Source organism: Callithrix jacchus, chromosome 4 (genome assembly GCF_049354715.1).
Source record: "Callithrix jacchus isolate 240 chromosome 4, calJac240_pri, whole genome shotgun sequence".
Taxonomy (NCBI): Eukaryota; Metazoa; Chordata; class Mammalia; order Primates; family Cebidae; genus Callithrix; species Callithrix jacchus.
This window is the reverse complement of record NC_133505.1, coordinates 162,596,242-162,740,420: the sequence shown is the minus strand read 5'-3', so window position 1 is coordinate 162,740,420 and position 144,179 is coordinate 162,596,242. Positions and strand designations below refer to the sequence as shown.

Here is a 144,179-nt window from a genome sequence, read left to right as displayed (position 1 = left end):
AAGACCTCAAATGCTTTCACTGTTCTGCAACAGCAGTTCTTTCTAATTTCACTTAGCAGAGTATTACATGTTCTCAGTTTTTAAACTTTCCCTTCTACAGAAATAAGTGGGTCAGCTTCTCAGAGGCTCCAAGGCAGTCAAGTTGATCTGCAGAATGCGTTCGATTAGGTTAACCTGAAACCGCAAGAAGCAGACAAAAAGATTTGGAGCAAGTATCATTTCAGTTCTGGATCATATTGACATCTGTTACAACATATTATTAAACATAAAACCCCACATGGTACTCAAAATTATACAGGGAAAGAAAAATGCCACAAAATGCAAACCTTTTGGATTTTGTCACAAGTGAATCATATTTAAAATAAGCCAGTGGATGTCATATTTGTATAAAGAAAATAAATGTATCAGAACGTGACAATCTGACAAATAGCTGCATTTAGTGGTTTTCTTCAAATGTCATTTTAATTTATTATTGTCAGGTATTGAGGCCTGTTTTCAGCATGTACCGTGTCCTACACTTTGGCTGCCTCCTGGCGGAAATGATGCAATACCAATAAGTACATGGGTGCAGGATATTTGCGGCAGGAAAACATGATATTACTCCCAAATCATATTTAATGCATGGAGGACTGATTTTCTTCTCACAGCCTTTGCTTTTCTTTCTCTTTCTTTTAGTTGCCTTTTTGCAATTTCACTACTCAGCAAAGTCGTGGAAATACGACATCAAAGCAGAATTCACTGGAGTTCGGCAATGTGTTATCATATTTTGCCTTACCCTTCTCTTCTCTTTAGACTTGATTTACATGGAATTTTGTTGGTAACTAAAATTTAATAGAATTAGAGCTAAGATAAAGACCAGACTCATGAGACAGCTAACAGGGGTGCCCATCTACAAGGGGTGCTTTACTTGGGAAAATAATAAGGTGAGAAAAATTATATGGCTGAAATCTCCCAAGGACTAGTGGTTGGAAGGGAAGCATTATTGATCCATTAGCGATTGAGTCTGACTTCCACATTGGTAGGCTCTATGCTAGTAGCTGATTACTTAATTACATTTAAAGAAGCAAAGGTCTGGTTAGATTAGTTGTAAAGACTTTTAAAATGTAAATCTACATATTGTTTCACAGTGTAAAGTATGATAAGTCTGACCAGTGATCCAAGAAACCAGTGATGAGGTAAACAAGGATTTTTAAAAAATTCTTTTAACTTTCTGCATACTGCTCTTAGCCTTTCTTCTAAATAACTGTTTAAAAAATATTTTTAAAATGTCACTTTCAGAGTGCTAAGTCAATTGCTTGCCTATGACTCTTATGTGGCTCATACTGGTCTTGGTTATATATATATATATATATTTGGTCCATTGCTATGTAAAGTGTTAAAACAAATGCCAGTGGAAAATATGGATGAAATGTCAACTAGTGAAGCCCACAGCATTTTTCTGACCATGAGATTTAAAGAACATTGTGTGTATCAGACAGTTGAGTACAAGGCAAAAGTTGAATGGATTCTCCACATTCTCTGTAGAGCAGAACTTTTAGTGTCTAAAATAGGAGTTGGAGATTAGTCGTGGGTATAAAGTGCTCAGTTTGCTAGCACTTTCCATAAGCATAGATAATTGAAGGAGCATCCATGATTCTGTAATGCAGAAAAATAAACTTTCTCGTCTCAAATTAGGAAAACTCAGTTTGAGCTGGCAAAAAGTCTGAGTGAGAATACTTAGAAAAAAAGTCAGCTTTATTCAATACACAGTGGGACAGGAGGCATTTTGCTATGCAACTTGAACTGAATACAAATATTTTGTGATTATCATATTTATTATTAACATAAAAAGGCTACCTCCCAGATGGTATTTGAAAAAATTGCTACTTTTGCTAATTGATGTATGTTCTTATAAATACATATATGCATATGTGTCTATATATATGTGTGTGTATGTGTATCTGTGTGTGTTCAGATGTTCCTTGACTTACAGTGGGATTATGTCCCAATAAATCTGTCATAAGTTGAAAACACATTTAATACACCTAACCTACTGAACATCATCCCTCAGCCTGCCCTACCTTAGGTGTCCTCAGAATGCTTCCATTGCCCTACAGTTGGCCAGAGTCATCTGGCAGCAGCACACTGTAGAGTAGTGCTCGTTCACCCTTGGGACTGCATGGATGACCAGGAGCTGTGGTTTGCTGCTGCCGTCTACCATCTGGAGAGATTATTGTATTGTATATTGCTAGCCTGGGGAAAATATCAAAATTCAAAACCTGAGGTATAGTTTCTACCAAATGCCTATTGCTTTTGCATCATCATAAAGTCAAAAAATTGTAAGTCCAACCATCATAAGTTGGGGACTATCTATGTATATGTACAGTCATGCACTGCTTAATGATGGGGATACCTTCTGAGAATTGCATCATTAGGCAATTTCATTGTTGTACAATCATAGAGTGGACTTATACAGACCTAAACCGTATCACCTACTGCACACCTAGGCTATAGGGTAACATGCTATACATGGAGCCTTTTGCTCCTAGGTTACAGACCTGTACAGCGTGTTACTGTACTGAATCCTACAGGCAATGAAAGTATTTCTGTATGTAAATATAGTGAAAGTACAGTAAAAATATGGTATTATAATCTTATGGGTGCCATCATATATGCAGTCTGTCGTTGACCAAAATGTCATTATGTGGCACACCACCATATGTATATATAAAACACCTATTATGGTTAAACAACTCTGTTTTTTTTCTACCAACTTTATTGTAATGTAACTTACAGATCATAAAATTTACCCTTTTAAAGTACAGTTCAATGATTTTTAGTAAATTTTCAGAGTTGTGTACTGTCACCACCATCCAATTTTATAACATTTTTTATTGCCCCAAAAAGATACCTCATGCCTATTTACAGTTACTGTCCATTCTAGCTCCAAGCCTCAGGCAAACCCTAATCTACTCTCTGTCACAATAGAATCATCTTTTCTGGATACTATGCTACAGACTCCTGCTTGTCATACTCTCAAGTAAAATCCCTACGTCAGGGGCAATGCCTTCTGGGACTTTAGTGAATACCTTGGTTAGGGCAAGTTTTCTATTATGACGGATTACTGTGTGGGAGCTTAGGGCTCAAAAGGATCTTCCTAAATCTTCTCTTTAAGAAAGCAGTATGGTTTAAACTGAGCTGTGGACTGAGGCACACCTGAGTTTAATTTCTAGCTCTACTGCTTTCTAGAAGAGTGACCACAATATAGTGATGTATCCTCTCTAAGCATCATTTTCCAGATACGTAAAAATATGATTGTTGGAATATGACATGAAGTAATGTCAGTAAAGTGACCGACGCTCAGTATGTATTCAATAGAAACGTTACTTATGGCTATACCTGAGATTTCTCATCAAGAAAAATAGACCCTAATTTTTGACCATGTGTTTGACTTTAGATTTTTCTGCAATCCACTGAAGTATCATTGTCATGTGTTTCCTTTACATTTAACCCAAGCCTCTTTGGCTTTTATCTAAAGAATAGCTGCATGCCATCATCTGTATAAGGTCATATTATTTCCTGAAACTACTCCGACTTCACCAACAACGCGCATTTACTGAGAGCCTGTGATTGCTATGTGAGTGATACATAGAAGATGTAGTCGAAGAGCTAACAACTGACTTGGAAATAAACAAGTCACTGGAAATCAGAAATGAATTAAATACATATTTAGAGACATAAACAGTAATGCTTCTATTTAACCAGCAATTTTGCTCCTGAATACCCACTGGAAGGAAGGAATCTTTGATGCAAAAAAAAAAAAAAAAGATTTTTGGATAGAGACTTGGCAAAACATCAATTATGGCCGAAAATAACAGGAAACGGCTATTGAGCTCTTCTTTAAAAGGTGAATGAATTTCAATAGGCAGAAAACGGCTCGAAAAGAGGCATTGCAAGAGAAATGAACTTCAACTTCATTCATTCATTTATGTTTCCATTCATCAGATAGGTAGATGTCTGCTAACATCAGCTTTCACTAGATTATTCTGAGGTAACAAACAATTCCAAACCTTAGTGCCACATGAGGAAGAAAAATGTATTTCTTACTCATAGTACGTCTCTCTCTGTTTTTTTTTTTTTTTTTTTTTGTATTTGAGTTCTGTTGTTTGACTTTGCTACAGTTCTGTGCCTTGTGCTTCATTCCTGGACCCAAGCTGACCTATCAGTCTCATGGCAGTGGGGAAAGAGTTATGGCAGAACCAGGAACAAGAACCGTCTGATGTGTCCCACAGCTTCTGTCCTGCATCACTTCTGCTCAAATCTCGTTGAACAAGGAAAGTTGTAGGGTCAGATACGATGTGCAGGGATGAGACTGGTAGAGACAACCAGCTAAAACTGTGAGCAAAAAGATAAGCTGTCACACTCCTACATTTTAAGCAGTGAGCTTGAGACAGATTCACTACCTCAGGGAACCTACCCTTTAGTATGAAAGTGTGAAAGTCTGTCAGGACCTGCTATGGACAGAAAAACAATGACTAACCTGCTAAGATGAGAGAATGTAAAGTAAGATTATGCTGGAAAGAACATATGTGGTCAGATCAGAAAGGCCTTAAATACCCTTTCTAAAGGTTACACTTAGTTTTAGAATCAATGGGTAGTAACTAAGTTGTCTGAAGTACAGTTGTAGTGGTTAGTTTTATGTGTCAACTTGATAGTCTATGCAGTACATAATTACTTAATTAAACACGGATTTAGGTGTTGGTGTGAAGTAGGATATTTCCCTAACCCTTTCACGGGACTCACGACAGGGGTGCCTTGTTTACCCAGCCTGCAGTTTTCAACTCCTCATGGGAGGGAGCATGAGAGTGAACAAGGCAGGAACTGGAGTGCATGAATGCTGGAATCAGCCAGCCACTTCAGCCCCAGCAGGAGTGAACTCCACTCACTTGGACTCACTGTGCTCCACCCCTCATGGGATGGAGCACACAGGTGAGTGTGTGCAGGATCCAGGGTGAGCGCTTTGGGCACCAGCAGGAGCAAATTCCATGCTGGCCCCACAGCAGCATCTGGGAGGCACCTGAGAGCCCTGAAGCCCCAGAAGGAGTGTTACAGTGCTCTTATAGCTCTGCAATGATGGCTTAAGTGTAAACGGCTCAGTTGACCCTCTTCCTTTTCACATGAGGTGGCTGGCTTCTGCCAGCAAAGGCAAAGGGCAAGGGTGACAGCCTTTTGTATCTGCACTTGTGGCTCCCCAGCTGTTGTCTGGCATCCAGGAAAAATGAGGTCAAACAAATTGAAGAATGGTAAATGTGGGGGATTTTATTACCAACGCAAGGGGCTGTCAGAGGGAAGGGGAGCTGAAATAAGGACAGGTTGGGAAGGCAATCTTCCCCTGAAGTCTGGCCATCTTTGGATGGATTATTCATGGAAGTTATGCCATGAAGCTGTCCCTCTGAAGTCAAGCTGCTTATCTCTGAGGTCCAGCTGTAGTCTGTGATGTCCAGCTGCTTTTCCCCTCTGCTAACTGAGTCTGGGTTGGTTTTTTTGTTTGTTTGTTTGTTTTTGTTTTTGTTTTTCTGAGACAGAGTTTTGCTCTTGTTACCCAGGCTGGAGTGCAATGGTGCAATCTCAGCTCACCGCAACCTTCGCCTCCTGGGTTCAGGCAATTCTCCTGCCTCAGCCTCCTGAGTAGCTGGGATCACACGCACGTGCCACCATACCCAGCTAATTTTTTGCATTTTTAGTAGAGATGGGGTTTCACCATGTTGACCAGGATCGTCTTGATCTCTTGACGTTGTGATCCACCCACCTCAGCCGAGTCTGGGGTGTTTATGGGCACAGGATTGGGGGCAGCAAGGCCCATGGTTGATTTTGGAAAAGGTAACATTTGAACAGTAAAACGAGGATGTAAGTTCTCACTTTGGACTTCGGTCTCAGGAATTTCAGCTTGAGGATGGGGCTTTGCTAGGGACGCACCCTTTTCTGCCTAGAATTTCTCTGCGTCCTGTCCTATCACTAGTGTAAATTAATCTCCAAAGCACGTTGCTCTGCCATATCACAAACCTCCATCTCCTCACCTTGCTTATGAGGTCCTACCTGAGTTCCTCGTTGTGACCTGTGGGTCACACTGCACCTACTCATCTCCCCAGAATGTTTTTCTCCCTCTTCTGCAGCAGAACCACACTGTTTTTAATTTTAAAGCACAACGTGATTTTAACTTTCTATGTCCAAAATGGAAACCCAGATCCTTCTTCCCAAACCTTCCCCATCTCAGTTACTCTGACCAAAAAGTGTCAAGTTATCCTGGACTATGATTTTTTTTCTTCATTCCATAACTAGTCCACCTGCAAATATGATTGAATTTGCTTTCTAAATAAACCCAGAATCTAACCTGTTACCGCCCCCTTGACTATCTTGGTCTAAGCCACATGTCTGAGAGAAAAAATACATAGTGAGGCTGAAAACAAAGGAACAAATAAAAAATACTGCCCACCTACCCCAAATTCAAAGCAGACAGCTGCACATTTAAATTAGGGGAGTCTAAAGGGTTGAAAGGTATTTGTTGTGGTATAACCAAGGCTCTCAGCCTCCAAACTATTTCTAAATTATCAAAGATTTTAATCATTACATCCCAAATTTAATATGAATATCCTTTGAGAGTCACCTCTGAATAGATTAGCAATTCTCTAGCCTCTGGCTTTCCTAGGTAGAGAGACGTTCATGCATCATCTTCAGCATCGTCACAGTAATGCCAGCCTCCACTTTCCTTGAATGATTGCTGTGTTGCCAGGCACTATGCTTAGTACTTATTCCCATAAGACTCTGAAGATCAACATATTATTGTTATAATGGTCAATTTTACTATTATCATTGTTATTATGATTCCCCTTTTATCAAGGAAGACACTGAATCTCAAGGATGCTAAGTCTCCAGCCTAATTCCCCCTTGCACCTGCTTGATGGAGCCAGGATTCATACTTAAGTCTGCCTGGCACTGGACCAATCTTTCCCCAGTTGTATGCTGCTCCCAGAGAGTTTAACTGGGTAATTTTAAGATCATTGCTAATTTTAAAGTTAAATGAGTCAAGAGAGTTATTGGTGCTTCTTGGTTAAATGCTTCATGTACAGTTGGTGGAAATAGAGACAATTTTTCATAATGTGCACCACTAGGCAAAACCTTGGTCTTCAGCTTCAGTAGACCATTGCTCTCCTTGTTACAGGGAAAATGTACCTGATGGTTTTCTGAAAGGTCGCTGGTCATTCATCCAGACTTAATATTAAGTCTGGAACTCAGTAAAAAGGTTAACTCAATTGAACCTAGTGCTGGCTAGCTGATAGGATATATACAGATGTTTAAAACCTCCACTGTATTAATCTGCTCAGGTTATTGTAACAGAATACCACAGGCTGAGTGGCTTAAACAACAGAAATTTATTTTCTCTGTGTTCTAGAGACTGGAAGTCCAAGGTTAATGGATGGGCAGGGTTGGTTTCCAGTAAGGATCCTCTTCCTGGCATGTAGATAGCTGCCTTCTCACTGCGTCCTCATGTGGCTTTTCTTCTCTGAACATGGAGAAAGAGCTCTGACTTCTTGTCCTCTTCTTATAAGGACACCAGACCCATTGGATTAGGGCCCCATGCATGTGATCTCATTTAATCTTAGTTACCTTCTTGAATGTTCTATCTCCAAATACAATCACTCTGGGAGTGCAGTTCAGTCCATAGAAGTTTATAGTTTTTCATCTGACCATTGTGTTATTATTTATTCCGGCTTTTAATTTCTGAATAGTAAATAATGTGTATTTGAAATTTCATTCTGTATAGTGCTAAACTTGGGCTTCCAAACTTAAACCATGCGTGAATTTGTTGTCATTAAGACAAATAACTTAGATGCCCAGTGCTTGCTGAGTTTTGCATACTTACCGGATAATGTACAAAGTTATCATTTTCAGGCCCCAAGTACAAACACCTCACACAATGTATAAACGTGAGGGATTGAATTTGAACTGATATGATACACCTTTTAAGTGAATTAATGTTTTATCTTACTCTCCTGTATTACCAACAACAAAAACCACACTACTTTTAAATGTCAGTTAGGTTTTAGTGAAAATCATTCTTTAAATGTTGTGTACTCAGTTTAAATCTAACTGGGTAACTAAACATTAAAGTAAAGGGGAAAAATCTACATCGGTCTAGTCTGAATTATATGTTCTTCTCAACAAGCATAATTGCTATTGACTGCCTGAAGCACCATTGTCTAAATCATGAATAATCATAAAACATTACAATTGGCACAAGAAGAATGGAAAGAAACCCATCAAAAAAAAAAAAAGCACAAAATACGAACAACCTCCCCCTCCCTTCTCCTCTGCCTAAAAGAATGAAGCCACGCAAAACACAATGACTTTATTACCTGAGAAAACGTACTACATGGTAACCACGAGAAGCCTCATTTATTATAGATAGTATTTCACTTTGGGTTTGACATTTTATTCTGGAATGAAGCTTGCTTGTTACTTTGTGTATCACTAAAAACAAGAATGAAAGAGAGAGAACCTTAGTTTCTCTCCCTTTTCATTAACTGAGTTCTTAATTCCAAACTAGAAATACGAATTTTTCTTTGGCAGAATATTTTTCCAGAAGCTCCAGAAGTTGGCAAAATGTCACACGTTGGCTATTTTATGAACTTAAGGTTTACAGTCATGAACCTCTTCCTTAGGGGGTACCTAGAACCACTTTGTAGAGCATATTCACTAAATTATCCTGTACTTGTTTTATGGCATCCAAAGAACTGTGGCTCAAGTAAAGTCTCCCACACTTGGTAATATTAGAACAACATAAAACACATGCCATTCTCATATCGTGGTGATTTGTTGAAAAATCCATAGATTAAACTGAAAGTTGCCTTTAAAACACATTAGTTTTGTGATATCAACACTATTAGTTTTGTGCTATAATGATGTTAGTTTGTGACAGTTGTGTAATAAACATCATTAAATAAATATGCATATTAACAAGCATGCTGCTATTATTCTGTTTCTATAGCAGTTCGTACACCTTAGGAAAGGGTTTCTTAATCTCAGCACTATTGACACTGTGGGTGGATAATTCTCTGTTGCGCAGGGCTATCTTGGGTACTGATGGATATTTAGCAGCATCTGTGGCCTCTATCCACTAGATTCCAGTAGCACTCCCCAGGTCATGACAGTAAAAAAATGTCCCTGTACATTGCCTAATGTCCCATGGGGAGAAAAATCTACCCCCAACCCCTGGCCAACCTCTTCTGTTTTAGAACTATGGCCTATGAGGGTAAGTTTATTGCAGGATGGTAAAAGTGAAGAACAAAGGTAAATTCCCATTTTTAAAAATGATGACATTTTGCCCCACTGAGTGTCCCAGCAGCTGTTTAAAATAACTGGAAGGGTTGTCATTTCCATGGTTGCTTTGATGTTTGCCTTCCATGACTCTATGAAGCCCCCAGGAGACAACCTGAACAGTTTCTATGATCAGTGAAAATTAGGACTCTGGTTAATTAAACTAATAGCAATCAAATACGTGATTTAAGAAACAGAGTTCTTGGGATGTGCTGGTGGAATGGCATTTTAAAAGTTAGCTACTATATTATAGAGATTTCTCAAAGAACTAAAAATAGAACTATGATTTGATCCAGCAACCTCACTACTGGGTATCTACCCAAAGGAAAATAAATCGTTATTATCAAAAAGATACCTGCGCCCATATGTTTTTCACAGCACTATTCACAATAACAAGATATAGAATCAACCCAAGTATCTCACGATGGATGACTGAATAAAGAAAGGTGGTCGCCACAGTGAGGTACAGACCACTACTCAGCCATCGCAAAGAATGCAATCGTGTCCTTTGTAGCAGCATAGACGAATCTGGAGGCCATGACTTTAAAAGCCCCGACTATACTGCTCCACAATCTATGCAAGTAACAAAATTACACCTGTACCCCATAAATGTATAGAAATTAAAACAAAATAAAATAAATATTAGCTGCTTATTCCAGGGTTAGCACTAACCTAAAGAGACCTTTAGTTCCCGGTAGAATGTGTATTTTCTGTCTCTGAGTTTTGTGATTGTTTTCTAATCTCACAAAGCTTACTCAATTAGCATTTTGATACTTGGGATTTGCTAAAGTACTTGTCGGACACACGGGGCTACTTGTTCTTGATAAACAGTGGGTATTTCTTAATTATTTATAGATTCTCTCTGTGTAGCGTATGGGGACATAGGGGGAAGAGGAATTAAATATTGAATAAGTGTCTGCTAAATGAGTAAATACTATATTTGTTCATTTATTTAGCATTTATTAAGTAGTCCTGTATATCAGAAATTGTTCTAGACCCTGAAATACATAGAGAAATTAGTGTTGATGCTTCCTCTTTGAGAATTCATGACAGAGTGGAGATGAGAGGTCTAAAAACAAGTAGTTGGAATACAGCAGGTTGAAAAAAACGTGCTAAAGAACAAGGAGAAGGGGAAAGCAAAGAGCCGTCGTCAGTCCTACGCTTTATGGTTTTCAGAGTGAAACAAACAATGGCTACTTTCAAGTAATACTGTATTCTACAAATCATACATTCAATTATTTGTTAGCAGAAGAAAATTTTGTATAAAATGATGCCTTGAAAAATCCATTTTAGTTAGAATAATTAAGGAGAAGTAGAAGCTGATTATTCTCCTCTTTCAAGTATTAAAAAAAATTAGGAAGCCAGAATCACTAAATGGAAAAGGTATATGGATTGGGCATTAGAAGGTGTGAGTTCAAGCTTCAGGTTGCAGCTATTGAGGCAAATCGTTTGGGTTCCATATTCTTCTTTTCTTTCTTTCCTTTTGTTTGTTTGTTCTATTGCTGCAGTATGAATTGCCAAAACCTTCAAGGTATAAAACAATGCTGATTTATGATCTTTATAGCCCTGGAGGTCAGAAGTCTGACACAGGTCTCTTGGGGCTAAAATGAAGATGTGGACAGTGGATACACTGCCTCCGGAGGCCTTTCTGGCTTCTAGAGGCTGCTCACATTCTTTGGCTTGTGTGCCCCTTTCTTCATCTTCAAAGCCAACAGCTCAGCACCTCTCTAACCTGTGATCACAATTGGAAACAGTTCTTTGTGTTTAGGGTTTAATGTGATCAGGTGGCGCCTATCTGAATGATGTAGGATAACTTATCCCTCCCAAGGTCATGCTCTAAATCACTTCTGCCAAGTCCTAGTACATGTAAGGCAACCTATTCACAGGTTTGGAGGGCTCGGAAGTAGACAGCTTTAGGGGAGCGCTAGTCTGCCTGCAATGGAGGTGAAGTGAAATTGTCTTAGATAATCTTAAAGATTGCTTCCCACCTGAGCACTTGCAACAGAGAATCTGCCGACTCTGTCCCTTCCATTCCCTGGTAAAGCAGGCAATCTTCTTCCCAACAGCCGAGTCTGTGAAGATCTGCTTCATAGAGCTCTGTTATGTGTAGTTCACCGTCTTTGATGAGAATTCAGAAGGAGAACATGGGTTCAAACAAAAGCACGAGTGATTTGGCTCACTCGTTATAAAGAGTTTTTTCCAACATTTGGGATTGGTGGAGCATCACTGAAGACCTATAGAAACAGGAATTTCTCATTCGTTTGAGCTATGTAAGATTAAAGATAAAGACATGATTGTTAACTCTGGAAAACAAACAAACTCACTGAATATAACCAGAATACCATATTATCAGGAGCAATTATTTAATAGTAGATGTGCAAAAACATTTCCCAAGCTGAGAAAGATGCCATGGAGAAATTTTTGTTTGTTTATTTTTGTTGTGTTTTTGTTTTGGCAGTTCTCAGCTTTTCTGCATTTAAAATGTTGATATCAACATCTTTTTGAATTGTAGAATGTTGAAAAAGTGCATCATCCACACAATATTCTTTGAATTAGGGGTTAGTTCTTTATTATTATGATGGAATAAAGGAGAAGAGAAGTTGAGTGATATATTGTTCTTTCTTTTTTGAAACACCTTGGAAATATAAAATTTTCCTTCCTAGAAAAAAAATAACCAAACAAATAGAAATAGTCCTCTACAGTTAGCAATTCTGTAACCAGTAAATTCTGGACACTTACTGTGTTTTTCTTATCCTACCCTCCAGTTGGACAACTTTGTAGGAATGAATATACCTTAAAAAATATGATTTGGACATTTTTGCTACTGTGTTTTCTCTTCAAGGCAAACTATTCGACAGAAGGGAGAGTGAAGAAAATACTATTCAATCAATAATTCCAAAGTCTTAGAATTTTAGAATTTACAAGCATCATAGAGGTCACTTAGTGCAACTCTCTACTAAGCATGGGTCTGAGCAGTAACATCCTTTACAAATGGCTGTCTGAGTATGATGGACCTTCCCCTGTTCCACACCATGCCAGTTTCTAGGGTTTTACATTCTGCTTACCCTCACTCAGATGTGTTCCAATTCCTCACTGTTCTAAATGGCACCCAGGTGAAGCCCAAAGTTCCTGCTGAGATCTGAGCTGAGGAGAGTGAAAGATCGTCATCTCTTTTTCCTAGACGCTATACATGCTTGGTTTTTCATTTGTGTTGGCCATCTCTTAACAAGGTCAACATATGGTGAGACTTCAGCTTATCAACCCCTAACTACTTGACCAAATGATGTTTTAGTGTCCCTTCTCCACCATGCTTGTGCAGTTTACAATGATCGGTTTGGATTTCATCTGTAAAAAATGTGAAGATTGTGACAACATCATTTAATTCATTTCTCATTCCTCCCAATGACATGATATCCATCAATCTGGAAAATCATGCCTTCCTCTGCCATCATCCCAGGGACCCTGGTGCCCAGTGCTGGGCTGACTGCTAATTGCTTATGGCTGAAGATGTGGGCAGTAATCCACCTAAGTACTCATCCTGGATCACTCTGTCCTTGGAATAACTTGAGAGATCTGACCACATGCTTTGTTGAAATTCAGAAAAATGCACCGCTTTTTCCAATATTGTTTATGGATTTGTTTTGTATTTATTTTGTTACCTACAATCAGAATAAAAGAGAGATTAAAATGCAGTCATGAGGATAAAGTGTCCTACTCCATAAAAATGACAGATCCGGGTTTCCTAGCAGGAAAGCCAAGCTGCCTGTTATATCATCCGGGTTATGATTCCCACAGGGTTTCAGCTTAGAAGAAAACCTCCTCTGCCTGTGCAGTGACGCTTTCAATTCCTTTAATTTGTAGCTATTGCTTAATTAGAATAAGCTTTCGATTAATATATGTGGAAAGTTAACGTATTGACATGATTTCATACTAAAGAAGAAATATCTAATACTAGATTTGTTCCCAAGCAGATTTGATCCAGGATGGTAAGGTAAGGATAAGAGAGGATTGTTCTCAATTTGGTTCTGTAAATAGTTTGTGACAATTCATTTATCTGCACAACTGAATTGAGTGGTCTGGGACTAAAATTAGAACCAACGTGGCATGTGTTTCACAGTTTCTGAGGCAGCTTCTTCTTACTTCTTCCAGAAGACTTTTGAGGATACAGAAAAAATGAAAATTCTCCAAGAAAATGGAGCACCAAAACTCATGTTGCACAAAATGCCAGAATTTTGAAGAAAATTCCATCAACCAGACCTGTAGAGAGGAATAGAGAAATATAATCAGCAGCACTCAGAGATTTTGCTGCTTGAAGAAGCAAACCCATTCCCCTGAGGAGACAGGCTGGGGCTTCTTTCCTTCCCCACTGCCTGCTTCTTGAACCAGCGTTCTGAATCTTAAGTATTTAGCTGAGAATTGGCTGCCCTTCTGTGCACAGGTGCTACATTTTGAGGTTACCTGAATACTATCTGCAGCCCCTTCAATTAGCAAGTCCCCTTTAAACCATGTATTAGACTTCACGTCTAAAGATAAGAGAGAAATTTAAAAGATGGGCAATGGTATCTAGATCCAGGGAAGCTTGGTAGCAGTCAAATGTTCTCTCATTCATGACATCATACAATTCTCACAATTACTTATGAATTTTAGAGTTCAAAGGCATGATAGAGGTCACTTAGTGCAACTCTAAGTTGCACAGTAAGGATGGGAGTCAAGGAATAAATATTGAATAAAGCAGACAAGATGGAAAGAAACCTGAAATGTGGCTTAATTTTCCCATGTTTTTGGCTCAATGACTACCATCCAGTGCCTTTCAACAAATTATGGTCCATACCATCTTAAATGTATTCTGACCTAACTTTTGTGTATGTCTGCCTAACCATGATTTTGCCAGGGTGTGCATAATTTAGTTATAATCACATGAAATATGATTCTTCAAGAAGGACATCCCCTCTCATATAATATATGCCCGTGATCCCCATCCTTAGTGTGGAAATATGGGACATAGAGCTAGACACTGAAAATTGGGTTAAGCAGTGATCTTATCAGTGCATTCTTTAGGTTTCAACTGGAGACACAGAGGACCTATTTACCCCTGACTGGATCATCAGTAGGAGGAACGAGGATAATCTAGACACCCTGATGTTGACAAACACAAGGACTATACATGCATCCTCATTTGAGATAAAGAAAAGAGAAAGATACAGTGTGAAATAAATGGTATATCATTCTGAAAAAAAAATCTGTGGAAATGACTTCAGCAGACTTGTTAAGATGTAGTAAATTGCTCTATGTCTTCAATATGATAGAAAAATGTATTAGCTCCATGAATCAGGAACTACAAGAATAAAAAAGAGAATGTGTTGAGAGGAAAATGACTGGGATGAATTAAGGTGGAGTAGCAATCATGAAACTTGAATCAGTGTTGGGAGCAGGAAAGAACAGAACTGATATTGTGGAAAATTAAAACACTAATCTGAACCATAATATTGAGTTTTCCTGGAATGCAGAAGAAAAGGATAAATATTTTAAAAAGTAGCGAGAAAAGATGAAGATATGGAATTTAGAGGAAAAAAGCTAACCCAAATATAACTAATGTTCTCAAAGAAGGGATAAGACAAAACTTAACCAAGTAATAATAAACTTTAAGCAATGATAACGTTCTTGGATTGAAGACCTATGTATTAGGGTTCTCTAGAGGGAAAGAACTGGTAGGATAGACATATATATATAAAGGGGAGTTTATTAAGGAGTATCCACTCACGCAGTCACAAGGTGAGGTCTCATGGTGGGCCGTCTACAAAGAAGCCTGTCCGAGTTCCAAAGCTGAAATACTTGGTGTCCAATGTTCGAGGGCAGGAAGCATCTAGCACGGGAGAAAAATGTAGCCAGAAAACTAAACCAGTCTAGTCTTTCCATGTTCTTCTGCCGGCTTTTATTCTAGCTGCACTGGCAGCTGATTAGATGGTGCCTGCCCAGATTGAGGGCGGGTCTGCCTTTCCCAGGCCACTGACTCAAATGTTAATCTCCTTTGGCAACACCCCTACAGACAAACCCGGGAACAATACTTTGCAGCCTTCAATCTAAGTTGACATTCAATATTAATCATCACAACCTATATCTTCAGATCCAAGGAACCTAGCTAAAAGTAAAAAAATAAATAAATAAATTTGCATAAAGACATATGAAGATGATATTTAAATGTAAAGACAAAATGTCCTGAAACCATGTCACGTAGGAGAAAACAAACATTACTTCCAAACACATCAGGCAGGCCTGAGACCTCCCTTCCCCAATTCCAAATGTGAGGTAACAACGACGGAATTGTTACAGAGATCTGGAAGAGGAGAAATTAATACTCAAGAGTTTTATATTAAAGCAAGTAGTCTTTCATATGTGACCACAACCAAAAACACTTTTTAGATATGCAATTATAGAGCATGCAGTTATGGGTAGAGAGAATAACACATAATTGTAAGGCATTGTGAGAATTGTATGAAGTTATGAATGAGAGAACATTTGACTGCTACCAAGTTCTGCATAAACGTAGGTTCCTATTCCCCGACTGGCATTTTAGATGTTGTGTACTCAAATCAAATAGGAAGGAGGTGTGCAACAGGTCTGGGATACAACAGGCTTTTCTTAATCCTTGCTCAGTCTGGGAGAGGGGTGCCTGGTTACAAGCAGAGATCTCACGCTGAACAGGAGGACTTGTCTTCTAGTGCTGAAACCCTGGTCAAGTGCCTTAGACTTTCTCAGCTTTCATATTTGTCTGCTGTAAAATAAGCTAATGGGGATAAAATTTTCTTCTAGCTTTACTAATCCATGTCGTTTAAATGTCTAAAGATCTGTAAGTGGGGTATTCTATTAGTAGAGGTCACACTTTAGTATTCTTTTATTTTCTATGCTAAGTTTTACTTTAGAGATGTAAAGTTTACTTTGGGCAGATATGCTGGATAGATGAATAGCGGATTTCAAATAAGTAGCATTTGGATTTTGTTGGGCTGGTCAAAAAGCCAGGGAACGGGCACCTTTAAAAATGTCGAAGGCAAAAGTCTGTTCAACAAATAGGTTCTGGGTGTGTATACAATGCTTTAGCAGTTATATTGAAGGCCGGATAAAGGTTTGAAATGTTCCAACCCACAATACCATAATATTCAGAGCGGGTGGGAGGGGATGTGGCGGTAATGAGGTTAAAGGGGAGCACAGTAAAGTTTGTTAATGGAATTTCTACGTGGACTGTGTTGAAACTTAAAGCACATTAATAATAAAAGCCCTGCTTTAAAAACTGACCTTGTAGTTGAAAGATATGCGATTGTATCATTACCAATTAATGTGTTAGGTAACATAGCTTGTACTTGGAAAGCAACAAGGAGTATCTAAATGATATTCACACATCTTAATTAGTGTCATTAATAGTCCTTTTGCCATCTTTCACGAAAGCAATGGCATTACACTGCAAGCATCTTGTTATAAGTCAAACCAGGAAGCTAGATTTGAAGCCAAGTTTTTTAAAGTGGTTTTAAGCTATGGTGCCTACATGACTAGAATGTTTCTCTAGGGTGTCTTCTCAGCTGCAGGACTTTTGAAAGCAATCAGCAATAGAGCCAGACCTGAGGGTAATGGTGACTAATGGACAGCATTACAAGCGCTCTGTGAGATCAGAATGCAAAAACATAAGAAGACATATGCAAAACAAATTTCTTCTCATTGCCTCCCCCGATGATTGATCAATGATTTTAATGCTATTGGTATGAATGTATAAATATAAATGTTTCACCTATGAATTCACTATCTGCTACTGAATAACTGAAATATTTTTGAATGATATTCTGAAAGTTACTGTAAAAGAAGCCCCTCTAAAAAGCCTTATTATTGAAAAATGTTGGCGCACTAGCGTACAGTGTGGCACAAACTGGTATAATTTAGGACTCATCACGTGATGGGCGCATCTTAATTTTTTTTTTACTTTCTCTGGAAACTCTAATCTATATAACCTATACTTCAAATAAATTTTATTGTTGGGTTTTCTTCTGACTCTTAAGGTACAATATCCTTTAAGTGGGCTTGGAGGGGAAACTGGCAAAATACAAAATAGAATAAAATTAAAAGGAGAAAAGATTGATGTGCTTCCACCCAGCTTTTTTTCTAAATAAAATGTGTAATTATGAATACATATATGCATGTGTAATATTTAACTTATATATGTAGTTTTCTTTGTGTCCCTATCTTATGTCATTAAAATTTTTCAGAAGTTTGGGCTTCTATAAAAAGATGTGATAGACTAGATGGCTCATAAACAACAGAAATTTATTTCTCACACTTCTAGAGTCTGGGAAGTCCAAGATGAAGGAACCAGTAGATTCAGGGTCTGGTGAGGGCCTGGTTCATACATAGATGTTAGTCTTCTTGCTGTGTCCTTACATGGCAGAAGGGGTCGTGGGACTTTGCTGGGCTTCATGTATGAGGGTGCCTATCCCGTTCATTACCTAATGACCTCCCAAAGGCCCCACCTCCTCATACAATCATATTGGTGACTGAGTTTTAACATACAAACTTTGGGGAGACACACACAGGCCATGGCACTCTATAATTTGTCAGACATTTGAGTTATTCTCAATTTTTCACTATTAAAAACGAATCCTGGCCAGGCAAGGTGGCTCTTGCCTGTAATCCCAACACTTTAGGAGGCCAAGGTGGGTGGATCACTTGAGGTCAGACGTTTGAGACCAGCCTGGCCAACATGGCAAAACGTCATCTCAAAAATACAAAAATTACCTGGGTGTGGTGGTGAGTGACTGCAATCCTACCTACTAGGAAGGCTGAGGCATAAGAATCACTTGAGACTTCATCTCAAAAAACAAAAACAAAAACAAAAACTGTTCTGAATATGTTTGTTCATGAATTTTGTTTACATTTCTAATTACTTTATTAAAATATATTCCTAGAAGCATCATTACTAACCCAAAGGGTGCATCCATCCTTAAGACTCTTCACACAGATTGTCAAACATTCAAAAAAGGTAAACCAACATACCTCTACCATTTGGATATAAAGGTAAATGATGATCAAAAATGATTTCACTTTTGTTTTTAATGTTACTCTTCATTAACAGTGAAAATAAATGTTTTCATATTGATTTTTATTATTTGTGTTTTTTCTTCTAATAATTTTGTTGTATTTTTTTCTTGTAACAATTACCCATTGATATCTTTTTAGATACTAGTATATTACTAGTAGTTTCTCTTGTAGTCAAGAATATCTTATAATACCAATTGTGATATCACTTTTTTTTTTTTTTGAGATGGTGTCTCACTCTGTAGCCCAGGCTGGAGTGCAGTAGCGCGATCTTGGCTCACTGCAACCCCTCCACCTCCCGGGTTCAGGTTCAAGCAATTCTCCTACCTCAGCCTCCCAAGCAGCTGGGATTACAGGCATGAGCCACCATGCCCAGCTAATTTTTGTATTTTTTAGTAGAGACAGGGTTTCACCATGTTGGCCAGTCTGGTCTTGAACTCCTGACTTCATGATCTGCCTGCCTCGGCCTCCCAAAGTGCTGAGATTACAGGCTTGGGCCACCGTGCCCTGCCTATATGACTATTTCTAAAAAGACAATATGTATGACATTACGTTCATTTCTGGATTCCCTGCCCCACCAAATCTAATTGGTTTTTTGGTTAGTCTGCATTCTTTTCTTCAGGCAGTACAGCTATATTCATTTTTAGGAAGCTCTTTGCGTCTATTCCAGTTTCAACAAGCTAGACATTTAAAATTTTTATATAAATTGTTTTGTGCATATTAAAACAAAGCAAGTGTTATAAGGCTATTGATCCTTTTGGCAGCCGAGTCGTGGTTTCATTGCTGAAGCAAAATACAGTATTATAAATCTTTATTAATATTTTCATTTCTATAGCTTGATCAGTCAATCTGGTTCACAATTGAGAAGAAAAGAATTGTCATCAATTACATTCACACATCTATTTTACTTTTTGCATGTAGAAGCAGAGTTAAGTTCTTGGGTAGTTACCAGAGCAATAATATGTGCTGTTCTACCTCGTGAAATTGTTCAGAAGATATGTAAAGAAGATGCCCTTGGAAACCCCTTCCTGGAACAAAATAGAGACCCAATGGGGAAAGACATTTCTGAGGGCAGCTTAACTTTGTGTCTATAGTTGCAAAATAATAGAGATAATTAAAACAAGAAAACCTTTTGAATTTAACTAAAAACATGCTTATTTTACCTTATTTTTATTTAGCTTTAACTGGTCTATTATTTTCATATTTATTTGCCACCCTTAAAAAATGCATTTGTTATCACAGCTTTTTCTTCTGAGACACAAGCCTCTCTCCTATTTGAGTTCTGGTTCTAAGGTTACACAGCTTAGCGGTAGGAATCGTTTCTTTCTCCTCTTTTCCTTCTGTGTACAATTGTTTTTTTAAATATGGCCTACCCTGTATTACATAGGCATGTTTGTTTGTTTGTTTATTTTTGAGATGGAATTTCACTCTTGTTGCTCAGGCTGGAGTGCAATGGTGTGATCTCAGTTCACTGCAACTTCTGCCTCCTGGGTTGGAGCGATTCTCCTGCCTCAGTCTCCTGAATAGCTGGGATTACAGGCATGCACCACTACGCCTGAATAATTTTGTATTTTTAATAGAGATGAGGCCTCTCCATGTTGGTCAGGGGTCTCAAACTCCCATCTTCAGGTGATCGGCCTGCCTCAGCCTCCCAAAGTGCTGAGATTACAGGAGGGAGCCACCACGCCTGGCCTAAGCTAGTTTTTTTCATCATGTGGTAGAGATGAGTCAATTCAGCATGCTATTCTATTCAATCATTGATCAAAATAAATCTACACATTCCCATGTTTTTCCAGTTCAAAAAACTGATCTTCAAAAAAATTCTAATTTGGCTATGTCTCTCAACTCTGCTAAACAGAGCAAAAAATTATCAAGAGAAATGCCATATAGATGACCATGAATAGAAAGCAGTCTGTCTGTATCCCAAAGAAAAATATGTTCGGAGACTTAAATATATATAACATGTAGAAACACGGATGGAATGGTCAAATGTTTTCTTAAATTGTTTATCCAGTTACTCACATTTGCGTATTTAAAATTTGCACATTAGGTTATGTGTGTGTGCATGGCTGCTTTCTAGTTCTTTACGTGACAACATTTATCCCAGCTCTTCACCTGCATGTTTCACACCATTGATCAATGTCTTCATCTTCATTAAATGATTTTGAGTCACCTAACAGGGTTCTCCTATTCACAGTGAGGTCTCGAGACCAGCAGCACTGACATGAAAACTCCTAGCCCCCAGTGGAGATCTTCATTTTTAACATGATCCCTAGGAGATAAGTATGCACATTCAAGTTTGAGAAGCATTGCTTCAGGGCACATCAACTTCACTTCAAAGTGCAGTTTTTAAAATAAAGCATATTCTTAATCTAGGTACGATGCTGACACTAGAAGTTACATCTCAGGTTACAAAAACCTTCATTTGAACATTAGGAAACGTTTTCACTCGTGCTACAAGAACAGGTTCATGATCCACACAATAATAACACTGAGTATATTATTTTAACAGGGGTGTTTAATTAACTTATTAAAACAATATCTAGCCCTAGAAACTAGACAATTATACCTCCAAGTATAATGGCTAAATCTCCATTAAGCTTATCTTCTTTTAATATTTTAAACCTTTTTAATCAGGAGATCTCTCTCAGCATCCAAAACTAGCATTATTTGAGGAGGTTTTATGGTAACTTGTTTTCTTTAAAGGGTATTTAGCTGTTAAAAAATCAAGTCAGTGGTATAAAAGCTTGTCAAAATTTGACTACATGGAAGGGATGCATTTTGGGGTGGATAGAAGCCTTGCCTTATGTCTGGGAATATATGGTTCTTGTTGAATATATTTAGATATAAATACTGGCAGAGTACTTCCTCTCTTGCTCTGTTTTGGGATGTTCAAGTGTGGTTGGTCCTTCTGCGTATGAAAAAATATGTATAGTTATTTATTTCTCTGTAGCACAGTTGGAGATACATACACCACATATGCATATACACACCTATACACTACAACATAGATGTTAGTCACCTGCCACACACCTGCATGCATGCACACACACAGACACATCATGACAGAGGAATCATGCTTTTAAGAAGTACACATGCCTCAAGAACCTAGCTTAACATTAATTTCAACTTGACAGTAAAGGTTTCAGGTGAATTCTGATTTTCCTGAATTTTGATGGCTTTCCCCCTTGTAATTCACAGGAACTGATCAAGCGTCACAGTGTGACTCCAGGAATGCCTCTTTGTTTCTGTTGTTTTTCTCAATCTTGCTGGCTAAATAATGTAGCAAGCCTAATAAATTCAAATAAAATTTCTGATTGGCTTGGCAGCAGTTTAACAATCTAGAATAATTTACTGATCTCAGAGACTTCATGTGAGTCCATAATGTTTAGACTAGAAATAATAAAATGCACTCAATTGATTAAGCTGTTTGTAGCCGTCTAAGAATTAGCATATTGTATAATTGCAAATATTTTATAATTACCAAGTGGGGCTGATAAAAGGGTTCGGTGCTATTGACTGCTGGACTGATAACCTTGATGAGAGGAGAATCTCAATGAGAGGTGAATTCTCTGTGGGCTGAATACAGAGCGAGCTGGAGGATTGCAGAATCTAGCTTCTTCATGCTGTTCCTTATGTGGATGCCTGCAGGATTCCCCAAAGATCAGTTCTGCAGAGGGCAATGCATGGAAACCTCATTGCTGTGTGGCTGTGTTAAAAAAAAAATGCTCTAATGAGACTCTCTGCCACCCTAGAGTATAGTACCTTTTCCCTAGAGTTCTGATGTGATTTGGCTGTGTCCCCACCCAAATCTCAACTCAAATTGTATCTCCTAGAATTCTCATGTGTTGTGGGAGGGACCCAGCAGGAGGTAATTGAATCATGGGGTCAGTCTTTCCTGTGCTATTCTTGTGATGGGGAGTAAGTCTCACGAGATCTGATGGATTCATCAGGGGTTTCCGCTTTTCTTCTTCATTTTTCTCTTGCCGCCACCATGTAAAAAGTGCCTTTTGCCTCCCACCATGAATCTGAGGCCTCCCCAGCCATATAGAATTGGACTTACAAGTACAATTCAACCTCTTTTTCTTCCCAGTCTGGGGTATGTCTTTATCAGCAGCATGAAAACCAACTTAAATAAGTTCCTACTCAGGGATGAACTCTTCAGAACTCAAACTCAAAGCAAAGTGTGGCAGCCTGACTGGGCACCTCTCCAGCCATAGCTCTCTGTTGAGATTTGTTTTGCTTTGGTTTGTTTGTCTTTAAAATAATTCCTCATAATTTCCTCATTTGTTTTGGAAGACTTCAATTTATTATTGTTTCTGGTACTTTTACTTTTGTAAAAGTGACACATTCATGATCCTTAAAGCCTCTAATGTCACATAATTTCAAAACATGGAAAGTACACTTACTCATCCCTCACCCCATTGCACTTTCCAGAGGCAAGTATTTAAAAATTTTTTTTTATCTATTTCAAACTTTATAATCATAAATAATATGGATTTTACCTCAATTTCTTGTTTTATAAGCTTTAGGTAGCAAATAAATATCCCCTCCTTCCATTCAAACCATCTTAAATTTTGTTGATTATCAAAAATCAGTTTCAATTCTTCTTTTGCTTGCTTTTAAATTTAAAAAATATATAATTATTCTTCTGTTTCCTCATATGTAAACAACAGGGGCCTCTTGATTCTCTCCTATGTAAGACTAAGGAAAGTAATGCCCATAGTGTCCAATTTTATGCATTCACAATGTAGTCTGAACCCACAGTTAAGTCTTCTGTGCCTGGCTATGGATTAATTCTATAAACTGGAAACTGACATAACTTACAAAGTTATAATATAACTATCTAAGTATTATTTATTATAGACTCATGTTTGGCCACTTAGAGAAAACTAAAACCCCACCTCATTGGGCTTAGTACTTTGAATAAAAATGTTAGAAGTGTCAAGGTTAAATGAATTATCTTTCCTAAATTTATTGTTATTAAAACTTATAGCTTAGATTTCAACATATTTTGATCATTATCTTTCATCTACAGCTATTTGTTTTCCTAGTGTTTATAATCATTTCCTGTTATTTTCAGAACGATATGCCTGTTTTTAATTTCTAGGCCTTTATACTGCTGCTATTCTGTGATTTCATTACACTCCTGTTTCACCGTTTCGTTTTTTCAAACTTTACTGAGATATAATTTATGTGCCATAAAACTTACCCATTTAAAATATACAAATGAGTAGTTTTAGTATGTTTACAAATATATTGCATCACCACAATCAAATTTAAGACATTTGCATCACCCCCAAAGCAGCTCTGAACCTAATAGCAGTCACTTCCTATACCCTAGCCTTCTACCCTTAGGCAAGCTCAAACCTATTTTCTGTCTTTCTAGGTTTGCCAATTCTAAGCATTTCATCAAAAGAAATCATATGGTATGTAATACATTCTTTTGTGACTACCTTCTTTTATTTAGCACGTTTTCAAGGTTCATCCAAGTTGTAGTATGCATCAGTATTTCATTTCTTTTTATTATTATATAATGTTACATTGTGTGGCTATTCACTTACATGTATTCATTCATCAGTGAGTTGACTTTGCTTATTTTCTTACTGGCTATTATGAATAATGCTGTTTTGAACATTCACATACAGGTTTTTTGAACACATCTTTTTGTTTATTTGGGGTATATACTTTGTAGTGATGTTGCTGGGTCAAATAATCAATTTATGCTTAAGATTTTGATAAATTACTAAACTCTTTTCCAAAGTGGCTGCATCATTTTACATTTGGACCTATATGTATAGTTCATAGTTTGCATATATGGACATGTAATATGTAGTTCCAATTTCTCCATACCCCTACCAACATTTTGTATCGTCTTTTTTATTTTAGTGCCTGTCTTTCTAATTTTAACCATCCTAGTAGATTCAAAGTAGTATCTCTTTGTATGTCTTATTTTGATATGTATTTCCCTAATGAATAATGATGTTGATGATCTTTTCCTGTGTTTCTAGATCATTTGATCATTTGTCCATTTTCTTTGAAGAAACGTATATTCTGGTCTTTTCACCATTTTTAAGTTAGTTGTCTTTTTATTAGTGAGTTGTAAGAGTTCTTCATACATTCTGGAAACTAATCTTTTGTCATTAGTTATGTGATTTAAAGATATTTTCCTCCATTCCTTGGGTCTTTTTCCTTCCTTGATTGTGTCCTTTGAAGCACTAAAACTTTAACTTTGATGAAGTATAACTTACCTATAGTTTCTTTTGTCGCTTGAGCTTTTGGTATTATGTCTAAGAAGCTATTGCTTAACTCAAGGTCAAGAAGATTGTTTCATTTGCTTTCTTATGAGAGTTTATACTTTGAGCTTTTTATTGAGATTTAAACATTTTTTCAATTAATTTTTATGGATGGTGTAGGGTAGAAATTCAACTTCACTCTTTTGCATGCAAATATCTTCTTGTCCCTGGCTTCATTTGTTGAAAAGATTATTTTCCCCTACTGAATTATCTTGGCATACTTGTTGAAAATCAGTTAGCCATAAATGTATATGTTTATTTCAGAACTCCCAATGTTGCCTCATCAATTGATATGCCTATCCTTATGTCAGCGGCACAGTGTCTTGCTTACTGTAGCTCTCTAGTAAATGTAAGGTAGGAAACTATGAGTACTCCAAACTTGTTCTTCTTTTCAAGATTGCTTTGGATATTCTGGCTCCTCTGTGTTTCTACACGAATTTAGAATTAGCTTGTCAATTTCTGCCCCCCAAAAAAACCCCAGCTGGTAATTAGATAGAAATTGTGTTAAATCTGTAGATAAATCTGATATTAAGTCTTTCAATCCATAAATATGGGTATCTTTTCTTCTGTTAGATATTCTTCATTTTCTTCCAGCAATGTTTTATATTTTTCAAAACTGTAAGTATTGTACTCTCTGTTAAATTCATTCTTAAGTATTTTATTATTTTTGATGCTATTGTCAATGACATGGTTTCCTTAGTTTCATTTTTGGATTGTTCATTGCCAGGGCAGAAATGGTGACAATATATATCCTTGTTTTGTTCCTGATCTGATGAGAAAATTATTCGGTCTCTCACCATTCAGTATGAGATTAGCCGTGGGTTTTTCATAGATGGCCTTTATCAGATTAAGTCAATTTCCTTTGATTCCTAGCTTTGTCTCATTTTGGTATCAGGGTCATATAGGTAACATAGAGTGAGTTTAGAAATGCTTCCTCCATTTCTATACTTTGGAATAGCTTATGAATAATTGGTCTTAATTCTTTAAATGTTTAGTAGAAATTACCAATGAAGCCATCTGGGCGTCAAGCTTTGTGGGAAGTTTTAAAATTACTAAGTCAATCTGTTTTTTGGTTATATGGTATTTATCATTCTGGAGGTAAGACACAAGACTACGCAACTCCATCTGAAACCAATTTTTCTCCACCACAAACTTTCCAAGACCTGTGTCCTTTAGATAGCTCCCTGGCAGTGTTTGGCTCATTGATCTGGAGCCTGATTTCATGCTCGTTTCCACAGCCAATACAGGGATTATTACTAGGCAGCCATACTTTAGAACCACACATGCCTATGTCAGCTACTTCTTGTAACTTCTCATTCATTTTTCTTGTCATTTTGAGGATTATTGTAAGGAGAGTGTGACTTGATGGTAGAAGAATCAGCTGAAGGCACATAATGAATTTTCCATTTTGATGAAAGAGTTTTGGTGAATATGGGTAAAATACCTAAGCTTAAATAATTCTTAAGACCACAACTAGTTATTAATATGTATTCAAAATACTGAAAATAATCTATTCTGGAATCTAGTCTAAAATATTCCACCAAAATGTTACTCTTTTGGTGGATATTTCTAGCAGAAAAACAGATAAATCAAGAGGTAAGTGTTAAGGACATCGGCAGAAGGGGAGGCCTCATGAGTTTTCAGCGTCTGAATATTTAGACAGATGTTGTATACTAGATTTTTACCTTCAGAGGTATTCAAGCCATGCCAAACTTTGTGTAGCAAAATATGGAAGCTGGAATTGGGGGTTATGTGACCTGCATTTACTTCTGAATACATGTGTGCTAGGCAGAACAGGCAGCACACATGTGTTCATCCGTTCTGAGCTCATTACCAAAGCAGAAGCATGAGTTAAAATATGTCTTTTGCTAATTTCTGGAGTGGAAGAGGGAACAATGAAGCTGTAAGACACTCCAGGGTGGGCATTATGACCTAATAAAGACATGCCCTGGTAGTTTTGACAGAGTGCCATTAACTGCCAAGGCACATCATTGCTCGTCTGTAATACACACCCTGGAGTGTCTTGTCTGGAAGACGTAAATGTTAATTCCTAAAGAAACTCATTCAGCAAAAGAAGACACCAATGTTCTAAGAAGAGGAATATGTGAAAATTCCACAGTGAGTTTAGTTTTTTTTTTTTGTGGGAGACTGGGATAAACGGTTTAAGCATTTATCCAGAAAAAAAGCAGTACAGTTTAACCTGAAGGAACTGGGCAGGGAGTCAGAGGTGTGGCTTTGCATTTCAGCTCTGCCAGTTTCCAGTGTTCTCTTATGCTTGTTGCTCCAACACTCATATTTCCAGCTTTCCCTCTTTTTGAGTAAGGCTGGTGATGCAACTACCTTATTTTATAGCATATGTGACAAATAAGATTAAAATGATTTCAAAGTTTTTATCATAGATGATGAGCTGTTACTTAATAAATATAAATTTGATCATAATAAATAGGAAACAACATAACAAGAATTTGAAAGCACAAGACCAAGTGCCTGAATGTATTATTTAAAAGACAAATTCGATGTGTGTAAAGATCGAGTCCGTTGTTCAGGTTGGCCTCTGCAGCTGGCACTCACTACCTGCGGTTTGGTTAGTTCCAGTCTTTCTATTGTCATAAAACCTTCCTTCTTGGCAATATGTGATAAATGTTCAGGACCACACAGCCATTTCACTAGTAGAAGTATGGTACAAAATTGCTGTTTCCCTTCTATCTAACCTGTCACCTGAGACCCAGGGTAGATATTTGGATAAAAATAAAATCTCTATTTCAACTCTGTGACTCAGTTTCTGTTTTGTCTGTTTATCTGAAATTTTGTTTTACTGTGAAGGCATTATCTCATTTTGATAATGCTGGCACTATGGGAACCGGTTACAGAACAATGTGCCTATACTTTGTAAGCTGTCCCCATTTTCTTTCCTGTGTAGGCTGTGCACATAGCATGGAAAATATTGCAATGCTTGTTTTGATCTATATAGCCGCAGTAATATCGCTGATAGTAGCTAGATCAGCAGAACATCTATGTTGGATAGATAATAATATCTAATGCCTATCTGCACATGATATCAGCACAATAAGTAAAATATTTTATATATCTGAATCTTTGATCAATATTTGCACAGAAACAAAACTCAGTGGGTTGTCCATTGTTTGCAATTGAGGCTTCTGTGAAATGCATAAAACAGATGTTATGTTAACGGATGAGAATCTTTCTTGGTAGAAAACATGGTTTTGTCAACTGGGGATAACTGTTTTTCATTTTTTTTTTCAGTTTTTTGTTTTTGTGTGGGTGAGTTGACTTCCCCACCCATGAGCAAAGCATGCACCCCTACTTCCATGCAGCTATTTTGCAAATTCTTAACTATAGAACCAGTATGAGGCAGTGTGAATGGACCAATGGAAATTCATCACGACCACTACAAATAAAGCCAAACAAAAAATTCAAAAGAAAAAAAAACAAGTAAAAATAACCAAAAACCTTAGCTCATCGGCATCACTTTCATGAGGTTTTTTTCCTTTCATCTACCTATGCATACTAGGTTCAGAGAGCAAGGGGTAAAGGGAGGGCTAGCTGATACATAAAGCCTAAATGTAATAGGAGAGAGGAATTGCCAAATGGGGAAACAGCTAAGCACCATAAGGTTAGGTGGGGGAATGCCTCACAGAGAAGTGAGACACGAGATATTTGGGAAGAAGCATGTGATTTACAGAAAGAGAAAAGAAGTCATTTTTATTTGTTTATTCATTTGTCGTTTTGGTGTGTTTTTTCCCCTCTGTTGGACAATCAATATAAACTAAGATGTAGAAGGATTTAGTAACTATATTTGACTAAAGCAGAGGAGTTTTGAAGAACAAAGAAGGGCCAGAGAAGAATGGTGGGACAAAATTAAAGCTTTTGTTTTCTCTTAAATGTTCTGTATGAGAACATAGACGAGACAATGTGACTGAAGAGAATGTGAAATAGCACGGCGCTTACTCTCTAGGACTTGGTCATGTATCGGAGATCAGCTAAGCATAATACAAAGAGCTTTAATAGAATACAAGTTAGGTAAGTGCTATGGAGCTTGGGAAGAATGGGAATTAACCGGGGGTTTTGAGGCTCCTTGGAGGGCAGAATAGGAGTGATGCCATGGACTGGGGCCGCTACAAGGAAGGCTTCCAAAAAGAGGCAGCTATGTCTCAGCATGAAGTTGCTATCCTGGCAGATCAGCAAAAACTAGACATGACAATGGACTGGTACAATGAAAGAAGCAGCAGGGAGGTTCTGGTGGAGAGGCTAGAAATGTCAGGCAGAAATATCCAAGACACAGTGCCAGAGAACCTTCCCAGTTAGATCCCTGTAGCATGAACTCAGGAAAGGGCACCCTTTAAAGCCATCAGTGGGCAATTGCACTAGAGAAGCTTTATAGGGAGGGGCATGGACCAGAATCTGAAGAGCCTCTTATACCAAAGTGGGGCGATGGTTAACTTCATGTGTCTGCTTAGCTGGGCTAAGGGATGCCCAGATAGCTAGCAAGGTATTATTTCTGGATGTCTCTGTGAGTTGTCTCCAGAAGAGATGAGCATTTGACTCAGTAGACAGAGTAAAGAAGCCCCCCACCACTTCACCAGTATGGGAAGGTATCAGAACAAAAAGGCCTTGGAAGGGTGAATGTTCTCTCTTCTTGAGCTGGAGTATTCATCTTCTACCCTCAGACATCAGAGCTCTTGGTTCTCAGGTCTTTGGACTCCAGGACTTATACCAAACCCCTTCCTCCTAGGACCTCCTACCCTCCCTCATTTCTCAGACTTTCCTCCTCAGACTGAGAGCGACACTATCTGTCTCTCTGACTCTTAGATCTTCAAACCCAGACTGAATTACACCACTGACTTTCCTGTTTTCCACCTTGAAGACAGCATTCTGTGGGACTTCTCAGCTTCCATAATTGTATGAGTCAATTCCTGTAGCAAGTCTTTTCTTACATATCTATGTGTATCCTATTCGTTCTGTTTTTTTTTTCTAGAGAACCCTGACTAATACAGATGAGTTATAATACTAAAAGTATTTCAAAGTTGGAAACAGAAAACAGAAATTCAATTACTAAGACTATGATAGACCTTGAACAGGTTGGATTTTTAAATCTAACCTTTACTTTGATTTTGCTGTGATGTTCACAATTGGGGAGGGTCAGGGATCAGTGACGTGATGGATAGATGGAATGAGGCTTAAGGATGGGCTGGAAGTGTCTGTGAAACACTCTTTCTTGATAATTGAAATGCACCTAAAATTTAGTAATTCATTTTTCTAGGCCATGTAAAAATATCCCTATCAAAATGTCCCTCCAACAAAATAATCATATTAAAATATCAGGTACCCAGCATGGGACCATAGCAGAAGCTCTGTTATTATAGCTGAAATAAAGGTTTATGGCTAAAATAGCAGCAATGGTGACTTAATCCTGAATTTCAAAGTGTTAGCTGGATTAATTTAAATCCCTCCTGCCTAGGAAAAATGTTCCTACATACAGAAGCAAAGCTAAGGCTCCAGGTGGGATCCAACCCAAAAGCTTCAGATCTAAGCCATCAGTAACTATAGTTTCAGGTAAATAACCCAGCACTTGGACAGAACCTGAAAGAAGGATTGAGGATGGGTCTTGATTCAAGAATAGTTAGAATTAACCTCCCCCAAAAACTCGATAACAAAAAATAGAAAAATAAATAAAAATTTGAATGTACACATTAGCATCTCTACAAAGCACAACTTTTAGGTTTTAAGACAATATAAGAAAGCACAAATAATATAGCAACAGTTTCTATTATAACTTTTGTGTCTTCTAAAGCAAAATTTACTAGAATAAAAATATTTACCTTATGGTTAATACTTAATACTCATAAGTCTGTGAAGAGCTCATCTGGCTTGGTAAAAAATATTAAAACCTCAAAAGATAAATACATATTTATTTGCAGCAAAAATACATATTGAATACTCTATGCACCACAAACAGTGCTGAGCTGTGCTACTAAGTGGAAAGAAGACTAACATGGCCTATGACCTTTTGAAATTTACAAATTCAGCCAGCAAATAATGTAAACAGACAATTCAATACATAAGAAAATGCAATACTTAAACTTTCAACATTACATTTCCTAACACATGTTCTAAAAATATGAAAAATTAATATGTTACCAAGGTATAGTTCTGTTTTGAGTCAGCAAGTTTGTAGGAAAAATAGTACACTCATATACATTACTGGTGGCAGTATAAATTGGTATAACCTTTTTGGAAAATAATTTGTCAATGTACATCAAAAAGCCATAAAAATTTTATATCTTTGGCCCAGTAATATCCACTCCTGGAAAGTTATCCAAAGGTAATAAACCCCAAACAGAATGTTATACATGCAGCTATTAATTGCAGCATTATTTATAGCAGCTAAAATTTGCAGTACTCCTTGTAATAGCTAAAAATTAGAAACAACCAGAATGGCCATCAATAGAAAAATGTTTGCCTGAATTATGGCACAGCTGCTGTATGGAAAATTATGCAACTATTCAAAATGAAAATTATGTAGCCAAATGAAAAGGGCTTATAGTGAGAATGCAAAAGTACACATAAAATTGGCTGCATTTATGAAAATACATACACATATGTAAAAGTCCTACATAAAAATTGAAATAATTGTGCTGGGAAATAGGATTATGTAGTTTCACTTCTTCTGCTATTCTTTCAGTAAATGAAAATAGATATTCAATAGAAAATGTGAAAGAGCAGGACAAAATCAGATAAAAGCAGCGTGGGCTCACTCACATGATATGGGAGCAATTCTAGTTTGGCTCAATCCTAGGATACAAACAGAAAAACAGAATAAAATAATTTCTAATGCTAAGTGGGCTTGAATTATTGAGAACCTTCCAACTCCGAGGAATTTTGAAGCCATTATAGAGACAATTAACCAAAAGTATATGATTCTGTGACAGTGAATAACAGGATGAGAATGGTGAGACAGAAAGGTTAATTTGAGAAGTGCTAAAGGAAGAGTTGAAGAAGAAATAAAATGGAGACGCAGAGACTAGGCAAAAGGGCATTGCTGTAATTTAGATGATTGTGATCAGGAAGTGGCTATGGGAGGTGAATGACTGAGATAAATCTGAGACGAAATATAAAGGAATTGACAAGCGAGGTCATAACTGGACATGGGCTTTGATTAATGGCAAAAACCGCCATCACTTTTGCATCAACCTAATAAAACAGGGTATAAAGAGAATGGTAGTGGCATTAACAGATACAGAAATCGGGAACAAATACAGATTCACCAGTTTCTAGGACATAGTGTTAGAATACACAATTCAATTAGGTTTTAGCCACTAAACTGTGGCATTTAAAACTGACCAAGCAGAGATGCACTGGGTGAGAGGGAGTCAGTGCAAACAGCAGTGCCTCTTACTTGCCTCCTTGTAGGCATTCTTGAGTCACATCAGAAACTTTCAAATCATGCTGTATCTCTCTTTCACAATTGCACAATGGAGATACCTGTGTCTTTGATAACCTGGGCTCAAAGATTCTTTCTATTGCTTCTTTTAATATGACATCTCAGCTTCCATGATTTCCTGCAACTGTCCTTCCCTTTCTTCCTTAGAATAAACACTGCTAATCTTTCAATGTTTTGACCCATCTGTTAGTTTCATGTAAGCTAAATGATGAGCTTGTGAGATCTAACCTCAGCACTCCAGAAGCGGGTCTCCCATAATCTTTGAGGAAGGGGCATGTCATGTGGCCAGACGTGTGCCAGAAACAACTAGCCAAGACCTCTCTCACTTTACGGAGCAGAAAATCAAAGCCAAGAGATCACTGGCCAAACTCGGGTTTCCTGACTCCTAGTTCAGTGCTCTTTCCATTATACCAGCAAGCACCATTAAAATCTCCGCCCCGCTGGGAACTGAAATAAACAACGTGCACTTGGGAAGTATTTGCTTTTCATTTTCCTTTAAAAATAACAAACAACACCACAGTTACTCATAAAATGTTAATTACGCTCCCATCCCAATAACACCCTGATTTTCAGTTTAAACTATTAGCTTGAAGCATTAGACATTTCAACAATAAAAAGTGATTCTCTTTTCAATACACCTTCAATTTTTTATTTCTTATAAATATTCAATTGAATATTTCCATTTGTGGTGCATGTTTGCTAATTTACTGAAGTTGATTCTGTTCCCCAGAAATGTCACTTGGGTGGCCCTGCTGGGCTAAATGGAAAGTCTCAGCACTGATTTTTGAACCCTTAGTTCTGTGTAGGATTCAACAGCTGTTTGCTTTCTCTAGGGCACTTGAAAATAACTCCAGTTTCAAGGGTATTTAGAAAGATTCCACTTTGAAAATAGAAGCTTTCCTTAAGGTAGGATTCATATTTTTTAAATGTGAAGAATTCATCTCTGATGAGATGATTACCTATAATTCATATTTTAATGGTCACACAGCATGGAACATTTTTCATCAAATAAAGCTATAGCATGTTGATAGATTGAAAATCTAACATAGACACTGTACTTTCCTGGTTGATTAAACGAGGACTTGACCTACAGAGTATTTGCAAGAAATTTTGTTGAAGACTTGCTTGTACTTACTCACTACATCTCTGCGAACTATCAGATAGGAATCAGGGAGTTCCTTGTCGCTGAGGAAGAAAACAGTGTTATTTGTGTATGTAAATGACCAAACAATCAATCAATAGCTATTGTGAGTACAGGGAAGACACTTCACACCCTGCGACAGAGAGGTGAAGAGCCTGCTAAAAATTTAGAAACTAGGATCTCAGGAGGCCTGCAATGAATAAGAACAGATTTCATCCGCTCTAGCAGATAAACCTACTGGAAAAACCACTTAGAGTTCTCTTCAACGTCACTCAGTAGACAAATTAAGTTCAATTTGTGAATCATTAGATTACCTCCTAATCCATTGAAGAGATGAAGATTTTGGGGTGTAAATCTACATTGACTTGGAGCCTAGGAAATATTGGTCAAAGATGAATTCACACCTATTGGTCTTCCTGAGACAGACAGGCTGGCCGATTTCCTGTTTTGAGGTGCTTTTGAGAAAAAGAACAAAAGCCCCTTACTCATGCTGCACCTTACCCAACATCCAGCTGATCAATAACAAAAGATCCAAGAAACTAGTAACTACAGGTTCCTGCTTTAGGGGGCTAGGGTCTTCCATGAGGTCCTGCATGTGCAGTTAGACTTAAACTTGAACTCATAATTAATGCTAAAAATCATTCATGTCCAGCAGTGGAGATTTAAAATGCCCATGTGATTTGTGATGTATGAGGAAGCATGTAAAACCAGTGCACAAGCTCTAGAGCAACCCCTCCGATTCACGCCCTGACAAAACTCTTGTCTATAGAAAGGCCCTAGAAAACTAACCCACATCCTGCCCTTGGGGAGCAGCCCACCTTTTCCTTTTGCAGTACTGACTTCCTTGCACCCAAGCAAAAATACATTTTTCTCCTTTTTAGCTCCTGTGTCTGGTAAGCCCTCTCGATTCCTATCCTTGGAGATTACAAGGACCCAGGGCATCAATAACATCTCTTTTGCTGCAGATTCAGCATTTCTGACATTTCAGGGGCCCTTAGTCTTCTTGGTATCATCAAGTGTCCAGGGGTAGCAGGCTGGCACAGCCCCAGCCATCGCAAAGTCACAGTGAGAGGTGAAGTGAGCAGAGTCCAAGAGTAAACGGGATGGTGCGCCAGCTAACCAGCCACCTGTGGGACAGACAGCATTGTCTCGTTTCTATTCATCTTCCATCAGGGCTTCAGCATTCTAGGGAAGATACAAACAAGACCCGAGTTAGCTGAGAAACACAACTGGATGTTGAACTAGTAAGGTGGCTCAGGTTTCAAAATCACGCATGTGCTGGAGCTGCCAGTGAGTTTCAGCTTGGCCTTTTAGGGGAGAGGATGATGCCACAAATCTGTACTTAAAAAAACTCTGTAGGAGGTTCTGATAGGGCAACCTCAACCTTCTCCCCCACCTTCCATACACTCATTTATCCATTTTTTAAAAAGAATTTTTTTCAAGTGAAATTTGCTCTTTAAAGTCTTTATGTTGATGGGAGAGTACATAATGGGTTTTTCCTTGTTGCTTGGAACATGAATATATTAAAACAGAAAAATCTCTGTTACTACTCACTAAGGAAAGTACATATTTCCTCATACATCAGCCCATCACTGCTAATTAGTGATTTATCATAAAAGACATAAGACCATGGTTCTTAACCGCCACTACATCCTAGAATTACCTGGGAGTCAGAAACTCTTGGGGTGAACCTCAGGCATAGGACATTTTTCAGAAAGACCTAGATAGTTCTGATGTGTAGTCATCATTGAGATCCTCAACAAATAGGTTCAGTTTTCTGATTTTCTGTATTTTCATTTTGTCTTGAGTGATTTGTCTTTATTGTGGTATAGAATTTAGAAATCCATTTTTCACTCCAATTTATTAAATTCAGGAACGTAGAATGTGGAGGGTAGGTGGCCAGGAGGGTGTGTGCTTATTCTGCTTAGATGATTCATTGCTGTTATTTACTCCCTACATAACCTACGGTCACCAGCGGACATTTCTGCCTTCACAGCATACCCTATATCCTGTTTCTTCTCATAGTCACTGCTAACTCCTTTTCAAGAATGCATCTGTGACATAAGAAATAAAATTCAGCTGTACATGCACAGATGACCGGCGTCTGGGTGAGGGAGAAGTTCCACTTCTGTTTCCAGCTTTCTCAAACTGTGTGTTTACTACACACTCCAGTTCTTTTGCTCTCAACATTGTGTTTTTATTAAGAAAAGCTGCTTCCTGTGAGAAAAAGACATGCTAGATGAAATCAGAGAAATTCACCTTAAAGAGCAGAATCAATGACTTAGCTCTAACTTAATTCAAATACTGTCTGAGGAGAAGTGTGCCCTATTTCCACTGCCTGACATATCCCAATTGCAGAAACGGATGCACAAGGGTTTTGAGAGAATACAGTAAGTTTAATCATTGTTAATAATTATGGTTCATTTATCATTCTGTAAACTATGATTCAGTATTTTCCCGAAAGCTGCTCTTGCTGGTTGATAATTTTGTCAGCCACAGCTCTCTATGCTAAGAGCACATCACTTAGCAATAGTGAGGAGGCAACATGAACCAAATTCAAATATACAATGAAGCTAAAACAAGAGCTTTTGGCAGAGGAACCACATGCTCTCTGCAGGTCAGGGAAGCTTTCTTCATGGAGGAGACTGCACGGAACTGGATTGTTGCAACAAAGTTGAGCCCGTAGGACAATGGTGATGGAGATGGTCACTATCTTCATGTCATCATGACACCATCACCACCACTTTAGTGGTGCCTTTGAGAGGCTGTAGGAGTGCTTACCCTCTCTGCACTGCACCAAACATTTTACCCACCCAATCTAATTATTTCTCCAAAGCAAATGTGTCCATGGAGATACTGTTAGCCATACTTAACCAATGGGGACACTGAGGCTCAGAGAGGAAAGTGAGCTCAGGTTTACACCCTGGTAAGCTGTGGAAGCAAGATTTAAGCCCAGGTGTGCCTGAGGTGGGAGCCCACGCTCTTAATCACTGCCCCGTGTGCTCCAGCGCGTTTATCTTGCACACGCTGGGATTTTATTGCAGATTTCTTTGGGGGATAAACGTGATAAATTACAATACTTGAGATCTGCTGAAACATTTGTTACACTGTTTTAACTGAAGCTCTCAGGAAGCGTTTTCCATCTTGTTTTGGAACAGACGCCCGGATTCCGAGTTTAAAACGGTTGTCTTGTTTCTGAACGACACTCCATCATGTGCTAGGCATTCAAGGTTTCCTGTAGCCAGATCTGAAAGATAAAGTTCTAATGAATTCTCTTAAGAGAGCGTTGAAAATTTGTCCTTTCGAGCTCTGCATGTGTCACAGAATTCAGCATACTTAATTGGAATTAGAAAGCTGGATAGAGTACAAAGTAGATGGCATTTACAATGGCTGGGTTATATATCTGCCATTTTATTGAGGGGGAATTCAAAAGCTATCATGGCAGATCATCTTTCTTTGTGGTCTTTCTCATTCTTACAGCTACATTTCTTATAGACAGACTTTTAGAAAGCACTGTACATTTTGTTTCATTCTGCCCTGAGCCCTCGTTGCAAGTACCACATGGTGTCTCTCCCTGTGATAATCCATGTCTTCCTCTCAGTTTCTCTTTCTCTCTCTCCAGATTTCTGAACACTAAGTGCTTCACATTGTGGTTTTTGCTTATTTGTGTTGTTTCATTCTACCCTTGCAATCTTCCTGTACCTTGACATTTGTTTCCTATTATTCATTGGACCTTTGGTTTCTGTTACGTTTTACAATCTTTTGTTTTTTGCCTCATACAAAACTACACCAGGCCAGGCGCAGTGGCTCACACCTGTAATCCCAGCACGTTGAGAGGCTAAGGTGGGATCACAAGGTCAGGGGATAGAGACCATCCAGGCTAACACGGTGAAACCCCTTCTCTACTAAATACGAAAAAAAATTAGCCGGGCCTGGTGGCAGGCGCCTGTAGTCCCAGCTACTTGGGAGGCTGAGACAGGAAAATCCCTTGAACCCGGGAGGCGGAGGTGTCAATGAGCTGAGATTTCGCCACTGCACTCCAGCCTGACTCAGTCTCAAAAAACAAAAAAGAAACCAAAAAAAAAACAAAAAACACAAAACACTACACATTCCCCCTGATCGCTGGTGGCTCCCTTTTCAGGGAGAATTTTATGTTCTAAAGAGTCCACAGTTATTTGAAGATGCCTGGGCTCAGAGCCCCAGGAGGGCAGGGACCCTGATATGCTCAGGATTGAGTGCTGAGTGTCTGACCTCAACTCCTATCTGGAACAGAGTTTACATATGAAACAGTGTCGTTTTCATGGTAACTCATCATAACAAAGGGCTTTAGGAAATTCGAAAAGAGGGATTCTAAAATTGTTTTTGAAAAATTGGAATATTATTGGAAGAAATGTTTAGTCTTCAGCCAAACTATTTTAAAAAGGATGTCATTTGCTTCAGATGTAAAAGTTTGGGCTAAGCAGTTTTGGAGCAGCAAATTGAAGCAACCTGTTTAGAAACATTCATCTGACTTAAGTCATTTGGGTATGAGAAAGGCTTTCTTTTAAATGTTATTTTTAAGTCTAAAATGCGTTGAATATATAGCAAAGTACAGAAAATAATATATCTGGTGTTCACGTATCTAGCGTACTGGATTTAACAGATATTAGCATATTTCCTTCAAACTGGCATTTCTTTTTAAAAGACATAAATGTTTTGTGTAGCTATAGTTCCATCTAATTCTTTTATTTGCAGAGGATGCTAGTATTTTGAAGCTGAAAGAGATAACCTTTTTTATATTTTATACTTTACTTTTTGTACATCATATATAGGGGATATTGTACTATTTCATCTGAAAATTTTATAAAAATAGCAACATATTCTTTTTTACAACTTAATTTTTCACTCAGTATTCTGAACATTTAGCCATGTTGATGTATGCAGATATAGTTCATTTTAATTGCGTATGTATTTCATTTTGTGAATAAACCAGTTTATTTATCCACTTAATTTTCAGTTTTTCAGTGCTACAAATAATGTAATAAAAATCTTATATATTTTATGGATTTACTTATTCATTTATTTATTGATGTTCACATGCAAGTTTTCTAAGATAGCTTTGCCGGTCCTAAAATATGTGTATGTTTAACTTTACAAAATTCCTCCTGTTTTATTCATATTCTTCCTTTCTCTACTTTTTTATGTTTTCATTTAATATACCCTAGGAATTATGTTAACATTGTTGTTTGGTTAGCTTGAATTAACAAATTTATATGTAGTCAGTATATCTTCCATCTTTCTGAACAGTAAAAACACTTAAGAAAACTTTCATTCCAAATACTTTTAGCTGTCTTAAAATGTCATTACTTGATATTTTAGTTCTATTCCTCTTTTCAACTTTCAAAAGTAATCATCATTGTTATTGTTTTAGTCACTGGATTTTAAAAAATATTTATTCACATGCATACCAATTTTCTTAGCTCGATAATTTTCGTGGAATACTACTCTTTTATTCTGCATTTCTTTACCTCTGTTGAAGAAATTAGGCAGTAGAATCTCTCATTTTTTGACTGAAAAAACTTTTAGCCCAACACTTAAAAATAGTCTTACTAAATATAAAATCTAGTTTCTCTCAAAGCTTTGAATATGTGATTCTGTTATTCTTCTGTTATTTTAAAATTTATGTTGTTTTCTGTTGACAAGTTTACTGTTACTCTGTTTTGTATGCCATTGATGGTAAATTATTTTATATCAGGTTATTTCAAATATTTTGTCTTTTATATTTTCAAGATTTATTTATTTTTTATTCTGATCAGGACCAATTAAGATTTTTCAGTTGGATGATTCATATTTTCATCAATTCTGGAAACCTTTCAGCCTTATGTTTTTGAATTTTCTTCTAACACATTTTTATTACTGCCTCCTTATAAACATTTGTTAGCTAGATTTTAGACTTTCTCTTCTATCTTTCAGGTCCCTTAACCCATCTTCAATATTTTCTGTATTTTTTCCTTATGTCCTGGGTTCTGGGTGATTACTTCAGATTCATCTTTCAGTTCAAAAATTACTCCTTCAGTTGTATCTAATGTCTTGTTTAATTTATCTACTGAATTGCCAATTCTTTACATTTTTCTGGTGAGAGTTTATGTTGATGTGACTTTCTTGCTAGGCAATGTTGTAATACATAGTGAAAAACTTTAACAGTTTTCTACTCTTTAAATTATATAAATAACCTTTTTAGAAATTATTCTAGCTGGGCATGGTGGCTCACATCTGTAATCCCAGCACTTAGGGAGGCCAAGGCAGGCAGATCCCAAGGTCAGAAGTTCGAGACCAACCTGGCCTATATGGTGAAATCCCATCTCCACTAAAAATGCAAAACTTAGCCAAGCGTTGTGACAGGAGCCTATAGTTCCAGCAACTCAGGAGGCTGAGGCAGGAGAATCACTTGAACCTGGGAGGTGGAGGTCACAGTGAGCTGAGATGGCGCCACTGCACTCCAGCCTGGCAACAGAACGTAACTCTGTCACAAAGAAAAAAAAAAAGAAATTATTCTAAAAAACGTATTGTACAATTTACTTATATGTTATTACAATACCAGTATTTATTTCAGTGTTTTTCACCACACAAAATGGAAATGACTATAAGTAAGGGAATGGTTAAGAAGTTATTATCCATAAGATAAATGCCATTCCAACAATAATACTACAAAGTATGTGGGAAGTATTGATTATATTTTAAATAAGAAAAAGCATGTTATTAAGAAATATACATAACATAAACAAATATTTTTTGTGAAATAAAGACAATATATTACCAAAGAAAAAAATACCACTAGAATTCAAATCAACATGCTAACTCTGTTCATTTCTGGTAGGTAGGATTAGGAATGATTTTTACATTGTCTTTCTTTTTACATAATTAGTCCATTTTTCTACAATACTTAAGATTTTTTGTTATAGAAAAACAAATCTATTTTTATAATATTCATCTTTTGACAAGGCACAAAATAAGTTTTAAGCAAACATAAAATCAAAGATTACAAATTTAAGAAGGTAATGTAGTAATTAAAACACTATGTAGTAATTTTAGTGAGGCATTCAATTTGAAATAATGAAAATAAGACTTATTGTAATGCAGACTTAGTAACTGATTGCATATGCGTAGAGGACAAGCCAAGAGATTCCAAAGTTTTGTGACTGAGAGAACAATGATACTAGAAACTGAGAACTGTAGAATTGTATTTCTGGACATGTAAAACTAAGAACCAGACCCAGAGGATCCCTCACCCATTAAGGGGCTGTCCTGCTATGAAAATCTGCCTCCTTTCTGATATCACTCTTTGGTGGTTAAAAAGGAAAAAAAAAAAAAACGTTTATTCATTAATTCAGCAAAAGTGTATGGAGTAACAACAATGTAATACATACTATTTGGAATTCTAGGAATTATAGTCATGAACAAACACTCTTAAGGTTACTAAGAAAATGATCATCTGTCCATAGGATGTTTGACTCTTCAATGTTCAGTCCCCTTCCTTCAGTTTCTTCAAAGTACTTTCAAAACCAACTTCTTAGGAAAGCCTTTCCATATCACCAATAACCCCACATTAGATTCCATTTCTAATGCCAAGTACAATCAGTTGGTTGCTGCTGCCAGAAACTGTGTGATGATGGTGTTAGGCTCAACGAGAAATGACTCCGTGTGTGATTAGTGATGCCTGCAAGGCTCTGGAGAGAGAAGTATCAGGAAATATGCTAACTATGGTGCATGTCGTCTCATTGCCTTCAGCCAACCATATAGCTCCAGACTGCTTTTACTAATGCATTATACTTTTTAAAGTATGACCTAAAAATATTATATTTCCTAATCACAGAGTACACATATTAAGAGTAATAAAGACATAATATAAGCTGACTGAGAAGTACTTCATTTGTACTTTCTTTTCTGATGAATTCAAGAACCAAAACCTCTTAAGAGCTATTGTGAGTAGTATTTTGCCCTTTCCTCTGTAAGAATAAAAAGGGATAATGGATAAAAATCTATAACATCATAAAAATGTTCTTCCAATCTGTCAGGTTGTTGTGTTTGGTCATTGATAGTAAAAACTTTGATATGGAAGTCTTGGCCATGACCCCAGATTATTCTTTATTTGGTTCCAGTCTCCTGGGCTTGACCTGATTCCAAGAGGAATGGTGTCACTATTAGAGGCTTTCCAACCTCCTTCCAGGAGCAGGCTGCTATTGATTGAAGGTGCCTCCAGGCTGAAACTCTTAGATAAAATAGCTCTTCTGTCTACACACAGAAGTAAGTGCATGAGCATGTGTGTGCATGTGTATGTGTAGGAAAGAGGGGTTCTAAGAGTTTTCTAGGAAATTTTCATAGAAAAGAAAACTGTTGTTTTTTTATTGTACTATAGTTACATCAGATGTAACCATCGGGAGAAAGAAAAATGGAACCTCCTTGCACTGGCTTTGCAACTTTATGTGAATCTATAATTATTTCTAAATAAAAGTTAATCAATAAATAAGTACTTTTAAAATGTGCTCACATTAAAACCTCTTTCATTCATTTAAATCATTTATTTTATGTATGACCAAATAAGAGACCCTTATGCCTCCCAATACAGGCAGAGAAAACGCATTCCCATATTCTAATTCTATGCTAAAAAAATTAAATGCTTCAAAGGGAAGGGTCAGATATTTCAACTACTTTTATAGTTTTTACATAACTATAAAACCTGAAAACAAATACTTCCCCTAATGTAAAAATGATCTGACCATCTTTTTTAAGAGTTCTTGATTCAGATGGAAAGTTCTTAATGATACGCCATTTTTTCTTTTTCAGAATTTGAAGAACTTAATATAGCCTGCACTAAATTGTTTACTTAGAAAGTATTTTGTTTGTCTATCCACTTCAACATGTCTCAAAAGTTCTCTTAAAAGTTAAGAAAGTGCTAGTTTATTTATTTCAAGTGTATGTATTTTTTAAAATTTCCATAGACTTCAGGACTTCTAATTTCTCATTAGAACCAAAAGTCACGGTTCTCAACTTTCTTTTTGAAGGCACAGGAATTAGAAGCTCTCATGAGATACATTGATTTCCTCCTCTCCCTTTTCCCCTATTATGGTGTTATATGCTATTTTAGAGACAGTGTCACAAGTTGCTGTTTTATTTTATATGCATATTATATATATAATACGTTATGTAAAATGTATTAGTAGATTTTACAAAATATATCTGTATATAAAGTACATATTTTAACATATGCATCCTTGCAATGATCCTCAGCTGTTATGGGGATTTGGTTTGTTTGTTTTTTTGTTTTGTTTCAAGACAGAGTTTTGCTCTTGTTGGCCTGGCTGGAGTGCAATTGCGATCACGGCTGTGGTTTAGTGGTGAATCGCAGAGTGGGGAGATGCTAACTGAATTCTACACTGGCTGATAAAAGCATACCACTGAGTGCATCGGCATGCACTTGCTCTTCTCATTACCCTGTTTAGTTGTAGTGGAAAAACCAGGTTCATCAGAATTTTAATATGTAACACTTCCTTCTAAACATATTTGGAAAAAAATATTAATTTTATTGAGATAAATGTAGTCATATTTTAAGTTTTTATTAATTATTAATGTTTCTCAGTCTTTATGTGTGTAGAAGTTAAAAGCTAACGTGGTGTGTACTGTGAGAAGCCCCTGTGGTCAGAGCAAGAGGAGCAGGCTGGGCACACAGTTAAATATTCAAGATCTCTGTACACAGCCCCTCCTGCTGCTTCTCTTGCCCTCCAGTCTTTGAAGTGGATTCTTCAGTCCCCTCACTTCCTCTGTCTCTGCCCTTCCTGCCCCTGGTTTAGTGATTCAACCCACATTCACTGCATCTCAACCTTGCTTCCTGTTTCTGCCTCTGCTTTAGGCCAAGCCCTCACTGCTAACCTTCTGATTAGTCCAGGTAACCCACAAGCCCCCTACTGTTGCCCCCATTAACTTTTGGTCTTCCTGAACCTCACCTGCGAGCAGGGTTTACCCTCACCAGAAGGATTTCCCAAGAGAGGCCGGGCTGTCTTCTTGATGTCTGAGATATGCTGAATAAGAGGCTTAAGTTATATTAAGGAAAAAGAAGCCCTTAAGTTTCCATATGCTGATTCCAATCTCTCTTTACTGACGCTTAAACTATTTTCTGGGCCGGACGTGGTGGCTCACATGTGTAATTGCAGTACTTTGGGAGGCCAAGATGGGAGGATCACCCGAGGTCAGGAATTCACGACTAGCTTGGCCAATATTGTGAAACCCCGTCTCTACTAAAAAGGCAAAAATTCGCCATGCATGGTGGCATGTGCCTGTGGTCCCAACTACTTGACTAAGGTGGGAAGATGGCTTGAGCCCAGGAGCCAGAGGTTGCAGTGAGTCAAGATCATGCGATTGTGCTCCAGCCTAGATGACAGAGCAAGACCCTGCCTTGAAAAAAATAAACAAATGAAAATTTTAAAATGATAAAAATAAAATAAAATAGACCTCATCATTTCTACCATGTGAGGAGACAGAAGACAGCCGTCTGTGAACCAAGATGGCTATTACCTGACATGAAATCTGCAAGCACCTCAATCTTGCACTCCCTAGTCTCCAGAACTGTCAGCAATGCATTTCTGTTGTCTACATGCCACCGGGCCTGTGGTATTCTGCTACAGATGCTCAAAGGGAAGGAGGAAACCCTTCCTTCTGGTTTGGTTTCAAGGGGAAGGAGGAAACCAAACCAGAGCAAGGAACCTCTGATCATACTCTTTGGAACTTCCTGACATCAGGATATTCCCATCCCTGGGAGTAAAGGCCTTAGTGCTACCCATATTCTACTATGCTAAGAGGAAGTTCTACTTCCCCAGGGTGTGTCTTTTCCAATGGGGTAGGACAGTGGGATGTATAAAGTCAAAGCTTTTTAACAGGTTTGTAACCTGCAGAACCTATAAGAATCACAGATTCTTTAATTCACCTTAGGCTTCTTAGTTTCAAACCTACAGGAGTGCACCTTGGTTCACGTGTATTAAAGCAGTACTTCTTGTCTACAAGAAAGAAAAAAAAGGAAGCTTAAAAATAGGCAAAACTAGGACAAGTTACTCAGTGAAAACTGCTTTTAAATTAAAAAAAAAAATCCTAAGCAAAATTTCCCTCAGGGATGTGTCTGTCTCTGCTCTTTGTGGCACCTATAACCTTACTGAGAATTGGCTGTCTATTACAGTGGCAGTCTTAAACTTAGGAACAAATTGATTCCTAAATGTTTCTTCAATAAAATTTTATTAATGTTATAATTGATGCTAACTTCTGACATTAATGCATAAATTTTATTATTTCATAACGTAGTAGAAAGACTGTCAAACTCAACCAGTTTAAATATTTTGTAAAGGAGTGGCCCAGCTGAGACCAAAGTTTTCATTTGTTCTTTTATCCATCCATCTCTTCATATATTCAATATTTATTAGATTGAGTATATCTAATAAATGAAATATTAGATGAATTATCTAATAAATGAATTATCTAATAAATGAAATATATCTAATAGATGAAACTGACTTAGTTCCTATTCAAGGGGTGTGTGGAATAAACACAGAGAAAAGGCATGCCATTTAAAATAGGGTGTGGAAAAGGAAACTTGGACAGAGAAGTTAAGTAAGTTACCCAACAATGCACAGCTAGTGAGGTAGTATGGAAAGGATTCAAAGTCAGACAAATAGATTCCAGCGTTCCTGTTCTTAATCTTAATTAATATATGTGCTTCGACTTGATAAAACTCTGTGCACCATTCTATATTTGTGTCTCTTGTTAATTTACTTCCATACCACCTAAAACATTTTAGTCTTCTTGTTAAACCAAATCCGCATAATCCTTCCTCTAATACAGAGCCACTAACTAAAACTGGCACATTAATTATTTTCTTGCAGATGGTATGATTTTTAAACAGTTGCTATAGTCAAGAGTGTATGGGTCTCTAATTGAGTGCATAAGTCTAAACAATGATGCAGGACCACAGGGGAAGAGCGAAACATTCGGAATGAGCAGACTTGTGACTTTTGTGCTAGAGTGTGGAAGCGAAAGAAAAATGTCCTTGTCTGAGGAAGTAGAGTTGAACAAAACTCTCCCAACAGAGGACACAGCTTGACCAAGTGTAAGACATTCTTGGGCCCCAACGTCTAGCTTCATGAACACAGAAATGAACCACCCAGAATAGCTACAGGGACCAAGGGAAACCAGTGTCAGAGCATGGCCAGGAGAACAATGATGGAGAATATCATGCCAAGATTATTAACGAGCATGTCATATGAGCCAGGAACTACACCTTGCTGAACTCAAGGTACATTATATCCATTTTTCTCCTCAATCCAGCACCCTGCCATTCTATTATAGAAGGAGATTAAATCAGTCTAGACCTATTTGTAACAATGCCAGTGACCTATTCTGTAGATGTCTTCAAATTATTTCTCAATGTCTTATTACAGTGTCTTTTCAGTCTAGAAATTTTTAGCCAGTAATTATTTGGGTTCTCTTTCCTGTGCTTTAAGGAAAAGAAGGAAGCATTATAGTATCTTTTTAGCATGAGGCATCAAACTAAAAATTCTTAAAAATGGCAGCTGTTAGTCTTGTGATGACGTCCAACAATTCTTAGAGTTTCATGACGGCAAGTCATCAGGGACTGTAGATCAGAGATTGTGCTTATCTAAATAATGCACCTTCTGTTCTTATCTAAGCTGACATGGTTTCCTGCCCCCTCCATCTATAAGCTCTCATTTCTTTTCAATAACATCTTATTCAGAACTATCAAAGCTCTCCATTAAGATCATCGTTAAGATCAACGATACCTATCATGCTTCAGCAGTTCTTCCTTGAAGAAATTGCATGATTCCTATTGTTCAACATGAAAACATCAAAGAATGAAATCTTGCATTTGGTTATACTCTAGGAAGCAAATAAGGGAGGAGGAGAGCAGCAAATTAAACAGGAAATGCAGCATTAAAGATGACTTGGCCTTTTTCTCAGAAAAGGAGAGGCACATAGAAGAGTAATTTTGAAACATACACAAAAAAACCGTAAGACCACTGATGAGTAAGACAGAGGAGGTCTTCTTTATTCCAATTACTGAGCAATAAGCTAACTACAACCAGGAACTGCATCTTCTGTTTATCATTGATGTTGCCACTGAATAGAGTGTCTTATAACTGAAAACTGGGTGGGCTATTAGCATAATTGCAAAGAAGACCATTTTTGTCTTTAGCACTAAAACACCACCTGTCTTTGAAGCACCCCCAATTTTACCCCTTTCCTGAATACCCCAGTTATTCTTTCCCTCACCCTTTTCTCTTTCAAGTGACCTCCTCACTCTCGGAGACTCAGTTTGCTAGTACAGTATGAATGTGTAATGTACTGGTTCACCTAGATATAGCTGTAAGTTGTTAGGCTTATGCAAAACCTTAAGTCAAAGAAATGAATGCAGCTCACATTCCCAAAAGCTTTATATGGGTTATTGATGGACATTTGGATTAGTTCCAAGTCTTTGGTATTGTAAATACTGCCACAGTAAATGTAGATGGGATAAAGAAAATGTGGCATGTATATTCCTTGGAATTCTATGTAGCCATAAAAAAGAATGAGTTCATGCTCTCTTTGGGGACATGGATGAAGCTGGAAGCCATCATTCTCAGCAAACTAACACAGGAGCAGAAAACCAAACACTGCATGTTCTCACTACTCATAAGCCAGAGTTGAACAATGAGGACACGTGGACATCTGGAGGGAAACATCACACACTGGGGCCTGTTGGGGGTGGGGGACAAGGGGAGGGAGAGCATTAGGACAAATACCTAATGCACGCGGGGCTTAAAAACCTAGATGATGGGTTAATGGGTGCAGGAAACCACCATGGCAAATGTATACCTATGTAACAAACCTACACATTCTGCACCTGTATCCCAGAATTTGAAGTCAAATAAAAAAATAAAAATAAAGTACACATATACTTCAACTCATTTAATCCTCTCATAACCCTATGTTACAGATGCAATTGACGGCCCTATATCATAAATGAAAAAACTGATGCCCAGAAACATTAAATAACATGCTCCAGCTGGTCATATAGCTAGTCCTCAGTTGGCCTCCCCAAATTCCTGTGCTGAAAATCCTATAATATATTGCCTTAAGAAAGTTACTAGAAAAGGTTTTGTATTTGATGTTTTGATCCTTCTAATCTTTAATAAATTTTACCGCATTCATTCATGTCTGATTTTTATTTCATGTAGAGTTTCTAGCAGAATTTTTCAAGATGTGGTTGAGTTACATTCAGATAATAGTTTCTGCTCTTACTCTGTCCCGTTTATCTTACTTGTGCCATGTGCACATGCACGTCATCTTCTTTGGCTACCGTCTCCGGCTGGGGCCACCATGGCCTGTAAACCCATGGGGAAAAGTATGGATTTGCTCATGATCTCCAAATATGTTTTGCTTTTTGATATGATAAAGTGCACCATCATTTGTTTTCTATAGTGATGTGCTGATAAAGCAGACCCAGCTTGCCTAACTATCCATAAATGGTTACTACAGCATAAATAAAGAAATCACATTCTGAGGTTTAAAGGGCCTTGCCTATTTGCCATAGTGTCATAGTTATATTTTCCTCTTGATAAAGGGAATCTTCAAATATGACATTTATATAAGAATAATCAGGTAAAAAATTGCATCTGGTTTTATTCTGCCCACAGTTACATTTATGCCTTTGACAAGAAGTAGCATAATCTTAAATTTCATACGTGCTTTCTGGTTTCAGCAAGTATAGGACTAAGACCTAGCTGGAAGATTCCTGTGAAAAAGACCTTACCCTCTATTAGCTATTTAGAAATACAGTTTATGAAGAAAAGTGGGATAAATAATTCTTTCTTGGTAGGTGGTAGTTTTCAGAGTAAAGAGTTGGAGTTGGGACTCCATTTGCTTCTCATTGGTGTTCAATTAAGTTGTGTGCATGGTTTTAAAATTTTTCCTTTCTTTCTCTTTTGCATTGTGAACTCATGGGTTTGGGTAGTGATTGTGTTACAATTGTATTCATGATTCTTACTGATGTTCAAACGATTCCATCTTTGAGTAATGAGAGGCTCCCCAAGATGTCTTTTTCATATAGCCCATTACTAATTACAAGTCTTCTTGCTCTGGACATAATAAGAGGTTCTAGTCTCATCTTGTATTTTTCCTGGCCAAATCTGGCACAATCAGCCATTCTTTCTAAGGAGTCTTGGTTCTTTTCATAGAAAATGATCTTTAGAATCCAAAATCTTGGCCCTAAGCATGTTAATTACCTTAAGGTTGTTATTGCTTCTAGGCTTCTTCAATGGACAAAACCAAGATATAAGTGCTTTTGAAAAGAAAATAAATTATGAGATTTTTAAATTAACATTTTCATTTCTAAGTAAATATAAAAATTTACTTATTTTGGAGTCATAGATCTTTTTTCTTATGTTGAAAATTTTTATTCCTAATCACATTAATATATCTCATTTATATTATGATATAGATAATTATATTAAAATACTATTACAACTATTATCATTAACAATTACACTTCTAAATAAAGTCTAAGATTTTATTGTATCTATATGTGTCCTTAAAGTTCATACTAATACAGATATACAGACAAAATTGTTTGCTCTAAAGTGACTTGGAATAATTATTTTCTGTGTGATTATGGCATTATCATTATGCCTAATTATGCTAATTTATTTTAGATTTTTATCAGTTTTCAGAGATTGCTTTTTTTCTTGTGAATTTAATTTTTTAACAGACTAAACTACTTAACAGAGAAATTCTGCTTCTTGCCAATTTAGCAAAATTGAGACTGGATTTACTTTCTTCCTGAAACAACTAAAAAACTGGACAAAAATACATAAATCAATGCTTTGTAAGACACTGCATGTCAGGCATTAAAGGGACATTGATCCTTGAGTGACAGAAAAGAAATGAGATGAGCCTATGATTGCCCAAGCTTAACACCTTATGAGAAGAAACCTAGGCAGGGTGCGACAGACTCCCTAGTGGATGAAAATTAGCCATGAACCCTGGAAGACCAATGTGGCTTGAGACTGTAGTACAGACAATTTAAGAGGAGAGAGCTATACACAGACAGAATCCTGGATACTTACAGAGGCTCCTCCTCCACGTATTCAACACATCAATCCATAAGTGTTTAAACACTATGCAAGACCCAAAAAAAGAGCATCCCAAACCATTAGAGGTAACAATGCCTGGTATACACACACAGGGCCTGTTCCCACTAGCCAGACTACAGAATCTCATAATTCGCGGGAGTTAGAGTACCCAAAGGTCCTGCCTTAATAATTGAGGATAATTCGTTCTAAACTAAACACTGATCCAGACCTCTCTAATAATATTAAAAGCAAGGCCTAAAAGGATCAAACTGTTTCCAAGTAATTTAACTGTATTCCAGAATAAATCTCAAGAATATTGATAAGAATACAAAGATGTCAAACTTCCAAAAGGGTAAAAATAACAATCTCTGGCATCAAATAAAAAGCTGCCAGGCATGTAAAAAAGTAGAGAAATATAATCTCTGTCAGAGAAAATGCAATCAAAACTGTTACAGAAATGACAAAGATGTTAAAATTAGCAGTTAATGACTTTTAAAAAGATATGTTAACTGTTTTCCACTGTCGGTTTAAAAAGTTATTGGAAGACATAAAAAGGATTCAGGTTGAACTACTAGGAATAAAAATTATAGGGTTTGATATTTTAAATGTACTGGATAGGATTAATACCAAATTAAACTTTGCAAAAGAAAAGATTTGTGAATCACATTTATGGATTTGCATATATTGAACCAGCCTTGCATCCCAGAAATAATTGTCATATCATTTCTCCTCCTTGATCTTTGCATATTAACTTTTGATGTGCTATGGGATTTCGTTTGCTAGAATTTGTTGAGGTTTTTTGCATCTATGCTCATCAGGGATCCTGGCTGGATTTTTTTTTTTCTTTTTGATATGTCTCTGCCAGATTTTAATATCAGAATGATTCTGGTTTCATAGAATGAGTTAGGGAGGAGACCCTCTTCCTCAATTTTTTGGGAATCATTTCAGTGGAATTGGTACTGTTTTTTTCTTTCTACATCTAGTAGAGTTTGGCTGTGAATCCATCAGGCCCAGGGCTTTTATTAATAGGTAGGTTATTTTTTTCTGATTCAATTTTGGAAGTATTTGTTGGTTTGTTCAGGTTTTCATGTTCTTTCTGGTTTAATCTGGGAAGACTGGGTGTTTCTAGAAATTTATGCATTTTCTCTAGATTTTCTAATTTGTGTGCATAGAATTATTCATTATAGTCTCTGAGGATATTTTTTTATTTTTATGGGATTGTTTCTAATGTCATCTGTGTCATTTCTAGTTGAACTTATTTGGATCTTCTCTTTTTTCATTGTTTATCTGGCTAGTAGTCTATTAATCTTGTTTATTCTTGTGAAGAACCAATTATTGGTTGTATAACAAAATTAAAAGCAAAACCATATGATCATCTCAATAGGTGCAGAAAAATCTTTGAATAAAATCCATGATAAAAGTCCTCAGCAGACTAGGCATTAAAGGAACATACCTCAAAATAAAAGAGCCATCTATGACAGACCCGTAGCAAACATCATACTTAAGGGGCAAAAGCTGTAAACATTCCTCTTGACAACAGTAACAAGGCAAGGATGCCTATTCTCACCACTCCTATTAACATAGTACTGGAAGTCCTAGCCAGAGCAATGAGGCAAGAGAAAGAAATTAAATCCAGTCAAATAGGAAGAGAGGAAGTCAAACTATCTTTCCTGCCTAACAATACAATTCTATACCTAGAAAATCCAAAAAACTCTGCCAAAAGACTTCTAGAACTGATAACTTTAGAGGAGTTTCAGGATACAAAATCAATGTACAAAATTTAGTAGTAATTCTATACCTGAGTAACATTCAAGCTGAGAGTCAAATCAAGAACACAGTCCCATTGACAGTAGCCACCACGAAATTCAAATATCTAGGAATACAGTTAACCAAGGAGATGAAGGATTCCTACAAGGAGAACTACAAAATACTGCTGATAAAAAATAAGAGATGACACAAATAAGTGGAAAAACATTCCATGATCATGGATTGGAAGAATCAATATTGTTAAAGTGGACATACTGCCCAAATCAATGTATAGATTCAATGATATTCCTATCATTTTTCACAGAATTAGAAAAAACTATTCTAAAATTAATATGGAAGCAAAAGAGACCAAATAGTCAAAGCAATCTGAAACAAAAGAACAAAGCTTGGAGGCCTCACACTACCTGACTCCAAACTATACTATATGGCTGCAAGAAGCACAAAAGCATGATAGTGGTACAAAAATAGACATATAGACCAACAGAACAAAATTGAGAAACCAGAAATGCAGCTACATACCTACAACCATCTAATTTTCAACAAGGCTGACAAAAGCAGGCAATGGGTAAAGGACTCCCTGCTCAACAAATGGTGCTAGGATAACTGGCTAATCATTACAGAAGAATGAAACTGCCCTGTCTTTCATTGTATACAAAAATTACTCAAGATGAATTAGAGATTTAATTCATCTTGAGTTAATTTTGAATTAAAGATTTAATTCATCTTGGAAATATTTAATTCATCCAGAAATACCTTTCTTGATATGTGCCCTAGCAAAGAACTGTTGGCTAAGTTCCCAAAAGCAATTTGAACAAGAACCAAAATTAACAAGTAGGAACTAATAACTAAAGAACTTCCATACAGCAAAAGAAACTATCAACAGAGTAAATAGACAACTACAGAGAAAATATTACAAACTATGGATCTGACAAAGGTCTAGAATCTGTAAGGAACTTAAACAATTCAGAATCTATAAGGAACTTAAACAATGGAACCAGCAAAAAACAACCTCATTAAAAAGTGGGCAAAGGACATGAACAAGCACTTCTCAAAAGAAGATGCAGGCTGACTCTGGGCACACTGCATATGAGTTAGCCCTGCTCCTCAAAGAACAGTAATAAAACAATAAAATAAAATTAATGAAGACATACGAGTGACCAACAGACATATGAAAACATGCTCCACATCACTAAACATCAGAGAAATAAAAGTCAAAACAATGAGATACTATCTTACACCTATCAGAATGGCTATTATGGAAAGTCAAATAATAACAGGTGCTGTTGAGGCTATGAAGCAAAAGAAACATTTATACATTGTAAGTGGGAATGCAAATCAATTCAGCTACTGTGGAAAGTAGTTTGGAAATTTCTCAAAGAAGTTCTAACAGAGCTACTATTTGACTAAAGGTATATACTAAAAAGGAAATAAGTCATTCTCCCAAAAAGGCACATGCACTCATATGCTCATCACAGTACTATTCACAATAGCAAAGACTTGGAATAAATCTAGGTGCCCATCAGTGGTAAACTGGATAAAGGAAATGTGATACATATACACCATGGAATACTACACAGCCATAAAAAGAACACAATCATGCCTTTTGCAGCAACATGAATGCAGCTGGAGGCCATAGTCCTAAGTGAATTAATACAGGAATCAGAAAACCAAATATTGCATCTTCTCACTTATAAGTGGGAGCTAAACATTGATTGCTCATGGATATAAAGATGGGAACAATAGTTACTATGGACTACTAAAGGAGAGAGGGAAGGAGGGGGATGCAGTTTGGAAAACTGGGTATTAGGTTCACTACCTGGGTGATAATATTTGTACCTCAAACCTCAGTATCATGCAATGTACCTATATAACAAACCACCACTTGTACCCACTGTATCCGAAATAAAAGTTGAAATTATTTTTAAAAAGATTAGTGAACATGAAGGCACAGTAATAGAAACTATCAAATTAAACATGTAGACAAAGATATTTTAAGTAAATACAAAGAGCATCAGTGAGCTTGTGACTATTAAGCAGACTAATATACATGTAATTGTTTCTCTCAAGGATAACAAGGGAGATTTCAGAAATAATAAAGAAATGATAGACAAAAATTTTTCCAAATTGATAACAATTATGAATTTGCAGATCCCTTATGCTCAACAAACCCCATGCACAAGAATCACAAAGACAAGTACACGAAGGTACACTATAACAAAACTGCCAAAAACCAATAATAAATTTTAAAATCTTTTTAAAAAGTCAAAGAAAAAAAGACACATTATATGCAGAGAAACAAAGAAAATCATGAGAGTAGACATCTTATCTGAAACAAAGCAAACAAGGAAAGAGTGGATCAACATCTTTACAATACTAGGGTGGAGTGGGACTGTCAACCCAGAATTTTATATCTGGCTGTATTAGCCCATTTTCATGCTGCTGATAAAGACATACCTGAGGCTGGGTAATTTATACAGGAAAGGGTTTAATAGACTTACAGTTCCACGTGGCTGGGGAGGCCTCACAATCATGACAGAAGACAAGGAAGAGCAAGTCACGTCATATGTATGGCAGCAGGCAAAGAGAGAGCTTGTGCAAGGAAACTCCCCCTTATGATACCATCAAATCTCATGAGGCTCATTCATTATCACAAGAATAGCAAGGGAAAGACCTGCCCATATGATTCTATTACCTCCCACCAGGTCCCTCACACAACATATGGGAATTGAAGATGAGATTTAGGTGGAGACATAGCCAAACCATATTATTTTGCCCCAGCCCCTCCCAAATCTCATGTTCTCACATTGCAAAACCAATCGATGCCTTCCCAGCAGTTCCCCAAAGTCTTAACTCATTTCAGCAGTAACCTAAAAGTCCACAGTCTAAAGTATCATCTGAGACAAGGCAAGTCCCTTCCACTTATGAGTCTGTAAAATCAAAAGCAAGTTAGTTACTTCCCAGATACACTGGTGGTACAGGCTTTGAGTAAATACTGACATTCAAATGGGAGAAATTGGCCAAAACAAAGTGGCTACAGGTCCCATGCAAGTCCAAAATCCTGTGGGGCAGTCAAATCTTGAAGCTCCAAAATGACCTCCTTTGACTCCATGTCTCACAATCAGGTCACATTGATGCAAGAAGTGGGTTTCCAGGGTCTTGGGCAGCTCCATTCCCATGGCTTTGGATACAGCCTCCCTTTAAGCTGCTTTCATGAGCTGCTGTTGATTTTCTGCAGCTTTTCCAGGTACATGGTACAAGCTGCTGATGGATCTAACATTCTAGGGTCTGATGGACAGTGGCCCTCTTCTCACAGCTCCACTAGGAAATCCCCCAGTAGGGACTCTGTGTGCAGGCTCAATGCCATGTGGAAGCTGCTAAGGCTTGGGGCTTGCACACTCTGAAGCCACAGCCCAAGCTCTATGTTTACCCCTTTCAGCCATGGCCAGAGGTTGGGACACAGGGCACCAAGTCCCTAGGCAGCACACAGCTCAGGAACGCTGGGCCTGGCCCAAAAAACATTTTTTCCTTATAGGCCTCTAGGCCTGTGATTGGAGGGGCTGCCATGAAGACCTCTGACATGCCCCGGAGACATTTTCTCCATTGTCTTGGAGATTAACATTCAGCTCCTCATTACTTATGCAAATTTCTGCAGCCAGCTTGAATTTCTCCTTAGAAAATGGGATTTTCTTTTCTATCACGTTGTCAGGTTGCAAATTTTCTGAACTTTTATGCTCTGCTTTCCTTATAAAACTGAATGCCTTTAACAACACCCAAGTCACTTCTTAAATGCTTTGCTACTTAGAAACTTCTTCCACCAGATACCCTAAATCATCTCTCCCAAGTTCAAAGTTCCAAAAATCTCTAGGGCAGGAGTAAAATGCTGCCAGGAGCAAAATGCTCATTGCTAAAACATAACAAGAGTAAACTTTGCTCCAGATCCCAACAAGTTCCTCCTCTCCATCTGAGACCACCTCAGCCTGGACCTTATTGTTCATTGTCAAAGCCATTCAACAAGTCTCTAGGAAGTTCCAAACTTTCCAACATTTTCTTGTCTTCTTCTGAGCCCTCCAGACTGTTCCACCCTCTGCCCATTACCCAGTTCCAAAGTCACTACAACATTTTCAGGTATCTTTTCAGCAACATACAACTTCCAGTACCAATTTCCTGTATGAGTCCATTTTCATGCTGATAAAGACTCACCTAAGAGTGGGCAAATTTTACAGGAAAAGGGTTTAATAGAGTTACAGTTCCATGTGGCTGGGGTGGCCTCACAATCATTTTAGAAGACAAGGAGGAGCAAGTCACATCCTTTATGTATGGCAGCAGGCAAAGAAAGAGCTTGCATAGGGAAACTACCATTAATAATACTATCATATCTCATGAGACTTATTCACTGTCATGAGAACAATAAGGGAAAGACCTGCCCCATGATTCAATTACCTCCTACTGGGTCCCTCCTACAACATGTGGGAATTGAAGATGAGATTTGAGTGTGGACACAGCCAAACCAACCAAATTGCCCTTTTTTAAAAACCAAAGTGAGATAGATTTTTCTCAGTCAGATGAATTTCAGAATTTATCTCCAGCAGAACATATTACATGAAATGTTGAAATGAATTCTTCCAGGCAGAAAGAAACTGATACCAGGTAGAAATAAGAATCTACAAAAAGGAACAAAGAACTCTGGAAATGGTAGATACATGGTTAATTACTTTTATATTCATTTATGTAAATAAATAGCTCTTCAAAAGATAATTTACAGCTTAATCAAAAATAGCAATGTAATGTGGTGTTTATAACATGTAAACATGAAATTTATGGCAACAATAACACAAAGGCAAGAAAATATTTGCATATAATATATCTAATAAAAGGTTACATCCATAATATATAAAGATCTCTTTAGGACTCCTATTGAGAAATTAAACAAAACCCAATTTAAAATGGGCAAGATATTGATATAGGCACATCACTAAGAAGAAATGTAGACCACATAAGCACATGAAGACATTATCAATATCATTCATTATTTGAAAAATGCAAATTAGAGCCACAATGAGATAGAATTACCCACCGAGTTGAATGTCTACAATTAAGAAGACTGCCCACCCAAGTACTGGCAGAATGTAGAACTGGAATTCTCAAACACTTGCTAATGGAAAACAGCATGGTTACGTTGTAAAATGTTTGTTAATTTCTTTAAAATTTCAACATGCACCTACCATGTGGCCCAGTGATTTCACTAACTGGTATTTATAAAAGAGAGATGAAAGCATATGTCTATGCAAAATGTACACATAAATGTTCAGAGGAACTTTATTTGCAATAGCTAAAACCTGGGGAAAAAAATCCACCAGCCAGTGAATAGATAAACAGTGTAGTGCGTCTATACAGTGGAATACTACTCTGCAATAGAAAGGTAACTATTAATACATGCAACAATATGATGAATCTTGAAATAATTACACCGAGTGAAAGTAGCTCAGTAAAAAAGATTATATGTAGTAGGATTCCTTTTATTTGCAATTCTAGAAAATGCAAACTAATCTATAGTGACAGAAAGAAGACAAGACGCTACCTGGATACCACAGAGGGGTGAGTGAAGGAGAAAAGGTTGGGGCATGGGAAGGAGCTGAAGGGAGGTATTACAAAGGGATAGGAGAAAATTCTGGACTTGACTGATGTGTTATTATCTTGATTACGGTGGTGGTTTTGTGGGTGTGTAACTTAATCAAAACTTGTCAAATCATGCTTTTAAATATATGTTGTTTATTGCATGCCAGTACTACCCCTGCACAGCTATTTTAAATATAACAAAAAGTTATTTTTAGAGAAGTCTCACTTCCATTCTAATCTCTTCTCTCCTGTTCCCCGCCTTATCCTACAGGTAGTCATTTGTGTTAGTTTTTTACATGTGATTCCAATGGGCCTTTGCACAAAAATATGTGTGTATATGTATTTTCCCAATCTTACCCCCCAAATACAATCACACACACACACACACACACACACACACACAGACATTCCCCCCCCCACACACACAGAGACAGATATACTTTTCTGTATTTCTCTTTCTTCCCTTAACAATGTATATGTATCCTTGGAGATTCAGCCACGTTGGTATATGGTGACTTTTATCATTCATTTTACATCTGCATAGAATTCCTTTGTATGGCTGTATCAGAGGCTATTGAACTATTCCCCTGTTGAAGAGCATTTGAGTTGTTTCCTTTCTTTTGCTATAATAAATACACCAAAATTAATAACCTTATCCATAAATCACTTTGTATTTTTGACAGTTTCCCTTTGAGATTGATTGTGAGAAGTAGGATTGATGACAGGTCAAGAGGTAAAGGCAAAGGTAAATTTTTTAAATATTAGTATTCTCAAACTTACCATTCTTGATTTTAACTATTTAGAGACAACATCAAAAGGGTGGGATGTGATCACCTGTTATTCTGGTGAGGCTGGATTTTGAACAAAGTAAATTCTCAGGATCACGTGCTGAAGTAAGTTATTTGGGAATAAATTAGTCTAGCCACTGTCCTGCAGACACATATAAACACGGCTTTATAGTTTGTTACTTATTGTAGAATCCAAGAATAGCCCCCAAGTTTCCTGAATCCTGGACCCTTTATGAACAATTGCAACTGTGAAATCAAGCTTTTGATTAATCTCAGGAATATGCTGGATTTCTTAGCATCTAGGAACTTGGAAGTAAGGCGAACTTGCTTCTGAAACTGAAAATTTGGCTCCAAATGGCCTGATCTTTGTAGCTGCTTCTGCCCAAATGGATACTCATCTCATTTCCTTATATTAAAGGAATTTGTGTCTTTTGCATGAGTCTGTGGGTACTTTTGCTAGCATTGTGTAGTAGTAAAGAGTATAGGATATGAGCTAGGGTATCTGCATTTGAAACTGGCTCTGCCACTTTCTAATTATATAATCTTGGACAATGTAAATTCTGTTCTTCAATTTCCTCTCTTTTCTGAAATGAGAGTAATCATAGTACCTGCCACACAGCATTGTTGTCAGAATTAAATGAAACATACACAAAATGCTTAGAATAATGGCAGGGAGACAGTAAACACTCAGTAAATCCATGCTATTATATCCATAGTGACCATCACCTTGGGATATCGATCCATTGAGTATATATTATATGAATTAAAAGAACATTTTTCAGCGTTGAAGTTTGGGAGATTTTCTAAGCTGGCGAAGAGGCATCTTGTATAAATACTAAGAGTCCTATGCACACAATATGTACATATACTAAATTATGAAGGATATATGAGTCTGATATTAGACAACAGTATTTTCTTCTAAGAAACCTGGCTAGAGAAATACCTAGTTTCCCTCAAAGTGAATCTTCATCTATCTATGAGCTACCCATCTTTAGATCTGTGTTTCTTGCTTTTGGGTCAGCCCCACTATTACTAAGCTTTTGTTTCTTAAGTTCTTGCCTAAAACACAATTTAAAAAAAGTTATTATTTTTAATTGACACATAGTTTTTAAGTATGGGGTCTTTGTCAGTGATTTTCTCCAGAAAGTCCCCCTCCACGCACCCCATTCTGCTCTGAAAACATTGGCTGCAGGTGGCTGCTTCTCTTTTTCTAGCCAGAATCCTCTACACCTGCCATGCATTCCCTCGGGGGCTGCATAGTCCTGGCTGAGCAATACCCACCTCTTCCTAACAGCGAAGTGAAGACCCTGTACGTGGATTCAGGTAGAAAGAATAACTTCCTGCTTAGAGGCTTTTCTGAAAATAAATTGTGCACTTGTGTAACACCATGATACTTTCTGTTTAACCCCATTAAATATCCTCAGGTAGCAGTAGCTTGGTGGGTGGCTGCTAAATACTTAATGTCCCTGTAGGTACCCATTATTCTCAGAAAGGACTGCCCTGTGGAGACTTGAGAATATCATGACCGGTTTGATCAGGAGTAATAGTGTGCTGTGTGTGTGTGTGTGTGTGTGTGTGTGTGTGTGTAATACTGATAGAGTCAACAGACATAGATAGATGATAGATAGATAGATGATAGATAGATAGATAGATAGATAGATAGATAGACAGACAGTAGAGCAACTCCATTTAAAGGTCCTTTTTTATATCCTACTAAACTCTAATTGAGGATGGTAATATTGCTTGTGCTGAAACATTCTACCAGTGGAGTCGGCAAGAACTTCCTGTAAGATGGAAATTTTAATCCATGTGTGGTGCATGTTAATCAGTTCACTTTTAAATACCTGAAAAGTGGCTGGATATTAGAGTTAAATGCATGGAAATTGCAAGTACTAATGTGATGCTCTTTCTACTCTATGTCAAGAATCTTAATCTTGTTTTATGTGTCTTAGAGCCATCACTTGTTTTGGAGAATGTGTAGTGGAAATCAATAGTAAAGAGACGTGTCTTAGAAGGATGTCGGGCACACAGCTAAGTATTCAACAAATGCAAGATATTGCTTCCAAAATGATCATAGACCTTAGGACAGCTACCCACGAGTATGCGTTATGGGAATTAAAAGGATAGTTTTCAGGGGTTTTTGCAATGTGTAGGATTTTTCTATTTATAGTTATTTATATTGCATGCAAAGTTGTAGGATTTTCTTAATGATGACAAGATATGATGAGAAATACACAAGATTGAGCATCAGAAAAGCTGGGCTTGAGCTCCATTTCTACCATGACTTGTGTGAGCTTGACTGACATGGTACTTTTCTTTCTCATTTGAAACTGATGAGCTTAGAAAAAGTTATTTATGACATTCTCACCTGAAATCTGATTATAATTTATAAACTGTTATCAACCAGCATTTGGAAGCTAAAACTCCTCCTACGTGATTCATTCAAACTCTCTTGAGAAAATTATTTTCTCTTCTCTTTACTTCTTTTTTTTAACCACTCTTTAGTTACTCTCATGGTTATGAGTGGCCTTTGGAGAATTCCTTGTAGAACTGTTACGTGCAGTCTTCCTTCTGCCTCTGCAACTCCTCTTGAAAGAGTTTCCACGTATTTTCCTACAGTCCTGCAATGCTCAGTGGCTCCCCTACCTAGAGCCAAGGGAGCACAGAATTTCAAGAGGCATAGGGGTTGTGCTCTTACTCCCAGACCATGAGCCTGGATGCAGTTATGCATTGCCACAAAGGAAAGAGTGCTTCCTCCCTCCATATAAACTAGTAGAGACCCTGTGTCTTTCCTCAACCCCAGCCCTACCTCAGGAAACTGTTGGATTAAATATGACACAAAGTACTTCTCTTCCCCGAGAAGTAGGAGGTTTGAATTAAGAAATTCATAACTTACTATGCAAAACACACAGTCACATTAAATATTAAGAGTGATTCCCATCCCAGAGTAAGACTTAATTGTACTCAGGTCAATGGGTTTTTTTCCCAGTTTCCTAGCCCCTCTTTCCTTGTCAGTTGCACAGCATGGACAATGAAACACGAACTAGTAACTGCACTGTAACCCCCATCCCTTTGTCCTTTAGCCGTAGATTTAGCCCAAGAGTCCCCGACGGAGAGATAAGTGGGTGTGTGGGCAGAGAGAGGAGAGAGATACTCTGAATAACAGGATCATTCTAGTCACTACAGAGGTGTTTTATATGAGACAGGAATGATGTTTTGGCCCCACCACAGCCTGGATGACTTATATTCAACACGTTTGTACACCAAACAACTTGTAGGTCACTAAAGGGATTTTTCCAGGTACTTTGGCAGCATGAAAGGGATCACTGTAGAAATAGGAATTGGACCTTCTGGTCCCCAGAGTAGTAGATTTGTTTTCCTCCGTTGTAAACATATAAATGAGAATTAGGTGATGATACTTCAGTGAATTAGGAATTTAATTAGCATATCTCAGTAACCCTGAGATCTAAGTAACCCTGAGACTTTGACCAGCTTAAGCCTTTGGATGTGAAAAGCTGAGGAGTAGAGCCTGGATCATGGTGAATTCACCAAGATAACTCTACCTTGGAGATATTTTGATGGCCAATCAGCTCCCCTTGACAGTAGCTCTATCTTAAGAGAACCCCAGAAACACCGACTCAGGACTGGCAGAGCAGTTTTGTTGCTATTGTTATTGCTGTCTTGAGTAATTCTGAGGACCAGCCCAAGCCACGATCTTTTCCAGTACTGTTGTAGACCCTTTAAATAGTTTAGAGGGCTGGGGTGTTATTATTATTAAAGTAATAAAATACTACCTCTTTACCAACTCTCTGACAATGCCCATTATATTAACAAAACATGCATTATTTCATCACGGTTTAATTAATACCATGTTTAATAGGTATCTCACTTCATGCTAGATTCCAGTACTCTTTTCAAAAGAAGCAAGCTTAAGAATTTCTACTAATTTAATTGAGAGCAGTCTTAAATTAATTGTATAATTAATCTTGTCAAATTAAGTAACATTTCATACACTACCTTATTAAAGAAACTTGAATATTTTAAATTACCATGCTATTAGGCATTAATAAAGAAGTTCTTCTTCTGTATTGTTCTGCTTTATAACACAAAGAAGGTAATTGCAATATAAATTGCAATATAAAAGCTAATTTCTATAGTACATTAATAATTAGATACACATTATTCCCTTTTATTTTTTTAAATTCAATGGATGATCTTTTTTTTAAAAGAAAAATTATCCCCAAATGCCAGGATTTAACTATTCTGTTAGTGATTGATTTCAAAACTGGACCCTGGCACATTTTCAGGAGTGGTCTAGTTAAACCTGAAATACATAGCTATAAACATCAATAGTACCAACTACTGAGATCTCGAACCTCTTGAGTGATCACTTGCTTTTATGTTTGTGAATATGCAGCACATCTATTTCTTAGATGTAGGTAAAAAGTTCTAATCTCTAAGTCCCCAGAGAGTATAAAACACAGTGTCGCTACATCTAAAACCAGAGGTCTCTTCTCCAGAGACAATCAGATGTGACATGAGGACCATGTATGAGAAGAGAGATTTCAAATTGGTGGTGAGCCATGGGGTGGATAGGCAGGAAGGAAAAGCATAATGACTTACCAACATTTTAGAAATAGTCAAAACTCAGTCTTCATTTCAAAAACCATCACCTCTTAAATTCTGCGAGAATATGCATTTCCTATATATTTATTCTGAATTTTAAGATGCTGAGGCCAATGCCTTTGCTGACCTCGAGCTCTGCTCATCACTTATCGCATTTCCCAGGCATGGAATCTATGCCAAAGTAACCCAGACGCCAGCTTATGCACATTTTCAGGCAGATTTAAATGATACCACATTTCCTGATGATGCTTAAATATTAGCAATGGTCACATTGAAAGGGTTGCTATTGAGTACTTTATGCTCAAATCCACAGCTCTTAGTAGGCATTCAAAAAATACTTTGGGAAAGTGAGTAAGCATAGCTAGATATATAAAACAAAAAAATAGAAAGAGGTAAAAAAATTTTGCTAATGGGAGTATTTCTGATTAGCCTAATGAGACTCTTTTTCTAAATTTATTTGGTAGTGGCTGTTATCTGAAAATGGCTAATTCACTTAAGGTTTGGTTTTGATTTTTTTTTTAAGAAAAACATGAAATAATACCTGCCAGATTCATTTTTTCAGAACAACAGTTTGGGGGTACTAGGAGTGCAACGTTTTTTATTTAACCATTCAACTTTAATCTGGTACGTGGAAAATGTATCTAATGGGCTGAGTCAGTTGCATTCTAACTGATGTCAGTTGCTGCTTATCCTCTGATTCTGACTACCGTTTTCATTAGTTTTATTCATCAAAGGTTTCTGTCCTTTCTCCTTCTGAGCAAATGGTGGGATTTTATTTTTCCTCCACTTTGTGGTTAGATGTGGTCATTTGACCTCCTACAGCTTATGAAATGTGAGAGGAAGTGACTCAGGTAACTTCAGAGAGTAGTTTTTAAGCCCAGTCATGTGATTTATGATGTTTCCCTTTTCCCTGTCTCAACAAACATGGAAACGTGGAGATAGAGTGTCCTTCCCCCCTGGTTCCTGAGGGAAAATGACCCAGAGCATAGTCCCAGGGAAGCATTGATGGACATGAAGCATAACCATGCATCATGGGTGAGAAATACATTTGTGTCCTTTGAAGCTACTAATATTGGGGATTGTTCATTATAAAACCATAGATCAGTGTATCCTGACTACATGACCATGTCATTGCATGATGTGTCCCTGGACCACAGATAACCTGACATGCTGGGAAAGAGGACTGGGATCATATGCAGCAGGGGGCAATGGAAAGGTAGAAATGAATTCTTAATTGTTGCAAAGACATTTCGACCCTATTCAAAAGCTTAGAACAAATCTCCAATATTTCTATCAATCCTTTTGATGTTTTAGAAGATTGGGTTTACCTAATTTAAAAAAGAAAAAGGTTTGGAATAATATATGTAGAGTAGCTCTTGAAAAATACATTTAATTATTAATTATAGTGGAGGTGTTCTTGAAAAGGTTATTACGGCATAGATTTGAGTTTGTTCTCTTCAACTTTAGTAATATTTTTGAAAGTTATACTTATTTGCTGCTGATATTTTGGTAACACAGAAAAGCACAAAGAAGATAAAATTTACATCTCATTTTATCAAACCAAGAGAATCAATGTTAATGTTTGATACATATCTCTTTGTCTTTCCTTCCATGTTATGTTATAGGTGTACATGTTTAATTTTAGATGAAAAGCATGTTTTTAAATCATAAAGATTGAAAAGTCTCCCTTTTCTCCTTCTTTCATTCTTCTGCAAAGAAGCCCACTTTTCAGATAATCCCATTGACATTTTGGTTTTTTTCCTACGCTTACACGCACACATGTGCATTCATTTTTATCTATATTATCTATATATTATTATATGTGATATGAAAATTCATACAAAATTATTTTTCACATAAATGATTCATTTAGAACAACATATTCTTCAGGCAACATAAAGCTCTTAGGCAAAATCATGTCAGTACATAAAGAGCTGCCTCATTTGTTGTAATGAATGCAAAGTATGTATTTTATATACAAAGGTGTGCCTCCAGTTATGTATTTTATATAAATATATGCTTCATTTATTTGTTTTTTAAACTGAATAAAGTATCCATCTGGGTATGGCTTTTCATACGAACCATGCTGTTTGGATTTTTTTTTTTACGTTTAAGAATCTAGTCTGTATTTCCTTTCATTATTAGATATTTAAAAAATGTTTACATCCTACATAAAAGCTTTAGACTGTTCTTAGATCTCTTTCCACCTACCCTGTTCCCATGAGCAAATTAGCTAAGTGGGACATTTTACTCAGGTGCTTCCTAATTGTGACTTGAAGAAGGAAGCCCTGAATGACAAGTGTAGCACTTGATTTTTAGCAGCTTGGCCTCATGCAAAGCTGTGAGCATCATGTTTCCACTGCAGTCGGCGGTGCCCTGCAGAGGAGCCCTCCAAGGCAGGCCGCCTGTCCCCTTCATGTCAGCTGCCTTGTCAGATGCTGGCACAGCTTTGCTTAAGACTTGACTTCCATTCTATCAGATTACAACTCACCTGCCACTGTCCCTCTGCCAGCAAGAAAGACACTGGAAATGTCCTCAGCTATAGATTAAGTCCCAAAACCAAGGATGGAGATTCAACAACTTTTACTCACTCAGGAGTCTTAAATGTCTCAGATTCTCCATTTTTCAGTAAGTATTTTTAAAAAATATTTCTGAACATCATTATACTTGTGACTGATATCTGTTATTTAAAAATATATGTTTACTGTTTATAGTAGCTTTATTTCTAAATCTTTATTTTATTTTGAAATTATAGTAAAAAACTTTTTTTTTGCATGTACAGGTCTATATATTCTTAACACAGGTATAGATTCAAGTAAACACCATGATAGTTAGGCTACAGAACTGTTCTATCACCCCCAAAATTTCCTTTTGTGTCCCTTTGCTAGCTCTTTGTCGTCATATTCTCTCGTAGCCCCTAAACTATGACAAGTGAGCTCATCTCATCCCCAGTTTTGTCTTTCAAGTATGCAATATAATGAAATCACACAGTATGGAATCACACAGCATGGAATATTTTGGCTCTAGTTTCTTTCACTCAGCAAACGCCTTTGATATTAATTCAAGACATTTCTGATATCAATAGTTAATTCCTTATTGCAATAGTGTTCCATTGTGTTAATGTGTGACAGTTTGATTATTCATTCATCCATTGAAAGATTTTTTTCCCTGTTTTGGGCAGTTATAAACGGGACTGCTATAAACATTCATGTACGAGTGGTGGTGTTAATATTATTTTCATTTTTAAGGGTAGATACTCAAGAAATAGAATTGCTGAGTCTTGTGGTTCGTGCTTGTCTGACTTGACGAGGAACTGCTAAATTGTTCCCTGTGTAGGTGCTTCCCATTCCCACCAGCAATGTAGGAGAATCCCATTTTCTCTGTTCCATTGCTTGACTTTGGTACAGGCATAATTTTTTTCATTTTAGCCACTCTAATAGATATGTAGTGGGATTTATCATAAGTTAACTTTGCATTTCCCTAGCAGCTAATTACGCTGCTCATCTTTTCATGGGTTTATTTGCCTTATTTATATCATCTTGGGTGTCATGTATTCAAGTATTTTGCCTATTTTCAGTTGGGTTTTTGCTTCCTGTTGAGTTTCGAGCAGTCTTTATGTATGCCGAATAAATGCCTTTGCAGATCTATGATTCGTAAACATTTCCTCCTAACTTCCAGGGTTTTTTCTCTTTAATTCTCAGTAGTTGCTTTCACACTGAGAAAGTAATTTGGATAAAGTCCAATTATGGTTTGTGTTTTTACATCTAAGAACTCATTGTATAATTTCAGATCATAAAGATTTGTTTTTAGGTTTTCTTCTACGTATTTTATGGTATTAGTCTTTATACATGTAGATATATGAGCTGCTTTCATTTTTATGTGAGGTGTGAGGTTTAAAATGAAGACTTAGTGTTTTGCATATCAATTGCATACCGATTTTAGAGTCAGACTTTCCAACTTAATTTATTGAAAAGACTATCCTTCTCCATTGAATAGCCTTTGCACCTTTGTCAAAAATTCATTAACTGAATGGGTTTGGGTCTATATTTAGGCTATCCATTCTGTTCCACTGACCTTTGCTAACATTCCACCTTTTTCTTAGCTTTACAGTAAGTCTTTTTTAATTTTTAATCTTTATGAGTACAAAGTAGGTATTTGTATTTATGGGGTACATGAAATACTTTGATACAGGCATACAATGTGTAATGATAACAGGGAAAATGGGATATCCATCACTGAAAACATTTATTATTTCTTTGTGTTACTAACACTCCAATTAAACTTTTAGTTAGTTTTAAATGTACAATAAATTATTATTTACTGTAGTCACTCGTGTTATCAAATACTACTCTTATTTATTCTATCTAAGTATATTTTTTTACCCATTAACTATCCCCGCTTCCCTCATATGTGTGTCTTTACAGGTGAAGTGTGCTTCTTGTAGGCAGCAGATCCTTGGTCAATTTTTTTAAATCCAATCAGCTAATCTATGTCTTTTGATTGGATATTTTAGTCAGTTTACATTTAAGGCTTTTACTTACTATTACTGGTAAGTAAGAACTTCCTACTACCATTTTGTTGCTTGTTTCTGGTTGTTTCATGGTCTTCTCTTCCTTCTTTTCTTCTGTTCTGTCTTCCTTTTAACCAAGGTGATTTCCTGTGGTGGTATGTTTCAATTTCTTGCTTTTTTGTTTGTATCTGTTGTAGGAATTTTTTTATTTGAGGTTACCATGGGGCTTGCAAATAACATCTTCTAACCTATTATTTTACACTGATGACAACTTAACACCAATTTCAAAAACAGACAAATTAATAAGCAAAGAGAAAACTAATAAAAACTGTATGCTTTTAACTTCATACTCTCTGTTTTTTACCTTCTATTGTTTCTATTGATATTTCATTATATTGTCCATGTCTTGAAAAGTTGTTGTAGTTATCATTTTGGGTAGGTTCATCTTTTGGTCTTCCTACTCAAGGTATGAATAGTTAACACACCACAGTAATGGCGTTATAATATTCTGTGTTTGTCTGTGTACTTACTATTACCATTGAGTTTGTACCTTTAGCTGATTTCTTATTAACATCATTTTCTTTCAGATTGAAGAACTCCTTTTAGAATTTCTTATAGGACAGATCTGGTGTTGATGAAATCCCTCAGCTTTTGTTTATCTGGGCAAGTCTTTATTTTTATAGTAAGTCCTAAAAGAGTAATCTCTTTCTAACTTTATTCCCCTCCTTTCAAAATTTTTGGCATTCTAGTTCCTTCGCTTTACACATGAATTTAAAATCTTTCCTATATTGCTAAAAAAATTCTACTGAGATTTTGATTAAAATTGAATCAAATCTATAGCTCGATTGTGAATGATGAACATCTTTAATATGGCGAGTCTTCTAGTACATGAAAAAGATATGTTACTTCATTTATTTAGATCTTTTCTGATTTCTTTCATCAGCATTCTTTTCAGCATAGCAATCCTGTACACGTATTCTTAGATTTATACATCTAAGTATTCCACCTGTTTTGGAGCTATAATAAAATGTTGGCTTCAGTTGTCCACTGCTAGTTGACAGAAATACCATTGATTTTTGTGTTGATCTTATAGCCTGTGTCCTTGCTAAATTATTAACTTAGTTCTAGGACTTCTTATACAGAAATTCCCATTTCTAGAGAGACAATCATGTCTATGGTTAGAGACAGTTTTATTTATTGTTCTTCGGTCTGTGCCATTTCTTTCTTATTGCCTTATTGCACTAGTCAAGATTTAAGGTGCAATGTTGGCTGGAAATTGTGGGCATGTACATTCTTTCCTTATTCCTGACTTCAGAAGGAAAATATTGTCTGTCATCAGTAAGCATGATGTTAGATGTGGATTTTAACTGCTCATTAACAAGTTGAGGAAATTCCCTTCTATTCCTGATTTCTTGAGTCTTTTTTTTTTTTTAACAATAAATGGATGTTGAATTTTCTCAAATGTTTTTTCCATATCAATTCAAATGTTCATAAGACTTTACTTCCTTGGCTACTAATATAGTAAATAATATTGATTGATTTTCAAATATTGAACCACTCCTGCATTCCTGTGATCAGTCCCAATTAGTTGGGATGTACAATTTTTAAAAATATGACTAAATTTACTTTGCTAACATTTTGTTAAATTTTTTTAATCTTTGTCCGTGAAGGATATTGGTTTGTACATTTTTTTTAGTGCCTTTGCCTGATTTGTTAACAGGGTAATGCTGTCATCATAAAATAAATTATTAAATATTTCTTCTTCTTCTATTTTCTTGAAACAAGTTTTTGTTAAATATTTGATAGAATTAATCAGTAACACCATTTAGAAGTTCCTTTTTTCAAAGTTTTAAAAATGGTTAATTAAATTGCTTTAAAAGTTATAAGACTATCCAGTTATCTCTTTAAACTTAGGTGAGTTTTGGAAGTTTGTGATTTTCAAGGCATTAGTCTGTTTCACCCAAATGTTTGATTTTATGTAACTACATTTGTTTATGGTATTCTCTTATTTCTTTTTAACAGTTGCAGAGTATAGTATTTTCTTTTATTTCTGATATTTATAATTTCTGTCTTCTCTTCATTCTTTGTTGGTATTGCTGGGACAACTTTGATTTTTGTGAATTTTCCTGATGAGTTTTGTGTTTCCATTTCATTAATTTATGTCCTAATCTGTATTCCTTCCTCTGTCTGTCTTGCTTTGGATTTCTTTGCTACTATTTTTCTACATTCCTAAGGTGAAAGGTTGAGATTATCTACTTGACTTACTTTTTCTTTTCTGACACAAGCATTGAATGCTATGACTTTCCTCTAAGCACTGCTTTGGCCCTGTCACACCAATTTTGACATGTTTTATGTTCATTTTCTTTCAATTCAGAACATCTCTAGTTTTCTCTAGGCCTGCCTACCTCCCCTATGATTATTTTGTAAATAATCATAGTGTTGATTATTAATAGTAGTGCTGAATATTAGTAATCATAGTGTTTTTAATTTGCAAGTGTTTAGAGACTTTCCTATTATCTGTCTGTCATAGATTCTACTTCACTTTCATTATGATTATGTAACCTACTCTTATTATTTAATTTAGTTATTTCACATGTGTTAAAATGTCATCCCAACCTCCACCCGCAACTCCCTGAGGATGAGTTCTGTCTTGGTGAATGTTTCAAATGCATTTGAAAAAAATGTACATTCTGAATTGCTATTGGGTGGAATATTCTATAAAGTTTAATTCGATCCCATTGGTCAGTGGTGATGTTCATTTATTTCATATGCTTGCTGATTTTCTGTCTCCTGCTTCTACAGATTACTGTGAGAGCAGTGCTGAAGTCTCTAACAGCAACTGTAGATTTGTCTATTTCTCTTAATTGTGCTAGTTTCTGTTTCATGTGAATTGTTATCTGTTTTCAGGTATGTACACATGGAGAAATGTTTTGTTATCCTGGTAAGTGAATACTTTTATCATTATGTAACGTCTTTCTCTGTCTCTGGTGTTTTTCTTTGCTCTAAAGCCCAGTTTGTCTGATATTAATGTAACCACTCATGTTTTCTTTTGATTAGTGTTTGTATGGTATATCTTTTTCCATCCTTTTACTTTTTGCTTGCCCATATCCAATGAGCTTATTGTAGGCAGCATGTAGCTGGGTCATACATTTTATGTCATGCATTCTGACAATCTGTACTTTAATCAACATTTTTAGACTATTCACCCTTAATGGAAATGCCTAGACTATAATAATATATTTTATATTATATTTAATTATAATACTACTTATTTGATGTTCGTTCTTCTGTTTATCCCCTTCCCCTTTTCTATCTTCTGTTTATTTTGAACAGTTTTTAAATATAATTTAAATTATCTATTGCATTATTTACCATATCATTTTGTATACATGCTTTAGTGATCATTCTAGGGTTTACAATATATATACTTAAATTTCTACTTAGAATCAATATTTTTCTAGCTTAGCTGGAGTATTCTGACTCAGGATATAACTGCAGTCATCCCAGAACTTGGCTGTGGTCGAAAGATCTGCTTCCAAACTATTTCATGTGGTTGTTGGCAGGCTTCAGTTCATTACAGGCTGTTAGAGGGCCTCAGTTTCTTATCACGTGGGACTATCAATAAGGCTGCCCTCAATATATTAGCTTGCTTTCCACAGGATGGATGGGGTGTGTGTGTGTGTGTGTGTGTGTGTGTGTATGTGTGTGTGTCAGAGAGAGAGAGAGAGACATACCCAGGTAAAAGTTGCAGTCTTTCACAGTCTTTTTATAATCTATTCTCAGAAGGGATATACCATTACTTCAGTCAGCTATTTGTCACACAGATCAATTCGGGTAAGGTTTGAGGGGGTCTACAGGAATCATTGGGGCCTTGGGGGATTGGGGGCTACCACATCACTATCACTGCTAGGTCCATAATTCAGTGTTCTCTAGTCTGATGGGGACATTCCAATTCCAGTTTAAGTCAGTTTAGTTATTTCTAGATTGTTATCTGTGGCTGTAATCCAGGTACTCATGATGCTGGGGGACAGCATGTAGAGTAGTTTTAAATTTTAGCATTTATCTAAGGCCTCTCAATAGTTGAGAGAAGTCCAACTTATATCTTTGAAGCTTATAGAATAGTAAAAAGTAAAAAAGAGCTAAGAATACAAAAATTATGATATATTTTAAGTGTCTATATTTAATTAATTTTTTTAACAAAGGTACACAAACATTTTGACTACACTGATGGCCTCCTTCAAGGATACCCTGACAATTCTAAACATAAAGATTTTCATGAATGTAAAACCCCCAAAAAGCACAGCCATATGATCTTTCCCTTCTAATGACCCACGGACCGTGACTGGGAGGATACTTTACTTCTTCAAAATCTACCAGCAAGGCTCACAGATTCACTTGTCTGGAAGTCACCAGTATTTCCTGGTTTGGTGTTCTGGTAAAGTCTGGATCTAAGAGGTAGCTGCTTAGCAACACCACTTTTCTAGACCAAGTGTGCTTGTCTGACCCCTTGATCACTAATTATATTTGACTTAGAGCTCAGTGTAGACTTTTGACTTGGCAACTGACCAGTCACTTGGTGGCATTTATTGAGTTCAGTCTGTTCTACTGGAACTGAAGATAAAGACAAAAAGGCCATTTTTTTTTTTTTTTTGAGACGGAATTTCGCTCTTGTTACCCAGGCTGGAGTGCAATGGCGCGATCTCAGCTCACTGCAACCTCCGCCTCCTGGGTTCAGGCAATTCTCCTGCCTCAGCCTCCTGGGTAGCTGGGATTACAGGCACGTGCCACCATGCCCAGCTAATTTTTTGTATTTTTAGTAGAAACAGGGTTTCACCATGTTGACCAGTATGGTCTCGATCTCTTGACCTTGTGATCCACCCGCCTCAGCCTCCCAAAGTGCTGGGATTACAGGCTTGAGCCACTGCGCCCAGCCAAAAAGGCCATTGTTATGTCTTAGGGTCACAGTTGGTGCCATTCATGATGCTGTAGCAACAAGTTTTATGCCGTCCTCCCATGTAATTTACATTCGGTATATTAGTTGCTTTAGAGTGAAATTTATGAGTGACATTTCTCAGGTGGCAATTCCTAAATAATTACACATTTTCTGGAAAATGCTTATTTATTCAGTGCACTCTATGGATCAAGTATTTCATCCTATTTTCCATTAGCTTTGGAAACATAGAAGCTCAGAACCCAATTGCAGCTGTAGAAAGTGCACAAGACCTGTGTCCTGCTTTCTTCTTACTGACTTAACCACAGGATTCCTCTTATTTTCCTTCCTTCTGTTTTCTTCTCTTCCTTAATTAGTCACCTAATTTCCAGTAGTTTTTTTTTAAACCCTTTGAAATTATATATAGATAAACAAGATTAAAACAGAAGACAGTAAGGAAGAAATGGAAGGAATATACTGATGAGTCTTGTAAGAAAATCTTTTAATAGTAGGCATATATTTTGAATAAATAGAGTTATCCAAACTGCAAAGCACCGCACTGTGAGTTAACAGGGCATCCCTTACTGCAATACAGGCTATGTGGTCAATTTTCAGATGCGTTTCAAATGAGGTCCATACTTTGAGTGGAGAATATGTGTCCATATGTCCAGCAATTAAGGCTGAGACTCACTTTTAAGGAGCTTAAAAAGATATTAAATTAATTCCACTTCTTTTTCTAATGATTTCCTGTGGTGAGAAACACTATCCATAAGTGATATTACTTTTCTGTAATTAAGTTGATCTGATCCTTATGATGGGTACTTTCATATACTTCTGTGTATGATAATGATGTCTATGATAAGCACGAAAAGGGCCTAATATCACTTTTGAATCACAAGCCCATCCCCTCAAAATCCCCTAAAAATAAAACATCTAGTGTAGTTTTGAGTACCGTTTAATAGTTTATTTAACTAAAAATTGGTGATATGGTAAAAGGCTATTAACCCGAATGTCCCTCCTTCACCACTCTGTTAAGCAGTATAGAGTTTATAGAATTACATGTCACGGTTAAGACCTCTTCATGGTTGTCGATGCCATTTGGTTTGTGTATAAAGAACAGGCATCTTTTCTAAATACCAATCTGCTTATCCCAGTGGTCCTCGTATCGGTCTTCTCTTTTCCCTTCTGGGATCAATAATAAACAGCATTTCAGGAATGTCTTAAAATATTGGGCTCCTGAACCACTGCATAATTTTTGTGTGAAACAGACATTTAGAGATGGCTCGGGGAGGCTGGTGTTGTTATTCAGTGACACATATGCTGGGATTTCTCCTTCCTAGTTTTTTAAAAAGATGGCGAGCCTACAATCATCCAAAATTTTATTGTCTTTTTTTTTTTAGTGCCAACTACAGCTTCTGTTTCTATTCGATAAATTTCCATTGTAAACATGTATTTTTTAATGGAACATAAAGGGCTTCAGTCACTGAGGTCTTCTCACTTATGTCTCCTACTTGACATGTCAACAGCTTCAAGACACCACAGAGTAAACATACCTCAAAACTCACAGAGGGAAGAAAATGCAAAATGATGTCAGGAGAGAAGCAGATCCAGGCGGAATATCACCATGAGGCAGCAGATCCTTGATTCGAACATCCGCTTAACGATAATATAGATACCACGTGAGATATGTTTCAAAACTGGATAGCAAGTTGTGAACTGTTTTGAAGCCAGGTGGTTATTTTCGTTGTTGTTAAATAGTGCATATATTCATAGTAAGAAGTCAATAACTCTCAAATATTTGTAGTAGATTTTAATAGACCCCAAAAGTGAAGGTGAAATTTTCCCAAACAGATTCTTTCTTCTCTAGCAAATCACTTCCAGACTCTATTGGAACAAAAAAGAAGTTCTTTTAAGCTTTTCTTTTCTTTTTTCTTTTCTTTTGAGATGGAGTCTCGCTCTGTCACCCAGGCTGGAGTGCAATGGCTCTATCTCGGCTCACTGCAACCTCCACCTCCCGAGTTCAAGCAATTCTCCTGCCTCAGCCTCCTGAGTAGCTGGGAATGCAGGTGCCCACTACCATGCCCAGCTTATATTTGTATTTTTAGTAAAGACAGGGTTTCATCATGTTGGCCTGGATGGTCTGGATCTCCTGTCCTTGTGATCCACCCACCTTGGCCTCTCAAAATGCTGGGATTACAGGCATGAACCACCTCGCCAGGCATTTTTTTTTTTTTTTGAGACTGAGTTTCACTCTTGTTGCCCAGGCTAAAGTACAATGGTGCAATCTCAGCTCACTGCAACCTCCCCCTCCAGGGTTCCAGTGATTCTCCTGCCACAGCCTCCCAAGTATCTGGGATTATAGGCGTGAACCACCATGCCCTGCTAATTTTGTATTGTTTTAGTAGAGAAGGGGTTTCACCATGTTGGTCATGCTGGTCTTGAACTCCTGACCTCAAGTGATCTACCTGCCTCAGTCTCCTAACGCACTTGGAGGGATTATAGGCATGAGCCACTGTACCTCGCCCTATTACCATTTTTTTCTACATAAGAAACTACAAAGAACATTTAAAATGATTTAGTATATATGCTCAGAATTCTGGCAGTTTCACTAAAGGCCATAAAAACCAACTGCATTAACACTTCTTTTTTTTGAGACAGGGTCACTGCAACCTCTGCCTCGTGGGTTCAAACGATCCTCATGCCTCGGCCTCCCAAGTAGCTAGGACTACAGTCACATGCCACCACGTACAGCTAATTTTTTTTTTTTTTTTTTGGTAGAGATAGGGTTTCACTGTGTTGGCCCTGCTGGTTTCAAACTCCTGGCCTCAAGTGATCCACCCACCTTGACCCCTTCAAAGTGCTGGGTTTACAGGCATGAGCCACTGCACCTGGCCTCAGTGAACACTTATCCCCACACTTCTGTACCCTTGACAGGGGTGTTTTGAGGGTACTGGTAATAACTGAAAAATTAAATATAAATGAAATTGGAAGATGTGTTTCATAAACATTTTGGGCAGACTTGCATGGCTATGTTCTTTGCACCCCTCTATGAATACGGCATGAAGGAGCTCAGCTGCTACAACAGAGGACTTCCACCTTCTGCGTTCGGTTTTCTCTGAAATCTTCTGGCAAACGAATGGCACTACTGATAAAAATTCAACAGCTGCATAATTATACCCATGAGTTTCTTCTGCGGGAAGCAGCATTTGACAGCAAACGTGATTTGACCACGTGACTAAAGCTACACCACTGTTTAGGTTAGAATTAAAAAATATAAGGAGACATATGGGGACAACTCTGTATATAAATATCAGTAGTGGAAAGAGAAAATTGCATGTTGTATTATAATTTCATGGACTTTTTGCTTTTCTTATTTCCACAGATTTGATTATTAATAATAAATTACACATCTAAAGGAATTTATAGCTCCCCATACAGTATCTAATTTGATACTCATAATTCTGTAAAAGGTATTATGATTGTGACTTTACAGATGAAGTGAAACAGAGTAATTTAAGAGACTTACAATCATAAAATTGTAGTGCTGTAAGGGAACTTAAGATCACTGTCTGGTTTGCAAAAATTTTTTCTTTTCTCTTTCTTTCGTTCTGTTTTTTTTTTTTTTGGCCAATAAACATTTTTTTTTCCAATCAGAGTGTTCGTGTAGAAACTCATAAAACAGATTAAAGTGCTATATGATTTACTTTTAAGTTCAAATTTATAATATTTTTTATTTATAAAATCAATGTGAGAACAATGAAAGTGCTTGGACCAATCCAACATTTAAAACTGGTTACGCGTGTCAATAGCTGTGATGTATTTTTCATAAAATCCTTCTTTACTTCCTTTATTTATAAGTAAATTGCATTTACTTTTTATTTCCTACTTATGTCTATAGGTTTTAATTGTGTGATATTAAAGATATTTGCAATTGGCATCAAATAGAACTCGTAGCTGGCCTCTGATTTTTTTCTTTTAAATAGATTGTGAATTCAGATTATTCTTAAAACGATCCCCAAATGCAAAATAAGTAATTGAAAAATTTTTTTCACAGTTGAATCACTAACAGTCTCTAATTACTTTAGTCTTATTATAAATATAATAATCAGATGGAAAATATCTGAAACTTATAATACAATTTATGATTCGGTATTATCCTAAGACAGTAAGTTATCTAATGCTACCTACAACACAAGTAACTATAATGTTGTGATAAAGACATGAAATAAACAGATGCTACTCCAGCCTCTCTGGGAACTTCAGTATGTGTACTGGGACAAGCAGTACAAAATAATCAGTTGAGCACATATCATTATATATGCTTACCTGTGGAACTCTACTAAAATAAGTAGATAATTTTTTTTTAAAGAATATAGCCTCAAAGACAAAGACAATGTTTGAAGAGACAGGAGCCGCTAAGAGATATTACCAAATTTTGAGAAGACAGAAAGCTGACTGAGGATAGGTAATTGATATAGCAGAACAAGAAACATGAACCTTACATTTCTGCAGGGGAAAATTGCAAGGCAGTTCACCACTCAAAGAGAGGTTCAAGTGAGGGGTGAACCAGGTGACCTGGAAAGTGGTGAACGTTTCAAGGCTGAATATAGAGGCATTGATGGGATGTCTGTATAAGGAATGGTTAGATACCCAGATACCCTCCCATCCTCCACACAGCCAGTGACAAACATGCCCTGAATCTTTATGCTCTGGAAAAATAGACATAGTATGGGCCTGGATTTGGGAACATTGAATTCTATGGGGTTGGGATTTTCATACCGACAGCAAGGATTCCTCTTTGGAGAAACTGAATTATCCCAAGACTAGACCCCACAGAAATGGACATTTACATGCCTACATGAAAATGCCAGTTTATGATATTATCACTCTAGTGCACAGCTCTCTTATATAACAAGTTCTTTCCATTCAGGCTCATCTAGTTATTTCCTTTGTGATTTATTCTTTAATCTGAACAGCAGCCAAGATCATCATAGATTGTAGGAAAGGCTCCAACATGAAAGACAGAACCAAAATAAATAAATACTGTAAAGTGCTTAAGAAACAGAGACAAAAAAGTAGAAGACAACTTCAATTATGCTCACAAATATTGTATTAGAAAAGAGAAACTATTAGTTCATTTCATGAGAAATAAGGCTGTTAAAAGGAATATTTAGAAAAAAATTAATAGTCATGACAAATATATTTTAAAAAGTTCTAGTAGATATATAGAAATCGAAATCTAAGCATATAAAAACCAAAGCAATTGCTAATTCCAGAGTAAGAAGTAGTCAGAGGAAGCAGACAATGAAGGTTAAGAAAAAAGAGTGGGAACAAAGAAATTAGGCCAAAAGGACCAGGAGAAAGAAAGAGAACAAGTAGTAATACACAAGAATGAAAAGTAGTACACTACTTGGCTCAACAGTAAACAGTGTTTCAAGGTCAAAATAAATCTTTAACAATGTTTCAACCAACATGACAATGTAACTTTTCAGAGGAAAAAGGTAGGTAACTGGAGAGAGGACATTTCCCTTCTTCTCTTAAAACAAGATGTCAGCAAGTAATATCTAAAATAAATAGATCATGAAATAGCAAATGATACTAGAAACATGCTTCCAGGAAATGAGATTGGGAAAGGGTGAAGCAGGGAATAGTTTACATTTGTCACAAGATTTTGATACAATTTGTTTTCTTTCTGTCATTCTTTTTAAACTATATGCATGCATTGCTTTGATACATACATAAGCAAGTAAATGAACTTCCAGATGTAAGGGCTAGTCCGGAACTGATAAAAGAATGCTAAAAATATTCTATTTTCTGTGACATTTACATGACTTGTAAATATTGTAAAACAAAATATTTAAAAAGAAAATGTTTGGAAAGTATAGGAGACAGAGTTATTGAAACCCACAGACTAAGTCTCGTATAATTTGTATCTTTGTGTTCTTTCTAGTACATCCTTTCTGTATCTTACTTGCCAGTCTTGTGGTCATTCAGCTGCTTACATGGTGGGATGGAGGATTTCAAAATATGCCATGGCCCACTGCCATTGTGCTTACAGACTTACAACATATCATGAAGATGCTACATTAAAGCCACTTCTTAAAGCAAATGCCATGTCCTAGAGTGTCATCTGCAGGGAAGCAGTTTGCACTTGACAGAAATCAAGGTCTTCTAAGTAAGTATTGGCTCTGTGGACCCAAACCTAAAATGTAACAGTTAAGGTAGCCTCTGGTTCAAGTGCAACTAGAGTGTGAAAGAGTCAGTCGTTAGTAGATGTTATGCTATTGTCATTGTTGAATTCATCCAGTCAGCTAGAAGAAAATCAGAGCTCTGAGAGAACAAGGTGAATAATTTTTAAACATTGATACGGGGGAAGGTCTTGTCCAATATGGTGGGAAATTGGATAAATCACAGGAAGAATGAAGGAACTGGGTGTCTGACAGGAATAGGGTTACTGAAAAGCAAAGAGGAGGAAGAAGGGAACTCAAACATTAGGTAGAAGCAGTTATAACCCAAGATAATCTTCAACTTGTTTCTAATTTTTACTAAGACTTTTTCTCAAGATCTGATTTAAAACTAATTTTTTCCATAAATCCAGATTTTTAACATTGAACAAGCAAGTTAAGTATAGTATTTCAAAGCCAAAAAATGTGCCCAGGCCAGCCCGTGTGTTGAATGTCAGATACATACTTCCCAAGGGGCAAATGCTGCTCTACAGCCATCCTCTGAAGCATTATCCATCTTTATGGGTTTTCTGAACTTGCAGTGAATTGTGTCATTTCTAATAGCAAATTGAGTATTTTCCTGGAGAGGAGGAGATGTTAACATTGATAGTGAGCTATAATGTTCTAAGAGAATGCACTTAAACATTTTGTTGAGAGACAATTTGTTAGTAAATAATAGAAAATAATAGAAGGGATTAAAGTGAGGCCAAAAGTTATAAATTATTAAAATCTATTCTTGATCCTACAAGAAGTAGCACAAAGAGAGCAAACGCACAAGTTGTCAGATATTCCACATTTTTGCATGTGGGCCAAACAGCTATGCATTTTCAGACCCCAAATAGATACCATCATCAAAACCACTGGACCTGAATCAGGCGTCCTTCCTTTCATGCACTTCGGTATGATCATAGGTAGGCCTGTTGTGTAGTTCAGACCTATGTATTCCTATCTGTAAATGTGCTTGTCCTTGGGAGCAGAGAAAAGAAAACTAGACTAGACTGTGGAAGATATCTGTAGTCTGTAGTGAGCAAAGACTCAACAAATATGATTCTAGATCATATCCTGACCTTCAAATTTTTTTAAATCAAAGATTAATATTTTATTGAAGTTAGTATAACTTGTAAGTTTTACCTCTCGGAACCTCCCATTTTGACAAATTAACCATTTCCTACTGGTCCTCATTCTGGTGACAAAGTCATGACATAAGCTTCAATGCTTGCACCAGAAGTGAAAGTTTCAGCTCTCGGAGAAAGCCATTACAAAAGGTTTGCTTTATTTTATTTTTATTTTTTGCCAATCAGTGTGAGCTTGTAAGGTTGCTCAGGTTAGCCTTGAACTCGTGACCTCACCTTCGCAAGCGCCAAGACATCCGGCAGGAGCCACTTTGGACCCCAGGTTTGCTTTATTAAATACCCTCATTCTATAGGCCAGTCATTACTTCTTTTATTTTATATTTATTTATTTATTTATCTATTTATCTATTTATTTATTATTTGGAGACAGAGTCTCACTTTGTTGCACAATTTTGGCTCACCACAACTCCACCTCCTGAGTTCAAGCGATTCTCATACCTCAGCCTCCAGAGTAGCTTGGATTACAGGCATGCGCCACCACGCCTGGTTAATTATTTATGTTTTTAGTAGAGACAAAGTTTTGCCATGTTGGCCAGGCTGGTCTCTAATGCCTGACGTCTGGTGATCCGCCCGCCTGGGCCTCCCAAAGGGCTGGGATTACAGACATGAGCCTCCACACCCAGCTGATTCATTACTTCTTAATTCTCCCTTTGCAAATGCTGTCTAATTTTGAATTCATGAGAGTCAGTCCTGTGTCCCTATCTTACTTTAGCTTTGAGAGAACAGAGATAGCAGAGGATATTATTGCTTCCAAAGACCCAAGCATCTGTTTGTCAATAAACTAAACCAAAGGTGCATTGGTAAAATTCAAAAGCTAGATCCTCTATGTGAATCAGATTTAGTATCATTGGATAATATCAAGACTCTCAAATTTAAGAAGGAAACAAATTACTCAACAGCACTGACTGGGTCCTACCTCAGTGCTTATCTTCACCACCCAGTGGAGTGGTTACACTACTGTTTCCTACCACGGTTTGTCATTTCGTTGCATTTCAAGGTTGTTTAGGGCCAGGGAGTTCTGCCAGCTAACAAAGCCCAAGAAAGTTAACGCCACATGCAACATGTGGACACAGCTTTGGATGGTGTAAATTTCTCCTCTAATGCTAACAGACTTATCTACCCTTTTATCAAGCAAGAGAGAAGGTATGGAAGAACTCACGTACATCTATCTTTACTACTATGTTTAATCAAATCTGAGAAATCACTGGATACCAGAGATGTTACGATGTCGAAAAGAAGTCCTTGAAAATTGCTAAAATACAGCATTTGAAAACGACTCTGGTCCATGCTGTATTTAACACGGCTCACCTATGGCTTTTTTCAAAAATAAAAATAAGCACTAATATGTGGCCATCGGGTTGCAAGTTCCTTGAGATTAAGGACTCCTACGAATGACTTTAGTGATAGCTCAGGCAGATATCATTTTAAGATTTCTCTGCTGTGTCAAATCTCATTTCAGTTTTAAAATGCCTTGTGATTACACAGTACTATTTGCATGGTGCCCCTTTTAGCTTTTAGGTCACTTATATTTTGTCAATCAGTCCTACAGTGTGATTTATTTATCTATCTCTTAATAACCATCAGCAGAGAATAATTTCTCTGGCCTCGCATGGTAATTTGTACTGTAATTTCACCCCCGCTGCTGTAAAGTTAAATTCAGACACAGCTATGATTGCTAAAATTAAGATTTCTAGGTCACTTTTCAGCCTCTGTGGTTCCTGTCTTTCATCATTTCGTCCCACTCCATCTTCTTCAGTCAGAGTATGGTTTGTCAAGCACATGAGCAAAGAATCCGCCAGTTGTTTCTTTCAAATGTGGGGCGTACTTGATAGAGAACATTTCAGTACTTCAGTGAAATGGGGTTTTTACGGCCATCCTGTGTATCCTGAAGTTCAATTCAGAGAAATGTGAAAGGGGATATTTTTTAAATCACAGTCACGTTACTTCCTAGAAACTCCTGCGTTAGGAAACATCATATGGATAAAGAGAAAGGAATCAATATCACTAACTGGGAAAACTAAGTGCATCCCAGAGACAAGTAGACATCCTCTGTGGCAGGATTTCCCCAGCCTGTCATATTTTAATGGCACAGTTTTTGAAAAAGGACATTTTTCCCTTTCTTTTTCTATTTTTACACAGGAAATCGTCTTTGAATTGTGCCAAATTAAGTAGAGTATGAATAGCGGTTGGGAAGTGGTTAGAATCTTCTCAAAGCACATTGTGGTTAATATTTAAGAGTAGGAGCAAAATTCCTGAGCAAGATGGGAGATGTAATTTCTGAAATATCAAAGCCTGTCCTTTATTTTTCTAGACCCATTAGTTACCAGTTGTGATTTAAAAGGGAACTCTGAATTCCATTTCTCTCAAATCATTCAATATTTTAAGTAAGAGGCTCTGTCATCTCTTTCTCCTTATTGTGGGTTTTTCTCTTTTGGGCCAATTCTCTGTTTCTATAAATGTGGACTTTTAAACAGGTTAGAACAGATCTATTATTAGTCACTGTTATTACCCACAGAGGCAGGAATCTCATTTGCAAAATAATTGAAAATAAAGGACAGTTTCTTCTTAAAAATCACAATGGCATTTTTTTTCTTTTGAGACGGAGCCTCCCCTGTCACCCAGGCAGAAGTGCAGTGATGCCATCTCACAACCCAGCTCACTGAAACCCCCGCCTTCCCAAGTTTAAGAGATTCTCCTGCCTCAGCCTCTCCCATGAGTAGTTGAGATTACAGGCGCCCACCACCATGCCCAGCAAATTTTTATTTTTGTAGTTTTAGTAGACACGGGGTTTAACCATATTGGCCAGGCTGGTCTTGAACTCCTGACCTCAAGTGATCTGCCTGCCTCAACCTCCCGAAGTGCTGGGATTACAGGTGTGAGCCACCACGCCCAGCCCACAATGGCAATTTTTATGAACACCTTTACTGTCGGCACACATAAAACAAAGTAAGTCGAGTTTATTGAATACTTTAGATGCCAAACGCAGAAACCCAGACAACAAAACCCTGCCCTTTTATAAGTTGCTGATGTTAGGTATCTCTATAGCTATCTCCTGGCTTAGCCACTGCCCATGCCAAAAAGAGGCTCTCCAGCAGAGTGAGTTCTGAATTTGAAACTCAGTTTCAACAACTTGCTGGTTGTGACTTTGAACAATCCACTCACATTTTGTAACATCTCTGCGTTGTCATCCAAAATATGGCAGAAATAATACCCGTCTCTTGAATATATCATGAGTAAATTTTTTAATGCATAAAACCTCCATGCTTCTGCATGTAGTCCGCATACAGTAAATAAAGTTTCCTCTTCCCTAGGTAAGAAGGACTGCTTAATAAATTATAAATCTTCCCGAGAATGCAAGGGATTATTATTAATATTGTGTTGCTTCTGGATTCTGAGTTTTACAAAAGAGTTTTAGAAAAAGAAATGAAATTTAGTCATTGTCTCACAGTACCTGGCATAAATAAGTACACAATAAAAGTCACCCTTCTCATCACTTTCCAAACTTTTCATCATTTATTAGCACAGATATGGTATGTCAAACAAAGATTTTTTTCTACCTCAAAGCAATTTTTTTCTCTTTGTCTTTCTTATCTAACATCAAAAGTATCCTTTTGAAAATTCATAAACACTTTAGAAAAGAAATACCAAATCCAAAGCTCCCCTCTCTTTCTCTTGGATGAAAATGAAGATCGTATGCATTTGGAAAACAAAGGAAAGAATTGGAAAGGTGTCCTGATTCATCCATTGCAGTCATTCGCAGTGTGCATGCATTTCTCAAAGTGGACATACATCTCTATTTTTGCAAATACTTTTCGTGTTTTCATTTTCCATCCTTACAGGAATTAGGACAAGGTATACAGCGATTATTATCCCAGACAAGTTAGTGGAGGGTGTCAGTTCCTGCTAAGCAACTTTCTTGGCTTTATCATCACTATTCAAATCACAAATCCCAGATTTACAATCCATTTTAATCCTCCACTGAATCATTTTAAACTAATTATTTGCACATTCAATTACAGAAACCAGGAAGTTATCTGTATAGAGTTCCAGTTTATATCTCTTTTTATTTCATGTATTTTTGAATCTTATTATTCTAAGATACATGCTTCAAAACAGATAGGTTAACTTATTTTATTGGCTTGCTTAATGGTTTTTTATTAGTGGTGATAGTATTTTGGAAGATAACACATGAAGTCTTTCTTTACATCATATTTATTCTTTCCACATAATTCCCTTATGAGTTTGGCCACCTGTTTTTGATACTGGATCAAGTCTCATTTTCTTCATATATAGAGAATTTCAGACTTTCAAACTGACTTAAACTTAGAAAGCTAGACCAGTCTTTTTGTTAAATATGACCCAATAATTTATAAACATGGTAAAAGAATAGATTTTGTTAGTCTTTTAAAATTATATAAATACTTATTCTAAGACCATATACTTTCAAGTGGAAAAAAAGAGGAAATTCAGTGCCAAGGTGCACTTTTCATGTGCAAGTTATTTTGTGCTGCATGATTTTAGTCATCCAGCATGTAACATCGCAACCCTTACCACTGTGAAATTTCCACAAATCCAAACCATGACAAAGCTATTAATAGTTTAGGATTATATGGGACTAAGCATTATAATAAATCAAAATGCGTTATCACATATTTGCACATATTATCTCATATTAGAACATTAACAGGGTATGTCAGCTATATGTCAGCTATGGAACCAAGGAGTCTAATTTATCACATTGAAATTCTATTCTATTTGAAGATACCTAGCAAAACGGTAGAACTGTTTAGAGTGGATTTTCCCGAAGAAAGAGTCTTCATAAATCTTACAGATTTTGCAATATTTAAACATGAACTAGAAAACCCATGAAAATACATAAAGCCTTTAGGTATAATAATCTATCCCTATCCCTTCACTGATGTATTTTAGCATATGGTTTCACAAACTTTCCAAACATGAGTTGTAATAAATGTTTTTATTGTATATGAGATGTGTCCATTATTTTTTCATTTTTTATTAAAAAAATATGAGCCATGAAGCATGATATTCAAACAAACACCCATGAACCTACCATCTAACCTAGAAATACAATAGAATCGATGCCAGCATATTGTTCAACTGGTTTCTGAATTTAATAAAAAAAAATACTCTATGTATTCTCAGCATCTTTTCCCACTCAACATTATGCTTCTAAAATTTATTGAGGTCAATTAATACATCTGTAGATCACTAATATTTATACATGTATAGTATTTTCCTAAATGACTACATTACAATCGATCCATTCTCTCATTAATGGGCATTTGGTTGTTGCTAGACTGTTTTTCTTATCACATGCTGCTATTAACAGTGTCATAATTTCTTCTAGGGACAGGTATGCAAGAATTGTTCTAGGGTATTTATCCAGGAGGGGATCTGCTAGACCATAGGGTATTTTAGTTTGGATTCCCCAAAATCTAGGTCCTGAGACAAATAATTCTGTGCCTGGGAGTTTATTTGGAAAGTTATGACAGGAAGCAAAGTGAAGGAGTGGGGAAACACAGCAATGAAGGAAGAAATGCCCATAAATGGTATAATCACGTGTGGTTACTGCTGTGGGCAGCTGAAACCAATTCCACTGGAAACATTCAAGAGACTGTTAAACCTACCTCCGAACTGTCCCTCCAAGGAGAAAGAAAGTGGGGCTATTTATCCACCACTACTTGCCCCTCGATGTGCTGGGGGAAATTCATGCTCTGGCACTCTCAGGCCGACTGTATGTTTTACCAGCAAATTCTGGCAGATGCTTGAGAAGCTATCAGTGTGTATGGAGCCTGTTCATCTCACCTGCAGTCAGCTCCAGGGTTGGCCAGCAGGATGGGAGCAAGGCCCTGATGTCTCTACTACAGGGCACTGATACATGTTTAAAGTTGCAAGACAATGATAAATTGTCTTCTTAAGTGGTTGGCTCAGTTTAACTTTTCATCAATAGAGGAGAAGAGGTCCCTTTGCCCAGCATTGCCATTGTACCATGAAAGTTTTAAACTTTTGCCAACCTATGACATTTATTGTATTTCTCCAATTGCTAATGAGGTAGAAAGCATCTTTCTTTATATACACTTGTTAAACATTTGCATTTTCCCTCCTCCTTAGGTGCATCTATTTTAAACAATTGTTTTATATAATTTTTTTCAAATTTTAGAAATTACATATTTGGGGTACTAAATTTCACAGATATTTGTATGTTAAAAAGTGCTTAATTTTAACAAAGTTGAATTTATCAATCTTTTATGGATACTGCTTTTTGCATTGAGAAATCTACCCTAGGAATATAAAGATATGTTTCTATACTTAAAACTTGGAACACTTTGCTCTTCACATACAGATATTTAATTTTTCTGGAATTTGACTTCATGCATGTTGCAAAGAAAGATCCAGTTTTGTTCGTTTACTTAGGAATAAGCGTCACTTGTGAGACGACCCATCTTTAGCCACTCACCTCCAACACCACTCCTGTATTCTGTTGCCGCCTTATACTCATATATGTGACTCTGCTTTCCCTACATAAATACCTCATTGTTTTCATTATCACTGCCTTGTATATAGTTTGATATCTGCTCAGCCAAATTCCTTTCCCTTTTTCTTCCCAAGAGTAATTTTTACTGTTATTGGCCCTTTTGCCCTTCCCCGTGAACGTAAGAATCTGCTTTTCAAGCATGAAAACCTTTGTTGGAGTTTTTGCTACAATGACATTGAATTAGATATCGATTGAGGGCAACAGACACAGTGACAAAACCATGTCCCACTGTGTGAACAAAGATGATCTCTCTCTTTGTGTTTTATTGACTGTCTTTAAATGAAGTTTTATATATGCCACACTTTGTTTTTCTTCTAGGTACCCTATACCACCTTCAGAAGATTCCTTTCTTTTCTACTTTGCTAGAAGTCTTGTATCATGAAGGATGCTAAGTTGCACCTAATGTTTTTTATGCACTAAAGCAATAATCCTATGGTTTTTCTCTTTGATTCATTAATGTGGTGAATTACATTAATACATTTTCCAGTGTGAAACAACTATTAAACTCTTGTGATAAACACAGCTTGTTCATGATATTCTGCTTTTCTGGGCAATAAGTTTATAGCAGTGAATTAAACAGTCAGTGTCTGTACTCATGAAGTTATAATCCAGTGTGAGGTGGGGAGAGAAAATAATAAACAGATAATAGCTAGATGTATTATGTCACACATATTGATATTACAATGTAATACAATAGTGATATTCAAGGAAAGACATATGTATTAACCATTCCCCTTGTCACAAAACCAAAAAGATATCTGCTAATCATCTGAAATAACAAAAACTTATTTTGCACATGTATCTGAACATGACATTGTGCAAGAAATTATTGATAAGACATGCTAATCCCAGGCATCAATACGAATGTGAGAGGCTTAAAAAATGGAGAAACTACAAGCCAAAAGTACAGCAGTTAAAGAAATAAGTGTGGAAAGGGTTGTACATTTCAACTGTAAAACAGCAGCCAAACTGAATCGAATTCCTTAAGTTGCTTTTTGGCTTCATGCTTCTGAAAGGTGTTCTTTGGACAATATTCTTTAGTTTACAGTATGGGTATAATCATTATTAAAGGGAATTTGTTGCATTAATTTCCTGATATCACTATAAAAAACCTAGAGGGTGGTTAAGCAGCTTTGTTTAGAGTGCCCAGTAAGAGGACACCAAGATCCATCCCTATTCATAAACATGGTTATCCTCCTAACATTAGCTATGGAATAAGTATGCCCCAGGCTCCTCTGGCTGTGATAGATATTTTTTCTATGCTGTGCCTGGGATTCCAGGACTGCATACAGAGTGAAAGAAAGAGCAGAAGTCCACAGTAGAATATAGCCAAGCAGTCCCACTGAAGATCACATAACACTTTCATGGCAGAGATGGGAGAGAATTTCCAGCCACCAGTTGTACAAGTGGGAGGAAATAAAGAACAACTACAGTGTATCTAGCTAGTAAATGAACACAAGAATTATGGGAACCAAAAATTAATTCCATTCACACCCGCCTATCCCATCAAAAGGGAGTGAACTGCCGAGTAACCAAGGGGAGGGTCTCCTGTTTCAGGAAGTATTAACATGATTCCAAAGACCTACACAGGCTCTGTGAAAGAAGGTGTTGTCAAAGGCTGCTTTGGAGGGATGTTGAAACTTAAAAAAAGAGGTTGCTCTGGGAGAAGGGACAAAAGTGCAGCATTGGGTGCCCTACTGCATTAATGAGGGTTCTCTGGAGAAACAGAACCAAGATAAATGGATAGAAAGATAGATAGGCGATAGATGATAGATTCCATAGATAGATGATAGATAGATGATAGGTGAAAGATCAGACAGACAGACAGATACATAGATAGCTATCATAGATGATAGGTAGCTAGAGAGAAGAAAGACATAGATAAATGATACAGAGAGAGAGCGTGATCATAGATAAATGGATGGATGGATAGATGATAGATAGATGATAGATATAGATAGACAGACAGACAGACAGACAGAAATGATAGATAAATGTCTTATGGGAGTTTACTCATGCAATTATGGAGGCCAAGAAGTCATCATAGGCTGTCTTCAAGATAGAGAACCAGGAAAGCTGGCAGTGTAATTCAGCCTGAGAACCAGGAGCTCCCATGCTCAAGGGCAGGAAAAGAATGTATCAGCTCAAAAACTCACCCTCCCTCTGCCTTTTTGTTGTATTAGGGCCGGATTGGATGGTGCCCACCACAGTGATGAGGGTGGAACTTCTTTACTGTCTACTGATTCAAATGCTAGTTCCTTCTGGAAACACCCTCACAGACACCCCCAGAAACTGGGTTTTACCAGCTATCTAGGCACCCCTTAGCCCAGTAAAGTAGACACATAAAGTTAACCATCATCCTTATCAGTAGACCATGAGCCTGAGCTTCAAGTGCGTCTCAGAGAGACATTATGATTTGGACAACTGTGGATATTTCTGGTGGCTGGGGATTAGAAGAAACAGACGTCAGGGATACTTGGAGTCCTGGAGGACTGGAGCAAGAGGGCTGGCAATGTAGCAAGAAGGAGAATCAGGGGCTGGGACAGAGAGGAGACCAGAAAGGAATCTGGATGGAGAGAGAAGCAGGCAGATAAAATGCCTGTTGAAAAATGCTGTTGCCCGTGAAAACCCTGACATTTCATCAGCCACATATTATTATATACCTTACTTTGAAGTCAGACTTACCTGAATTTAAGTTTTGCCTTGGCTTATACTAGTTGTGTGACCTTAGGCACATTATTGAACCATTATTAGCCTTGGTTTACTGAATGTTACAATCCTAACTTTTTGGGTTGTTTGGGAATATGAGGTGAAGCAATTCACATCAAGTAGGTACCATAATGATTAGCCAAAAAACAATCATTCAAAAATTATTTAATAAATGGCAGCTTACGTTTATCTCAGATGCTGGAAGAAGGAAGAGAAGTATTCTTCACAGGTGCATAGCAAGATGGGCAAGAGTAAGTGAAAGAGGTAAGGGATGGCATGGTGCCTTGGGAAGGGGTTTTTGAGTCTGGATTCCAAGGGTATGCGATGTGGAACATCGAGCTGAGCAGAACATTCATCTGCACACTTCACCTTCCCCTAGCCCTCGATTTCTTAGCAGCAGATGAGACTCTAAGAGAAATAAGGTACATTTATACTTGGACAAATGGTCAAAGGTCACCTAGTACAATTTCTAACTCATTGGTGGCACCCACATGCAATGCTGTTTTCTATCTTCGCTTTAGGTGTCTCTCAGGAAAGGGAGTTTATAAACTTACCACAGTCACCTCCTACTGATGCCCATCGTTAATGATTAGGAAGTTCTTCCTTAGATGAGCTGGATTTGCTTTCCTGTTACTTAATTCAGCTCCCCTGGGGCAACACAAAACAAACACCTTTCTGCTTCTACACATACCCCTATCATACTAGTCTCTTCTCCCTCCTGTCAGGAATTGTTAGGAATTGACTTACAATAGAAAGGAAAAAAGACAACCTTGGGGGATACTCTTATTACTACAGCTGTTTAAATGGATTTACAGGGGACACTTAATGAGAGCAGAAATTGAAATTGCACTCGACTGAATTTTAGGGCAGTGGATTTTTATTTAGCAGCCAGAAGGGGTGCAAGATACGTTAAAGAAGAACAAAAAAGGCAAACCTGCCTGTAAGGAGCTTAAAATCTGATTAATTTAACCATGCTAGTGATAGAGCAAGAAAAGCTGGGTGAGCATAGAACACTGTTCAGATGCCACAAGGAAAAATATAAAAGATTATCCAAAAGTCTACATTTGTTAAAGCTAAAAGGTAAATGTTTAAATTAAAATTATTATTTCATTATAAATGCAATGTATGGTCATTATAGAAAAAATGATAAAATTAGCAATGAGGAATACAGAAATATATAACTACTACCCAGATATAACCAAGATTAATTCGTCATATGTATGCTATGAAAATCTTTCTTTAACTCTAGATTAATTTCCATGTGGAATTATACTATACATGCGATCTCATAAACTGCCTTTTTAGGACATTCATTATGAGTATATTTAAAAATAAATATTCATGTGTAATGTCTTTAATAGCTAGTTAGTATTTCATTCAAAGACTATATCATCCTTTACCAAATTGCCCATAGTTGGACGTTTTAGTGTACCATAAACAGAATTCTTACAGCTAAATCTTTGCGTAGTCTTAATTCTTTCCTGAAAATACGTTTCCGGGTGTGGAATTGCTGGGTCAAAGCATGTACACATTTTTAAGCCTTTTGATAAGTAACGCCACACTGAATTCCAGGAAATCGTTCTCCAGCAGGGTAACAGTGATCATTTCTCCATCAGTTACTGATGATGTGAGCATTGTTGTGTCTTTAACATCTGCCAGTTTAACAGTTGACAAATCATATGTCATCATTTCTTTGAGTACTAAAAACAGTCTTTGAAAATAATGATTTGCAGTCACTTTCCTCCTGCATGAAATGCTTGTTTTTATAAAAGGTAATTAATATGTTTCACTCGGCAAGTACTTCCTCAACATCTACTATGTGCCACACACTGTTTGAAGTGCTGGGAACACGTTCATGAACAAAACAAACAAAAATCCCTTCTCTCCTGGAGCTTATGCTCTAGTACAAGTCTGTACTCCTACAGCTTTTCTCTTAGTTTAATTTTCAGTTCAGGGGTACCTGTGCAAGATGTGCAGGTGTGCTACGCAGGTAAATGTCTGCCACGGTGGTTTGCTGCTCCTATCAATGCATCACCTAGGTATTAAGCCCAGCAGGCATTAACTGTTTTCCTTGATGCTGCCCCCACCACCTGCTGACAGGCCTGGTGTGAGTATGGTTCTCCCTGCTCCCTGTGTCTATGTGTTCTCACTGTTCAGCTCCCACTGACACGTGAGAACACGCAGTTTTGGTCTTCTGTTGCTCCGTTAATTTGCTAAGGATAATGACTTCTAGCTCCATCCACATTCCTAAAAAGGACATACTCTCATTCCTTTTTATGACTGCATAGTATTCCACGGTGTATATGGACCACATTTTCTTTACCCAGTCTATCAATGATGGACATTTCAGGTGATTGCATGTCTTTGTTCCTGTAAATAGTGCTGCAGTGAACATAGAGGTGCATGTATCTTCATAATCATTCTAACAGTTTTTTTCTTTTCTTTTGTTTCCTTTTAAAATTAATCAGTGCAAGCTTATTTTTTTCTTTTCTTTTAGAACATTCTAACAGTTTTAACATGAAAAGGTTACTGACACTTTCATCATATTGTGCAACTCTGTTGTCCTCAATGTGCCATTTGAAAGCGATGTGTATCTTTAGGAGAGGAATGAGTGGGTAAGAGTGTGATAGTGTTAGAGGTTGACTGGGCCTTATAAACCACACGGTGTAACCCCTTCATTTTGTAGATGAGGCACGAGAGGAGACCTACTGAGAGAAAGAAAAAAAAAAAAAACACTTGCTCCGGCTCACCCTGAGTTAGTGATCCAGAAGGATTCCACATCCAATGGCAGTATTTCATTTGGAAAATGGCAAAAAAAAAAAAAAGTCCTCTTTTATGAACTGTATTTATCTTGCTTTTTGATTCCTGCATTATAGAAATAACAGCGCACATTTGCAGGGTCTTCCTATGCGCTCAGCACCCTATGTGCATAAGTTCCTCCAACTCCCTCATAAGACAAACCCAAGCATGAAACAGACAGATGGGCACATGCGGGCTTGGAGTGCTTAAGTACAATGGCAAATAATCATTTCCAGGATTCTTACATCTTAGTAATCAAAGGAATCCCATTAAAACAGTGACATATGATCTGTCACCTGTTAAATTGGCATCTGTTTAAAAATAACAGTACTCACATCATAACTAGTAATTGACAAAGCCTTTACTCAAGTCTAGCCCTGTCAGTCTCCAAAGGCCATCACTGCTCTACCCCCATCCCTAGTGTACTGTCGGGCATCTGTCAATGTGAGAAGTGTGCAGAAAAATGAGATTTAAGGACAAGGAAAAGAAGCAAGGCAGCCCCAGTCTGGATGCTGAGGTGATGACGCTGAGGCCTGGCTAATGAAAGAATGAGGGGACTCTTTGGGTGACTTCGCCCATTTCATTCTGTTCCTCCTCTGCTTACCGTTCTGCTTTCCAGTGACCCCATTCTTTCTCTGTCCTCTCCAAAAACTGTCTTTCTGATTCCTCAACCATATTAAAGTGCAAATGATGTGACAACAAAGTGAAGAGCTATTCCACCAGCCAGCAGGTGCCATTTTCATTCTTAAACAGTCAGGGTCTCAAACACAAGGGATATCACACTCATTGCAGTTCAGACATCCACTTCCTTTCATGGTAAGGGACTTGTCTCTTCCTTGTTTCTTTGTCTCCTCCTTCTCCTTCCCTTTTGTCTTCCTCCTCCTCCTCCTTCCTCCTCTTCCTTTCTCTAGTTTTAGAGTGGCGCCTATAACTGAGACCCAGTATCCCACCACCTCAGCAGACCAGCTTTTAGGACTAGTCCTTTTACCAGAATTTTTACATCACATCAAAGTGCATGTCCAAATATGGACAAAGCTAAAACAAGGAGAGAGTCTGCAAGGACTCATCTGCTCCTCCTCAAAGGATGGATGAGCCTCTCTATCAGCCTTTCTCACCAATGTCTTCTTATGCCAGGCCCGGTGAACAGAAGCACTGTCAGCTCTCTTAGCTGCCCAGCCTTTGACCTATGCAGGTGTCCCCTGAAATGGTAGAACCCAGAGCAGGTGGGAAACTGTCAGTGACATGCAGGCAGCGTGGCCTATCCCAGCTGTGTGTCAGGTGAAGTCTGTAGTCAGAATGTTTCCATGGTGAGACTCAGAAATCATGAAGGCCTCAGCACAGAGGTATGGGGCTGCAGTTAACATTGACTTTGTTTGTAGCTGAAGGGATGAATGAACTGTAAGGTAACAGAAATGCAAACAGGTAGAGAGCAAGCATATAGATTTGTTAGGTTTTACCACAGTCTTATAGGAGGCTAGTAGTTATTTAACCTAATTATTGGTTTTATTAATTAATTAATTTATTTTTTTTGAGAGGGAGTTTCACTCTTGTTACCAAGGCTGGAGTGAAATGGCGTGATCTCGGCTCACCGCAACCTCCTGCCTCCTGGGTTCAGGCAATTCTCCTGCCTCAGCCTCCTGAGTAGCTGGGATTACAGGCACGTGCCACCATGCCCAGCTAATTTTTTGTATCTTTAGTAGAGACGGGGTTTCACCATGTGGACCAGGATGGTCTCGATCTCTTGACCTCATGATCCACCCGCCTCGGCCTCCCAAAGTGCTGGGATTACAGGCGTGAGCCACCGCGCCCGGCCAGTTTTATTTTTGTCATTGTGCGTAAAGAACTTTCTGAGCCTGTGAGAGCCTAGTGCTGATGAGTATTTTGGTATATATTCATCACTATTAAGAAGCATTTATTACGTGTTCAGCTATCTGTGAGGGTTTCCTCAGATCCTGCATGTGAGGTGAGTCAAACAGATAACAATTCAGCCACTCAAAAAGGGAAGGTTTGAAATGAACTAACACAAAGGACATTGAAACAGCTGAGTATGGACAGAAGTGAGAACGAATGGTCCAAACACAGATGGAATGTGCAAGCAGTGAGGCACGAGGGAGCCGCCGGAGGTGAGAACGCCGAGAAGCACGTGAGTTTGCCCAGGAAGGCAGCAGTTTTATGTATGAGGCAGCTGTTGCTTATGGGTTCAACCATTTTGTTTCTTGAAAGACAGTTTGTTTGGTTTTCTTAGGTTTGTAACATGCTTTAATATATATTACCTCACCCGACATATGCTTTGTAGTCACCCAAATATGCCCACTTCTCTCTCACATATTGTGTGTTCCAGCTGTTCTTTTTTGCTCAGAAGACCTCAACTGTACTCTTCACTTGCTTAATGTACTTACCTGTAAGCCTTGCCTTAAATGTCACTTTCTTATGAACACTTTCCATTTTCTTTCAATCTCAATTATGTCCACGTATACTCTATAATATTAGCTTGGGGTAAAAGTAATTGCGGTTTTTTTTTTGTTTTTTTTTTGCCATTAGTTTTAATTCCCTTAAAACTCCTACCATTACCTATAATTATATATTTATATGTGATGCTACTCTTTTTTTTAATTGTACATTAGGTTCTGGGGTCCATGTGCAGATCACGCAGGACTGTTGCAGAGGTACATACACGGCAACGTGGTTTGCCGCCTCTGTCCCCCCATCACCTATACCTGGCATAGAAAGACAGTTTTATATACTTTTAAGGGTCATCATAAAAAAACTTATAGAAAAAAATTGCCTTTTTGTTCTTGGAGGACAGTATTCCAGAGGGTAATTACCATAGAAACTGTCCTCCCTGCTCAAATATTTTGAAGAAGTCCTCCACCATCTCTCATAATTGTTGGGCAACTTTCTCAATGCATCCTAAGAGCCAGGACAAATCAGAGCCAGTGGCTGGGCTGTCTGAGGCCATAATAGTTAGTGTGGCTCATGGGATAAGAAAACCTCAGGAAAGCTGTGACCAGAGAGAAGGCCATCACATGGATCGGCATAAAGGTAGTGGTATGATTCCCAGAACAGGAGACAGATTGGGACCGGTCCCTGCTGGTCAGGAAGCTAATGAACAAATGGTCTTGAGATTCAAAATCAAGAGAAAAATAACTGGTATGACCCAGAAGTCTCAATGAGCACAGAGAAAATGAGCCCAGTGAAACTGAACACGGTACGACTATAAGAACAGGCATGTGGGACAAGCCACCCACAGGAGAAGAGAGTCTCCAGCATAAATATTCAAGATTTTTGACTAAAATGTATAAAGAATTTCTTTAGAAAGCCCTAAGAAAAAGACAAATCAATAGAAAAACAAGCAGATATTATGACAAAGTATTTCACAGAAGAAATAAGTTTTTACTATTAAAATAGTAAATTAAGATGTCTTAAAAATGCCAAATATTGGCAAAAATGTGGTGCAGTTGTAATGCTTATACACTGGTATAAATGAGATTTGGTATATTCACTCTGGAAATCAATTAAGCATTTTCTTTTAAAGTTACATAGATATGTGCCTGTATTAGTCCGTTCTCATGCTGCTAATAAAGATATACGCTAGACTGGATAATTTATAAAGAAAAAGAGGTTTCACATGGCTGGGAGTCCTCACAATCATGGCAAAAGGTGAAGGAGGAGCAGAGGCACATCTTATATGGTGACAGGCAAGATAGCATGCTCAGGGGAGCTGCCCTTTATAAAACCATCATATTTCATGAGACTTACTATCGTAACAGCATAGGAAAAAAACCACCCAATGATTCAATTATAACCCACCAGGTCCCTCCCACAACATGTGGGGATTATGGGAGCTACAATTCAAGATGAGATTTGGGTGGGGACATAGTCAAACCATATCTATGCCCTTTGACTCCACAATTTCATTCCTAGGGAAACGACAGCAAAAGGAGAAAATAAAATTGTAGAATATTCATGTAATGGAATATTAAACAGTCATCAAAACTCAATGAATGCTAGTTATATGCAACCCAGAGAAATCTTGGCAACATAATATTGAGTGAAATAAAACAAATTGAATTTCCATACTGTACTATTTTAAAAAAAAAAGCCAGCAATGCACATACATGTTAGAAAATAATTTTGAAAAAGTGTGGGACTGTTTTGAAGCACTTAGCTTACTGGAGGGACCACCACAGACTTCAGAGAGTTACAGGACTGAGTTTAAAACTTACTATTTGCCTGTAGGACCTTTGTCTTTGTGAGCAAGTCTTTTCAGTCCTCTGAGTATCTGTTTGCTTATAATATAACATAACTGCTATGGTTTGAATATGTCCACCAAGAAGCATACGAAATGTAATTGCCATTGTAACAGTATCAAGAGGTGAGATCTTTAAGCAGTCCTTAGGCCATAAAGACTCTGCTCTCATGGGTAGGATTAATTGTGGGAGTAGGCTCCTTATAAACAGGCAAGTTCATTCCTGTTTTGTCTCTCTCTCTCACCCTCTCTTGCCCTTCCACCTTTCACCATGAGAGGACACAAAAAGAAAGTCCTTATAAGACAGCAGCACCTTGTTCTTGAACTTCACAGCCTCCAGAACTGTGAGCCAATAAATTTCTGTTTATTATAAATTATCCAGTCTCAGGTATTCCACTATTGCAGAACAAAATGGACCAAGACAAAAAATATTACCAGAGAAATGGGGTGTGGTTATAGCAAATATCCAAAAATGTAAAAGTGGCTTTGGAATTGGGTAATGGGCAGAGGCTGGAAAAATGTGAAGAAACAGGCTGGGAAATGTCTGTGTTGCCATGAATGGAGCATTAAGGGTGACTCTGGTGAGGGCTCAGAACAAAAAAGCTGTAGGGAAAGTCCAAGCTTTTTAGAGACTATTTATGTGCTCCTGATCAGAATGGAGGTAGAAACATGAGTGGTAAAGGCCATTCTGATAAGGTCTCAGATGAAAATGCAGAAGTAAAAGCCATCTTTGTTGGGGAGTGGCAGAGAACTTGACTAAATTGTGTCCATGCTTGAGAGCTTTGTAAAAGGCAGAATTTAAGAGTGATAAACTAGAATACCTGGCAGAAGAAATATCTGAAGGCTTCTTTTAACTGCATACAATAAAATGAGAGAAAAGAAAATTTATTTAAATACAGAATTTATAATTAAAAGGGAATCAGAATGTAAAAACGTGGAACATCCCTAGCCTGGTCATGTAAAGATAACAAGACAGGTTTGGGAGAGAATATCAAGGGGGTATGCAAGCAACCACTTGATGAGGAGATGAGTATGGATGGAAGGGAGGCAAGTACTGTTCATTAAGACGATGAGAGAATGACAGCAAAGGCGTTTTGGAGATCTTAGAGTCTTCCCCTTTTGTCAACAAGCCCAGAGCCCTAGGAAGGCAGAATGGTTTCATAGGAAAGGCCTGGAGGGGTACCCTCCACAGGCTTGCTGCCTAGGGCACCCAGCATTCTCATGCAGTGTGCCTTGGCCACCCCAGCTGGAACTCAAGTGGTCCTAGGTAGAGCTCAGGTTGCTGCTCTGGAGGGCACAAGTAGTAAAGCTTGACAGTGTCCAGGTGGAATTTAGTTTTCATGCATGCAGAATGCAAGAACTGTGGGGGCATGGCTACCTCCACCTGGCCTTCAAAGGATCGCTCAGACAGCCGGGGGACCCTGGAAGAAATGGGGCATATGGGTGGAGCCACTGCAGAGAGTTCCCACTAGGGCAATACCTAGAAAAACCATGGAAGTGGAGCCGTCTCCAAGACCCCAGAACTGTAGGGCCACCGGTGTACAACGCCAGCCTGAGAGAGATGTAATGATAGATGTGAGTTTGCTGGGTGGAAAACCCCAAAGTATTTTTCCTGTAGTATCATCTTCATTCTCAATTTTTGTTTACGTGCCCCAAGTTAAAGAACTCCATTTAAAAGTAAAGTAGAAACACTAAGATAGTGTTTCTTAGTGCATTAAGATAATGCACCAAAAGATCAACTCCTCACAACTTTGGTACCAAGGACTGGAGACTTTGCTGAGTCTGCTAGTCCTCGAATTTCACAGCCAGAATCCAAACAGGAAATATTTCTGATTTGTGTGTTGCTAGGTAACTCATAATTATACAAGCAAAGGAGAAAGTTCAATATAATATACTTCACATTGATTTTTTTGGCTATGCTGTAAGAGCTTGATAGTAATATATAGGAAAGAAATTTCCAATATTCCCCATTTTGTCCCAATAAATAGTTCTTAATATTTTGAAATCACCTGGTTGTTCTTATAGATCTTAAAGTATTTGAAACACACTTTTTATTATGTATCCTGACTTAGGCTCCTGATAGACAGTTTTGTGAGCATACTGACTTCTCTATAAATATTACCAGCTCATTCAAACTAAGTGGAGCAAGTGAATAGCTTTGTGGTCTTTTCTGTGCAGACTTAGAAACTTCCCGGTTTTATTTTGGTCTCATTATAGGTTTGGTTTTTTTTCCAAGGTACTTAATCGAAGTCTGACCCCTAAACAAATCTATTAAGCTATGTTTTAAAGGCCAAAGGAATAAACAGATTAGTTTAAGTGTAACGGAGTTAATGAGTGCAAACCCATGTATCTTTGCAGGCCAGGGGTTGTTTTCTACAAGGTTAGGGCCTAAGGCAATGAGGCATAATAAAAGTCTGATGCAGAGAGGATTTGAATACCAGTTAGAGTAGTGGAAACATGTCAATAAAGGTCTCAGGTAAAGAAACCAAAAAAAAAAAAAAAAAAAAGAGAAGAAACCATAGTAACCACCTTGCAATGACAAAAGGAAACATTTTTGGTATAATTCTATGATGCTAAAAAGACGGTCTTCCTAGATTGCAATATGAATGACAGCACTTTAGAAAAGCATGTATTTTGGACCACATTGTGAAACTAAGCTGTCTTGGGACACCAGGCGTGAAGGCATGGGGCATGTTGGTTCTAAGTTCCGGGTTTGGCCTAGGTATAAATTGCAATTCTCATTGACCTTGAGGATGTTATTTCAATTCTTTGTGGTTTAGTTCCTTATCTGTATCTCACAAGATTATCAGAAAGATTATATATAGTTGTGCATAAAACTCGGCATCTGGCCCATTAAATGCTAAATAAAATAAAATAAAATAAAACCCAGCCCAATAGTGTTATAATTAAAAAATCAGGGTGCTCATCTTAACAAGACATACTTTCCTTATGTCCTTTCCTTCCTCAAAAGTAGGAGTAATTCGCCTTCTTCAAGCCAGTTGCGGGTTGCTTTGAGGCCTTGTATTTCACAGGAGTAGCAGCTATTTTACTACATCTCTTATTTTTAGTCTTTTATTCCCCATTAGTAAGGATGGCTAGATCTTCCTTTCTTTTTCTTTACATAATTGAAATCGACCACCAGAAATCACTGTGCCCATCACCCAGGTTCTGTAGTTTTGGTCAGTTGCTTGCCACCTTCTTATCTGCGTTGATATTAAGCATCTGGTCAAGAATCACATCTCCCAGGGCTTCTCAGCATTACTGACACTTTCCTGACAGGCACCTCTGGAAATGAGCCAACATAGCATTGTTTTAAACTATCATTTATCTAGCATTGGCCCTCAAAGATACAAACCTAAAGTTTAATCTTATGATATCAACCTTGATAGATTGCAATCTCAAGAATTTTTTATTCTAACAATTAGAACTGCTGTTCTGTAGACGGAATGACTTTCTTTGGGACCATCTTTTGGGCAGTCTTTTAAATGATAAATAAGTAAACAAAGTTGTCAAGAAAATTAAAAGACATACACTCAAAACTCTGTGGGGAAAAAATAAGACACTAGGAAGAGCTCTCTGTCCTCAACAGCAGTAAAGAAAGCAAAGCTACATATTTCTAACCCAAATCTTCTGAATCATCTCGTTTTACATAATTCATAGACTTGCTCTTTAGCATAGAATTTGTGGCCAAGTACAAAGGTCACAGCTAGAAGTGTGCACAATGTCTACATCTGAGGGTGGAAATTCTTTTTCCCCATTACTTATTTATCAAACAGGTGGATGCAGATAGAAAGCTTTGGGCGTTGTTTTGCCTTTCTTCCTCCCACGCAAATAATCATCTCGGTGTCCTACCTTGTTAACCTTTTCTGTTTATTTCTATTTCCCTGCAACTCCTTATTATGGTTGCCAGTTAATCACAAATATATTAAAAGATTTCTTTTTAATCTAGCAGTCTTCATTGCTTTGTGGTATCTATGTGAACAGTTGTGCCCTCGCTAAGAGACTGTCCAATTACACGCACGACAGGGAAAACCAAGAGATCAGTAGTTATGCTTTTGTCTAAGGTATCAAATGTGAAAGCAAATTAGGTATCTAAAAATAAAAACTAAAATTAAGACTAATAAAACGGAGCTTTGACTGTTCTCATCACAGACTCATTTATACTTAATGACACAGACTTACTGCATAGGTAATTGTTATCATCTCTCTTGATATGGATTTTTAAAAATGGCTGATCTGTTCTTCTCAGGACAGGTAAATGGATGCCAAGACGACAGAGAAATAAGAACCTTTTTGTGTAGTTATATATTAATTTGTTTGCAATATTGGCTTTCAAATAGAAGGCCAGAGAGAGGTGAGCTAGCCAGTGTTATTTAGACATGTCAGCATATAAATTAAATCAAGCATACATTATTTTATTCACTGAGCTAACTTGCCAGATTAAATACATGAAACATCAGAAAAACACCACCAGGAGTTTCTTTCCAAAAACTCAACCCATTTTGCTTTAAACAAACATTTAAAAAAACTGCTTCAGTAATACGATTTACAGAACTCTTCTCTCTCTTTAGATGTTTTACATTTCTGTTTACAGACATGCTAAGTTTCAGACATATACTTTATTAATATCGCCTACAAGATGAATACATCCTACATTTTCCCTCATCTAATTACACCTGTTCCTTTTTGACTCTTGCACCCTCTGGGCTGGAGGAGTTCAACCAGGTGGAGAGGAACTTAGCTCTTAAGGGATAATAGCGCCACCTGAAGGCTGTCACAGGAAATGATCTTATCTATTGTCTTCCCCACCATTTTCTTTCATCCTAAAAAACTATTTTTGTTCACATTTGCTAGCATATTCTCTAAGCCCTTTCTAATTTACAGTTGTTGTCCTTCCCACTCCTAACACAGAACCAGGGATAAATTTTAACAATCATAAGAAATTACACAATTGTACTCACGGAGTATTTATTTTCTTGGGGAAATTCGAAGTTGTTTAAATTGTTTCCTTTTGATTAATAATAATATGACTTTATTCCCCTTAAGAGCTACATTTTCTTGTACTTTACATGTATTAATTTAACTCATTTAAGTTAAATGAGTTAAATGAGCAACTTATATAATTCACATAATCCTCTCATGAAATTATATATAGAGATCTGTATTAAATTTGAATTCATTACAAACCGTTGGGGGAAACCAAAGATAGGTAAAGTAATTTACAAAAGTGTAAACCAAAAATAAAATTCTAAGCTCTCCACCCAACTGAATGGTCCCCTTTTCTCAGTCAAAGGAATTTCAAAGAAACCTTAAAAAAACTGGTTCAGGCCATGATGGGAAGGGATATGGGTGGAACATGCTTCATATTACTCATATCTTTGGAATTCAGGCACAACAGACCAGTATTAACATTAAAGCAGACATCTTAAGAATAACAAAATAGATTCTTTGTAGCAATAAAATACCAAATGACAACCTGGCTCTGGTATAGCATCACATGATAGACAGAAAGCCCTGAAAACAAATCAAAATGTTTTACCCCAAAACATATATCTTTGACATATTTTTTAACGGCCCTGCAAAGCTGTCTCTTGTGGAGGAAATTTACATTCTGTAGAGAATCCCCTTACCTTTCCAGCTCTCTTTCTGTTTCTGAAGAGATAAGCTCAGCCTCTAGAGCACCTTTTAAAGGCCTAAATAGAAGACATTTGCCATTTATTGTTATTTAAGGTGGTCACATATGAGACTTCATCTACATAATAAGAACCTTGCCCTCTACAACCCTGACACTCCTTTCTATTAATTCCAGGTGTTTAGATAATAGTTTAACTCTTTCAACCAATTGCCAATCAGAAAATCCTGGATCCACCTATGACCTGTAAGCCTGCCCCCACCCCCTGTTGTTCTGCCTTTCTAGACCAACCAATGGATACCTCACATATATTGATTGATGTCTTTTGTCTTCTTCAAAATGTATAAAACCAAGCTGCGAACTAACCACCTTGGCCACGTGCTCTCATGATACCTTGAGACTGTGCCTCAGGCCATGGTTATATTTGTCTCAGAATAAACCTCTTTAAATAGTTTGGCTCTTCTGTCAACAAAAGAAAACTAAACTATGCAAAAATTCATGTCCACACACATCTGTACACACACGCACACAGAGAAATGGCTCCTGAAGTGACACGGTTTGAAAGACAGCTGTCTTCTGATGCCTCGTCTTACCCGAAATAGGTTAACTTACAGCTTCCTCTCATGAGTGAGTCTGTTCTACTAATTTGTCCTTTTATATTCCTCAGATCCAGCACCACAGGGATTCAAATCTCTGTTGACAAGTGTTTGTAAATGAATCACAAACAGAACATATATGTGGAATTAGCCACCAAACTGGCTTCCAGTGGTTCCACTGCAGAAATTACACACAAGAGGAGCTCTTCTATGTGCTTTTATGCATCAAACTAGAGCCACTTCTTCCTCATTCACACTGAAATGCCAGGCTCGGCCTGAGTATTGTTTCCACGTGGACCTAAAAACTTCTGCAAAAATTCGATGACAGTAAAAATCATACAAAAGCTCATCACACTCCTCCATGTGATATCAATATTTTTAAAGAAAATATTTATATACATTTTATTTATAAAACACTATTCTAAGAGTTGTAAGTCTATAAAGCTTCCATTTGGGCAAAAATGTAATCTCCCAAGAAATAGCAGTGTTCTCAGCTAAAAATAAGACAGAATATTTTCGAAGAGAGAGGAGTCTCAGGCTCCTTGTGAGGAAACTCAAAATATTTCACCCCAAAATATGGCAATCTGAGTATTTTAAGTTATAGCCTCATAGAGATCAATAAGAACTAGAGGAGAGTTTTCTCCCATCAACATAAAGGCAGGACTGACTCACCCAGGAGAACAATTGCTCCTGTTCCCCTCCCTGCTATCTCATTATCCACTACAGAAAGAAGACCAAACATGTAACCACACTTGCACAGACCCTTTTTCAAGGTAATGACTGTCTCCAATGATGATTTAAATTCCAAAGAGAACTATTTACAAGTTAATTTCTGCTCCAATGATTTTCCCTAGTAATCATTTATTGCACTTCAATAGAATTCCTCTTCCCACCCTCCCATAACCTGTTCTGCCAGGATCCAAGCCTTCACTCCTTCTGTAACCTCAAGATGGTTATCAACTTCTGTACCTCACTGGGAAGTTGGGTCTTCATTTTGAAGACTCCCATATATGCACATTAATTTGTATGCCTTTCCTCCTATTAGTCAATTTTCCTCTTGTCAGTTATGTTCAGCGAATCTTTAGGGAGCCAAGGTTTGGCCCCCACACTTGCCTTCCGTAGCACGTTTGTTTGAAAGTGGATCAACCTAACCCACTCATTATTATTTTTTCACAGTGTGGGTATTTGTCAGGACTAGGGGAAAGGCACATATATGGGGGACTCAGGAACATCTTTGGTGTAGAGGAATTGCTTTTACTATTAATTACGATTGACAGCTGCGATATCCAAAATAATTGCTTGGCAGAAAGTATCCTCAAAACGATCCATATATTTTCTGTAGGAATAGGAGGAAAAGGAAGTGCTCATGTCAAGATATGTGCCCTTGATTCCAGCAACAGGATGTAACCGTGGAAGCGTCCCCAGCTCCCAGAGCTTGGAGGTTCTTGGGCTCTCTTACCCTGAAGAATGGGGAAAGGGACCCCAGAGGCTCGGTGAGCTTATCATAAAAATATCGTGGACCCAAAGAATTTTGCAGAAGAGCGATTTATTAGAGAGAGCGAGAGACAGCTCCCACGCTGTTGTGGGAGGGGAACCCAGACCTGGAAATCCCTTCAGGTAAGGACCAGCTGAAGTTTTAACCCTTGAGTTATTCCGTCCCCGTTCGTGGTCCCCTACAATGAGAGGAGTTCTTTCAGACTTCCTCTGGAGTGATTGATCTTTGACTGATACCAGATTGGCTACTTGGTCCACAACTCTGCGTTACAGAGCCCCCTCCTCCCAGCGCTTTCAGCCCGATTTTGGGACAAAGAGCCCCACCTGGCTTTCCCTACCTGGTCCACGCACGCGGTAAACCCAGACACAGCATTTTACCTTTGAAATCCCTCTGGTTCCCAGATGAAGGCACGGAGCTGGGAAATTCCCGCCTTTGAAATCACATCCCTCGAGGACCCAGGAAGAGAAAGTGTTTTTTTCTTTTTTTAACACAGTCCCTTGAGGAGACACTGAATTGAAGGAAGAAGTGAAGGAATCTGCACGGGGGAGTGAAACTTACTTTTTTTCACATGAAGGCCAACCCTTAGGAGAAACATCTTACAGGGATTCCTTTCTGACCAATGCTCTACTGGGAGAAGCCACGAGTAATTTAATGAATATGCAGTTTTGTTCTCGGGGTTTCATTCTTCTTATAATGTGGGTAATCAGCTTATCTAGTTCTGACATTTAGATTTCTCCTTTCAGTTCTTTTTTTCTCTAAAATCTACTCCCTGTGAAGAGCACAGTTGGATCTGGTGAGCTGTTCATTGGTGACCTCCAGCCTTGCCACCTGCTGACTCTGTAAACACCTGACATCTTCTAAAGATGACTTTAAAACACCAGATCTCTTTTAACATGGCTAAGCCTTTAAAGACCTACATATTTCCTTCCATTTAGCTAAACTGTACAGCAAGCTATTTCCCCCCTTACTCTCTCCGTACAGTTGATTTTAACTGAATGAGGCTTCTGCTCCGGAAAAGAAAGAGCTCAATACAATTTCTAGCATTTGTTATCCATGCCATCATGATCCAAGAAAACACACAGATACTGGGACTGGTACTCATGATTCCTGGCCATGTAGCCACAACTTGTACAGCTTTTTGAAGAACACTGAGAAGAATTCTGAGGGAGTCCACAGAGCCTGATGGCCCTGAAGTCCACCGCAAAGCTGCCTTGGGTTAGGTTCCTACTGTCCGCTGTTCTGCCTCAAACCACAGCCGTGCTCCAGGAAACAAACTGACACATTCATGATTTCCTTGTTGTTCCGAATTGATACATAATAATCGTACATGTTTATGGGGTACGATATGATGATGACTATGCTAATCACTCTAATTTGTTTATTACACAGTATATACTTATATACCTTGCTTTGTGAAGTATCTATCCAAGTCTCTTCCCCATTTTCCCCTTTGACTTCTACATTTTTAAAAATAATTTCAAGCTTATAAAATAGTTGCAAGAATAGTACATGGAATTTCCACAGGACCTTCACCCAGATTCACTAATTGTGTACCTGTTGATCCATTCTTCTCTCCCTATGGTCCTTTCTTCTTCTTCGTCTTCCTTCACCTTCTGCTTCTCTCCACTTGAAATAGGAAATACCAGGACCTTTTACCACCACCCCCAATACTTTAATATTTACTTCCTAAGGAAAATGACATCTCTTCAATAAGAAAAGTACAATTATGAAAATCAGGGAATCTAAGTTAATGCTGATACATTTTCTAACACAGTGCATTTTCAAATTTATCAATCTTCCCAATAGTATCTTTTGTAGAGAGACATGAATGTACATACACATACATATTTATACAAAACATATTATATGTACACATTTCCCAGTCCACGATCTAACTGACGAGGATGCATTCCATCTATAGTTTTCCTCAGCCTCTGTCACGACCTTAATCTTTTTAAGTATATCATCCAGATATTGTGTAGAATATGTCTCAGTCTAGGTTTATCTGATATTACCTCACTATTGAGTATGATTATATATTTTTCTCAGGAACGCCACTGAAATGTTTGAGTTCTTATTGAATAATATCAGGAGGTATGTGATGTCCATTTATCCCCACGTTGTTGACAATAAACTTTGTCGCCTGGTTCAAGTGATAACTGACAAGTTTCTCCTCTATAAAAGTACTGTTTTCCCTTATTAAATAGTAAACTATTTATGAGAGATACTTTAAGACTACACAAATATCCCATACGTCATAAACCTCTCACCTAATACTTTTAGCATTAATTGATCTCATTCCCACTTTAATATTGTATGCTTTCTGTATTAGTCCATTCTCACACTGCTATGAAGAAATAGCCAAGAATGAGTAATTTATAAAAGAAAGAGGTTTAACTGACTCAGTTGCACATTGTTGAGAAGAGCCCTCAGAAAACTAGCAATCATGGCAGAAGGCAAAGAAGAAGCAGGCACCTTCTTCACAAGGCAGCAAAATAAGTACATGCAAGGCAGGGGAAAATGCCACATCCTTATAAAGCCATCTGATCTCATGACATTCACTCACTATCACGAGAACAGCATGGGGGAAACTGCCCCCATGATTCAATTACCTCCACCTGGTCCTGCCCTTGACATGCAAAGATGATGAGGATTATAATTCAAGATGTGATTTTGGGTGAGTAAACATCCAAACCATATCACTTTTCTCTGTGAAGTATCGATCCACATGTGAGAAGATACTTGTGATGGGCAAAGGTTTTAAGTGTGAATCTCTGAACCCATATCCCTTTGATATTCATAAGGCAGCATTCTACTGTAAGGAGGTTTCCCTTTGCCCTGTTTGTTTGCTTATTTGTTCATTTATTATATATATCAGAATGGATTTATACTTTTTGTCAATGGATTATAATCCATTACTATCATTATTTACTTAGATTCTTAATTTGTCCTAGGGTAAAAGAGAGCCCCTCTTAGCTGGTTTCTAGGTGCTTTTGATGTGATCTTCATCATTCTTTAAGCCTTTCTTAACTTTGTGGCACAAAAGAAGCTCTGAAAATATTATGTGCTTTCCCTGCTCCATGCCTGGAATTATCTTTTCATTCAGGCAGCTCTAGTCCCTTCTAGAAGAGAATGGTATTTTGAAACCAAGATCTCAGCACATTGCCATGTGTGACTCATGAAATTTATATACACACACATGCATGCACACAAAAACACACACACGCGCACGCACACACACACACACACACACACACACACCCCTATATTTATCTTTACAAAACTATGAGTTCATACAGATACTTCCAATTCCAGTTCAACACTACTGGTCACCTTCTATTGTTTCATGTCATAATTCTACACTCCAGTGAGAAACATGTATCTCATTATTTTTAATATATGCACTCATTTATTCAAGTCTAGAAAATTAAAAATGTAGTTTCAGAATTGCTAACGCATGATGCAACAAAAAGTAAATCTAACAAGAGTTCAATTTTTCAGTTTTACAGTTTTTAACACAACTTTTGCACACATATAATTCAATTTCTTTTTCTATCTGGACATACCTCTGTAAACAATACATGAAATATCCATCTCATAAGATTAATGCATGCTTCCCAGTTAATGCTTTCCACCCAGAAGTAACCACTTTCCTGATTGGTTTTCACTAAGGATTCATTTTGCCTAATTTGAATGACTACAAATGGATAGATACAGAATATTCTCTTTTGTGTCTGACTTCTTTTGCTCAGCATATTTTGAGAACCATTCATATTATTGTGTATATCAATGGTTTGTCTCTTTTATTTATAATTAGCATTCCATTCTGTGAATATACCAAAAATTATTCATTCATCCATTGACAGACTTTGGGTTTTTTGATTGCTGTGAATGTTCTTTTGAGAAAAAATACCAGAGTAGAATGCTGAGTCCTAGATATATACATTTATCTCTTTGTAGGAAATTATCAAAATGTTTTTCATAATGACTTTACCATTGTACTCTCCTACCATCTGTGGAAGAGAGTTCCAATTCTACATTAATGCCAACATTTCATATTTCCAGTCTTTTTAATGATAGTAATTTTAATGAGTTTATCGTGGTATATTGTGGTTTTGATTTTCATTTCTCTGAGGAGTAATTTTGATCACATTTTCATGTGCATATTGATCATCCATGTGTCTTTTATTTGAGGTTATTGTTTAAATCTTTTGCCCAATGTAATGATGTTTTTGGCTTTTTAATTGAAGTCAAAATTAAAATTAAAATTTGAAGATATTGAAGTTTTATAGTTTCTGGATATAAAATAGATGCTTTGCAAATTTAGTTGCAGTTAAATATTGAGTTGTAGTCTTGCCTATTCGTTTTCCTTAAGTGTCTCGTGATGACAAAAGGTTTTAAGTGTGGTGAGCTCTAATTTATCATGGTTTTTTTAGGTTTATTGCCTTTTCCTATTCTATGAAGTTATCTACCCAAATTTGAAAACAAATTCTCGAATGTGTTTCTTTCAAAGCATCTACATTCTTCATTTTATCTAAAATTAATTTTTGTGTATGGAATGATAAAATAATTGAGGTCCATTTATTTCTACACTGATTTCTTATTTGTCCAGCATCATTCATTGAATAGACTGTCCTTTCTCCATTAATTTACCTTTGCACCTTGGTCAAAAATTAATAGTTCCTTTAAGTGAGCAAAAATTAACATGTCCTCCAGGTTTATTTCTGAACCGTATTCTGATCCAATAATCAACTGGTTACAACTCACCAAAATCACACTGTCTAAACTACAATAACTATACAGTAAGTCTTGAAATTGGATAGTATGAACGATCTTGTTATTCTTTTCAGCATAGTTTTGACCATTATTGATTGTTTCTGCATATACATTTTAGAACAATTTTTCAATTTCTACCAAATACCTGCTAAAAGTATAATTGTATTAAACTTTAGTTAGCAAAGAATTGACATCTTATTGAATCTTCCAATCCATGAACATGGAATAGCTCTTCATCAATTTACATCTTTTAAAATTTCAGCATTAATTTCTAGATTTAGTATAATGGTATTGCACACACACATTGAATGTGTTTTTAATTATTTTATGTATTTCACACTACTGTAATGGTATTTTCAATTTCATTTTGCAATGCTCATTAACTTCTCTGTCAAAATACATTAAAATTTGCCTTTAGAGTTTGTATCTTGTGACCTTGTTAAATTCATATATTTCTTAGAATTTTCTTCTCATAAAACCAGTCTGTGAACAAAGAGAGTTTTGCTTTTTCCTTTTTGATATATCTGCCTTTTATTTATTTTGTTTCTGCTTCATTGCACAGGTTAGAATCACCAGTTTAATGTTAGGTATACCATAATTGGTAGAAATGTACCTTGCATTGTTCCTACTCCTGGGGAAAGCATGCAGTGTTTGTCCATTATGTTATGTTAATGTCAGCTGTAGGCTTTTCATGTGTTTAAAATTAAATTGAGGAAGTTACCTTCTATTCTGATTTGCCAAGAGATGATTTTGGCAAGAAAAATATCAGATTAATGAGAATTTAATCATGATTTTCAAATGTTCTGAAACTATATGAATGTAGCAACTGCCCCTTAATGCACTGAGTTTAGTTACATCTAACCTCTTCCTTTTTAATATGGAAATGTGCGTACTTTGTAAGTCCTCACAGATTTACAAGTGGAGTCACATTCTAATTCATTTCTCTAATCAAAAAAAAAGAAAAAGAAAATCAAAATCGAAATGGGGTTCTTTTTAATCATGAAGGGGTGTTAAATATTATCAAATACTTCTTTGTCATCTCAGATGACTTTTTAAAAATTCCGATAATATAGAAAATTATATTAATTGATTTTTCAATGTTAAATTAACCTTGCTGTCCTGGGATAAATACCAATTGATCATGATATATAATTCTTTTTATTATAACTATATTTAATTTACTCATGTTTTGTTAAGGACTTTTGTATCCATCTTTATGATAGATGTTGGTCTTGTACTGTTTATCCTGTTTTATTATCAGGTTTATGCTTATCTCATCCTTTATTTTCTGACCGAGCTTCTGTAAAATTGTGACCATTTCTTCCTTAAATGTTTGCCTTGGTATATTCTATGTAGGAAGGTTTTTAATTATGAACTGAGCATTTTAACAAATGCAGGTGTGTTCAAAATTTATCTTTCTTCTTGTGTCAGTTTTGGTAATTTGTGACTCTCAAGGTATTTACCAATTTTAATTAAATTGTCAACTTATTGGTATAAAGTTGCTCATGTTCCCCTAAATATTATTTAATCTCTGGCTCCATAAAGACATACCTGTTTATTCTGATATTGCATTCCGTGGTTCTCCTTTTCTCTCTACCCACTCTTTCTTTCTTTCAGCCTCTCCCCTCCCTTTTTCTTCTTCTTTCTCTTTTTCTTGACCAGTTTTTCTATGGGCTTATCATTTGAAAAAATATTTTCCAAGAACCAACTTTTGTTTTTATTCCTTTTCTCTACTATTTGTCCATTTTCTATTTCACTGATTTTTGCTAAGAGGGAAATCTTCTGCTTACTTTGTTTTTAATTTGCACTTTTTTCCCCTAATTTACCATGTAGATAACTTAGATTGTTGACTTTAAGCTTTTATTCTTTCGGAATGTAAGTCTTTAACTATCCAGGCATAGCTAATCATTGCTTTAGCTATATCCCACAAATTTCATTGTAATTCCGTATAAAATATTTTCTAAATTATATTGGGATTTATTCTTAGTGCCATGTGTTATTTAAAATGTGTTTCTTAATCTCCAAGTATCTAGGGTTTTCCTGATATATTTTTGTTATTGATTTCTAATTAAATTCTGGTCTAATTAGAAAACATATTGAAGAATATTGAAATCCTTTGATGTTATCATTTGTATTAATTTAGTGAATATTCTATTTGCATTATACTTGGAAAGAATGTGCCTTCTGCAGTTATTAGGTGCAGTGTTCAAAACATGTAAATTATATTAATTGGTTTATAGTGCCATTCAAACCTTTTACATTGTTTCCAAATTTTGTCCATTTGTTCTATCATTGCCTGGAAGAGGAGTATTAACTTCAACTGCAATTGTAGACTCATTCATTCCTACTTTTTTATCTCAGTTTTTCTTCCTGTTTTGAATCTCTGTTGTTAAATGCATGTTTTAAGATTGTGATGTCATTATGATAAATTTATTGTTTTATTATTTAAAAACTTCCTCTTTATCACTGACATTTATGGAATATTTATCTATTTTCTAATTCCTGAACATTATAAAGTATCATTTCTGTCATCTATAAAATATTTATGTTTGTCTATAACATTTTTAGATGTGTAACATTTCTGATATTATTATAGGCACTTTAACATTTTTATTATTGGTGTTCTTTTTCTATCCATTTACTTTAAGCCATCTTAATATTAAACCACTCCTCTTACAAATAGCATACAGTTGGATTTTGATTTTTTTTTAAATCCAGGCTATCTGTGCCTTTGTATCAGATTGTTTATTACATTTACATTTAATGTAATTATTGACAGATTTATGTCTTCCATCTTCCTATTTGTTTTCAACTTATCCCATCTGTCTTTAGCTCTTATTTTTACTCTTTTCCTGCCTTTTTTGGGATGACTCATTTATGTTTATTATTTCACTTAATCTCCTATCGACTCTTGAGTTATATATTTTTTTTCAAATTTATTTTAATATTCCTTTAGAAATTATAATATATTTTAACTTGCCATGGTCTATTTTAAAATAATATCATAGTCTTTCATAAACTTTGTAAGATATTTCCTTTATTCCTGTGTAAAAACCTTGCAATTGTGTAATTTTATTGACCCCTCTGCTCTCTGGTATGCTCCTATTGTCATATATATTAATGCTTTATTTCTACATATGTGTTAAATCCTAAATTCATAGTTATTTTAATAATCAATAATCTTTTAAGGATATGATAAAAATAAAAATAATTTATTTTATATTTATCCCAATATTTGCCATTTCTTGATGCTTTTTGTTTAATCTTGTAGTTCTGAGCTTCCATTTAGTATCATTTCCTTTCAATCTAATTTTTTTTTTTGTATTTTACATAGTGCAGTTCTACTTGTGGCATTTACTCAACTTTTGTCTCTCTGAAAGTATCTTTATTTAATCCTCAGTTCTTAAAAAATAGTATTGCTGCATATAGAATTCACAGTGACTATTTTTTCCTACTCCTCACCCATTGTCTTCAGGCTTCACTGTGTGTCATACACTATTGGCCATTTTTCTGATTGCTGTTCCCTATATGCACATTATGCCTTTTTCTTGGACTGCCTTTATGTTTTTCTCTTTATCTTTGGTTTCAAAAATTTAATTATGATGTACTTAAGTGCTACTTTCTTTATGTATTTACTGCTAAAGATTCATTGACTTTCTTAGATTATGAGGTTTTGAAATTTCCTTCGAATTTGGACAAATTTTTGCCGCTTTTTCTTCAAATATTTTTTCCATTCCAATTGTACTTTCTTGTCTTTTAGAATTCCAGTTTCATACAAGTTAAACCACTTCTAATATAGTACAGGCCACTGAGTTTCTGACAATTATGTAAAGTCTATTTTCTCTCTCTCTGAATAATTTGCATAATTTCAGATTTATAAAATTTGTATAATTTATAATTTGTAAAACCTCAAATTGTACAATTTCTATTGCCCTGTTGTGACAGTTATCAATGTGTTGATTACTAGATCCAAATTACCTTTCAATATCTACTTTGTAAAAATGGATGCAAGTCCTGAGAGCATTTCTCACTAAGCATAATATTAAGCTTCTCAGTAGAAGTTGCTTAAAGAGCATTCAGAAGAATGGGGTTGTATTAGTCTGTTTCCATGCTGCTGATAAAGACATGCCCAAGCTGGGAAGAAAAACAGATATAATTGGACTGACTGACTTACTCCCAAATGGCTGGGGAGTTCTCAGAACCATGGCAGGAGGCAAAAGGCTCTTCCTACATTGTGGCAGCAGGAGAAACCCATAAGATCTCATAAGACTTATTCACCATCAGGAGAATAGCATGGGAAAGACTTGCCCACATGATTCAATAGCCTCCCCTTGGGTCCCTCCCACAACATAGGGAAATTCTGGGAGATATAATTCAAGTTGAGATTTGAGTGGGGACATAGCCAAACCATATCAGGGGACTTCTCTTGTTGGTCTGGTTGCTGCACAATTGGTCAGTAGTGCAAATGTTGTGCTCTGACCTAGTCATGTACCCAAAATATGTAATCTGTCAGTAATTTTGCAGTCCTGGCTCAGCCTGGTGACACCTTCCCATAGCCCTTCCAATATGCTCCAAACTTCCAACTACAGCACAACCTGACCCCTTCTGTGTGCCTACCCCTGTATCCTTCCCTGACTTTAGAAGTTTGTTTTCTGTGAACTTCTCAATGCAGATGCTGGATACTCAGGGCCATCCACCTGCAGCAGCATCCCAACTTCCTCTGTGCACTAGCTCATGGCTACAGCTCACTTATCCTCTAGAGGTGTATTTCCCATAGCCCTCCAGATGAAGACACCAGATTTACTCTAAGGACCTTCTCACCAGCTGTGGGTTACCTGCATCCCAGATGGGTGCTTCCCAGTTGCTTGGTGACTGTGGACCAGCTTTTACCTAGGAAACCCAAAAAACTTACCTGCTCTCCAGTGGGTTGCACGTCTACCTTTTCCAACAAGGTCTAAACCTCAGCTTTCAGGAGCTCTGCCTTTCAAATTTGTCCTTCTTTCTCTACCTTCTCTCAGTCATAGGTGACCTTTTAGAATTATATTACACTTTATAGTCTTCTATTGATTTCTGTCTCTTTACTAGACTGACTGATACACCTGTTTTCAAGTTCATTAATCTTTCTTCATTGGTATTCAATCTGGTGTCAAATCCACCCAGTACAATTTTTATTTCATATTTGTATTTTAAAATGCTAAAATTTGAATTGTCATGATTTTTATTTCTTGCTTGGAAATAATTCTCATTTCTTTCCTATTTGTTTGCTTCCTATTTTCCTTTACTCCTTTATTTCTGCTTCTTTATAAACAGCAAAGTTTAAAGAATATGGAATATGTGGAATATTGTTGGTGCTGTTAGAAGTTCTGCATTATACTGTTTTTCTTTAAAGACTATGGCACGGTTTATTCTGTTGAAATTTACTTGGGGCCTTTAGTATATTGTTATGTAGGGCTAACACAGTCCTACTCCTAAGTTATAACTTTTTGTTGATCTCGTTCTCCACTCGGGCTACTCTTACAGAAGCTTTTATCTCCCAGCCTTATCCAAACTCTCTGTGGATATTTCAGTTCATAACCCCAAGTAGTTGCTCCCTACTAGACATCAACATTCAACAACATGCTCAAATTAGTATCTGGCCAAAGACTCAAAAAATTTTGTGACATTATGTTGGGTTCCTTTCTATACAGCATCCTTCTCTCTGGAAACTTGCCTTCAATAGCCACCTCATCTACCTCAACACCACGCTCCGCTGCCTCTGCCCGGAGAAACCATTGTTCTCAATTTGGGTTCACTTTCCTGTGCTTGGTTTGAAAAGAGCCCCTAGAAGAAAATCTGTAGTCGACGTGGAGCACATCTTTTGCACTTTCACTTTTTCAAAGATCACAACCCGACTCTGCCTGAAAATTGTTTCATACATGTCATTCAGTTTTGTAGAACGTTTTTAAATAGTATGTACGTCCTAGTCCAGCATTTAAATAGTAGGTAAGTCCTAGTCCAGAACTTGAAGTCATTATCTTCTTTTAAAATGAATTCGTGTTTATGTGTTTTAGATTTCATACGGCAAAATAAAATGTACATGTTAAAAAAATTGGAAAAACAAACAGAAAAGAGGAAATTATTTGTAATTCCAACATTCATAGGTGACTACTGTTAACACTTAATTTCTGTCTTCTCTCTTTCTCTCTCTGTACACACACACACACACACACACACACACACACACACGTACATATAGGTAAAACTGGATTTGTATGATGTTATAGGATACCTAATGTTTTTATAATCTGCTTTCCCACTTCAATTTTATTATGAACACTTCCATGTCATAATTTTCCACAACCAATAAGACAAGATAATTTTTAGACAATGAAATCTTTCCTAAAATGTGAACACCACCAATAAAACTATAAATGGCTCCATATCTGATAAAACTCTCAGGTTTTTCTCCAAATTTGAAAAGAAATATTTTCAAGTGAATCAGCCTATAATTTACATATACCTGTTTTATTTGTTTTTCTTCTCATTAGATCCAGTATTTTCTATAAGCCTTGCAAGCTAATTGCATTTGGAAAATCAAACTAAAATCATTGTAACTGAGTAATTTCTGACGTCAGATTGATGAAACTATGAAGGTTTATGGTACACGGTTCCACATGTTCAAACAGCCTGATTGGGTTCATTACCTAAGTTACCATAGTTTCTTCAGAAATCATTAAAAAATCAACAACAACCCTGCAATATAAGTGAAGCTTTAAAGAGAGGAAGCTGTCCTCAATTCAGAAGTAATGAAAGGTCAGTCTGCTTCATGGCTGTCTGCTTTAAACATTTTTTAAAGTGACTGAAAAATAACGGCTTTCTCTCTTTTTGTCTTCCTCCTTCTTGCACACATCCATCCATCCATACATACATAGACTTAGATGCTAAAATCTCAGCAAATAGGTTTTTATCTAAGTCCACATTTTTTCAGTGTTTATGGGAAAGTAGAAATGAAAGAGCTCTGATGCTTCACTGTGCAGAAGCCACCTCTGAGCTAATTTCACAGGCAAGACCACAGCTGCTGTTCACCCACCTTTGAATTGGCTCAATATATCCTGTCTATTTGGGTGGATGTTATTGACTTGCCTCATTTGTCTGTGCTAACAGGATCTTCTTGGAGAAAGAAACAGAAGAAGAGAAGTGGGGATGGAAAAAAAAATAAGCAAAATAATAATAGTAACTTGAAATTGCTACACAGATCCAGCAAGCTATTCCCCCATGGAGTCTGTTTTGATTATATTATTTTGTTAACATGAATCTGTGTGGGTTTCCTGCTTCATAAGTTACTGATTACCTTAAAGGAGAAATTCGGTTTTGCTCGTATGGACACACCCAATACCCCAGTTGCCCTATTCCCTCTCACTTCAGTTGAAGTAATATGACTTTTCTTTAAGAGCTTTCTATGCTTTCCATTTTTATTAATGGTATTTTTGCTTCTGAGCACATTCTTTCACATAAGGACTGCATATTTCATCATTTAATTTTGCTTTGCACAAAGAAAATATTAACCCAAATTAATGAAAATGACATAATGCATCATCCAAGTTTAAGGAAGTCTCCATTGACTCAGGCAAAAGACTCATATTTTTGCAGTGAAGATTAAATTTGTCAGAGATTACTGCCTGCTCAACCATAAATCAGACTATGACAAGCACAGGCTATCAGATCCATGACATCATACTAATTCCCATTTTAAGCTGTGACTGAAACCCAGTATTTTAAAACATATTCTATAGGCTCTGATTAATTCTTGACATAGAATCAAAATTGAATGAATCATTTTACTTGTACTTTTTTTAAAATTTGATATGAATGATTTTTTTATTTAATATATGTACAAATCCACATACATATGTTACAAAAACAAAGTAATTACCACATTTGTGTCAGCTAGAATGACCTACCCTTTAGGATATACATGATATTGATTACAGCACATATACAAGAGATTGATTAAATGTTATCTTTCATAAGTTATGAGAAAGGTCTGTGTATTACCTAAGAACTCTGCAAATTCCTAGAAAAACTAGGATTTGGTGGTCACCTCTGTTTTGGCAAATCCATTTTATTTGACCATTTTCCCATTCTACACATACAGTGCTGTGCACACAGATGTCATTTGTAGACAGCTCAGTTCTTCCTTTCCCATTTCCTAAGTGTTGGAAAACCACAGGTCTCCTTCCCACACCTTCCCTCCTCCACCTCCCTTTAATCCCTTGGTGACCTTATCTAGCACATGTCCTTAAATATCACCCATGGGCTAATGCATTGGTTTTGTATGCGCTGTCACAAATTGCCACAAACTTGGTGACTTAAAGCAATAGAAATGTATTCCCTTATAGTCCCGGAGCCCAGAAGTCAAAAGTCAGTGTCCTTGGACTGAAATCAAGGTGTCAGTAGGGCTGCCCTGTCTGAGGAGGCACTAGGGAAGAATATGTTTGTTTTTTCATTCAGCTTCTGGGGTTGCCTGCATTTCTTGGCTTGTGGCTGCATCACTGCAGGCTCTGCCTCTGGGGTCACATTACCTTCTCCAATTCTGTGAGTGAGAACCTTTCTCTGCCTCTTATAAGGACACTGGTGATGGACTTTAGTGTCCCCCAAAATAATCCCAGAGAATCTCTTCATCTCAAGATCCATAATTTATTCACATCTGCAGAATTTTTTCTTGGAAACTAATATTTAATAGCTCCAGGGCTTAAGACCTGCTAGTTCTAGGGTAGAGGCATGTATCAGTTTACTAGAGCTGATAACTTAGAAATGCATACCTACAACCTCATGTCTCAACATGCAAAGTGAACAAAGCCATAGTCCCTCAGGTCTCTTGTGACACCTCTCTGATCTCGTTCCCCACTATCCTCCCACATGTTCCCTGTGGCTAGGCAGGCTGGATTCTCTGCTGCTCCTCAGGGACTTAGAATTTGCTTTTATTCAGGTCTCTGCTCGAATGTTACCCTTGCTGAGAAGTTGTCCTAATGATCTCATCTCCCTCTACGTCTCCCTCCCTGTCTCTGTCTTTTCGTCCTCCTCTTCTCCCTTGTGCCCTATCTTTTCCCATCATTCTTTTCCATTTCTTATGTACCTCCTCCTCATACAAAATCACTTCCATCTCTAAGAAGAAACAATACAGAAAATATGCAAAAGAGGCATGTAACCATGATCAGGAAAATAGAACTAGTTATTTCTGTCTTATTAATAATCCAATTATCATATAACGTTTTATGCAGTCATAAAGGTAAAATATATATTACAAAAGCAAGTCACTGGTAAGCTTTATGAGAAGTAATATAGTTTTTTCTGGACTCTTTTCAATTATTTCTATATTAAAAGAGTTAGCCCTAGACACAACTGAAGTAGATAAAAAAATAAAGTAAATAAATGTGCTTTAGGTACCTAGTCTCACCCTTTTGTGAGCTCTTTCTTCATCCCCTCTCCCACACCCCAAGCCTCCTGCTAAGAAACCATCCTAATTAAATATCCATTTCTTTAAAAATAAATAAGTAAACAAACCACAAGAAACTTAATGAAAATAGCAGTTCCAGCTATATAATTTGTGGGGTCTGGTGAAAAATGCATGTGTCGGCTCCGTTGTTAAAAGTCTCAAGAATTTCAAGACGGTGGCAACAGAGCATTAAAACAACTGCCAAACCTTCTAAGCAAGGCCCCATGGGATTGTGTACGTCACACAGCCATGAAGTCAGGCTGTTTCATGAGTATTCATTCCTTAAATATTACCTTTTTCTGTTACTTTCTGTTTTTTAACTTTTTGTTTTGCAATAATTTTATATTCATAAAAACTTAGAAAATAAGGGCAGAGGGGTCTCCCTGTAATCTTTACCCTATTTTTTTTCACTAGGATTTGTTTTTAGAGCCATAAGCTCAGGGAATAATTATTCTTCCTGTTGAGTTTCAGGCATATGAAATCTGGTGAAATGGTTCCAGTTCCCATGAGACATTAGGCTCTAGAGGCCTTCCTTGACCAACACATAGTGTGTGGTGCTGTTTCCTTGTGCTTCTAGAACATTCTGATTGTACTTTATCAAAGCGTATGTCAGACAGCGCCCCAAATGCCTGCGGGCTTCTCTCTCATCATCCATAAATCACCTGTAAGAGGGGAGACACCATGTCTGTTCTGTTTTAAGACAATTCCGAGACTCTGGCAAGTGCTTGGCACATAACAGGTGTTCAATAAACGTGTGCAACCACAAGCAAGCAAGTAACCCAGCTAGCTGGCTACTGTGAGAGGCCACGCGATGACCAAATACTTATCACTTACTAAGATTCTTGTTTTATTGCAGCCCAGATTTGTAGGCATTCTTTATATGCAGTCTGTAAATGTTAGACTGAATTTATGTTATTAGCTTATGATTCACAAATGAACAGTAGGATGGTATGGCAGTTGTTTAGGAATTTGGACGGTGCAGGGGACGTTATTATAAATATCGAGCTGGGCCCTAGTTGCAAGGCTTGTACAGCCTCTTCTTTTTTGAGACGGAGTTTCGCTCTTTTCACCCAGGCTGGAGTGCAATGGCGCGACCTCGGCTCACCGCAACCTCCGCCTCCTGGGTTCAGGCAATTCTCCTGCCTCAGCCTCCTGAGTAGCTGGGATTACAGGCACGCACCACCGTGCCCAGCTAATTTTTTGTATTTTTAGTAGAGACGGGGTTTCACTATGTTGACCAGGATGGTCTCGATTTCTTGACATCGTGATCCTCCTGCCTCGGCCTCCCAAAGTGCTGGGATTACAGGCTTGAGCCACCGCGCCCGGCCAGCCTCTTCTTTCAAAAGTTTGCCATAATGATTTTTAGCACAGACTGAGGCAGATTTAATAATAATTTTAAAAAGATTGGTGATTGTTTGAGGTTTATCCCTCATCCTAATGCTTGAACAGGAAAGAAGATTGCATCATATAAAGCAAGTAAACTTTCTCTTATTGTAAGAGATAAATAAAGGGTCAGACGAGCTACTTTTATTTTTTCCTCGAGGTGAATTTATAATGCTTATCTACTTATCTTCCAAAATAGACCCCCATCATCTCACTTTTGAACAAGGCACAGGAGATCAATATCACCCAGAAGAGGTATTCCCTGTGACTGAGTACCCCTCAAAGCAAAGAGAAAAATCACAATTCTGTTGCCATATGAGTCACCAAGATCTTTTGTCTCTAGGTCAGTGGTGTTTTGGATAATCGTGTGGCTATCCTTACATTACGCCAAGCAGGGCAAATCTGGGTTTTAAAGAATTGATTGTTCCTTTGACTTTTTAGAGCTATTCGTTTTTAAAACCCAGAGCAAGACCCTATAGTTACAAACATAAGTGAATCAGACAATTGGATAAATATACATGCAAAGAACAAGACCCACTGGGAATGAAAATGGCTGCATTTTGTAACACTGTAATTTATAACTTGCATGGCTAGGAAAGGGGCAATGGATCCTAAATTATCCTTTTTTATATAAAAAAAACATAGTGCATAACATCATCTCCTACACAGAAAAACCAGTGAGTGGCTGATGTTATTTCTTCCTAGGTAAGGAATGGTTTCTGAGAAGATTGCCCGTGACCTGCCACCCATCATACTGATTTGGGTATCGTCAGCTGTTTCGTTAAGGGCTGTTGCCACTCCCAGTCACTCGTGGCTCTTCATTCTTGCTGCACAATCAGCATGAGCTGTTGTGGGAACTGAGCCACCCCATGGGTGATTGCTGGGCACCAGTGCCACCTGTCAGCTTGGGTTGCCTCCCAGTTAATGACAGCTATGCCGCACTTGCAAGACTGCCTCAAAGTGTCCTTGACAGATTCTGTTTCCTGCTTCATTTCCCAGTCACGGTGCACATGCAGGTAGGAGGCCACCTCACAGAGGCACAGACTCACCAATGGAATGTTTTCTCACTTTGAATATTGGGTCAAATATTTGCCTCATGTTCTTTGTATAGTTTGGAATTGGTGAACGCAGAGAGTTTCTAGTTTACGATGCAGCTGTGTTTCAAAGCTAATTTGGAAATCTGTTGGAACTTGGGCAAAATATTCTTTTAGAAACAAGGCAAAAAATATTGGTTACGTTCTTGAGTCAGCATATCAAAAAATCAGGTAGTAGAACCGTAATGTGACAGTTGTACAAAGAAAAAATATATGCTGACACGGATGTCTTTCTAGCTACTTGTGATAAATTCTGGGTCTCAGCCTATGTAACCCTGTCAATGAGAGCCAGAGGAGAGAGTCTGGAAGGGTGGAGCTAAATTTCCAGTCCACAAACCCATAGGCCCGTGGAGGCTGTAGGCAAAAATTTAGTAATTTTGAGACAGTCAAAATCATTTGGGGAAATAAGATCCACAAGGCAGCACCTTATACGATGGTTCTCTCCACCCTAGCTGCTTCTTGAAATCGCCACAACCAGGCAGGAAATTCAAGTTGGCATCAACGACGCTAAGTCTCATTGATAGAATGTTCCCTCGATTCGCTCTGCCAGCATTACCCCTTCGGTCTTTCAAACCCATAACCCCAGTCTAATCATGAGAACAACTTCAGACAAATTCAAATTGACAAACATTCTACAAAATAGCTGACCAGTACTCTCAAAACCTTGACAGGTCGCCCAAAGAAAATAAAGTCTGAGACACATGTTTCCTATAGACAAAATGTAGTGGGGTCTTTTTATCCTTTTCACATACTCTAACCACGTCCGTCTTTTCGGTGATATGTTAAACCATTCAATTTCAAATAATTATTGATATGGAAAAATTAATATCTATCATGTTTATAATTTTCTGTTCATTTCTTCTTTTTATTTTTAAATTTACTTTCTCTAATTTTAATCAGGCATTTTATGTTTCCATTTTATCTCCTCTGTAGCATATCAATTACACTTTTGAGAATTTTATTGAGTAGGTGCCCTAGAGTTGACACTATGCATTTGTAAGTAATCCAAGTTTACTTCCAAACAACACTATTCCACACTGTGTGCAATGCAGGGACCTTATAATAGTATTCCCAATTCCTCCCTCGCATCTTTTGTGACTCTTGGTCATTCATTTCACTTATACCTATGCTACAATCTTCCAATACATTGTTAACTATTATTACTTTAAACAATCATCTTTTAGATCAATTAGGAATAAGAAAAAATTTAAAAAATCGTTTTACCTTCATGTATTCCTTTTCCAACACTCTTCCTTTCTTTATAGTTCTTCCTGAAGAACTTCTTTTAACATTTCTTGCTAAACACTTCCGCTGACAATGAATTCTCTCAGGATTTTATTATTTTTTTTTTTTGGAGACTGAGTTTCACTCTTGTTGCCCAGACTGGAGTACAATGGGGTGATCTTGGCTCACTGTAACCTCCGCCTCCCAGGTTCAAGTGATTCTCCTGCCTCAGCTTTTCAAGTATCTGAGACTACAGGCGCAAACCAGCACACCCAGCTAATTTTTTGTATTTTTACTAGAGACAGAGTTTCACCATATTAGCCAGGAGAGTCTCAGTTTTTATTTGTCTAGCAAAGTCCTTTTTCTCTGTCACTTTTGAAGAATTTTTCCACTGGATATAGACTTCTAAATTGATGTTTTGTTTCTCTCAACAGTTGGAATATTTTACTCCACTTTTTTCATGCTTTCACAGTTTGTGACTAGAAGTCTGCTGTAATTCATATCCTCGTTCCACTATAGGTAAGGTATTTTTTTCCTTCTGGAAAAATCATCTTTGTTGTTTGTTGTTTGCAGATTGAAATTATATACCCAGATGTAGGTTTGGGGGTGGGGAGTTGTTTGGTTGTTTGCTTGTTAGGGGAGGCTATTTACCCTACTTTGTGCTCTCTTAACTTCCTGAATCTGTGGTTCGGCGTCTGCCATTAATTTTGCAAAATTCTTGACCATTATTGTTTAAAATATGTTTTCCCTGTTTTCTCTTTGTTTTCCTTCCAGATTCCCATTATGCATCTGATATACCTTTTGAAATTGTCTTCCAGTTCTTGGATACCTATTTTGATTTTTTACTCTTTTGTTCTCTTTAAATTTCATTTTTGGAAATTTACATTAGTCTGTGTCAGATCCTGAGGTCCAGGTGTAGCCCAGGCTGAAGTCTGAGGGGAGTGGGTGGATGAGCAGAAGGAACACTTGGGGGGCCATAGGCAGGTGAATATGGTTTTATTCAACAGCAGTTCTCTTATACAGTTATCTTGAACTAGCTTTCTTATGATCAGCGTTTCTTACACTGTCCACCTTTATCTCAGCTATTTGCTCTGGCTCTGTGGCTCCTGCCACCACCACCACCACCCCCTCCCCCCACCCCGCCGCAGCTACGTGGTTGGCTCTTCCCTGCCTTCAGGGCCATCAGCTTAACTCTTTCTCTCTCTGGGCATGAGCAAGCTGAGGTGTATCCTGGCTCCCTCCTGTCCATCTGCAAGATGGACAGTTTTGGGTCTCTCTCTTTCTCTGGGCACCAGCACGCCTGCCACGTGAAGCCATGTTGAACTGAGCCAACCCAAGCCCCAAGAGTCAAGCCCCATGAACAGCGTCAACAGGACAGTTATACGTTTTACAGACAACAGTGGCTCCAAGCCAAGGGATGGCATTCCCATGTTATGGCTACATGGCTGTGATAACAGGTAGAGTTATATGCCTGCACTCTAAACTTGCTGAGTCATGCAGACCTGGATATCCACCTCAGCTGATTCCTTGACCAAAGCACATCCATGTACCTTACGGCATGTCATCAAGCTCACTGATTCCTTCACTGGGCTATTCACAGTCTGTTCATATGCCCATTAGGTGCACTCTTTCTTTCTGTTAGTTCCCTGCCCCCCGTAGATTTTCATTTTGATTCTTTCTTGTGGTTTCCATCTCTCTGTTTATATTATCCATCTGTTCTTGCATGCTGGGGTTTTTTTTCCATTAGAGCTCATATTAATTACAGTTATTTTTAATTCCCTGTCTGATAATTCAAACATCTGTGTAATATCTGAGTTTGGCTCTGATATTTGCCTTATCTTTTCAGCCTTTTAGCTTCCTTGTAACTTCTTTTGAAAACCATAAACAATTCATTGAGTAATAAAAATGGTATTAAATAGGCCTTTAGTGTGAGACTGTATGTTAACTGGCTAGGAACTGGGGCTGTGTTGTTTACTGTAGTTATAGGTGCCTTGGCTTCAAATGAGAAGTCTTTGTTTTTGCCTAATCTGTTGTTAGGGGAGGGTATTTACCCTACTTTGTGCTCTCTTAACTTCCTGAATCTGTGGTTTGGCGTCTGCCACTAATTTTGCAAAATTCTTGACCATTATTGTTTAAAATATGTTTTCCCTGTTTTCTCTTTGTTTTCCTTCCAGATTTCCATTATGCAACCTAATATGCCCCTTCAGAGAGCATCTGCCTGTTTCAACAGTTTTAGCTATGATCCGCTGTGATTATAGTACTGTTTTACTGATGTGGTGGGGAAAGTCAGGTGCTCTATAATCTTCTGATTAAGATTCAATCTTTTAGTGGGTCTGTTTCCCTGGGCTGTGACCTTCACAAGTGTTCTCCACCCTCTCCATCTCTTTTAGATAAGATAGGAAGGCTAAATGGGGCTGGAGTAGAAAAAATGCTCTTCCTCCAAGTAGGATAAGGCTGTGATCATCCCCTCCTCCAGTAGGTCTTTGTTACAGAGGACGCCCTGGTGCATTTCAGGATGATTACTCTTCCCTTTCTTTGCAAGAACAAGGAGGAAATCTTTCTCTGCTCTTCACCTGGTGAAGCTTGTGAAGAATTTGCAAAAGTACACCCACCCAAGACTGCAGCCTCAGGAGTGTCTCACTCTCACACCATCAGTCCATCAAAATTGCTACTGAAGCATTTGTCTCAGTCCCTTTCTGCTACTATAATAGAACACCTAAGTCAGGGACAAGAAACAGATGTATTTCTTACAGTTCTGGAGCCTGGGAAGTTCAAGATCAAGGGGGTTCACATCTTGTGGGGGGTCTTCTTGCTGCATTATTCCATGGTGGATGGCATATGGGCAAGAGAGTGTGCAAGACAGAGAGAAAGACAAGAGAGGGCCAAACTCACTTTTATAATAAACCCACCCTCATAATAATAAACCTATTCCCAAAATACTGACATTAATTCATTCTTGAGGGCAGAACCCTCATGATTTAATCACCTTTTAAAGGTCCCACCTCTTAACACTGGCATTGGATAGTGAGTTTTCAACACATAAATTCTGGGGGACACATTCAAATCATAGCAGCATTCCTGCCAGTTTATGGCTCCAAGTGCGTCTGCCCCAGGTAAGTGGATCTTAGCTGTAACTCACAGGATTTGCCTGCCTCTCCAGATTTCAGGGCGGTGGTTCACCCCATAACCTCAAGAAAATCATTGACTTTTCGGTTATTCAGCTTATTCCTATTGTTAAGATGGGAGTGGTGTTATCCAAGCTCTTCCCTTGTTGAAGCTGAAACCATAAGTTTGCATCAGTTACATTTAAAATCTCTCCAGATGAGTCTAATACGCCGCCAGAGTTCAGAACAACCAGAGGAAAGTGAAGAAGCTTTGAACTCACCTTGCTTTGAATTCCTACTCCAACTTTTAGAACCCGTGACAATGAGCAACTGTGAACAAATCATTACTCTTCCTGAAACTTAGTTTCTGTCAAATGGGATGTTTCCTACTTTTCGGCATTCGCGTAAGAATTAGAAACAATGCAGTAGGCATAACACTGCCATATATTACCTTCTCATTCCTTTTGTTACAACTAGCATTTATTGAGCACTTAACATTTGGTGTGTTCGAGCAGTAAATCTATATTGGCTCATTTTCTCTGCATAAGTCTCATTGAGATAAAGTCTAACTCTTTATAGGTGAAGAAACTAAGGCATAGAGAAATTCAGTAACTTGCCCTGGGTCACACAGGCAGTCAATGGTAGAACTGGCCTTTGACTTCAGGTAATGTGGCTCCATAACCTCTACCTATCCTCTACACTCTACTCCCTGCAAAAGATAATCCATAGTGCAATTAGAAGGCAGTGGCTAGGTTAATTTGTGTGGAATAAAGATGAAGAAAAATGGACACATAGTCACAATAAATTAAATCAAATAATACTGAACATATTCCTAGAAATAATATCTGTAGCTACATAAAAGGTATAGTTTAAAAACCTGTGCTGATAAGACGTTTTAGCCACCAAAATGAATTGACCTTCATTGGAAAACTTTTTTGTACTTGGGTCTTTCCCAGTAAATTCAAGTTGAGAACCAGCATTCTGTGCAGTTTTTATTATATAATCATATTCGTTTATTAGAATAAATTATAAATGTTAAATTTGCTTAAAATATTCTGAATTTGATAAAATTCCTTTATATAACACCATTTAACCTGCATACCTGCTTTGAGTACATTAATTAAGGAAAAATATTTTAATTCGATCAGCCATTTTTCCCATATGAAAGCAATAAATCATTTTGGATTACCTTCCTAAATGCTTGAACCATGAAGCTATACAGCAAAAGAAAAACGCTGTAACTTAGTAAGGCTAATGAATAATTCTTTTTTTAACTATAAATTCAAAAACTCTATGACACCAGATCAATTAGTTAGACCTATAATTTCAATATTAGCACATGGCAACACATTATTTGCTGCTTATACAACAGAATCATAATCATCAATTCATTATTTTTATAACAGCTGTACTGAGATAACTCCTCATTATTAGAGCACTCTCTAACAGGACTCAAAACTCAGGACTAAAAGTTCAAGAATTATCTTAAATGCAAAAATTGATTTTTTAAAATATTCTGAACTGAAAGCTATCTGACAGCACAGCAAATTCTGAAAACTAAAACCCCCTTGCATTGGCCATTTACATTTTATTTGCCATTCTGTTGCAAATCATGTTACAGCAGATGCCTAGTCAGATGGCAGGATTTCTATATGTTTGGATTATGACAAACAGGTAAAACTCACATCGATTTCAAAAGCACTTGGAATAATTACTTAAATCAAAATGCTCTATGTGCTTAATGGAATAATATTCTACTAATAGAATCTTTTGTTGCTTCCTGCTTAGGGAATTCCAGAAAGCTTTCCTGTATCCTAAACATTATCACATTCTTTCAATGAGACCTAAGATACAATCTGTTCAGGTGCCTTCATCGTATGAAAGAGTCATCACTGCAAAATGTATGGCTCCATCATAACCTAATACAACACAGTGATTTGCAATATGGTGATTACCACTGTGATTTGATTCATTAATTCTCAGTAACAGTTGTTAATCAGCTCATTAAGCAAGTATTGTACAGAAGATTTCAACCAGGGGAACCTCTTAAAAACCACTAAATATCTTCTTTTGCAATGGGGAGGAAAAAGATATAGGATCAATGCCAGAGGAGTAGTCTATAAATATGGCTGTTTGTCAACTATGGCAAAGTTTTAAATCATTATGCTTTTATAAAACTATATAAATTATGAGCACTTTGTGCCTTTTCCAAAGAAGGTGCTCACAGTGAAATAACTCCTTCCTTGGGCCTTCCTGGATTTAGCAACTATTTTGTTAAGCTGTAGAAACAAACTCTAGGCCAGGCACAGTGGCTCATGCCTGTAATCCCAACACTTTGAAAGGACAAGGCAGGTAGACCACCTCAGGTCAGGAGTTCAAGACCAGCCTTATCAATATGGTGAAACTTTGCCTCTACTAAAAATACAAAAATTAGCCAGGCATTGTGGCATGTGCCTATAATCCCAGCTGCTCAGGAGGCTGAGACAAGAGAATTGCTTGAACCCAGGAGGCAGAGTTTGCAGTGAGCTGAGATTGGACCACTGCACTCCAGCCTGGGTGACAGTGAGACTCCATCTCAAAATAAAAAGAAACTCTAACCCCACATCTCACATTTCACCAATATGTTGATTCTTTTTCTTGCCTCTATAACATATAATTCAATAATATGTTCAAGTATTTGAAATATTGAAGGTTAGATTTAAATTTAATTTGGGTATGCATTAGTTGACTTTAAGCAACTTATTTTATCTTGAAGTATGTGATAAGTAAATGTCGAGTGATAAGCGAGTTGAAGTGCTTTAACTAACAGTAACAAAAATGTATGACTTACTTCCCAGTTTACAAAGAAATTTTAAACTCATGACGTACTTTAATCCTTACAAAACCTGGAAATATGTTATCATTAGCCCAAATTTACCCACAAAAAACCTGAAGCTGTAGTTAAGTGACTTGCCTAGTTGAAAAGTTTGTACATTCAGTTCTTACAACCACACACTTTATGTTCTTTCTACTAAAACACACTGATTTTCTCAGCAACTAATCAGAAGCTGGCAGCCTCCCCATGGAAATAGGCCTTGTTTTTGTTAAAGGAAACATTATTGGTGACACTTATTAAAGATGGTAAGGAAGACTTTATCCAAGAAGGACTACCACAGTGGGGTTTTGTATTATAGTAGGACAGAGAGATTAGGCTCAGGTCCAAAAACCATGAGGAAAAGTGGGGATTTATAGCCAAGGAGCAGGGTAGGGTATCAGAGGATGGAAAACTACTAAGAGGAAGGGCAATTGCTAAACTGACCTCACGGGAGTTTTGCTGAAGTTAGGCCAGGGTGATTCAATATCAAGGGTGGTCAGACTGAAGGTGGGGGATTTTTGCTAAACTGATTCAGTAGGAGTCTTGCTAAAACTGTAATAAATGGGCTAAGTGTAGAGCCCAAGATTCGAGCCTTGTCAGAAAGAGGACTGAGAGGGGCCCAGCCAGAGTTAAGTCAAAGAGAGGGAAAAATCTATGCTCCTTCTATTAAAACACGCCGGTTTTCTCAGTGACTGATCGGAAGCTAGCAGGCCTCCCATTGGGACATGTCTTATCATCCATAACCCAGAAGAAGGAGGCTTGAAGCATAAGGGTAAGAGAGATCTAGTTAATGCTTAGAAAGGAAGTGGTCTAAAATCAAACTTCAAGAAAAGTTTCCATGCAGTGTTACTTACATTGGGAAGCACAACCATTACCGAAACCTTCCGATACATCGTAAGTCATTTATCACAAGTCTAAGGAAACTAAATGATGGATCAGACTCATTGAATTAGAGCCAATCAATCATGTGACTTGAAATTATTCCAATGAAATTATAATACCAGCATCTTCTACCATTCTAGGTGCAATGCCTCATGAAGCATGACAAGCACCTGACGTGCTTTTCTTCTGAAATGAGAGAGTTTCTCCTAATCACTTGCCCATGCATACACACAATGCGTGCTTCGTGATCCACGGGCCACTTCCATCTCTTCAGTGGCCTAAGGACAGACATTAAAAATAAGCTCATGATTTGTAAGAAAAGCAGATACGGATGAATTCCAAATAACCATATCCAACTTACATAAACCAGCTCAAGAAGACATTTTACTAATTTAATTTCTGTTTACTAGGTATTGATTGGATTGATCAGTATTCATTCAGATTTGTCCTTGGTTGTGTGTGTTGTGTATTGATTCTACTTTTTGTCAGCCTATTAATTTTCAATAAATAATGTCTCAGAAATTGCAGATGAGCAAATTAAAGTGTAATGTTATAATGTGTAATATTACTTTAAAATCTGTTTTTCAAAACAAAATAGACCAGTATCACACTTATGAAATGTAATTGTACTCATTTTTTAAAAAAAATTTCTGACTGCTTTTATACAAGGACAAACTTTTTATGTTTATAAAATGGAAATAGGGACAACATTGTTGGAAATGTTAGCCTCCTAATGTTGATAAGAATTGTGTTTCTACAATCTCTGTTCTTGAAATTATGCTGCATCTACCACTGTCCTAAAATACAACTTTCAAGAAATAATAAAGTCAAGCCTAAATGTGTATATTGTCAAATTTCTCAAAGAAGAAAAAGTTATTGTTAAAATTTCTTAAGTGGCTCCTGAGTCCTCTTTTTCTATTTCCTTATTCCATCGGCACTCCTGCTGTTCTTTTATTACACATTATGCTTTGTCCTCTATTTTATAGGTATTATTGTTCTCTTTCACTCTTGACCAGACCAAAAGCTAGTATTACATACAGTGTACCTTAGGAAATCCTGCCTTTGAGGAATATCCCACCAAGTATAATGGAAAACCTACTCTGTGCCAGGTATGGTGGCTCATGCTTGTAATCCTAGCACTTTGAGAGCCTGAAGTGGGCAGATTGCTTGAGTCCAGGGGTTCAAGACCAGCCTGGGCAACATAGCAAAACCCTGTCTCTGCAAAAAAAAAAAAAAAAAATTAGCTAGACATGGTGGTGAGTGCCTGTAGTCCCAGCTACTCGAGAGGTGGAGGCAGGAGGATCTCTGAGACAAGGAGGTCAAGGCTACAGGGAGCTATGATCACACCACTGGACTTCAGCCTGGGTGACAAAGTAAGACTCTGTCTCAGAAAAATATTCTTTGCATTGAGACCCTCTCCTGGTACATTCCAGGAGAAGTCATTGGTAGTTACCAGGAAATGCAGTCCTACCTGTTTGTCATATCTAGAAATATTCTATTCTGTGACCTGTCCAGCTAGTATTATAGACTTAAATCATATAATTATATTATTATATATCATATATATATATAATTATATATGATATATAATAATATAATTATATCATATAATTATATATTATTATATAAATATATAAATTATATATTTATTCTAGTTATCTGAATAATACAATTAAAACTTGCAGGGCAGTTTCATCTGAGATGACAAATAGCATAGCTTATCATTATTTATTATTGAAAAATTTCTAGACCAATCTGCCTGCAAAAGACCAGTCCAGACTTCAATGGAAAAATGGTATGCTGGTGCTAAAGATACTGAGTTAGAACTTGAGGGACAGAAAAACTCACACCACAGATGAGATTAAGAATACAGTCAACTACTCAGATGGAAATTTGGCAGAGTTGGCAGGGGAGGTGGGTTCTCATTCAGAAGGACCATCAAAATGGGATGCATAGAATAAATGGTTAATAAAAATGCTAGCAAGTTAGGGTTATTAAGGGTCTCCAGTTTAATGTAGAATACTTGAGAAGCTCAGAATCAGAAACTTCTCTTGTGTAAACCATTTTTCAAGTGACTTCTTCAGGCTTTGGTGAAATCTGGCTTGTGTAAGATCATGTAACAATACTTTTATCAATTTGAGAGAAACAAATGCATATTAATTAAACTTATCTAGGTTATTTGGTCATTTACTGAGAGGGTTATACAGAGTAAAGCTTCTGTCAACTAAACTCAAACCTAAACAAAATCTTAAATCATAATTCATTGTGCTTCCACTTTTACAAAAAAAAAAATAGGTCAATTGTAAGAAAACAAACTGAGATCAAAGATTAGTTAAAAAAAAACTTCTAGGATTCACACTACATTTTTCTAAATGATCAAAAAGGATTTGACTTTATAGCTAATTATATTTATCCTCAGACAACAAAGTTTCATATTTTGCATGATTTTTAGCAAGCAAAGAAACAGTGTTATATTAGTGAGGACCCTCTTGGATACAAGTCAAAGAAAAACCAACAAAAACTGGCTCATGTAAATGAATTCCACATGAATCCAAACCAGTTGGATTGAACTCATCAGGACCCATCCTCTGTCTTTTGGTTCAGCTCTTGTCAATTTGACTTGACCCTCAGTCTTTGGATTGGAACACAATCACTGTCAAGAGTCCCTTAGTTAGCTTCTCCCAGGTTCAAATACAGAGGAAAGAGTGGGTACCCCTTTCTCTGCAGTGACAGCAACAGCCCCAGTTACATCTAATTGACTTGGAGTCTTTGTGCGTAAGGGACTATGACTCTGACTGGCTGGACTGGAACATCAAAACACTGAATATCCATTGTATTAGTCTGTTCTTGTATTGCTAAAAATAAATGCCTGGGACTGGGTAATTTATAAAGAAAAGAGGTTTAATGGGCTCACGGTTTTGCAGGCTATACAGGAAGCATTATTCTGGTATCTGCTCAACTTCTGGGGAGGCCTCAGGAAACTTAGAATCATGGTGGAAGGTGAAAGGGAGCCTTACGTGGCTGGGAGCAGAGAAAGAGAATGTAGGAAGGTGCTACGTACTTTTAAATGACCAGATCTTGTGAGAACTCTCTCACAGGAACAGCACTAGAGGGATGGTGCTAAGCCATTCATGAGAAACCATCCCATAATCCAATCACCTCCCACCAGGCCCCACCTCCAGCATTGGGGATTACATTTCACTATGAGATTTAGGTGGGGACACAGATAGAAACCACACCATCCACTAAAGTTCTTAATGAATTCTTAGGCTCCACTAGGAGCTCCTCTATTATATGGATTTAGTTCTTATGAAAAATTTTTATCTCCACTACTTTACACAATACATGGCACCAAGTAGATGCCCAATAAATGCATCTTTAACTGAAGTGGACTTTTTTCATTATTTAGTAATTTAAAAAATTAATAAATCTATTAGAAAAAAGTTTGAACTTGAGTTGGCATCAGGACACCCAAATAGAAAGAAATATAAACAGGGATGACATAGAATCAGAATACGATTTCTAAAATTGTTTTCCATGGAACATTAAGTCCTTGACATGCTCTGTGAGGAAACGGATTTGGGAAATGATGATTGCCATATCTCCCTCTTGTTGACTCACAGGGATTATTACAGAATTAGGAACCCCAAGAATCCCATGAGTAATTAAGACTGCTTTACTTTGTCATTAGCATTTCCCACATTTACATGTGGAAGGATTTGTCATACAAATCATTTTGGAAGGCAATGGGCTGCAGGCTGTATGGTTGGCTTGGGTGGGGAACAGGGGGGTTTCAGACACATGATACCATTAAGGAAAAATTTTTAAATGATATAAACGTTCATACAAAATAAATTGTTTAATTACTAAAGAATAAAATATAACCAAACAGTAAAAATTATAAACATCTATATTTACTGGCATGAAGTCTGTGGCATATAATATATGTAAAACACATTTAAATCAATGTTCATTGTCTCATTGCATTTTTTAATAGAAATGATTAAGTAGGCATTTTTAGTCAGGGAAAACCTCTCTAAAAGTGTACAGCAAAAAACATAATGAATGGGAGGATGTTTGTGGTTAATTTTTATTTTCTTCTTTGATCTTTTGAATTTTTGGATTTAGGGGATGTATATGTGTGTTTTTTCTGGCCATGGGCATGTATTGTTTTTATAAAGTTTTTTTTTAATATTAATTTTTCCAAAATTTACATAGCATTAAGTATTATTAATATCTACCCTTGCTAATTTGAACATGTTGATGCACTTTTAACCTCATGTACAATTTCAAACTCATATGCTTTATTCTTTTCTCAAAAATAAAAGTACTTCTAGGTGCTACAGAAGTCAAAAAGAAAGGCTTGTAGCTAGAGCACTTCAAAAACTCCTCAACCAATTCATATTTCAGCTGCCTCAGTACCAGATTTCAATGAAGCACATGAATCAGAACAACTTGACATTAACATCAGTCCAATAGAGATGTCAAAAGTATAGGGTGCAATTAGGAGCTAAAAAATAACAAAGCGAAGAGATATCATCAAGTCACAGCAGAGATTATAATAGCCCTTGACACTAGCCAACTAATGAAGCTGATTGAACTATTCAATGGCTTTTATTTCAGGAATGAAGAGGTGGGAGTGGAGAAGGACCTTCCTGGGTAGTGGAAAGATGGAATCACTGATAGAATATCCTCAGAGGAAGCTCTCAAACTGCTAAGTTGGAATAAAACTGTCACACTCTGGGGTCAGCATAAGCTTGTGCTGGGCATGGTGAGGTCACGGATGCAGCAGGCAGAAAGATTGCATGCTTATGTCCAGATCTAAGAAATAAAGTCAGTTCTTCATCATTCACACTTACAGAAGGTCTCAGAGACAATGGAAACTTCTCTCCCCTGGTCTCAATTTTTTTTCTTTTGTCCAATGTTATACCTGAATAAAGAAAGAATTACTTCTCAGGTATGAGTGATGCAGGCAGATACTGGCATATAAATTGTCTTGCACTCTTTCCAAGGGAAAAGAAATGGCAAAGCCCTGGCAGGAGACAGAATAGCAAAAGTGTGTTGGGCTCAGTTCTTACCCAGAAGCCCAATGGCTGTTGGATGGCCAAATGCTGAAAGAGATTTTCTCTTTGATATTTTATTATGAAAATTTTTCAACATATACTAAAGTTGAAATAGTACAGTGAGTGCATATCTACTCATCATCCGGATTCAGCATGCATTCTCATTATCGCACATGGTTTCTTAATGTAGATACCTAATCTCTGTTTGTTTTCCTGAATCTAAAACTTGAAAGTGGGGTATAGAAATCATGACATTTCACTTCTACATTCTTCAGTCTGCATCTCCTTAAAAAAAGCACCTTTCTATATAAAGAAAGGAACATGATCATACTTGTTAACATTTTTTAAAACTCTAACATCATGGAATCTTCTTCATGCAAATTTTATGTTATTGATTGTTTTGCTTTAAAAATTTATTTTAGGAGGGAGGGATTGCCAAAGCTTGGTTAATGGAGACAAAAGCACAACTAGATAGAAAAAATAAGTTGTAGTGCTTTATAGAGCTACAGAGTTATTATAATTAACAACAATTTATTGTATATTTTTAAATAGCTAAAAAACTAGATTTCTGAGTGTTCCCAAGACAAAGAAATGATCAATGTTTGGAGTGGTGGATATATAAATTACCAGATTTGATCATTAGACATTGTATACATGTGCCAAAATATCACATCTTACCCCATAATTATGTATGGATTTTTACATTTCAAATAGTAATAATAACACCAAAAAAGTATTTTAAAGCCAGTCTTTTAAAACCAGGACCCATCTAAAGTTCTTAGTCTTCATTTGGTTATATCTCTCTGTTTTAATCTAGAAACCCCCTCTAGTTTTTCAGCCTAGTGAAGTTAACTTTCTGATGCTTTCTGCCCAGTTGTTTTATAGACGGTTCCACATTTTTCATTTGTCTTATTGTCTCTTTCCTGATGTTTTAGCTTGCTTCTTTTCATTACATTTTCTGTTATCTAGCTAAAGATTTGATTAATGTCCTTATGAATGTGAATATTCGTATTAAATAGTTTCACAGAATATTTCAGAAACAAACTTGTATACTTCATATCATATCTGGAAACACATAACATTGCTCCTTATTCTCAGTGACACTAGTTTGAACACTTGAGGTACAGGTTAAGATTATCTCACTGTTAAGTACGTTTTTCACTTTATAATTAGCAAGTAATCTGTAGGCCTATATCTGGGACCCAAGCAACTATCTAGTTTCAGTTGAAATATCATCCATTGGTGATTGGCACCTAAGTCAATTACTTATTAGGAGTTTTAAGAGGTGATTATCTAATTTTTCATTATTTCTTCACTTACTGCATGATACCCTTTGAAACTGAGCAATAACAGAATCCAGAGTCTCTACAATATAGCATGCACAATGTCCAGACTATAGTTCAAAATTAGCTAACACAAAACCAAACAGAAAAGGGGACTCATACACAAGAGAAAAGGAAACGATGTAGACCAACATGGAGATGCTGGAATTAGCAGATAAGAGTTTTAAAGCAGCTAATATAATTATGCTCAAGAACATAAAGAAAAACACAATCATGATAAACAAATAGGAAATACCAGGAGAGGAATAGAAACTGATTTTTTGAAAGAACCAACTTTGGAGGACTTTAAGTCTGTTCCTGATTTCAAGACTTACTAAAAAGTTAAAGTAACAGTGAAGTACTAGCATTGGAACAAACATCTATGCCGATGGAATAAAATTGAGTACTCAGGAATAAACCCTTATTTTTATGGTCAATTGACTTTCAGCAAATATACAAAGGAAATTCAATGAAGAAAGGATAGTCTTTTCAACAAATGATACTAAGACAATTGGATATCTATATGCAAACGAAAAATATTTTAGCACCTTACCTAATGTCTTACACACAAATTAACTTACATGATCATGAAACTAAATATGAGAACTTAGACTCTTGGGAAAAAAAGGCGGGCAAATCTTTATGACCTAGAGTTAGGCAAAATATCTTAGCGATGACACCCAAATATGACCTAGAGTTAGGCAAAATATCTTAGCTGTGACACCCAACTATGACCTAGAGTTAGGCAAAATATCTTAGATATGACACCCAAATTGCAACCAATAAAAGAAAACTATTGATATATCACACATTAAAACTTACGCACTTTTAAAATCACAACTATTCCTATACAGCAACAATAAGACAAGCAGAGAGCCAAATTGCAAATGAACTTCCATTTACAATTGCTACAAAGAGAATAAAATACCTAGGAATACAACTTACAAGAGATGTGAAAGACCTCTTCAAGGAGAACTACAAACCACTGCTCAAGAAGTAAGAGAGGACACAAACAAATGGAAAAATATTCCATGCTCATGGATAGGAAGAATCAACATCGTAAAAATAGCCATACTGTCCAAAGTAATTTATAGATTCAGTGCTATTCCCATCAAACTACCATTGACATTCTTCATAGAATTTTTAAAAAAAACTACTTTAAGTTTCATATGGAACCAAAAAAGAGCCTGTATAGCCAAGACAATCCTAAACAAAAAGAACAAAGCTAGAGGTATCATTCTGCCTGCCTTCAAACTATACTACAAGGCTACAGTAAGCAAAACGGCATGTTCCTAGTACCAAAACAGACACATATACCAATGGAACAGAACAGAGACCTCAGAAATAACGCCACACATCTACAACCATCTGATCTTTGGCAAACCTGACAAAAACAAGCATTGGGGAAAGGATTCCCTATTTAATAGAGTGCTGTGAAAACTGACTAGCCATATGCAGAAAACAGAAACTGGACCTCTTGCTTACATCTTATACAAAAACTAACTCAAGATTGATTAAAGACTTAAATATAAAACCCAAAAGCATAAAAACCCTAGAATAAAACCTAGAAAATACCTTCAGGGTGTAGACATGGGCAAAAACTTTATGAGAAAAATGCAAAAAGCAAATGCAACGAAGCCAAAATTGACAAATGGGATCCAATTAAACTAAAGAGCTCTGCACAGCAAAAGAAACTGTCATCAGAAAACAGGCAACACACAGAATGGGAGAAGATTTTTGCAATTTACCCATTGACAAAGGTTTAATACCCCAAATCTACAAGGAACTTAAACAAATTTACAAGAAAAAAACAAAGCCATCAAAAAGTGGGCAAAGCATATGAACAGATACTTCTCAAAAGAAGACATTGATGTGGCCAACAAACATGAAAAAAAGCTCAACATCTCTGATCATCAGATAAAGGCAAATTAAAACCACGCTGAGATACCATCTCAAGCCAGTCAGTATGGTGATTATTAAGAAGTCAAGAAACAATAGATGCTGGTGAGGCTGTGGAGAAGTAGGAACACTTTTTAATACACTTTTTGTGGTAATATAAATTTGTGGAAGACAGTGTGGCAATTCCTCAAGGATCTAGAACCAGAAATACCATTTGACCCAGCAATCCCATTACTGGGTATATACCCAAAGGATTAGAAATCATTCTACTATAAAGACACATGCACATGTATGTTTATTGCAGCACTGTTCACAATAGCAAAGACTTGGAACCAATCCAAATGCCATAATGGACAAAGAAAATGTGGCATGTATACACCTTGGAATACTATGAAGCCATAAAAATGATGAGTTCATGTCCTTTGCAGGGACATGGATGAAGCTGGAAGCCATCATTCTCAACTAACTAACTCAGGAACAGAAAAGCAAATACCACATGTTCTCACTCATAAGTGGGAGCTAAACAATGAGATCACATGGGCACAGGGAGGGGAGTAACATACAGTGGGGACAGTTGGGACGGAGGGGGTGAGGGGAAGGAGAGCATTAGGACAAATAGCTAATGCATGCGGGGCTTAAAACCTAGATGATGGGTTGATGGGTGCAGCAAACCACCACGGCACAGGTATAACTACGTAAAAAACCTGTATGTTCTGCACTTGTATTGTGGAACTGAAAGTAAAATAAAAATTAAAAAACTTTTACACTTTAGACAGTACTATTAAGAAATAAAAGAAAGCCACAAACTGGGGGAAATATTTGCAAATTATATATCTGAGAAGAGACTTGTAGCTAGAATATATAATAGCTCTTCCACTTCAATAATAAGACAAATAACCCAACTTAAAATGGATAAAAATAAAAAATTTAGACTAGACATTTAACCAAAAAAGTTCTATGGATGACCAAAAAGCACACAAAAGTTTGCTCAACATCATTCGCTATTAGGAAAATGCAAACTAAAGCCACAAAGAGGTACCACTTTGCACCTGCCATGCTTGGGTAAGTAGAGGAGAGGCTGTCAACCCCAAATTTTATGCTCCTCAAAATCCTTTATGAATGAAAGAAAAATAAAGACATTTTAAGATAAACTAGGATTAGGAGAACTCATCGGTGACAGCCTGAACTACAGACAAATGGAAAGTAAAGTTATTCTGGCTGAAGTGAAAGGAAGGAAGGTTATATTTTGGGAGAAAAATATGAGTGCTGGAAATGATAAACCTATGAGTAAATATTAATAACAACTTTTTCTCTTAATCTCTTTAAAATATATATGACTTACTTAGAAACTATATCCTTGAATTGTGATATTTATGCATAAATGTAATAAATGTGACAACCTAACAAAAAGGCTAGTGACTGGGGATACATGAATTTATGCATTTCCAGGTTTCACACTCCGGCGTGAAGCACTGCAATACTGACTCTAAAGGTCTGTGAAAAGTTAGGAATGTTTATTGAAACCTCTACGCCAACACCTAAAAATAATCTAAAGAGGTGTAGCCTTTTTAAAAGCTAATAGACAAATTGAAGTTCTAAAAAGCACTTATTAATCCCAAGACATCAAGAAAAGAACAAAAGAGTAATAAAAATTATACAGGAAACCAAACACAAAGAGTAAGATGGTGGACATCAATTCAAGCACATCATTACGTATGTGTAATTATATTATACGTAATGTTAAATGACTAAACACTCCAGTTAAATGGCAAGATTGGTTTTGAAGCCATAGCCATGATAGTTGAATTTCTTTCATGCTTCTTTTTGAAATTTGACTTGGGCTTTCTTTGCTCTTTTGCTGCTTATTCACTGCATGAAAGCTGACCAGGTGTGCTGGTTGGCCAAGCAGCTGTGTACCTGCATGCAGGCCTGAGAAACAGCCCTGTGGGCAACCCCAGCAGACACAGGCACATGCTAGCAGAGAAGCCATGCAGCCAGGTCCCAGTCTTGAGTAACAGCCCTGCCACTTCCCCTGCACCACTACACAGCAGACATACCCCAAGACCTGCTAAGAAGTTGTGTGCTGGGATTCTGGACCCAAGCAACAGCCTAGAGCAGGCCACTCCTGGCAAGCACAACCCCAGGATGGCCGATTAACTGCATGCTCATGCTTCTGGCCATAATAATAGACCTATGCCCCTAACTCTAGCCTCAAGTTGTCAGACTCATCATGTGCATGCATGGGCCCCCAGTCTGTAAAATGGCCTAGAAAGTCCAACCCCAGCAAAGCTGCACCAAACTGTTTTAGCCTACACCACTGGATCACTCATAAATATCACTAACATGAATTATAGCTAAGGAAACTACACGGAGACTATATTATTGCATTCTCCTAGAGCCAAATGCAACATAGCCCATCAAACTGACACTCCAAGGTCTAGTGATACAAATAAATCTTTCCTCAAGAAACCTACTTTATAAAATTGAAAAAGGAAGGAAGGAAGGAAAAAAGGGAGGAAGGGAGGAAAGAAGGAAGGGAGGAAGGGAGGGAGGGAGGGAGGAAGGAAGGAAAGAAGGAAGGGAAGGAGGGAGGGAGGGAGGAAGAGAGGAAAGGAGGGAGGAAGGGAGGGAGGGAAGGAGGAAGGGAGGGAGGGAGGGAGAGAGGAAGGAAGGGAGGGAGGAAAGGAGGGAGGGAGGGAGGGAAAAAGGGAGGGAGGGAGGGAGGAAGTATTACTACACTTTGTGTAACTTGGCCATGCTAGGTATCACATAACTCTGGAATTTGAAGTACTTGTTCATTTATTAAGGTTGGTGCAAAAGTGACTGCGGGTTTGCCACTGAAAGTAATGGCAAAGACCACAATCACTCTCTTGGCATCAACATAATAGCTGTTGCAATAGATTGATCCTCTTCTTTTGAGAGAACAATAAGGTATGCAAATTTTTCAGGTACCCATGAAGTCGCTTTGGTTGACAGTAGCTTAGCATTACACTCAGGTAACAAGAAAAGCCCAGTCTTACATTTTTGCAACAGAATAATAACCATACAACTTGAACGCCTCCAATCTATAAACATAAGCTTCCAAAGTAACATAAATTACTTTCGGAAAACAAAAGTGTTAACACTTGGAGTTCATAGAAAACATAGCAATTATGTGAACCTGCCCCGCAAACACACCACAAATCAACTGCTGTTTCCCAAAAGACCAATGTTTCATTTGTTGTTTCTTCTTTACCTAGAGAATGATTTGGAATATTTTTCAATAGCTAAAAAATTATCTCTGATGTGAAGAGAGTAGGACCTGAAGACACTTGTTTATGAGATTCAGGTTTTTAAAAATATCTTTTCCTGTGTATCTCACGCATAGAGCTACATAGTTTTACAGTCAACATTTGAGCAAAGTAATTTTAAGGGTGTCTAAGTGTCAGCTACCCACACTCGTTTCAGTTATTAAAGGATTAGCTGGTACATATAATGAAAATTTATTCCTCCAAATCCAGATATAGCTTATTGGAAAAAAAAAAAAAAACGCAGTCTTAATCAAGAGTATATGGAGCCCATAGAGGTCTAGGACAAGGTAATATGTTTCTGAACTCATTTCACTCTAAGTATGATCTCACTGACTTAAAATGCTAAGAGGCATTGGCTTTGCTGAGATTCTATCATACAAAAGTTGCACTGGGAAGAATGCATCCTTGTGAATCATTTCTGCAATACTAGCTCTCTGATTTTTAAAGGCATGTATCTGTTTATATGCAATTATTGCTACAATTACCTGAAAACAATATATAGGATTATTTTAGGAGGAATGATACTTAAATCTTGAATCAAGATGATAGGGTGGTTGATTATTAAATACTTAGCCTTGATTTACTTGCATCCCCGAGAGGGCACTTTTAGACTTCATTGAAAATAATCATGTATGCTTTAAAATAGGTATAAACTCTGTTGACACAATATTTCCATACGTGCACAACAATTCATTTAACAGTTAAATGTATGTGGAGAATATTGTGCCAGGCACTGGGTTTCTAACTCTAAACCCAAACTCTGACATAAGGAAGTGATAAGAAAGAATGCAGAGGCAAATAAACATCCATGACAACAGTGAAGTGTCAGCACTAAGATAGGACGTTCTGACTTTTAGGGCAGCTAAGTGATTTCTTAGGAAAGTAGCTTCTAAACTGACCTCAGTCATGCTGGAATAATCCAGACAACAACAACAGTTCTCTTGTGAATCAAATGACTGTTTCACAACTTCTTCTCTCTGACCCAATCTCCAACATCTCCTACACCTCTCATTTTTGGCTGATGGCTGTATTTCATACTTAGGGGGAAGATTTCACATCCCCAATTCCACCAACAGACTTGCATGATGGACAACAGATTGTCTGCAGTCCTATTACTGTGAGTAACAACAGGGTGAATATCGTTGCATATACATGTATCTCCTGGACCATTGTGAGAATTTCTCTGGGCTGTATCTTCAGGATCGAGATTCTTGGATCACATGATATACGTAAATATAATTCAACTACAGCCAGTTGTTCTCAAGAAGGCTACACAGGCACTAGTAACCATGGCAGCTTTTCTATTCCAGTGGTGCTAAAGCCTGGCTGCATGTTAGACTCATTTGGGGAGATTCTAAAAATCTAATCACCTAGGCTGGGCACGGTGGCTCACACCTGTAATCCCAGCACTTTGGGAGGCTGAGGCAGGCAGATCACAAGGTCAAAAGTTCGAGACCAGTCTGGCCAACATAGTAAAACCCCATCTCTACTAAAAATGCAAAAAATTAGCTGGGTGTGGTGGTATGCACCTATAATCCCAGCTACTAGGGAGACTGAAGCAGGAGAATCACATGAATGCTGGAGGCAGAGGTTGCAGTGAGCCAAGATTGTGCCATGGCACTCCAGCCTGGGCGACAGTGCAAGACTCCATCTCAAGTCAATCAATCAATATCAATCAATCAATCAATCAATCAATCAATCCAGTTACCTAGGCTGTAAGCCAGACTCATTAAACCAGACTTTCTGGGAGCAGAATAAACACAGCAGTATTATTTAAATTTCCCAGGCAATTCTAATATGCAAATAAGGCTGCTCTATTTCTATGAGCTTACCAACACTTGGCTTTTTCCAGCTTTCTAATTTTGCCAATATAATAGCTGTTAAGTGTTCTATCATTATTATTTTAATCTGCATTTCTATAGGTATTTTTTATTATTCTCAATACAATGAATCAGCTTTCTCAGTACTGTCTTCTGTATAATTTGACCTTTTCCCATTGATTTATGGCCCTGTAGATTGTTAAGCTCTTTGTAGCTGGCATCCAGTAAATCCACTTACTTCACAATATCTCATCAAACAGCTCTTAAAAAGATTTCAGACAAGATGTGTCTGTCAAAATTGTCAAAAGATTGGGCCCAAAGTAGTGTGTGTGTGTGTGTGTGTGTGTGTGTGTGTGTGCGCGCGCGCGTTGTGTATACACAGTTTACCCTTGAGCAATACGGGTTTGAACTGCAGAGATCTACTTATACATGGATTTTCTTCTACCTCTGCCACCCCTGAACCAGCAAGATCAACCCCTTCTCTCACCCCTCCTCTCCCGACTCATTGTGAAGATGACGAGGATGGAGACCTTTATGATGATCCAGTTTCACCTAATGAATGGTAAATATATTTTCTCTTCCTCACAGTTTGCTTAATAGCTTTCTCTTTTCTCTAATTTACTTTCTTATAGGAATACAGAATAAAATACACATAGAAAATATGTGTTAGTCGGCTGTTGTATGGTATGGGTAAGATTTCTGGTCAGTATGAGGCAATTAGTTAAGTTTATGGGGAAGTCAAAAGTTATATTGGAGTTTTTCACCGCGCACGAGAGTAGTGTCCCGAAGCCTCACATTGTGCAAGGGTCAACTGTAGATGTGTGTATGCATATGTACATATGTAGTTTGTTTGCATATAGCATAGTTTTGTGTTGACCTTTGATTTTGGAAATGGAATAGTCCAATATTTGAGAACTCAGATTTTGGCATCAGACAGACCTAGATTTGAATTCCAGCTTTGCCTGCTTACCAGTTTGGAAACCTCAGGTGAGTTGCCAAATCTCGGGCTGAGCTTCAGATTCTTTGCTGGTCAAATGACAGTAGTAACTTAGGCCACATATGTTTATTGTGGAGTTTAAATAAGAAAATGTAGATAAAGCATGAAATGCAATGCCTGATGCACCATAAACACTCAGGCAATGTGGTTTTCGTCATTGCTACACTTTGTGTAACCTGGCCATGTGTTGCATGACTCTGGAATTTGAGGTACTTGCTCATTTATTAAGGTTGGTGCAAAAGTGACTGTGGGTTTGCCATTGAAAGTAATGGCAAAAATGCAATCACTTTCTTTGTATCAACGTAATAGCTGTTGCAATAGATTGATCCTCTTCTTTTGAGAGAAAAATAATGTATGCAAATTTTTCAGGTACCCATGAAGTCGCTTTGGTTGACAGTAGCTTAGCATTACACTCAGGTAACAAGAAAAGCCCAGTCTTACGTTTTTGCAACCGAATAATAACCATGCAACTTGAATGCCTCCAATGTATAAACATAAGTTACTTTCGGAAAACAAGAGTGTTAACACTTGGAGCTCGTAGAGAACATATCAGTTATGTGAACCTGCTCCACAAACACACCACAAATCAACTGCAGTTTCCCAATTATTGTGGGAGACCATCCAGGGTAGTGGTTTCCCAAACCTGGACGACCAAATCATGAAGCAAATTATTGCTACGTGGTTCAGATTTTCCCATTTCCAAAGAAGAAGCCAGAAATGAAATTTAAAAAAATTAATTGTAGCCTATTTGCAATAGCCAAGTTATAGATTCAACCAAAGTGTCCATCAACAGATGAATGGATAAAGAAAATGTGGTACATATACACATGGGGATATTATTCAACACAAAAATGAAGGCAATTCTGTCATTGATGACAACACAGATGAAACTGGAGAACATCATGCTAGTGAAATAATTTAGGCACAGAAAGAAAAATAGTACATGTTCTCACTCATACGTGGTATCAAAAATAATCAAACTCATAGAAGTAGAGAGCAGAATGGTGGTTACAGAGGCTGAGGGATGGAAGAATAAGGAGATGATAGAGGACACAAATTCTCAGATATAAGGAGGTCTTTTTTCTTTTTTGAGTTCTATTTCACAGCATGGTGAATATAGTTAATAATAGACTTGCACACTTCAAAATTGCTAAGAGACAAAATTTCAAATGTTGTTGCCACAAAATCATTAAGTATTGAAGGTGGTGGATATGTCAACTATCTTGCTTCAATGATTCACCTTGTATCCATTATGATGATGTCACTTTCTACTCCATAAATTTATACCATTCTAAATTGTTAATTGACAATACAAAAATACTTTTTAATGTTCAAATGTGCCAAAAAGTTTTATATGATTGTGTGAGCAAAGAAAAGCCACTCTACTAGAGATTAGGCCCACAGATCATACATTTTTAAGCTCTGCTTTTTTTCTCTCGATGTATAATAGCCCTGCTAGCTACTGGGACAAAATGCAACTGGACGGTATAATCTTAACTCCCATTGAATCTCAGCTTAAATAATATTTAAGCTCTCAGTGTTAAGTCTTGAGCTAGGTTCTGTGTTTCTCAATGCCTTGTTCATTTTTTTGTTGTTGTTACTGCAATTCTACATTTCATTACAATGTCTATCTTATGAATTGTGTTTTCACCAATCAAAAAGTTTGCTAAGGACAGGGATTGCACATAGATCTTGAAACCTTGCACCTCACCCATTTTAGGTACTTAAAATTCTTGTGGGATGAATAAATGACTAAATCCATACATAACCGCTATGTCCTTTCAGGAGTTACTTAAGACATGCCCGTTTGCAAAGCACATCAAAGTCTTCTGACACATAATTGTCACAGAAACTAACAATTTAATTCTTGAATATACATTGTTTCCATAAAAA

General features: G+C 37.2%; 1 protein-coding gene and 2 long non-coding RNA genes across 11 annotated transcripts; 2 read left to right on the top strand and 1 right to left on the bottom strand.

Moving 5' to 3' along the window:
• The first annotated feature begins 26,705 nt into the window (after positions 1–26,705).
• Positions 26,706–86,765, top strand: LOC128931851 (uncharacterized). 9 transcript variants are annotated; one of them, XR_013534946.1, is made up of 7 exons: positions 26,706–26,843; positions 41,467–41,611; positions 69,688–69,721; positions 73,237–73,441; positions 74,776–74,967; positions 77,661–77,885; positions 85,942–86,765. XR_013534946.1 is itself a non-coding variant. In XM_078370837.1 (4 exons), the coding sequence occupies exons 1-4, from the start codon at positions 26,766–26,768 to the stop codon at positions 73,352–73,354; spliced, it is 375 nt and encodes a 124-aa protein (XP_078226963.1). In that variant the 5' UTR covers positions 26,706–26,765; the 3' UTR covers positions 73,355–75,652. The 9 variants fall into 9 exon arrangements, 1 of the variants encoding a protein (XP_078226963.1); XR_013534945.1 differs by having other exon boundaries at positions 74,369–74,967; XR_013534947.1 differs by lacking the exon at positions 74,776–74,967.
• LOC144582365 (uncharacterized) lies at positions 32,446–39,829 on the bottom strand. Its single transcript, XR_013534943.1, has 3 exons — positions 39,646–39,829; positions 34,992–36,575; positions 32,446–34,513 (listed from the first exon to the last, which is right to left on the bottom strand). It is a non-coding gene; the product is annotated as an uncharacterized LOC144582365 (long non-coding RNA).
• Positions 86,766–119,456: 32,691 nt separating the features above from the next.
• LOC118152717 (uncharacterized) lies at positions 119,457–128,723 on the top strand. The gene is made up of 3 exons (XR_004741447.3): positions 119,457–119,753; positions 121,490–121,574; positions 128,036–128,723. It is a non-coding gene; the product is annotated as an uncharacterized LOC118152717 (long non-coding RNA).
• Positions 128,724–144,179: the final 15,456 nt, after the last annotated feature.

What these genes read in the sequence shown, in the direction of transcription:
- LOC128931851 (XM_078370837.1), top strand. Translation starts at nt 26,766, where the DNA reads ATGTTAATTCCTAAAGAAACTCATTCAGCAAAAGAAGACACCAATGTT. An exon ending in GAATATGTGAAAATTCCACA is followed by an intron (nt 26,844 to 41,466) that starts GTGAGTTTAGTT and finishes ATTTGGTTCCAG; the next exon opens with TCTCCTGGGCTTGACCTGAT. An exon ending in AGAAATGTTTTGTTATCCTG is followed by an intron (nt 69,722 to 73,236) that starts GTAAGTGAATAC and finishes ACATGTCAACAG; the next exon opens with CTTCAAGACACCACAGAGTA.